We start from the raw sequence: 121896 nt of genomic DNA, 5'->3' as shown, positions 1-121896 counted from the left end.
CCGAGTATGAAGCCCTTCTAGCAGGATTACGTTTGGCCAAACACCTCGGGGTTAAACAAATTGATATTTTCAGTGACTCCCAATTGGTGGTCAACCAGGTTACCAACAACTTTGATGCTAAGGACAGCTCCATGGCAGCATATCTTGCGCAAACACAACTTTTGCTCAAGCACTTCCACTACCAGATCACCCAAGTTCCTCGAGCGGCAAACAGTCATGCAGACGCCCTGGCTCGCCTCGCCTCGGCTGTGGAAGACAAGATTGGAAGAAAAATTCATGTCGAACTGTTGGCAACACCAAGCACCATGGCCGCAGAAGTATGCAACTTACAACAGGGGGATAGTTGGATCACCTCGATCTATAATTTCCTTGCTCATGGCACCCTCCCAAATGATAAAGTCCAGGCTAAGCAAATTCGATACAAGTCTACCCGCTACCTGATCATCAATGATCAACTCTATAAGCGAGGTTTTAGCCTGCCATACTTAAGGTGTCTTACGCCTGCCGAGGCGGAAATCGTCCTTCGGGAAATACATGAGGGAGTTTGTGGAGATCATGCTGGATCTCGGTCCCTAGCACACAAGACTTTTCGCCAAGGATATTACTGGCCAACACTCCACCAGGATGCCATCAAAGTATCCCGCTCATGTGACAAATGTCAACGATATGCAACTATTCCTCATTCCCCTCCAGAGCCTCTTACTCCTATGATCAGCCCTTGGCCCTTCGCCCAGTGGGGACTTGATTTGATCGGCCCAATGCCGGCAGGGAAGGGCAAAGTCTGTTACGCAGTCGTTGCAGTGGACTACTTCACAAAGTGGGCCGAAGTAGAACCCTTGGCAACCATTACTGAGGCAAAGATAGAAGACTTCGTGTGGAAGAACATCCTTTGTAGATTCGGCATTCCCAATGCGATAGTCACTGACAATGGGCGACAGTTCGACAACAAGAAGTTCAGGTTGTTCTGCTCTAAGTTCAACATCAACTTATGCTTTGCCTCTCCAGCTCATCCCCAGTCTAATGGACAAGTTGAGGCCATCAACAAAATAATCAAGCGCACTTTGAAAACCAGCTTGGACAAAGCTAAAGGTTGTTGGCCAGAATTTGTACCCCAAGTTCTTTGGTCATATCGCACTTCATATCGGACTTCAACAGGAGAAACTCCATTCTCACTTGCCTTTGGCACAGAGGCGGTTGTCCCTGTTGAGCTCGAGCAAGCAACATTCCGAGTCCAGAACTACATTCAAAGTGAAAATGACAAACAACTCACCCTCAACTTGGATTTAGTCGAGGAACACAGAAACCAAGCTCACTTGAGGAATGTCGCCTACAAGCAGCGCATCTCCAACTATTATGACTCTAGGGTCAAGCCTCGCTCTTTCAAAATAGGAGACTGGGTCTTAAAGAAAAGATTACTCTGCGACAGAGTCCCGAGTGAAGGCACACTTAGTCCAAACTGGGATGGACCGTATGAAGTCATTGGCATCAGTCGCCCTGGCTCTTACACACTTAGAAGCTCCGATGGCAAGACCCTTGGCCATCCATGGAACGCTGATCACTTGAAGTACTACTACAAATAGACTCACGATGTACAAGTGTTGAGCTATAGCCGTTCGGCATCCTATGTAATGAAGGCCATTTGGCAATGAATTCAATAAAGAGGTAATTTAGCCAACTCAGCCCTCACTCTTTTACATTCATAGCAAGCGATGCCGGAACCCTTCTCAATCAGAAAGCAATCCGTCTTCCACAGTCACTACAAAACAAGCAAATGAAGACCGTGTCAAGCGCCAAAAAAAAAAAAAAAAAAAAAAAAAAAAAAAAAAAAAAAAACAGCTTCATCCAAAAAGCTTCACCCGAAAAGCTTCACCTCCAAAGCTTCACCCACAAAGCTTCACCTAAAAAGCTTCACCCAAAAAAGCTTCACCCGAAAAGCTTCACCTCCAAAGCTTCACCTAAAAAGCTTCACCCACAAAGCTTCACCATCAAAGCTTCACCTAGAAAGCTTCAACACCAAAGCTTCACCTACAAAGCTTCAACACAAAACCTTGCTCCAAATAAACAAATTTTGTTCACAAAACCCAAGATGCCCTTGAACTTGTACAAAAACACTTGGGTAAACATAAACATTTTTTGTTTTACACCCACAAGGGCCCAAAATTTTCCTTCTTATTTATTCACTTATATATGTTCCCAAACATATTATAATAGATCCAACAACAAGCCAAAGTCCCAAGTTTCATAATGGACAAAAGTACAAGCAATTCATCAATAATGAAGGTGCTACAAAAATTGGAATCTGCCCCAAAATAGAAATCCAACCCAAGAGACTTTTTCTCTCTCTCCCTCTTCCGCCTCCTTTCATCTATCAAATTTCTGCAACCTCTGCTCTTCTCCAATGGAGCTGAATTTTGGACACCCTATAGTTCTTGAGCATATGAACAACTTTCAAGAAGGAACCATTTCTGTTTGAGCGACGGAAATTAAAGTGTTGAAGCTCCAAATATGATAGTCGGCTTCTTGCAGATTTCGAAGCTGTTGTGATGTTTCGAAGATCTGGAAATATTTAACCGTTAGTTCATCCTGAATTTTTGATATGTTATGAAAGAGTCGATGAGGAACAACTTCAATGAAGAAAGCATACCGATCTGAACAAGAGAAAATGGAGTTTCGAAGCTCACAACAAATCTGACGGGTTGACAGAAAAATAATAACCAGTCATTCATCATACCTGGATTTCTGGAGTTATACTGCTCCGAGGGATCTCAAATTTGGATATGTTGTAGTTCACGAGCTGAGGAACAACTTCAATGAAGAAAGCATACCGATCTGAACAAGAGAAAATGGAGTTTCGAAGCTCACAACAAATCTGACGGGTTGACAGAAAAATAATAACCAGTCATTCATCATACCTGGATTTCTGGAGTCATACTGCTCCGAGGGATCTCAAATTTGGATATGTTGTAGTTCACAAGCTGAGGAACAACTTCAATGAAGAAAGCATGCTGATCTGAGCAAGAGAAAATAGAGTTTCAAAGCTCACAACAAATCTGACGGGTTGACAGACAAATGATAAACAGTCACTCATCATACCTGGATTTCTGAAGTTGTACTACTCCGATGGATCTCAAATTTGGATATGTTGTAGTTGACAAGATAAGGAAAAACTTTCATGAAGATGACTTTGCAATCTGAGCTATAGAGAAAGGTGTTATCTTGCATCCACTCAGGCTGATTAGTGGAAACGAAAAGCAATTCCACCAAAGAAAAGATGAAAAAGAGAGAAAAGCTACTAATTGCACTTGATCTTGTCTAGTCAATAGCATGCAGCATCAAACACACAAAAGTTGGAAATATTTTTAGATAAAGCATATACGAATGTGTGACATCGAAACAAGAATTCGGTACTTTGACAAATTAGTAACACGCGAGACACCTCATTCGGCAACTCTCTTCGCCTGAAGACTTGGGGGACTCCCACCATATGCTACTGCACCTTGATACTCGGCAGTCTCACAACCACTCAGTGACTTGGATTTTTCAAGTCTCCAACCGAGAAGTTTTCCTCACTCGGGAAATTAAGGGAACACTACCTCAAACTACATGCTTCACTCACAAAGCTTCAACAATACAGGTTTCAACAAAAGCAAAAATTCAAAGAACTTTATGAAGAAGGCTTTGGTGTATTTAACACAATATGTTGAAATGAAGCAAAGCTTATTTATTAATATTTTCGATAAGCCACAAATATGTACATATACATGAGTCAAAATAAACAAACAAAAGGGAGCCTTCACAAAGGTTGCTTAGGGGAAGTCTCAGCAGTCGGTAGAGCCCCAGAAAGAGAAATCACCGGAGGGTGGTTATCCGGAGCCTCAGTACTTGACAAAACCCCAGAAGGAGGAGGCATTGGAGGTTCATCATTTGAAGCTTCATTACCAGGTACAACCCTAGAGGACGAAGGCAATAAATGCCTTTGGAACAAACCCACAAACCGCTGATGATCAAGTAAAACCTTACCATCAGATTCCTTCATCTGGTCAAGCTTCCTCTTCATGTTTGTAGCATAGTCATGGGCGAGCCGGTGCAACTGCTTATTCTCATGCTTGAGCCCTCTAATCTCCTGTTTGAGACTCATCACTTCAGCAGCCAATGATTCAACTTGGCGGGTTCTAGCAAATAGGCGTTGGGCCATATTAGACACAGAACCTGCACACTGAACACTAAGAGCCAAAGAGTCCTTAACAGCCAACTCATCAGACCGTTTGGAAAGTAGTATGTTATCTTTGGGAGTGAGAAGGTTCCTGGCCACCACTGCAGCGGTCATATCATTCTTCATCACAGAATCCCCAACGGTAAGAGGACCGGTAGGGGATATGAAGGATGGGCGCCATATGTTGTCTGGAGAAGGCGTGGCTGTCTCTTCTCCAAGGTTCAAGTCAAAACGACGGTCGGAGGGTCCAGACATTTTCAAATGTGTTGAAGAGGGAAGAGGTCAGACAAATCAAGATCTTAGAAGTGCAAGAAATGAGCTTCTACTGGTAGAGATTCAAGTGTGCTGTGGAACTTAATGTCAGCCTCTATAAAAATCTGCACTCGACGGAGCTTCAGAAATCGAAGAGGCGTTTGCTTTCTCAAAAGCTGGGCTGCTCAGAGACCACGAGGGCCGATCTCAGAAATTGAAGAGGCGTTTGCTTTCTCAAAAGCTGGGCTGCTCAGAGACCACGAGGGCCGATCTCAGAAATCGAAGAAGCACCTGCTTTTTCAGCCTCGTCAGCACCTGTCACATGCACAATCAGCTTTGCGGAAATTACGGGCACTCTGTCGAAGATTTCTGGTGAAGTAGAAAGCACGTGAATCTTACTGTTCAATCACCGCTCTCCATATGCACCATCAACTCCTCGGGTACCACATATAACTTTGTCAAAGATCTCTGACAAAGTTTAGGCACGAGAATTTCGAAGTTCCAGCTACCCTACTATTACCCATAAGGGTAAAGGAACAGCACCACTGCTTGACAACTGGAAAGTCCCTATGTGTGTCGACCTCCGTGTTTTGCGGCAAGACAGGTTGGCAAGAACGTCCAATCTTTACTCACATTCGAGAAAAGACTCCCAACATAATTACTTTCTCAAAAACCGGAGTAGCACCGCTTTCCGAATCTCGAGAGTCAGATCCTCGACGGGATTGCTTGTTCGAAAACCGAAGAGGCACAACTCTCAGAACTTCGAGAGCCAGATTTCCTTAGATAAAGCTTGTCTGTAATCTTCACACGTAACATCAGCTTTCCAGATACCACATACCACTTTTTCAAAGTGCTCTGACAAAATTAAAACACGTGAAGCTGGCAGCTCCCACTACATTGCTGTGACCAAGAAGGGTAAAGGAATAGCATTACTACTTGTTATTGGGAAATCCCTATATACATTGACCTCCCTCCTCAACAGACAGAAAAACCTGCAAAAATGCTCAACCCTTTCTCGCATTCGAAAAGGCACCCTCAACATAACCTCTCGAAATACTCAGCTTTATTTCCCCCCGATAATGCCTCAGCAAATAAGCCACACCAAGAACAAGAGTATCTCATATCATCAGGGTCGAAAGCAAGAGTATCCCATATCATGCTTTCTCCCTGTCTTTGTCTTTGTCCTTGTCCACACCTGCAGGACAAGGAGAAAGAGAGCAGTCAGTCGGAACCTGAAATCAAACCTCCAATTTGGAACTGACTGCCTGGAGCCTTTGCCTGGTTGCTTACTTAGCATTGCTCTCGAGTACTCATCCTCAACTGCTGTCAAGGTCACGAATTCCACCGGCAAATACCTCATGACAGTTGATCAGATATTGGCTCTTTACACTGAAGCTGCCAAGCGTGGATGAGTCACTATGAAGGAATGTTCTGAAGGACCATTTAAATGCAAAGGTTGCACACCACTTCTGCCATGCAAAAGATTGAAGCAGAAGGTTCAACGGTGAGCTGAAACAGATCACTACAGCACGACACATTTCCATACCACATTCATTATTCCGTCAACAGCAAAAGTATCCCATATCATCAAGGTCGAACATACTCTAGATTTGATGGACTTGTTTTGACCCTCAAATTTTTGAGTCGGCCTTATACTCTGAAGGGCACCAGAAAACCCTCCAGCACAGTTCAAGAATAAGCCTGTGGAAAGTTACTTCTTCAAAAGCAAAAGTATCTCATATCATCTCTTATCCATTTGCTTCTCCTTATCCTGGCAGTTGAATGAGAGACAAGGAGAAGGAGAACAATCAACCGGAAGCCGAAGTCAAACCTCTGATCCTGGGTTGCTTACTTGGAAGTTTGACTGCTTACCTTGTCTGTCACCTCTTTCGGCAGATATCCTAGCTCGGCGACTTGGGGGACTCCTACTATAGGGTTTGTATCACACTTGACTAAGCCCGAAACTACAACTAAGCTTCAAGTGAAATTGATACATTACCTTGTGCGTCAACATCAGCTAAATACACCATTCCCGGATGGAGGAAAGGTACTTCCAGAAAAGGGCAGATGAAGATCAGACCACACTTCGGTACTTAGAAGTTTCGTGATTACTCAAGGGATTGGATCTTTCAAGTCCCCAACCGAGGAGTTTCCCTCACTCGGGAACTTAGGGGAGCACTGTTTGTACCATACTTGACCAATCCCGAAACTACCGAGCACCGGCCAACGCTATACTGTCAAGGACCCAGAAGAGTTCCCCTCCGACCAGGAGGCCAATCACTACTCGACACGTGTCAAGATTAGAAGCCAATCAGAGCGCAGCACATGTCAACATCAAGAACCAATCATAACATGACACATGTCAATGTGACAAAGCTACAAGTTTTTCTATAAATAGGGGTCATCCCCCCACAATATTGCCTAATGCCATTTGTGTTAAATCATTCACAAGAACTCACTAAATTAAGAGCTTGATCCTTTGTACTTGTGTAAGCCCTTCACTACTAATAAGAACTCCTCTACTCCGTGGACGTAGCCAATCTGGGTGAACCACGTACATCCTGTGTTTGCTTCTCTGTCTCTATTCATTTACGTACTTATCCTCACTAGTGACCGAAACAACCAAGCGAAGGTCACAAAACCTGACACTTTCTGTTGTACCAAAGTCCTCGCTGATTTTGTGCATCAACAACATAAAACTGCTGAATATCTGAAAAGCAAATTTGAAATGAAAGACCTTGGAAAAACGAAATTTTGTCTTGGCCTGCAGATCGAGCATTGTGCTAGTGGAATTTTGGTCCACCAATCAGTTTACATTGAAAAAATCCAAAAGCGAGTATGGACAAGGCTTATCCACTCAGCACGCCAATTGTCGTTCGTTCTCTGGACATTAAGACAGATCCATTCCGTCCAAAAGAAGATGATGAAATGGTCATTGGTCCAGAAGTATCATATCTGAGTGCAGTAGGTGCTTTGTTGTATTTAGCACAATGTACTATACCAGATATAGCTTTTTCAATCAACTTGTTAGTCAGGTATAGCTCTGCTCCAACAATCCGTCATTGGAATGGTGTCAAAGGTGTATTGCGATACCTTCGTGGGACAACAGATATGAGTCTCTTCTACTCAAAGAACTCCACAAATGACCAGGTCCTTGTCGGATATACAGATGATGGTTTCCTCTCTGATCCGTATAAAGCTTACTCACAAACTGGATATGTGTTCAAGAATAGAGATACATCAATCTCATGGCGTTCAACAAAGCAAACATTAGTTGCTACATCTTCAAATCATTCAGAAATACTTGTTTTACATGAAGCAAGTCGTGAATGTTCTTGGTTAAGATCAATGATCCATCATATTCGAAATTCATGTGGTCTAACTTCGAAGACAGACAATCCAACTGTCATTCATGAAGATAATGCAGCCTGTGTTGTCCAAATGAATGAAGGATTCATCAAGGGTGACAAGACTAAACACATATCTCCAAAGTTTTTCAGTGCACATGAGCTTCAAAAGGCTAAAGTTATTGAAGTCAGACAAATCCGTTCTAATGAAAATCTGGTAGACTTGTTCACCAAGTCTCTACCAAAATGCACGTTTCAGAAGTTAGTGCAAAGTATCGGATTACGTCGACTTACCAAACAGCTAAATTTGGAGAATGCGGAATTAATGGGAGATACATCTCAAGGAGAGCATCCATGATACATGCTTGTTGTACTTTTTTTTCCTTCAATTAGGATTTTTCCCACTGAGTTTTTCCTATCAAGGTTTTAACGAGGCAACATAAGCATACTTAACACTATATCAACAATCCAGGTAAATTTGTACTTTTTTTCTTTCGCTATGGTTTTTTCCCACTGGGTTTTTCCAAGCAAGGTTTTAACGAGACAACTGATGTTGATATGTGGGCATCTAAGGAGGAGTATTGAAACCATTGGCGGTTGAAAACATTAGCTGATGAAACCATCGGCTATCTGATGAATGCCCACATAAGTTCTTTGTCAATACCTACACAAATTTGATGAAGACTTTGGAAACAAAATGTTGTAAATTTCAAACTTTAAGAATTTGTCGTATGAATTCACTCTATAAATAGAGCATTCCTACTGCCATTGATGTATATACAAAGAGAAGATACAGAGAATACAGATCAGAACAAAGGGATCAATAATATCATTCATTCCTCCATCTTTTATTTGTCATTCACTTGAGCTATAGTTTTAGTGTGATATTTTACATCTGCTTCGCACCTATCTAAAATGTTATCCCTCTAACTTTTACATATTTATAACATTTCTATTTTACTATAAATAAATAGAGTACATTGGGCTTTTTCGTTGTTCAGAAAGTAAGCTCAGCTACTCATCCCTAACAAAAAATTTACAAAGTAAATGGGCTAAACTGGACCGTTACATAACCCGTTTCAGAGGCCCATATTGAGCCTACCCAACCCAGACAATATTTTTAACGAAACGAGGAATTAAAACCTTCATGCGCATCGTTGCGGTTAGAAAGGAGACGAACCAGTATATTCCAGAGACTTCTTTCCTTTTTAGTTTTTGGTTAAGTTTTAGGGTAAATTGTAGCTATAGTTCCTTAACTTTAACTCAATTGGAGCAATGATCCCTTAACTAAAAATTCATTATCATTGGTCCCTCAACTTTAATTCAACTGGAGAAATGGTTCCTTAACTTTAACCCAATTGTAGCAATGGTCCTTCCAACATAACTCGTTTTGACAAAAATTTTGACGTAGTTGACGAAAATGATCATAATTACACACTTTGATGAGTTGATGGACCCTAATGGTTATTCCAACATAACTTATTTTAACAAAATTTTGACGAAATTGATGAAAATGACTATAGCTACACATTTTGATAAGTTGAGAGACCAATAATAATGGATTTTTAGTTGAGGGACCATTGCTCTAATTTGATTAAAGTTAAAGGATCATTGTTACAATTTACTCTTTTAAGGAAGAAGAAATTTTGTGATTGTAAAATCTGGGATGATTTGGTGGGTTAGGAACTGATTAGGGAGTTAATAAAGCTTTTAACTGTGGCATGCAAGAATTGGGTGTTAAGTAAAATGCACTTAAAACTTAAAAAGCTTCCAACTTTATTGAAAGTGGTTTTGATCAGAGCACTGGTTTCTGTGATTCATCACGGATTCATGCCCTTCTTTGCAATTTTTTGAACTCATTGGAACGATTCTTTGTTGGTTAACAACGTGTGAACGCGGTTCGATTGTTTTAGCTATTTGCTTATGGAATCGGAGTCAAATATCATCTTCGTGTTCATGGGTTTAACTCAGGAATTGAGAATGTTGATAATATACAGCATTCTTCTTGCAGAGATCTCTTATAAAATATAAAAGCTTGCATTCTCTTCGAGTTGGGACCTAACGATTTTATCTCCAGGCAATCAATTTGTTATTGCAATTCAGGTTTTGATTGTTTGTGTCTCTGCTTTTTTTTGTTCGGGAATCATTTTATTTGTTCGCGTGCAGTGTTAGACTCCGAGGAACAATTACTGCTGCTGTAGTGAAACAATGGCATCCCAATTTTTGAGATTTACCTGTAAAGATTTAAAGATTATCTAGAAAGTTTTTTCTAGTTTGATTTTGAACTGATAAGAGGCATGTTACAAGGTAGCAAGGGAGTTATTTGCCTTCACAAAATGTATAATCTTTCTATCCACATCTGTTATACATGGAATTTGAATTGGGAAGAGCTGCCTCACACTACACTGGAGATTATCTTTGAGCGACTGCCTCTGATTGATTGTATCTCTGTTAATGATGTTTGCAGAGCTTGGAGAAACGTTATCGGACAGGAACTTTCTTGTTGGCAAAGGCGTGGTGTCCCGTCCCGTGGCTCATGACTTCTGGCCACAGAGACGGACATGTAAGGACTTGTGGACTTGTCTTAGCATATTACATAATCAAGATTGGGGATCATATCAAGATTGGTTGATTCTAGTGAAAGAAGTCGATTGTTACAACCTTGAGTTCATAGTCAACACCGGGAGCTTGCATTTTGGGTCCGCGGAGCTCAATCATGGCTTAAACATAAGGTAGATGGTGAGCCGCTTGAGGATGCTGTCTTCTCAGATGGAAGTTTCTATCTTCTAAGCAGTGACTATAGCATTTCGAAGATTAAGGTTACTAATGTTCTTGCTGCCATCAGAACAGAGGATGATCATGAGATAAAAACAGATAGCCATTAAGTAAAAATGTCCGAGGAGCAGGAAAATTACGGTGTGTTGAAGTATCTTGTGGAATCTTGCGGAGAGCTTCTACTTGTTTGTAGGTTTTATAGCCCCGAACCTGATGCTGTTCTTGAAACACATGATTTCAAAGCATATAAACTGGATTTCGGCCGGATGGCATGGAAGAGGGTACATGATTTGGGCGATCAAATACTATTTCTAGGATTCAACTACTCACTTTTGAATCAGACATATTCTGTTACATCACATTTTTTGTTCATTTCAAGGGACCTGGATTGTCTGCCCTCCCCATCTCATACCCTTCCCATCCCCTCCTATTTTGGAGATCACGGTTAAGTCACGTTAACATTTTATATTGATTTTTTTATAGAAATAATAAAACAAAAAGCAATGGGAATATAAAATGTTGACGTGCCTTAATCACATAAATAGAAGGGGATGAGAAGGGTATGGGATAGAGGAGAACAGACAATCTAGGTCCCATTTCAAGAGCTAAGGTCTAAAATCGGAGTTTTATTTTAATCATATAGGTGGCGTGCATCGATAATTTTGCTTAAGTTGATCATATGCATATGCTTGTCGCTTGGAAATTCATCCACCACCACCATAGAGCCATGTTTTCAGGTAATAGGGTACGGCCTATCCACTCATTTTCAAGGGTGCTGCAAAAACCCTGAATTTCAACACGGCTTTAGTTTTCTTCACTGTTTGTCAAAATAGAACTTCTCAAGATTCATGAAGCGGGCACACTACCTTGGTCCAATGGCCTGAGCCACAAATGCAAATGTTTCACACATTTTGTGTTGAATATGTATATGATTGCAAGAGGGGTAGTACGAGTGACACTCCTATGTTGATTCATTCATATATAGAAAGAAACAAAACAAAATTGAAATGCATACTTCATTATTTAGATTGCCTCGGAAAGCACAGATTTGTTCTAAGTAAAATACATGGTTTCTACTGTATTGATACCAATGTAGTAGAAGAATCTGCCGGGGATTTTGGAGGAGAAGACAAGTAAGGCTTGGGTGGTATCTGCAACAAATCAACACTCCCTTCCAACATATCTATCACTTCCTTCATCGCTGGCCGTTTTGAAGGATCAGTTTGTATGCACCAAAAGCTCACTATGATCATCTTCCTTGCTCTTACTTTGTCTTCCTCATTCGTAACACTATGCAGACCAAGCTCTTCATCCCGTTCAAGACACTGGTAAATCCAATGCGGAAAATATATTTCACTTGAATTTTCAGCTTCAGTGTCGATGTTCCTTCTTCCTCCAACCATCTCCGAAAGCATCATTCCGTAGTTGTACACATCAGACTTGTGCGAGACCTTTCCAAAGTTTCTAGAAAATACTTCTGGAGCAATGTAACCTGCTGTACCTCTAGCTCCCAACATCGACACAATGCTCTCGTTCCTGTTGCATATTTTGGCAAGGCCAAAATCCGAGATTTTTGGGGTGAACTTTTCACTGAGAAGAATGTTGTGAGGCTTGATGTCAAAATGCAAAATTCGTGTGTTGCAACCACGATGTAAGTACTCCAATCCTCGAGCAATACCCGGTGAAATTTGATCCAGAGTTTCCCATCCCAAGTGATGATGTTCATTCTTGGGAGTACTTGCATCGAATATGAACTTCTCCAGCGATCCATTAGGCATGAATTCATAGATCAGAGCCCTCTTCGAACCCTCAAAACAGTAGCCCAACAAGGAGACGATGTTGACATAGGAAGTTCGACTAATGGCTGCCACTTCATTCATAAATTCTTCTCCATCTCCTTTTAGTTTGGTCAAGACCTTCACTGCTACAAGACGGCCGTCCTTTAACTTTCCCTTGTAAACAGCACCATAGCCTCCTTGTCCTAATTTTTCTTTGAAGGAGTTGGTCATTTTCTTGACCTCCGAATAGCTATGCCTTTGAACTTGAAGCGGCCCATAGTTCTTAGAAAGGCCTCAACAATTTGATGTTTTTGGATACGCTTCTTCCAAAAGAAACAGCAGACAACTAGTAGAAGGACGATAACAGAAGCTGCACCAACTGTTAAAGGAGAGTTAAATTTGATTGAAGGTATGTTATGCAGAGCAATCAATGGACTTTGCCAACGTGTCTAAACGCTTGCTCATTCCGTAATTCTTAAAAAATTAATCCAGAGGGATTGGGAAATGATTGATTTCCGTCCTTTGGGTCTAACGCTTGTCCTAGATGAGTATCAATATCAATTAGATAATTTAAATGTAGAGATATCAATCTTACCTAGTCCTAGCTTCAATTTCAACTGCTTATCTCCTGCACCTTGAATTGCAAAGAAAACTACTGTTACCCAACGCATAAAAAAGAGGTTAATGCATACATAAGTGTTTCGATAAACTGTTTCGTGTTTCTAAGAGTTCTATCATTTGAAGAAAGGAATCGGATTATCGCACGTCAGAGAAAGAAAGAAAGGTCATATAAATGTATATACCCTTGGCGCATTTAAAATTTCCCTCTTCAAACCGGCATTCACCTTTGCTTTCACTACATTGAAAACATTCTGGTGTTTCCAGGTTAAACTCTGCAGTCAATGAAGAGAACGTCTTGGGTTTAAACGGACGCATGGGGGCCTGAATGGTTGCACACCCTGGCAGCAGGGGGTTAGGTAAACTGCTGCTAAATGAAGCGGTATAATAAGTATGGTTAGCATTTCTGCAGCCACAATTAAGTTGTGGGTAAGAATTTTTGTCTAGATTAGTCAGTTAACCAGGTGTAATTAGTTACTAAGCTATTTTTCACAAGTGTATATAAACCTGTTGTAATTCCTTATTCATTTCGAAATGAAATTACCAGAGTTATTTCTTATATGGTATCACTCACGCACCGATCCTAGCTTCTTCTGCAATCTTTGATTTCTATTCCCAAATTTGTTTTCTCTCTGCAAAATCTTGATCGACAATGGCGTCTTCTACCTCTTCGCCTGCAAATCCAGAAGTCTTCGCCTGCAACCTCAATTAAGCACACAACACACGGTTACAAACAACTGGTCCACATACAACAGAAACAAACCAAACAGGACCAGCCCAAAAAACAGAAAAAGCCAAACTAAAGAAAATGGAGAACAGCCTAGAACTCTCTGGCGTCCACCGCCGCCGTCGGAACTCAGGAAACCAACCCTCCAACACCCAGCAGAAGTCAGTTCGAACAGCCTCAGAAGTAGAGGAATAGAAGACGTCAACAACCTCCAAAGCACACAATAAAGATCGGCACCACAAATCGAAGGAAGCCCGCAGGAGACAATTCTGGAGCAACAGAGGCAATAAGGCCAAGCTAATGAAAATGGTTAAAATTAATGAAAATGGTTAATATTTTTATTTTTTTTAAATTTATTTTATAATAGGCGACCGTAGCACAAGATTTAAATAAAAAAATACTAATGAAAATGGTTAAATTTTTTTAAATTTAACGAAAATGATAAAATAAAAATTAAAACAAATAATATTATGATTAATTTTTAATGTAAAAATATAATTTATGATTAAAATAAATAGTACCATGAGTTTTTTTTTTGTTAAAGTTCTTTCTAATCAAACGTGGTGGTCTGAAGCAAAAGTCCAAAAAGGCGCGTAACCTCACGCATCCGGAACGTCGTGGCTCTGAGTTGAGAATTAATTGATAAATCAAAAAGTCTATTCAATTTCTCGATAAAATCGAATGGGGATAAGAAGGAAAATGACACCTTCCACCTAGCAGAGCGAATCCAGCCATACACGTGTGCAGCGTTTCCCTCCATCACACGTGTAGGCAGCTGAGTCCCTCAACCCAACGACTAATCCGTGTGGCCTCGATGCCACCAATCGCAACCATGTTTAGTAAGCCTTTCAGATCTTTTCCATTTAGTCATTAGATAACGCTCAAACTCATGACCCGTCAATACCCCACTCCCACACACAATCAGATTACCTAAATTGCCCTTATCTAACCACAAATTTTCTACCACCTCATTGCCTAGTTTCTTCTCTTATTCAACCCATAATTAATAATGTCACTCCATGTTACAATCTGGTAGTATTTCTATTTATTTATACATGAGAATTTTAAGTTTGAATATCACGAACGTTGAATAAGATACCAAATTAGATTACGAAAAGTCTGGTTTAGCCGAACCTCACCATCCCCTTTGTCTAAATATATTTTTGTATTACAAAAATCAATAATTTGACTCAAATTACAATATGTAACTTTTTTTATTAATACGCTGAGAAATTATAAAAAATGTAAGTTGTGTTATGCGTAAAAATGGAATATATCAATTACATTTTTTAATATTTTTACAAACGTAAAATGGTACAAAACGTAACTTGTGTACTGCTTTTGCACAAAAAATTTCCAATTTAAAAGCCTCACAAAAATTCAACAAAAAACAAGGTTGTAATTTTCTGAATCGAGTGCCCCCGTCGCATTAAGTCATGGGCGCCAAAGTTGTTGGCAAGTTGTTTTTTAATTATTTATATTTAACAAAAAGGATTTTTAAAAAAAAATTGTTTTGTTCTTCTCCTACCCCTACGCAGTACCCATCCTTTTATACAGAGCCTGCTTCGACGTTTGCTTTCTTCTTTCGCCTTCCTCCCATCGCTTCCCTTTCACCTACTATTCCAACTTATATTACCAAATTGCCCCTCAATACCTACCCCATATCATCGTCTTCTTCTTCCGCCAGATCCATAGGGTTTTGCTATTCCGACTCAGCCCCTGCAACTCCAATCTTTTCCGATCCGATTCCCCCAATTTTCTCAATCAACCCTAATTTTGACAAACCCTAGAGGCGCCGATCCCCTAAATACCATCGCCCAGTTGTTCTCGGTTTGTTCCAATCCCGTTGACTTTGTTTTTGGGTTTAAGACGCTCTGCGTGCAGAGGAGGACCGGATATAAGGCTCTCGTTGAGCCAGTTTCTGCTTCACCGTTCACGCGATGTTGGGTACGGGATTGCAGGTTACGCGCGGCCGCGGAGAGGATCGATTTTACAATCCGGCGAGAGCTCGTAGGGCCCACCAGAACCAGAAGGCGGAGCTACTTCGCAGAGCTCAGAGCGACGTCACGCCCAGTCCGTCTCCTTCCTTGAAGGGTAACCCCAACCGGGAGCCGGAGAACCGGACCGGGTCTGATGAGCCTCCCAAGCCCGTCGCCGTGCCCGCTTTTGAGCCCGTCGTGAAGCCCTTGAGTAATCTCGAGCGGTTCTTGCAGTCTGTCTCTCCGTCCGTCCCCGCCCAGTACCTCTCCAAGGTGTTTGCTTGAATCTAATTTTTGTAATTTTTTGGGTATTTTTTTTTTGTTTTTTTGTTGATCTTGTAATTAATTGTTTGGTTGCAGAGGACGATGAGAGGATTGAGTACATGCGACGTGGAATATCAGCCATACTTTGTTCTGGGGGATTTATGGGAGTCCTTCAAGGAGTGGAGTGCTTATGGTGCAGGAGTGCCTCTGATTTTGAATGACAGTGACTCTGTGGTTCAGTACTACGTCCCTTACCTGTCCGGCATTCAAATATACGGCCACTCTGTGAAATTGGCAACTAAGACAAGGTATACATTTTACTCCATACTTTTGGCTTAATTCGATTTATCATTTGTTTTGTAGTTTAGAAGAATTTCGATATGGTTCTAGTTGATTATCGTCACATGCATGCATTGTTTGTATTTTCTTTCTTGATAGTGAATCAGTGATAACTGATAAGTGTACCGTTATCTCTCTGCAAAATGATTTTTGTCCTGCATTTACTTAGAGGTAAATCCAAAACTGAATTTGAGAATTTGTTGTTGTTCTTGATTGTATGGCGCGTGCACTTATGGTAAACAGGTTTCATGGATTACTATGTTTGTTTACTCCTTGCATCAGAATATGTACTTTTAACGGAATCAGTGTATACTGACTATTGCCCGATGCTTACTTTAGTTTACATATTTGCTTTTTGTCAAAACATGAATGGTTTATTTCATTCTTTTTTGTTATTCAAAGTTTGATGGTTGTTTATTGATAGGCGACCAGATGAGGACAGTGATAGTGACTTCAGGGATTCTAGCAGTGACGGTAGCTGTGAGTACGAAACTGATAGACTAAAATATTTGAGTGAGCAGCGGAATCACCAAATTATATCTAGTGAAATTCCTCGTAGGATAGAAAGATTATCTTTAAGAGACCCGCATTTACCACCCCACGAAGACTGTTCCAGTGATGAGGGCGAATCTATAAATTCTCAAGGTTGCTTACTCTTTGAGTATTTTGAACGGGACCTTCCTTATTGCCGTGAGCCTTTAGCTGACAAGGTTATAATTTCATTTCTCTCTAGAACAAATAGTAATATATCTTGCTATTTATGACCTCCCTTTTTTTGGATGTTGTTCTGAACTTTCCCTTTCTACAGATACTAGATCTTGCGTTCCATTTTCCTGAGCTAAAGACACTAAGAAGCTGTGATCTACTGTCATCCAGTTGGATATCTGTTGCATGGTACTATAGATCACTGTTTTTGTTTACCCGTTGTACACTGTCGTGTGACTAATTGGTTTTGGTATGACCTTTTCAGGTATCCAATTTATAGGATTCCAACAGGACCAACTCTAAAGGATCTTGATGCGTGCTTTCTAACATACCATTCACTTTTTACACCCATGAGAGGTACTTTTTAACCCTTTTAGTTTTGCTTAGGATGGAAGTTTGTTCCCTGACATTTGGTCTGCATAATTGATACTCTTGAGATGACACGTTATTTCATTTTGTTGTTTTGGTCTGATTTTATAAATTGTAATCATACATCATAAATGGGATACCACGTTGTTTCGTTTGGTGATTTGGTCTGATAATATATCTTTTATTCATATAGCATAATAAAAAAGGTCGTACCCAGTGCACAAGGCTCCCGCTTTACGCAGGGTCTGGGAGAGATGAATGTTATTCATATAGCATAATGAAATAACAAAATCATATGCCATATATTAGTTTAACTGCTTATGTAGTTGATTTTCTTACAGATTTTATCTTTTAATTTTAGCATTTACTACAATGTGGGGATTTAGCATTGTTGATCAAAGAAAGTTATTGTCAATGCACCACGTATGCTGATATCTGCATTATGCCCAAGTTTATCTTGTCTTATCCCTTGTACGTGCATGCTTCCATGTCAAAATGGACGTACAATATGGTAGACAGATATCGAGGATGATTTCATTACGTGTGAAGTATAACTAGATTTTAAATGTGAAACCTGTCTCTTCTTTGATTATGTTTCAGGTGTACAAGATGACCGGGTTCCTGTATTGACATATCCAAGTGACATGGATGGTGTCCCTAAGATGTTGTTACCTGCTTTTGGCCTTGCTTCATACAAATTCAGAGGTTCATTGTGGACGTCGAGTGGTGGATGTGAACACCAGTTAGCCAGCATTCTTTTGCAGGATGCTGACAACTTTCTAAGAAAGCATCGGGTCAATCACCCAGATTTTCTGTTTTTTAACCGTAGATGATATCAAGAGGATGCTAACTGTGATGCTACTACCACCGTTCTAGAAGTGAAGCCTTTTGCACGGGTTACTTGTGAAAATTCTCTTTATTTTGTTAAACTCATGGTAGCAAGTTGGTTTGCGGTGATTCTGTCGTTTGGTTTTCTGTTATTTACTACAGGAGAAAGAAAAGAAAACGAAAAAAGAAAAGGATGAAGGGTAACCCACAGAAGAAAAGTGAAGCTTTTGGCATGAGATGAAAGAGGCTCAGTAAAAAGTGAATAGAAGGAAAATATAGTTAGATAATCTATAGAAGGTCTAGCTCTAAATGGAAGTTACTGCTTTTGATGTAAGCGAGTTTTTATCTTTGCTTGTTTCCGTTGTATTTTGTTGGTAGTAAGAAGAGTACATTAACTATAAAAAAGATAAACCGGGCTCTTTTTTATGCCGTGATATGATGTTAATTATTAGTATGTAATCCTGCCTAAAGGGGGTTTTGATTTAGAGATAACTGTAAGTGTTAGTTTTTTCTTCCCCAAATGTGTATCTGAATCGCATCCGTTACATTGTTCTATAACTGCATCAAATTATGGAAATGTGTTTTTAAGAGTTTTGTTAGCTGTTGCCTGATGATTAAACGTGCTGTTTTACAGCCGACATCACTTAATGAGATAAGGCTTTAAGCGTGTTGTTGCTGCTTATCTGTCTGGTTTGTAATCTATGTTTCTCTTGCTAAATGAAATCGAGTTCAGGGAGTCGGTCGTCATTCTTTTGTCATGGCAGCTGGAAGAAGAGTTTTTATATTAATCTCGTGTTTTAAGCTCATATTTATAAGGGAAGCATCTCTTTCATAACGAATTGGAAGTGAGGAGAAATTAGTCAGCATCGTTTTCAAACAGCAAGTCATGAAACTTTGTCTTCAAAGCCTCGGAGCATATCCGACTCATCGTCCGATAAAACGACGTCAGGTCAGATATCTGCTCTATCGACATCTTCCCGATGATGGCCTTCGCAACTTTCTCCCTCTCCTCGCACATCTTCAGTTGTTTCATGTATGCAGAAGCGTTTCTTACTGTTGCCCCCATCTGCTTCAGCCTTCTCTCTTGCTGCAAGCTCAATGCCGTATTCGCCTGATATCACACCGTTCGGAACAACACACCATTAAAATCGAACTATCATGACGACCTACAAGAACTCGAAACTATGTTGCGGGTTGGTTATGCTGTGTGGAGATGTTTTAATACTGACCTCCAGAAACTCAGCTCCGACGTCGAGTTGATCAGACTCTCTTCCGGAAACAATTCCACGCTTCGAGTACATGTTTCTTGCTACTGAGAGGCTCGTTACGATGTTCCTTCTCTTCATCTCTTGATCATGGTTAAGCTTTGGAGATTTTGGCACACATGCTGTGGTTCCATTGAGCTTCTTTTCGTAAGCTCTCACTGCTTTGACAAATTCCTGCAGATACAACTAATTTTGACCATAAAATTGGCAAAAAACAAACCAAAAACATGACAAACTAGAAGAAATTCAGTTCGTGCCTGATATGCGGACGGGCATCCTGGATACTCAAAATCATCCGAATCGAGTTTTCGCATTCTCTCCGGATGAAATTGAAGCCCCATGATACCCTCGTCGGGATTATAAGCATCCGGATCATAAAATCCTTCAACCAAACCATCCGGAGAGAAAGCCATCGGCACGAACCGCGGCGCCAATCTCTTCACCCCCTGATGGTGATAACTATTCACAGATATCTCCATTCTCTCACCATCCAAGGAGTCTTTAAACCATCCATGCAAAGGTGTATTTTCCACCACCTTCACCACATGCCTATGCTCGTCGTAATTCTCATAGCTTATGTGAGCAACTCTTCGAGTATTTTCCGGGCATTCTTTCGAGAGCTCGCTCTCAACGTCTTGATAGAGCGTGCCGCCACACGCGACGTTAAGGACTTGGGAGCCTCTGCCTATTCCCTATTACGGGATGTTTCTTTCTAGGCATAGCTTTGCAAGCCCTAGTTCTATTGAATCTTTCTCTTTGTCGATCGCGGTGTCGCTATCATGGAGCTTTCTGATCTCTTCTAGCTCTCCGGGAGAGAAACCGGAGAGCTGCGCATCGTAATGGGATGGATCGATGTCTTCGCCTTCGCAGAGAAGGACTCCGTGGATTGGCTCGAAGCTTTGGAGCAGCATGTGGACTCCGCTGACTCTTGGGACGATGACAGGTACTGCTATAGCTTACTATTAGGTCTAGATGATATTCTCCTGTCCCATATGTTGAAAAACACGTTTTTAATTAACACACATGGTTGGTTTAACAAACGATAATTTTTGCACGTCAGCATTTAGCTGAGTTGGCAACAGCAATATTCTCTCCATTTGTATCAAAGTTTGGTTTAATAAAACAATACTCCCTTTGCACTATATTTCGAATTCTCCGATTAGATTAAATAAGAATAACGCTCAAAATCAAGAAAGAACATATAATTTTATTGTTGAACAAGGAAAATCAACATCTGAAAATCTGAGCAATGTAACGTCCAAAAATAGAAAAACTACCTAATAACACAAGATGTGTGAAAAATACGTGACGGAATCAATAGTTTGAGCAATATATATGGAAACAGATGGAAACTAACCCACAAAATCTACAAACTTGTTCTTGCGGACGGTTCGTCGGGAGACGTTAAGAACCCGAGGCAAAACCGTGGACAAATCTGAATTAGCCATGGATTGTGGATGCACAGTGACCAATTGCACAGAGAGCGAAAGAGAGAGAGAGTGTGTGCGTGCGTGCGTGTGTGTATATATAGAGAGAGAGAGAAAGAGTGCTTAGTAATTAATTGATTGGAATTTTCGGACTCAAGTCTTAAGACTGAGGTGTGTAATGCTGATTAATTGCTGATTATATATGTGATAGTGTGAATGGAGACGAAAATCTGGGAAGATTGATTTGTCCATGTCGTTTTGTTTCCTTGTTTGATGGCTTGGATTTTCTTTCTTTCTTTGGTTTGGTGAGCGTGTTGCGTTGTATTCGTCTAGGCGCCGCGTATCCAACATATGTTTGCCAAAGGAATTGGCCAATTATCCTTTATTTTCGTGCCATCTTGTTTAGCTTAGCGTTGTCTTAGGGAATTTGGATAATTACTAATTATTAGGATTTTGGATGATGCCTTAAATCCAAAAGTCAAACTGAGAATCACTTAATCGTGTTTTCGTAAACACGAGTACCAATAGGTGAACATTGATACGATCATTTATGTGGATCAAAGCATTAATGAGATACAAAAATAACGCGAGTATCAATATGTGAACTTTAGTGTGCTCGCTTATGTGGATTGAACATCTATTCAACAATGATTTATAGTTGAACAAAATTGAAGTATGGAAGGGTTTATAGAAAAGAAGAATTACTTGAAGGGAGAGTAACAATGGAATGACATGTTATGTACTGTCACGTAGAAATAATCCATGAAGTCCAGCATGCACTGCACAGTAACATCTTCGATATAAGCTTCTATCTTATTTGCAGGGTTTCACTTTCACTAGTGGTGGGTTTCTTGAAAAAGGTACACAATGCTGGCCCATAACCATATCTAACATACAGTAGAGGCCCAAGATATGATGGGCTGCTATTTTTTAGTGTTGGCCCAATATAGAAGGGGTAGTTTTGAGATTATATAGTTGTTGCTGGTTTAGTGATGTGGACAGTGGCGCGGGGACCAATCAACATCCAAGATTTAAAAGGGTGACCTGCTATTTCCGGTTTGAGAACCGGGGAATCTGGCAATCCGACAATCCAACCCGCTCTCTTGCAGCCTGTCCAAAACCTATTATCCGGATACATGTTAAAAAAAGGGTCCCACATCCACGGACAAGGATTCTCTCCTATCTTTTTTTGTGAGAAATCAGTGATTAATCAATCGTGTCTGTTCGTATATCGTGCGGTTAGTTTTTTTTTTTTTTTTTAAATACAAAGAGTTGAATAACTTAATTTCATTCTCAGGTAATGAAAACAAAATTTAATGGGATAGAAATATGATCCGGTATAAAAAGTACAATGATATAATTATTTGAATTTTTTTTTCGTTTAAGTTTATAATATTTATACGTTTGGTGTATAGAAATGCATTCCCAACAAACTGAAAATGTGGAAAACAAAGACCTATAATAACTCAGCGTAAAGATTAATTGTCACACGCATACGCGTGTGGCAAGAGACTAGTTATCTTTTAGAGAAGAACATTTTAACCTCAAAATTATAGGGAAAAATTGCTAATTATTCAACAATTGCCATATACTTGAAAAATGAATCAATTTGTGCCACAATTTAATTTGTTGTTAGACGAGCAGCGCAGAGCTCACTCACTCCTTGATCCTTGTAAAAAGTTTGAAGCTTGAAACTCGAAATGTAGGAAATTCAAATCCAACCTCATCTAAAAAGCAGCGACAAATTCCCCATTTTTCTTCGCCAATACCCAAAAATAAACAAAAGGAAAAGAAAGTTGCCCAAATTTCTTTTCTTTTTCTTCAAAAGCAGAGAGAGATATTTCAGTTTACCAACGCCACACGCTTGCAGGGAGAGACAACAATGGCAGTCTCAATACCCATAGTCGCCATCGTCACCTCCCTCCACCTCATCGCCTTCATCTTTGCCGTCGGCGCTGAACGACGCCGTAGCACGGTACCCACCCCCATCTCCCTCTGTCTGTCCGTTTTAAGTTTTAATTTTTAATTTTTATATTTAAGTACTTCAAACCCTAACTGTTACTGTTTGTGTTTGTGTCTCTGAATTAGGCGAAGATAGTGCCCGATGAGTACGACGAGCGCACCTACTGCGTGTACGGCACGGACGCCTCCACGGTGTACGGATTAGCGGCGTGTGGGCTGCTTCTGGTCAGCCAGGCGGTGATTAACGGCGTCACCAGGTGCCTCTGCTGCGGCAAAGGTCTAGTCACTGGCTCCTCCACCACTTGGACCGTCTTCTTCTTCGTCTTCTCCTGGTAATTTTACCCATTTTATCCCCCTCTCCTTAACCATTTTTAATTGGGTCTTAATCTTAGTTTAATTATTTGATCAACGGTCTTAATCGTTCCATATCTTAGAAATAGTCAAAGTAATTGACTTGGTCACTTGTTTAGTATGTTGTTCCTTTGGATGATCTAATTGCTTGCTTGTTGAGTTGTTACACATTGACATTTACTTTTAATTGTTTGTATTTTTCTGGAATCTGATTTGGAGCTAACTAAAGACTTAGACGCAAAACCGAGTACCATGACGTTCTAAGATTTATATAGGCAACTTCATTTAGTGAGATAAGGCTTTGTTGTTGCGTTGTTAGTGTACTGTGCTTGATCCATGAGTGAATGTTGTTCTCTACTCTAGTATTGTGTTTGTGTAAATGGCAAATCCCATTTGCTTCATTTTGCTAAACCAAAATCTGAAGCTTCTGAACTGTGAATGACTCAGGACAACCTTTTTGGGAGCGGAGGCGTGCTTGTTGGCTGGGTCGGCAAAGAATGCATACCACACCAAGTACCGGGGAATCTTCAATGCAGATGACTTGTCTTGTTCTACTCTGCGCAAAGGGGTGTTTGCCGCCGGTGCTGCTCTTACACTGTTGTCACTGGCAGGGTCAAGTCTTTACTACTGGGCACATTCCAAAGCTGATACTGGGGGATGGGAGAAGCACCGAAATGAAGGCCTTGACATGAGCAGTTCTAACTACGGGCAGCATGAGCAGCAGCAACAACAAGCCAGTGGATTTCAGAAGGTATAATTCCGCTATTAGTTCTGCAGTTTTGGTGGCTTTTGTCGATCGAGGGGAAAGAAATGGATGGAGCAAATATGAAATGAGCTAAAGACTTGTATATGCTATGTCATCATATGGATGTTAGAAGTGGAAGTAATTCCCCAGTCATATATATTCCCCAACTTTTGCTGGTTGCTTGATTTCCCATATTTCTTGACTTATGTATGTTGTGTTTTGGTATTATACGTTCGACATTGGTTCTCTGGATCAGGCAACAGCACCCAAAAAAAATTTTAGTCGGAGAGGAACTAACTCTAGGGGACTCGTTGTTTTGTTAAGTAATTGTCAAAAATGATGATAAACCAAATCAATAACAAATATCTAAAAACATATCGATAAAAAGTGAACGACATAATTATCAGATATCGATTAGATACTTCAAAATTTATCATCTCTCTCTATTGTGATGCACTGCAAAAAGAAAATTGAAAGTTTCAAACTCGAGTACATGAGGATAGGTAGGCTACTAAGAATAATTTGGTTCGAATTTGCCCTTAGTTTGAATTCGCTTTTGGCGAAAATCGAATCTAACTTCATCTACAAGTGAAGAGAAATATCACTACATAGCAGTACTAATTGACATCAATGGTGCTATTTAAATACAATAACAACAACAAAATCTTATTCGATTAAGTGGGGTTGGCGATGAATCCTAAAACATCACTGAGCTCAGTTTTGCACCAAATCTTCAGTTAGCTCCAAGTACTGTCCTTTCTTAAAGTCTATTTCCAAGTCTTCCTAGGTTTTCTCTACCTCTTTTGCTCCAAACCTTTTTTGTCTTGAGCCTTTGTCTTATAATCGCATTTTTTAATTGGAGCATCTTAGATCTTCGTTTCACTTGTCCAAAACATCTTAACCGATTTTCCCTCATTTTATCTTTAATTGCAGCCAGTCCCATTTTACTTAAGTTATTCTCATTCTTAATATTGTCTTTTCTTATATGCCCACACATTTAACAAAGTATTCTCATTTCCGCTATATTCATTTTTTGCACTATTGATGCTTGAACACCCAACATTTCATGCCAATAAAGCATTGCCAACTTTATTGTCACCTTATAAAATTTTCCTTTCAACTTTAGTGGCATACAACAGTCGTCATAATGCAATGCTAACCTTATTGCCGACCTATTTAAATGAACTGGATTTTTTACTTTTTGTCAACAGATCGGCGAACAATCCGAATGTTTTATTTTTTTTTAATCAACGGATCCATTAAGTTTCTTTTGTAAGAAAATTAGATCAAGTTTCTTGAGCTCAATGAGCTGGACATTTATGCTGGAGTGAAATGTAACGCTAAAGATGGATTTAACTGTAGGCCTACGTAAAAAAACTTGGTAAAAAGCTTCATTAATATACCTTCAAGTTCAAGGCTTCCTCACAAACAACTTTGAAATTCATGATAAATCCATCTCCCACAAGCACAAAATACACCACTACTATTGGTTATTAGCGGCTGATAATTAAGACAATATATTAGAAAGTGGTAGCTGAGATTGAAGGCTAATCAAGCTTAGCATGTGGGGAATGGGGAACCACAAGTGTCGGCGACCTTCTTGGCGTTTGGGGAGTTGACAAGCTTCTGGAGGTTGGGGTTCTTCACATACTGGCAGAGGCAAGGGCTCTGCTCCTTGAGTTTTCCGCAACACACGGCGGTGGGAGAGTTCGAGGACATGATTGCGGCGGCGCACGGGGCTAGCTCCATTGGGTTACAAGTCACGGCTGCCTCGCCCACCTGGGTTTCCCTGACCACAACAAGAAAAACTACAAGACACAATATTCCAACGTTGTAGTAAGACATTGATCTCATCATCTTCAAGCTTAAGTTGAAGCAATGTATGTTGCCTACTGTATAAACGCTGGTGCAGCTCTAGTTCCATCTCTTGCCAATTTATAGAAGAGTGGCCAGGGATAGTGATTAGTACAATTAGTTGGAGATCTTCAAAAACGTTATCATAGACTAGTAGTAGTACACTACTCTTCTCCTTATAATTTTATACGTGAAAAAGTGCAGAATGACTTGCGACTTATTTATATAACTCACATTTAGAGCAACTTTAGCATGGGAGCCCTTCCCCAGGCTATTCAGTATTCAATCCATCCAGTGAACAGTAACCGCCTTTAATGAACAGTAATTGTCTTTTACATCTCCACCGTTGCACTTGAATAGCCCTGGCAATAGGCAATAAAATATTAGTTTTTTTTTAAATAATACAAAATAAATTTATTCAACTAATTAATCTCTACCGTTGGATTTTAAAAAAATTAAATTCCAACACTCCAGATTGTGCCACGTGGCACAACAGTAACTTTTCTTAATTTTAAAACTATTTTTTCTTTTTGTTTATTTATAAAGGAGAATAATATCAATCGTTGATCTCAGATCCAACGGTTGATATTAAATAAGATTTTTTTTTTTTACTGTTGCAAATCGGACGGTCCACATTATCTAGCCGTTGAGATCCAACAGACCATGGAAAGCCACGTGGCTTCCCAACGGTAACTTTTCGAAAATGCGACGCGGGCCCTAGTTGCTGAAAAGGTGTTGGGTGACACGCCCCCACGTGCGGGCTAGGTGCACACGCTTGACAAAAATAAAATAAAAAAATGGGCTAACGCCTGGATGACGTCAGCCATACGTCATATCCACTTCGGGTTCGTGGGCTGGCAATTCCTCATAGGCCTAGTGCTCGGACCTGCATTGTCCCTCGGGCTCCCCACGCTGGAGTGTTTCATCCGAGCTCTCGGGCCCTATTTGGTCCACTATCCCCCGAACAAACTCTCACAGTGAAGTTGCTCTTACAAGATTATGTTATTTACACATACAAAACTAACACTTCATATTACAGATCAAATCCACAAACAAAATGTACAACATATATTTTAGTTTTATATGTCAATATAAAGTTATACTACATTTTACTTCGATCACGATGGATCTCCCCTAATTTTTTTTTTTTTAAAGCGAAATTCCCTACTTTTACTTTTACACACGCGTTGTAATGATGATTAGCCCAACACCGAAAAATCGTACATGTAAAATCTGTTCAACAGAGGTACTAATTTCATTTGGTCAATGGTCAAAGGATTTTTGGATCCAAAATGATGTCAAGATTATATGAGTTTATGCATGCCTTATGTGCGTTAGGTTTTTCAGTGTACTCAAAACACGGATAAATACACTATATATTATTATATAAAGGGAATGACTTATGAAAAAAAAAAAAAAAACATTCTCATTATTTATTAATAACATATGACGTATTGCTCTGTGTTCCATAAATATTGAAAAATCTCTCCATATGAGCACTAATGATGATAGTTGGAGCATGCTTATCGGTGATCAACGTGTTCATATCCTCTGCACCCTTTATAATTATAACCAATGTGGTCCAGTCCAACCACTTAACCCACAAGTAAATTACGATTAACTTTCTCATCTGTTTTCACTTTTGTAAAATAAATTGGTATTATAAAAAGATCATCACGCACTTTAATTTAATTTTATTCAAAATAATTGCTGGGTGACATGACATCTTTAAAGTTAAACTGCTAGAAATATGATGTTTTTTTTCCCTGTCTTGAAATCCAAAAATTGGACCAACAAAAATAACTAAGTCCAAAGATTGGGCCTCTATCGTTGGAAAAGAAAGGTCCAAACAAATGGCAAGGCCCAGTTAAGTTGAGTCCATAGCCGTTCCCCTTCGTTTTTTCCTGGATGGTTTCATAGTTTCTGTGACCAAACAAGAGTTTCATAGTTTTTCTTCTTAAGAAAATGAAATGCTATTAGAATTTAACCCTAAAAACCAGTCATCTCATTCCTCGCTTCACTGTTTTTAACTTTTTTCACATAACTGGTAACGCAAGATGACTATTTTAAAGTGCTAATAAATTGAATTATTGCAAATAAACTACGGTAGGAATACCCTGATCTATATTAATGTTCAACTTTTTAATTCAAAAAACTGTGACATACAAAATCATTAATCGACATTTAACAATCCTTGCACGTAAATGTAAGATTTGGTGCTGCATTAAGATTTTTATTAATACATATAAGCATTAATTTGAAATAGGCATGCGAGGAAGAACCAATCTTCTGAGCCATGCCAATTGCACATTCCTTAATTTCTTCCTTTTTATAAATAAGCTTATAGATGTAGGCCTAGCAGAAAAATAGTAGTAATTAACATTGTCACATTGAACACATCCATGTCTCATATTCGTGCCATTCTTGGAGGAGGAAAAGGTAAACTTCTGTAATTTCATTTGCAACGTAACAATTTAGGACCTGTTTGATAACTATTTCGTTACTTGAATTTGATTTTTGCAGTGGCAAACATATTATTATGGAAGAACAGGATAATATCTGCTTTAATCTTAAGCGCGCTCACAGGCATATGGATTTTTTTAGAAGTACTAGAATACCAGTTTCTTACTATTCTTTGTAACACCCTCACGATCACCATGCTTGGTATTTTCTTCTTGCAGCAAGGAGGAGCGAGACTAATCGCTCGGTAATCTGTTTTTAATAATATAATCTGTCCACTTAATTAACATCAGTATCTATTCCGTTTTCTGGTTCTTAGTTTCTGTTTGTATAACGTTATTCATCGTAATTCCTTGTTAGGTTTGGTTTTGTTCCACCTGATTTGGATGACATTAAACTCTCATCGGAATCGACTTGTAGATACTTGTTCGAAACATTTAACCTGTTCTTGCACAACGTTTTGGAAATTTCATCTGGAAAAGACTTGAAACTCCTATTTTTGGTACGTAATCTTACTTGATTTCGACATTTTACGTACCCTGACCAGTGACCTTTCTCTAAGGGTTTTGACATTGTTAAGTGTTCAATATACATGCAGGCAATGGCTTGCCTATGGATATTGTCGGTTATCGGATATCATATCAGCCTTCTGAACCTTTTATATACGAGTGAGATCTCCGACCAGACCAACACAAATACAATACACACAAAACATTATTGCAGATCGATAGTTTTAAAGTTTGATTAATAATCTTGTTTGAGACTAATTGATAGTTTTCTGTGTTATCGGTATGAAGTCATTGTGTTTGTAGGAACAGTGCCAGCTTTGTATGAGCGATATGGTGCTCAACTGGATACATTTGCTGCCAAACGCATCCAAGATGTGAAGGACTTGTACCAATTGATTCTTAACAAGATTCCGAGGCGAGAAGCGAGAGAAGAATAAGTTAGATATAGTAGTTCGTCAAATCATAAAACCATTAGTACCTAATTAAATTTGATTCAGAGTCAATAATCTCGAACAAATTTTTATAAGTACTTTGGCATGGAACATCATCAGTACTCTAGCAACTATAACTATATATATATATATATATGTTTTAGTACCATATATTCTAGAGAAAGGATAAATGTCCAAGAGCTGTTAAAACTAAAGAACCGAAGACTGATACGGGCGGATCAAGGCGCTTAAACAGGAAGGAAATTAGTATGGAAATAAGAGATTAAAACTTACGGAAAGAAAAAAAAAAAAACCCTTGTTAACCTGCTTCATTTTAGTGACTGTCTGCTACTTTGTTGTCACTAATTTGATGTGGTTGTCACCACATGACTAGCCATCACCTTAGATTTCTACAAAGATTGAAAAGTACTCTCTTGTAATGAAAAGCGAAATTAACGATGGAACAAGACAAAGTGCAAACAACTTTCAACATAATGAAACAGAGAATAAAGGGACAGAAAATGCACCTGGTTTATAAATGGCACTTTCTCGTTGTCACTAGCTGTGTTTGGTGAACTAGACTCTCCAGCTTGGTTAGCATAGTTGAATATGCGGGAGAAATTTGTAGGAAATCGTGGCTGAACAATATTTGATGTAGCCGCGGTTGTGCTAGGCATTACTTGCGAAGCAAGGAATGGAATTTGCATTTGCACTTGAGGATTAACGGGTAGACCTCCCGGTCCAGACATCAGTGGCAACCCTGCAGTTGCTGAGTGAACTGACATGGTTGGAACGCCTGTTGTATAACACATATTAATCATTCCCATTGCCATTCCCAATCCCATCCCAATTTCATACGCATTGCTCGTTCCCAGTCCCGGTCCCATGGGCAAATACGGCTTAAATTGGGACATTTGCGTGCCTTGAATCCCAGCCAATGATAAATTTGGAGTCTGGTACACAGCTCCTCCACCCATGGACATCATCTGATGTTTATAACAACATTTTTATTAAGGCAATTAGAAGTTTAATTGAAAAGAAAGAGGCAGAGAAATGTCAGGACATACTTGTACTTGAAGCTGCAAGGATTTGATATATTTAATCGCATCGTCCAGCATTGAAGCTCGGTCTGTCTAAAATTGGAAAAGCAGTATCGTTGATTCAGTAGTCTTAAAAGTTTTAAATAAATAATTCAAGGCACATATGAACAAAGGAAAATAATATACAAGAAGATTATCAGTCAGTCTCAGCTAGCTTGTTCATCTTAATCAGCACCCTACATGGTCAACAGATTCAACAGCTAAATGTTAGAGATGATACACGAGTCAGCAATCTGCTAGGTCTATTTAGATTAGATTAATTAGGTGTGATTAATTAGTTGTTTAATTATGTTTAGTTACCCATCTAAGCCGGATTCTTGAAGATCATGGCATACTAAAAATACTTTGCTAGCTTAAGCATTTGGAGCTCTTTGGCCATACAAAATTTGGTTTAAAAATTTAGTCTCACCTGTTGAACTTATGATTAATGGAAAGCGAATCTAAGACTTCCACGAAATTTGATATAATTAACCATTCTTTTTTAATTCCGAATTTTTTAAGTAAAAGGTAATGTTAGGTAGACTAAATTGTTAAATCAAATAATGTATTTGTTGATAATTGAATTATTACTTAATTACTGTTGATTAAAGTGTTTATTTTCTACTCATAACAGATTTGCAAATTTAATTTAGAAATTTAGTCTATCTAACATTATTCTTACCTAAATTAATTTAATCGATGAATAAACAAAAATACTACTAAATAGTTGTTACCAAAGAAAAAAACTAAATCGTAGTACTAACAGAGTTGCCAATTGGCAATAGAAGAAGTAACCCAACCTCTTATAAGTCCATACAAGATCCCTCCTCCCATTAATGTGAGACTCATTCTTAACACGCCCCCTCACGTGTTGTGAGATTCATTCTCAACACGCCCCCTCATGTGTGGCGAATTTTCAAGTCTAACACGTGATCAACACAACGGAATGACATGGAGCACATGTGGCCGTTTGGCTTCACACGTGGGACAATTGCTCTAATAGCATGAAGAAAGTTGAGGTTTCACCATAAAACCAAGTGGCAATATAAAAAGTAACTCAACTTCTTATAAACTCATGCAAAATCTCTTCTCCTATCAATGTGTGACTTATTCTCAACAAAGTCATGACAACAAATTACAGTGGGGTGGCACCTATGTCAGAAGTCGGATAAGTAAAGTTATATATACAAACAAATAGTTTTGTGGGTACCATCTCTTTATCGGTCGAAGCTAATTTAACATCAATATAAATTAAGCGGCAAGGGGAAGCAAGAAGCCATTATATATACATATATATACACCTTGTTACAGTTGGGTATAAGCTCCTGTAGCACCTTCAGCTTCCCCCGGATTTTGTTCCTACGCATCTACTCATGAAAACAAGCAAGTGTAATTAATTAAGTTAGTTTGATTAGTAAAATAAAGTATATAAGTTGGCAAGGAAATACGATAAGCTGAGTGGGTGGTTGGCCCACCCTCTCAGACAAATTATGCAGTTCAGTAGCACGGCTTCTTTTGGGCCGTTCGTCTTTGCTTTGCTTAAATTCTCCAGAAAGCATTACAGGTTTAGTTTCCTAATTAAACAAAAATAATTAATTAAGCAAATTAACAAGAAATACAAGAACATTAGTTATAACTAGCTAGTTAAGTTAAATATGTACAGACCATCTCATGGGACGTCGTCGTCTTTCCACTGAAATCTCCTTTTTCCAAGCTTAACCCACACAACATAACCTCTTTGTCGTGCGAGAAAATATTGCGTGTGGGCTGCTGCATTTGTAAGAATGGATCAAGCTGAATATACGACAAATTCTGAAATATTTCTTGAAAATGTTTATGGTCATCTCCTCCAGCTGCCGCAGCTGCACTAATGCTGCTACTAGTATTGTTCCAATGAGAATTATCAGTTGGAGGGTCAAGGACAACCGAATCAATAGGAAGCACACCGAAATTTTCATACGGAAAGCCTTGAGAGTATTCACCGTCATATGTGGTGGTGGTGGTGGTGGTGGTGGTGGACGACTTGGCGATGGTAGTTTTCCACTCGGGCAATTGGTTGCGCATGTTAACCATAATGTGTAAACGCCACTTGACTTTAGCAGCTCAGGCCACAAACAAACAAATAAAAGCAACTCAAAGAGGTGCACCGCTATGTGTGTACATATTATTTACAAAGAGAGAGAGAGAGAGAGAGATGGATCCAAAGGGGTTTGGCAGAGAAACTGATAGAGAACTTTCAAAGGGGTTTTGCACTAATGCCTCTTCATCGCAGTCTCAAAAATATTGTGTGATTGCGTTACATGCGCATGCGCGAAATTTTGGGCGTTGTGGTTGTACATGCGTAATATCAGTTGTTGATTTTCGGGTAATCAATAACATGATGATGACTTTGTCTGTTTGCCCGTATAAATCCATAGCAGCTTATCCCATAGTCTTCAGTGTATCTCCTGAATCCTTGATCAGCACTGCTGTTCTGTAGTGTGGGCTACATGTCGGACGCTGGATGGCACACGTCTACACAAATGACTCGTGTCTACTCGGGGAGCTTCATCCCCACCAACTTGACTGTTTTTTTCATTTGTTTTGTCTCTCAACTTACTTACTCCAACGTTATTTTAAGGGAACAACCTGAAGCCGAGTTTTTTAGTATGCTCGAAATATAAATATATACATCATATATTATTATATAAATAAGAATATATTGAAAAATCTCTTCTCGTCAAGATAATTAATGCATGTTTGCTTGCACCCTAAGAGATTAGTGAATGACAATGCTAGTTAGATTGTATACACTTATGAGTTTGTCTACCTTTTACGTGTTTATCTCTTCATCACGTAATAAACAAAATTGTAAGAGTATGCAGTTGGGTGAATTACGTTCTCAGAGGCTACTCAAGATAGAACTTGTAGATACATGTATGTTCATCGAGATTTATGAGACTTAATTTTGGGTAGAATTACTCATTTTAGTTTGTGTTAAATCATGTAGGATGAGTTTCTAATTGAATCGGCACAGATGTACGTCGTGAACAAGAAATATATATCGATCTTATATTCTTATATGGATTTATATATACAACTATTTATGCTATATACCATCCATGCTAGGGTTTTGAGTTTCAGATTAATTGCACGTTCATCTATTGATTAAATAAAAGGAAATAGGACAGGAAAAGAAAAATATCTGTTGGTCGCTGCCTCAATAATATAACCCTAGTTCCAATGTTCTGACCAAGTTTGTTTCTATGCTGGAAACGATCTTCACGGCTCATTTAGTGGACAGGACATGAAGGTTATTGTTTTTGAATTGTTAGAGTAGAATTTGAAGGTTTTTTTTATTTTCTTTTTATTTTCTTTTTATCGAAAGAATTTGAAGGTTTAGGTTGAGATACATGTCTAGTGTCTGGTATAAACAAGTCAATTAGATAGGTTGGAATATGAAAAACATTTAAAGAAAATCTTCCAACCGCAACAACAAAGTCTGTGTCATTAAGCGGCATCGACTATATGAATTCTAGCAACCTTCTCTCTACCAACAAGCATAATCTTCAACTAGACTGCAACAACGAACGCGATCTAGCAAAGATCAAACATCAACTTGCAACATCGCTACCCACAACGAAAATCAAGCATCAATCCATGTCGAGGAAGATGAGAAGAAGATGATGCAGTGAGGAGAAGGCATCAGAACGGAGGCGCGAGCGCGATTTGCTTCTGGACTTGTAATCCAAACCCCTGTTATCCTAGATTTATCTCATCCGTGATATTGTTTAGACGCATTAAACAAGGGTTGGTACTCAAATATAATTTACTTGATCACACCCCATCCAACTAGCCCACTAAACAGAACCTCTTATAAAAAGCTTGGGATTTGCAGTTTGGAATCACAGCATTCAAATAGTTGATTTGGTTAACGAAATGGAGGTGAGGACTAAACTATTTTTGTCACTAACTTACATTATTTTTTAGAAATTAGGACAAAACAAGACGCGAGTCATATACATGAATATGTTCTTACCGGTAAGAACACGTTCATTAGTAAAACTGAAAATTTACATGTGTTCTTACTAGTAAGAACACGTTCATATATAATTGCCTACTATGTTGTAGTAATTTTTCAAAAAAATAATCTAAGGCTCCGGGGTCTACTATTTCTTATATCTTTTTTCCTTTTACATGCATTTTGCCAACACTTTACCTACTATATATTTCGGAATAATTTAGAAGCAAGGCTAGTGTCGGCGCTAATAGCAATGTTTTGGCGTGCCATAATGTGAAGGTTAGCATGTCAAAGTGTTAGAAAAATGCATGGCATGACACACTAACCCGCACTTCGTGGCACGCCAAAACATTATTGTTGGCCCCAACATGTCCTGAAATATTTTTGAGTTGTTTATCATGTAGGCCTTGGTACCATAAATGATATTTTGATCAACATTCAGCTGCACCGTGTCAACTTGGCCGAGAGAGGATGAGACTGAGAGCACCACCACCTCCTCCTTTCTCTAACTCTTTTCTTCTCTTTGTCATGGTCTCTCTTCTCTTTGCTTCTTTTGGGTCTCTTTGCTTTTTGGGCTTCGACGGCCCTATATTAATTCTTTTCTGACCCAAACAAGAAAACCCATTTTCCTCCCCAGCTCACCGTAACACCTTCCACGTTGTGCTTTCGTTCAGCGTTCCAGTTTATCTCCTATCTCGTCCAATTGGTTGAAAAAATCGAAGTTGTAGAACTAGACAATATATATGTGCAGAAAGTTAAAGTTTCACCAGAAAATTAGTTAGTAATAGAAAAAATAACTTAACTACATATAAGTACATGCAAAATTCCTCATTTTCTCGAGAAAAAAAAAGAATGAATGGCATATTTAATATCGAACGTGGGCGCATTATCCTGGGGATTTATAATATTATCCATACTACATAAAAAAAGAGAGAATAAAAAGACTAAGTAGAAATGACGCAGAATCGAAGACCTGGCATTGTCAATGTCAACACCTTGATGATGCGGATACAGTCCTTGCCGTAATACGGATCCTTAGCTATATATCTTATATGAAACAAAGGAGATTGCATCCAAGTCTTCCTTTCTCTAGGTCTTCACGTTCTAGATCACTTAGGGCTGGTTTGGTATTGCTGTGCTTTGAAAAAAAGCTGCTGTGAGAATAAGCGGCTGTGCTGTGAGAATAAGCGGCTGTGAAATAAAGCCAGTAGAGTGTTTGGTAAACTTTTTTGTGAAAGTGCTTTTGGAAAAAAAAGCAGGATGATAGTGTGTCTTTTCATTAAAGGAGCACTGTAGCTCCGTGTGCTTTGAAAAAACTGGCTTTTTTTCAAAGCAGCAAATAGCAACTTCAGCTTTTCCTTTGATTTTCAGCTTTTTTTCACAGTGGTTTTTTTTAAAATCACCTCAATCCCAAACGGGGCCTTATTCTCACCTTTTTAAACAAAGCCGGCATCGCTGAATTGGACCAGTTGACAAGAATAATGTGTCCATCTCTCTGCATCCGTTCTCTTTCAAACTATGCGGTCCATAATTTCAGTAAACTTCAGATGATTCGTTTACACTTTGGGCTGACCAAATTTTTAGTTTATCCATTTTAATGTGTCTGTATACATACACACGCACACCCGTCCAACGCGGAGAAGTGCGATTGGCCAATGGGCACCAATTACAATATATAAGAGCAACTGGAAAGAAATAAAACACGTCCTTTGGATAAAATTAGACTACTAGTATGTTGGTCAGCTTATCAGAAAGCCTTATCAGCCATTTCTAAGAGAGAAGGTAGGAGCTTGCAGTTTATCAGTTCATATGGTGAGGGACTGGAAAGAGCTTGGAGGTGGAGGTGGAGGGACTGGTTTAAGCGGCGGGAGCGCATCAGTTTTCGTGATGTTGTGGGCAGCTCTGGCCACCTTTGTTGTTATCTCAGCCATCATCTTCTCCTGTGCAGATGGTGTTCCCAAAGACAAAGCCTCCACCACCGGTCACGATACTTACGGTTCTACTTGCGCCGCTGCAGGCTGTGGAGCTGGCTGCGGTGCTTGATCAGCAACCGCCACCCGGCGCGCGACTGAAACTCAGCTTCCAAGAACCACGCTTGTGGCTGGTGAGATAGCAGCAGAATACGACTTTGAAACAAACAAATTGGCCGGGGAATAGGAAACTGTAAATTTTGGCTCTTTAGCCAAAATGGTTAATGAGATTGTTATAACTTCTTATTTTGGTCTATGAGATTCAAAATCAATAGAAGTGAACTCTTAAATTGTCCATCGTCATTTTGATCATTCTCTGAAAAACTCCGATAAATTGAAGAAACCATCAGTCCAATGGGAATGTTGGTTTGACAAACCATCTTCAATTTAATGGAAATTTTTCACAAAAGACCAAAATAATTAACGGTGGACAATCTCCAAAACCACTTATTGATTGATCGTGAATAATCTCAATAATCACTTCTATCGATTTTAGATCGCAAATACCAAAGTGATGAGTTATAACAATCTCTTGAGATAAAAAGCCTGTAAAGTTTTATTTTTACTTTTTATTACTTGATTTTGATTGAATTGTTTATTTCGAAGATAAAGGTTACCTTTGTATTACAGCCTTACATATGGATGTAATTATCATGATCAATGGATAATGAACATATTTTTTCCGAATGCAAGTAGTTCTCTTATCTGGCCTTTTTTATTCCAGTGGCTGACATGTTGCCATGAACTAGCGTTTGGTTAGGCAGTCACATGTCTAGAGCGCATACATCAACATTCAGCCTTAAAACCCACACCCATCAATCTCACCGGATGCCTTAAAACCGCGAGAACAAGTTACACGCAAGATGACGACGATGTTCTTAACCAATCACACGACGCTATGTTGAAAGGTATAAACACATGACACCACAATAATAGGTTTAAAATCACTTTTTCCGTGTCCCTCCCATGGACAACTTTTACTGGATATGTCCTCTCTTAAACATCTGAATACACTCTAGTTCTTGGTATCGCATTTTATTCAGCGAGATATTTACTTTCCAACCTGTTTCCTAATTTCGGTGGATGATAAATCCACGCGGAACTTATCTTCTGGTATTGAGATGAACATATCTCTTAACTCCTCAGGAATATCAAAATCTTCAAGAACCTGACAAGGTAATTACACAACAGATCGAATAAACAACTTTCGTAAAGAGCGGTAAAATGGATGGATGGTCGGTAATGATCGCAAAGCTAACCTTGAAAACACCATGTACATTACGGCCACCCACAAGAAAAGTGGTCCCTGTTTTCTTGCATCCAAGAAGTATCTCCAGCATCTTCTTGTAGTCACCGTCATAGTACTTCGGCTGTAAAGGAAGAAAATTAGCTCGCAAAAGTGATTAAAGTAGTGATAACTTCCATATGCAACTTCAGCATGCATATCCACCATCAAGATACAAATGTTACAAAACTAACTGCTCCATCCAACTTTTAACTATATGCACTGAAGGAGCATACATCAAGCAGCCTCGCTACTGTGTCCGCACCAATCACAAAAGCACTGCCCGGGAAAAGTTCAGCTTTCTTATAAAAAAATGGCTGATTGGATATAATGACTGTTTTTCCTGTTGGACAAAAGAGAAAAATTATGACTTCTACATCAAATAAGTAATGACTCATTATCCATGTTATACGCATATATAACGTGAAAAGATTTTCTCCTAAAAAAATTTCACCAACTAATCCCGTATAAAGACTCATTACCCGTCAAAATCCTGGAAAAGGAAAAGGAAGACAAAAAAATGTCATAGATAATCAGCCTCACCAACTTTTTCAAACTGCTTGACACGATCTTTGATTTCTGATACTGAAAGTGGAGGTTTATCAGCATTGACTGCTGAAATCTCAAAGCATGGACAGCCATTGCCGCATAAGCTGCATATAAATGAGTGATGGACGAGTATTATTATACATGCCTTCTCAATTTTAGAAAAGAGAGAGTGCCAGTTAAAGCAAGCTGTTGTACCTAGTAGCAACGTCCAAGAGCTTCATGTGACCTTCATGTAATGGATTAAAAGAACCAGACAATATTATCTTCCTTTCTGCAGTCGACATGTGTGGTTCTGCAAAACAGTCGATGAAAAACAAAGCATTATGCAAACAGCCAAGGAGCACACTGACCTGTATAACTACAGAACACATTGTGCTGAAGTTATGTTAATAAATCCTACCACTTGAAAACGGATACACCTTAAAGCATATTTGCCTGTTAATAAGTTGCTCCAACTCTTCATCTTCACTAAAATTCGTTTCACATTCATGAGGTACTTCAGATTCAGTGAGCTCTGAAACAAATGTCCCGGGAACTTTGCATGAATTTGCAATTGCCTGTAACAAATTAATAGAAAGAAACAGGTTTGAAATATGAGTTTAAGCAAGTCACATTTAGCAAAGCTACGAAGCTAATAAAGGGGTGGAATTATGTTGCTACATTGTCTTTTCCTATATATAAGGTCCCCAGAGTAACTAGTAGAAATTTTCTCAGACCTTGAGTACAAGATGACTTGCAACCATATCTTCTTCCTCTCGATTTCGTAGACCCTAAAATGACAACAAGCATGACATAAGAAATGGAAAACTTGAAGATCATAATCAAGACAATAATAAATGACAATCACCTTAGAAAGGGTCACTGTTGACACCCAAAGTCTGTCAGATGTCCTTGTTGACAAGTGAAGTCTAAACATCAAGAAGAAAGAATGAAGTAAGCAGGCCTAGGTTGACGAAGCATGAAGAAAACACTAAATAAATAAAGCAAGCCCTTATGGGAGGTGTTATGCGTGTAACATATCTTAAAGTAAAAACCATAAAACCAAACTATAATATGTACAATGGCACAAACGAATTGGATTTTATGAAAATCAACGTGTGTCAAAATGCAGTTTCTTACTTGGATCCTCTGTTTCTGCCATCATTACTCAGTGGCTCTATTTATGCATGCTAGAACATACAACAAGTGCATATCCAACTAGATCAAATAAAATATGCACACATTCAAATTATACCTGTGGTCTCCGAGTTTTGGACGTGAGGTAGCCAAAGTAGCAGTGAAACCTACACCAAGAACCGGGGAACCTATTGCATAGAAAAAAGATGGGTATAAGGGCCGCATTCACATAATACCTAAAACATTATGCGTGTGTTCGTCGGCACTTAAGCTACAGATGCCACCTCATTATCCTGTGTTTGGCACTATAGCAGCTAGAAAGTTGAAGCTTTCCACACTACGCAAAGCTAGTCAACCAACTAATCATATATATAAGGAATCATGTATAGAGTACAAAGCTTGGAGGAAATGCAACTCCAAGACATAGCTTTAAAACACTATCCGAATCCGAATTCAGAACTCAAGTATGACCCTATACTTATAACTGTATATATGTATGTATGTGTGTGTGTGTGTATGGATCCTATATATATACATATATATATATAACCACATAGTGAACCAGTGAGTGTGAAATAGCACTAACCTGGCGATGAGAGCTTGAGAGCGCGATTGTAGGCCAACAAAGCCATTTCTTCAGCAGTGTGTGCACTACAAAACTGGTTCGGAATCTGCAGCAACACAGAAAGCAAACAAATTTCGATCAAATTCCATAAATTGACGAAATAATAAACAATTAAGAGCGAGAAATAGAAGAATTAAAACCTTGCCGAGCAATTGGATCATCGACATTCTGGAGTAGGGCACCACCGCTTCCAGGACCGTGTTCGATGCTCCAGGAATCGACAGCAGCCACGCCACGACCTGATTTACGCTAATCCTGATTAATTAATCATGATAAACTCTCAATCACACACATTAATTTAGCTGTAAATGTTACCTGAGAGGCTCCGCCGACGAGATAGAGGACGGACTGCGTGGGGCTCGAGTGAATGGCTTCCACTAGTGTCCTTGTTCTCGCGCTCATCATACTAGGGCGCGCACTCATGCAGCCTTCCTTCATTGTCGTCTCCTGTCTTCCTCCATCGTCGTCATCCATCGGATTCTCTCTCTCTCTCTCTCCTTTTCTTCGGTCTTCTTCTGTCCGCAGCCCGAAAACGGTGTCGTTCTCTTCTGTGTAAAGAGTTCTGCGGGACCATTCAACTATGGGTCCCGCCACCTGCTCAAATGATCATAATGGGGTCCGGCCCATTCCATTCTGGTACGTTGAGGAGCCCGATACAAAGGCCCATTAAATCTGGGGCCCAATTGAATTAGACTTGTCCAGCCAGCATAGTCGTACATTGTAGGGTCTGTCGTTCAAATAATTCCGCGCTGCTTTGCTGATTGATTTGATCGTTCATCGGAATGAGTTGACTAATTTTTTATTTTATTTGATCGTTGATGACAGATTTTCATGCGAGATAGGCGGAGGAGAGGGCAGCTGCTGCCTAATTATGCTCCAAATTTTCTAAGTTTTGACGGTCTCTGCTGCTGCCTAATTATGCTCTCAATTTCAAATAACGTCGGCTTGGCACTCATGACAAACCACATGAGTTGCTTTCCAATTAAGATACCAATTATAACGAGATACATGTTGGGTAATTATGCTTGAACCTTTGTAATATGTAAAAAAATTATTATTAATGAGAACTCTTCTACTCACTTGGAGGGTAGCTCAAGTTAGGATGGACGATGGATATTTTTTTGTTTACTTTCATATCTCTATCTTTTTACATATTACCTACACTTGGTCACTGAAGCAACCTTGCGAATATCACACCTTGATATGTTCCAAAGTCAACCTGATTTTATGCATTAACAATGAACATTGTGAAAGACCGTTGTTACTTGCCGAACTCAAGTCGATTCACAAGCACATTTAGGGAGAAAAATCGAACAAATGACATTTAAATTTGGCGTACATATGGATACTCTCAACCATTTGAGTTACAAATTTTTTTGTCGAAGATGATTGTTGTGACATAAATAAAATGTTCCTACTTTCCTCCATACCAATTTAGCAAGAACTAAAGCATGATGAAATTGGAGGGCCCATATATATGGCTGATTGCTTCCGAAAAATGGAGGTCCATTCTCCGTTGTGGGTGCTGCCAAGAAAAATTCTTTGTATAAAGATATGTCTGTGAGTTGGCGTTGTTTCTCTTCTTTGCAAAGCAATGCACTTGCAGACAGACACGAGTGGAGAAAAAGGTACCCCTAAATTAAACAAAGATACTTTGTGCTGTAAAGCTGCTTTTGTATATGGTGGTGGCCTGAAGGAGCCTGCTGTGTCTTTGTCCTCGCCTCAAGTCACCATTTACCGACACACAAACAAGTAATTAACGTTGTATTAACTTATTAATTAATTAACATTGATCAGTCGCTATTTATTCTTACGTTGTTTTTTAATTAAAATCAGTTCATAAATTAATTAAAAGGTTGAACCTTGAACCGTTGGCATCTCCATTCATGTCCCGCCCCTTAAACTATCTCCAACCGAAAGATCCAAAGGGTCAAAAATAGCTCGAAAATCGTCTCCAACCGAGGGCTAGGTCAAAGTGTTCGTAGGCCCCACTGGACAAAAAAGGGCCGAAGAACCAATCGGCTGGCCCAATTCGGCCAACCAACCAGCCCAGGGTCAGGCTGGATTTTTCATTATTAATACATTTTTTGTCGGATATATCCGACAGTATTGTCCTCTTTAGTGTTGGATATATCCTAGTATTGTCCTTTTTTTTTTCTTTTTTTCTTTTTTTGGGCCAATTTTTTTTTTAAATTCCCCTTTTTCTTCTATAAATATCTAAGTCATTCCTACACAATTTTTCACATAATTTTCACCATTTTTAAATTTAAGTTGTAGTTTTTAAATTTACATAATAAATTATGTTTGACCCTATAGCCCTTTAACATTCGGTTGGAAACGATTTTTTTTCACATGACTAAACCGAGCTATTTGACCCTCTGTTGGAGATGAGAACAAACATGATTATGTACTGTTTATTAAAACATTAATATATTGAAGAGACAGAGAGCTAAAACGAGCCATTTAACTTTTGTTCGGTTGGAGATGGCCTTACAAAACTCGGGTCCAGCCAGCCACCCCAACCACCCCAAATCCCTGCACTGGAATTCTCAATTTGCAACTGAGGCCCTCCAAAATGAATTATTTACTCTTTAGTCTGTAAAGTACGAAGCTTTATAGAGTGGGCCTCACCACTGACAAACGGCTACTCTCTAGACACTCCCACCCTGTAGTCTGAACCGAACGAAGTTCACATGTCAATTTATCTCCACTTCCCATTTCATTTTTTCGCGATATATTTACAACTGTCACTTTCTATTTTTGTTCCATGCCATGTCAGCAAGAGTTTTGGTCATCTTTCCAGTGAATTTAATAAGGTCGTCGTCGGAGCGGATTATGATTATGCCCCCTTAACGGTTTATAACCCGCGTGGAACAATCATCACTCTCTAATATGCACTATTGCACTTGCTGGATAAATTTTTCAGTATGTCAAAAATGCGAATGAAAAATCATATGTTACATAAATTTTCATATGTTTTTCAAATTGTACATTGACATGTTTTTTCAATTGTACAGTAACATGTGACATTTTATCATGTATTTTGAACACATTGAAAAATCTTTTCACTAGCTAGTTGCCTCTGTCACTCCACATTTCCCTGCATCATGATTAAGAGAAAATTTAGTATTTGATTTGACAGCAGCTTAAGTGTTTGTGCAATCAGACGTACAAAAATTAGGTGTCCTATAGTTTGGTATCATCCATATCCACCCATAGTTTCATCCCATTTAAAAAACGTTGCATGCGGTTATTTTCATACAAGAATTTGTTCATGTGTAAGGCACTTCTCACAAGTGTGAGATCGATATCAGTGTGGGTGTGGGACCATTGTGGGTCGAATCAAACCCTATTATAGAAGCTCATATTTGTTTATGAGAGCTATTCCACAAATGATCATAAGTGATAGATTGTAACAAACGGCTAGCTTAAATATTTTAATTAAATTCAATGATTTTATTCGGATAGCCTAATTGTTAGAAGGTAATTAATTACTTTGGTGATTTAGAACATTTTTCATCATCCCGCTACGTTTTGAACTCAAACCCTACTCCCTCTTTTTAATATAAATTAGCATAGAATTTCGACCCTAATATAGAAGTTAATATAAATTAGCATAGAATTGTAATATAAAAGTAAAAATAAACAACTAAATTGCACTGTTCCCATGGACAAAAGCATGGATTCCAACAAAATATCGCGACAAATTGAATTGGAGGGTTTTGAGACACAGTTCCATATGGGTCCCCACACCAACTTCTCTTTTGCCATTTTTCTATATTCCCAAGGTCCTTGCTTGCTGAGCCCCTCTACCTTTTCTCCATCACTGTTGAAGCTTTCACACTTCCTTTCTCTCCCTTCACCTCCATTGTCTCTCTCAGCTTTCTCCACAACCCCTCACTTGGTTTCCGCAGCAGAAAGAACGGTAAAGGTAATCCCTTTGAACTCCGACTCTGTAATTTTCTGCTGGAAATGTTCTATTTGATTTTGGTGCTTCTGCTGCTCTGCAACTCTCATTCCCTGGTGGATTCCTTGAACGAGGAAGGCTACGCCCTTTTGTCGTTCAAGCAGTCCATTGCGGAAGACCCAGAAGGGTCTCTGAGCAACTGGAACTCCTCTGATTCCAACCCCTGCACATGGAATGGGGTTACATGCAACGACCAAAGGGTTGTCTCTCTCAGCATTCCAAAGAAGAAACTTTCTGGGTTTCTTCCTTCCGCCATGGGAGCCCTCTCCGAGCTCCGCCACGTCAATTTAAGGAACAATAAGTTGTACGGAAGCTTGCCCCTTGAGCTTTTCCAAGCTCTGGGGCTCCAAAGTTTGGTGCTTTATGGAAATTCCTTATCTGGGTCTGTCCCAAATGTGATTGGTAAGCTCAAATACCTTCAATCCCTAGATTTATCAGAAAATTTGTTTAATGGTTCGTTGCCCATGTCGATTATACAATGCAAGAGGCTGAGAACCATCGATCTTAGTCAGAATAATTTCACTGGCTTTCTACCAGAAGGGTTTGGAAGTGGTTTTGTTTCTTTAGAAAAACTTGATCTTTCTTTCAATAAATTCAATGGCTCGATTCCAAGTGATATGGGTAATCTGTCTAGCTTGCAAGGCACTGTTGATTTGTCTCATAATCTGTTTTCTGGTGCAATCCCGGCTAGCCTTGGAAATCTTCCCGAGAAGGTTTACATTGATCTTACATATAACAATTTGAGTGGTCCAATACCGCAAACTGGTGCTCTGATGAACAGAGGACCAACTGCTTTTATTGGGAATCCTGGTCTTTGTGGCACCCCATTGAAGAACCCGTGTTCTTCCGAAGTTTCCGGTGCTAGTCCGCCTTCTTCGATTCCGTTTCTGCCGGATAACTCCCCCCCACAGGATTCTGACGATAATGGTGGAAAGAGTGGGAAAGCAAGAGGGTTGAGTAAAACAGCTGTCATTGCAATTATAGTGAGTGATGTAATTGGCATTTGCCTTGTTGGGCTGCTTTTTTCGTATTGTTATTCGAGGTTTTGGGCTCGTAGTAAGGTTAAGGATGAAAATGGTTTTGGCAAGGGAGGTAAGGGAAAGAAGGAGTGCTTGTGCTTCAGAAGAGATGAATCAGAGACATTATCGGAGAATATGGAGCAGTTCGATCTAGTGGCATTGGATACACACGTGGCATTTGATCTGGACGAGCTTCTTAAGGCGTCTGCTTTTGTTCTTGGAAAAAGTGGAATTGGAATTGTTTACAAAGTTGTGCTTGAAGAAGGAATCACCCTGGCAGTGAGAAGATTGGGCGAAGGGGGTTCCCAGAGATTCAAGGAATTTCAGACGGAAGTTGAAGCAATTGGAAAGCTAAGGCATCCTAACGTTGTTACTCTGAAGGCATATTACTGGTCTGTTGATGAAAAGCTGCTCATATATGACTATATTCCTAATGGCAGCCTTGCCACCGCCCTTCATGGTAAGCTTACCATTTTTCCTTGTCTAATTTTGGTATTCATACTCTTGTTAGTGGTTGTTATATTCTCTTATTAATGGTAGGTGTAATTAACTCAGATTTGCGAATAAAATTATAGGTGTGGTGTTTTTGTTGATTTGATTGTTTTGTTATGTCATTAGGGAAGCCAGGGCTGGTATCATTTACACCGCTATCATGGTCTGTTCGGTTGAATATCATGAAGGGAATTGCAAAAGGCTTGGTCTATCTGCATGAGTTTAGCCCCAAGAAATATGTCCATGGAGATTTGAAGCCAAATAACGTACTGCTTGGACAAAACATGGAACCCCGCATTTCTGATTTTGGACTTGGACGCCTTGCAAATATCGCTGGAGGGTCCCCGACTCTGCAATCCAATCGAATCCCCACAGAAAAATCACAAGAAAGGCAACAAAAGAGTGCAGCGCCATCTGAAGTTTCTGTGGTTAGTTCATCCAGCAATTTGGGATCTTGTTATCAGGCTCCAGAATCTCTGAAAGTGGTTAAACCATCACAGAAGTGGGATGTGTATTCGTATGGAGTAATCTTACTCGAAATGATTACCGGAAGATTGCCAATAGTCCAAGTGGGTTCCTCAGAAATGGACCTGGTTCAATGGATTCAGCTCAACATTGAAGAGAAGAAGCCTCTTTTAGATGTTTTAGATCCAAATTTGATGCACGACGTGGATAAGGAAGAAGAGATTATAGCGGTTTTGAAGATTGCAATGGCTTGTGTTCACAGCAGCCCTGAAAGGAGACCGATAATGAGGCATATTTCCGATGCTTTGGACAGGTTGGCCACATCTGCTGTCTGAGATATGATTGCGGCAAATTCAATCCACTTGTGAAGCTTGATGTTTGGTTAGTTCAATCTTAGTGATCGTGCATTTGTGTATTTGGCGTAGGCATTCCAACAGTAAGATTTCTGCCTTCCTTACTGTCATTTGATAGAGCTAGGTTGAGGTAGTTCTGCTGAAAGAGCATTGTTAACTGGATATATGTGAAGGATGATATCTTCGTGCTCTTATTGCAGACCTTTTGTATCTTGTTGTCCTTGTAGGTTAATGAAGTTGTTGATTTGTTTCTTGTTCTTTACCCTCTATCTCCCAGATAATCTTTTAACCATTGAACGAAACGGGTTTGCCTTCCCCCTCTAGGATATGAACGATAATCGCCATTGAATTTAGACTTTTAAGCCAAAAAGATTCCTGAGATTGGCATAACTCATCACTTTGGTTCTAAGATTTAAAATCAATAGAAGTCGTCTCTGAGATTGTCCACCGTCAATCATTTTGGTCAATCAACCGCTCCACTTGAACCAGTGGTTTCCTAATTTAACGAAAATTGTTTACATAAGGACCAAAATGATTGACTATAGACAATCTCATGAACCACTTCTATTAATTTTAAATCTCAGGAACCAAAGTGATGAGTTATGATAATCTTAGGTACCATTTTAACTAAAAAGCCTTGAACTTATACTTGTTATGTTAGCAACAAATGCTGGCTAAGCTACATTGTTAGAGTGAATGTGTTTACCTGTGCACCTAAGCTGGAATCTCGTTTATCGCAGCTTAGACTAGTTTAAGGTAGAATATAAACTATCTTTTGTTAGCAACTGGCTGGAAAGTGTTTTTAACTGTATATTTTCATGATTTCATCACGTTAAACAGTAGGATTAAGACAGTTGACTAACTATGTACCTACCCTTTAGCGCGAACACAGGGGGAGTGGATTCCACCAAACTATTTAATCAAGATCAAGACAGTAAGATTCCAGCTGTCCTTTGATCTGTTTAGTAATTAGTAATTAGTAATTAATCTGCGTGGTCTGTTCTATTCACTTAAAGCAGAGTTTCTTTGTCCGAATGTATTTGGTCTAACTTGTCCAATTTGGACAAGGAATGTCTGCCCTCCCGTGCCCTCCTATTTGTGTGGTCACAGTTAAGCCACGTCAATATTTTACATTAATATTCATTTTTGTCTTATTATCTCGATAAAAAAATAATATAAAATGTTGATGTGGCTTAATCGTGACCACATAAAACAGGAGGGCACGGAATGGCACCGGAAGTGGGAAGGCAGACAATCCTTATCCGTCCAATTTTGCATTATGTCACTGACCTTTCAATGGCCTTGTGGATTCTGATTTTCTTCCTCACTACTAGTCACTGCAGTAAACAAACACGAGAACGTCTCCCGTTTATGTGTCGGTGGGATATCTTAAGTGTAACTGGATATTTTTCACGTAATGCGAGAGTCGGGAATGAAGGAATAAATAACAAGGCACACCTCTCCTTGCTCTGCACTCCCTCTGCTTCTTCATCGCAATCTCCGGCGACATTTCTCTCGTGCAGAATGCTCGAGTTATTCACATTCAGGTTAGCCCGGGGCCAATCTATCAGAGCGTCATACCCCTCCAAGCTCACCACTAGACAAGAAAATGCAATTATCACATGTTACAAGCAGGATGGCACAATTGTTAAAGAAAGAAAACGCAGAGATATGTGAGTTTGGCCAGTTGGCATGTCTTGAACCAAGTTGGAATTCTGTCGCAACAAGCATCGCTAATTGTTGACAGAACGCATGTCATGACATGCCTTGCATTCTGTCAACAATTCACGAGGCTTGTTATGGCGTGCCACTAGGAGGGTTTAGCATGTCTGAAAGCTTGATGCATTTCGAGCCATTAAATTTGACTCACTACTTAGCTTTTACATCTGCTACTATATACTGGAAGCAGTAGTGAGTAGACATTGTAACATGGAAGACAGAAAGTGTGCTTCCATTACCAATCGCCCAGTGTTGTGTTTGCTTATCTACTTATGCTGCTACAAAACACCACAACGACAAGGGATGGTCTCTGTGATCCTGACAGCATTGGTTGGATTCTGCAACCCAAGCTTGCTACAAATTAAGGGTCCGAAAATTCAGGTCAGAATTCACCGGAAATCGGACGCGGGAGATCTGAAAATTGAGGTCGGAATTCAACAGAAATCGGACGCGGGAGATCGGATTCATCAGCCGGTTCGACAAACTTACAACGAATTAAAAAACATGCCCTCTAAGATAAAAGACATGAAACTTTCAGATAATAAGATTCTCGACTTCTTACTTGCTCTTCCACCGCCCCATGAAATTTATTAAAAGAACACAAAACGTAGTGCTAGAATAGCGGACCTTAATGTCACGTGATGAGAAAGATACGAATAGGATATTACACTCTTGGTAGGACTTGTACCCAATAATCTAAGGAAGAAAACAAGAGATTGATATACGGCCACGTGGGTTTGTAATCCGTAACTTGGTTACACCAAGTAGCTATGTTACAGTATCATACAATAATTTTTCGAGTTCGCTACTTTACTAATTGCTGACAAAATGCTGAAGGTGAATAAACTAATCCTCCATCATGCGTCCTCAAACAAAAAATAACAAAAGGGGTCACCTGTGTATTAACTTTTAAGAATTTGAGTTCTTCCTGTGTGGAATGCTTCTCCGCACCCGGTAATCGTAAAGAACTTGATCAGGCCGTGCACCGATAAACATGATGAAAGCCTTTCAAGCTGGTTGTGAAATAAAGCTTACTCCCGTAACAAGTTGAAGGGATTAAGTTTCATGGTTTTGGTAATTATTTGGAGTCGTGCTGACAAAGAAATTCGACTATACATGGATAGACCTGCTCCGCTGCCTGCAGTTCAAACGTATATAGCTATAAACAAGTGGCGGTGCAAACAAATATATCAATAGAGAACGTCGCACTATTGTACCATAAGAGAGAGAGAGAGAGGGACGGAGAAGAAAACTTCGTACCAATTTGCCTCCGACCAAATCATAATGAGCGTAGTGTGGACCACCGGGTTCTCCAAATAGTTTATATGTAACCAGGTGCTGTGGAATCAGCTTCACAGTTTCTGGTTCACCAAAGTATCATGAGCACGAATCAAAGAAAATTTAGAGAGAACATAAGCCGTCCATGATATGAATTTACCTTCTACAGCTTCAGGTGGGCAAATTAGATCCTGGTCTCCGGCAATTGCCAAAATAGGGACACTACTTTTGTTTAAATGGTCCTGATACAAAAAGGTACCGCTCCTGTCACGTAATCCACCCTCCCGAAAAGCTGTTGTTAACTGCAATAGAAGTTTTGCGGGTACGGTGCCTGCCATTTGTAAAAAGCACAGAATCACTAATGGTTGACTTGTTGATGAATCAGTAAGAGACATACATGGCTCTAACAACTTCTTTTTAAATAACCCATCATGGTTGACTTCGAATTTCTCAAATGGAATTGACAAAGTATATCGTGTCAGTAGGAATATACTTACAAAAGTTATTCAAAACGAGCTTTTTCAACAACTCTGGATGCATCATGTCCTCTGCTGAAATCAAGTTATTAAGCCAAGAGAAAACATAAGGAGGACCATTTGAGAGAGGATAAGTTGCTGCCAGTAGTGTTCCTAAGGGAATAGCTGGCACATTGAGAGCCTCGGCAGGATCAGCCTGCATGACAAGTTCCTTCATTAGTTCCTTAACAAAGTTTAAGCTACACTAACACACATTCATTGTACTTAATTTAGAGATGATCTACCGCAACTCTGCATCCACTTACAAGGGGTATGAGCAATTTGAGAATTGACTTTGAAGATGTGTAATCAAGTGACGACGCTAATGTTACAACAGCTGCCAATTGGGACTCTCTTCCTTCAGACCCTTAAAGGTGAAATAATGAAGCTACCAGATCAGATTCATATACTGGAGCATTTCTCACAACGTATTACAAAATGAAAATAGTACCAAAGCATATCAAGGAACCAGATCTGGAAGCATTCAATCAATGCTAAATGCTATCAGTATTTAAGCAAGTTCTTAAGAGAAATTTTCATGTAATTGAATAACACTCAACCGGACTCAATTGTATTGGGGAAAGAAAATAACATATTAAAACACTGCATGAGGGGTAGGAAAACAGCACGTAAACCAGTATGCAACCAATCAAGTATCAACAATGATACATAGAGCAGCGAATTCCACCCAAAAGGCAAATAAAGAAAAAGAAATGCATGGGGGAAAAAGGGATTCTCACCGCATTGTGAAAGCATTGAGTAAAGCAAAATACCACCCATTGAGTGTCCAATGGCTAACAATTTCCCATCCTTTGGCTTACTCTCTGCCATTATATATTCCATCTGTAAAGATAACATTTGAAGACCATAAATTCATCATGTAAAAGGAAGGATAATCACTTGATTCAATATAATAGAGAAGATACTATGTGTAATCAAAATGGATGCTTCTTCTAAAGACTAAATTCAAAAAGGGCAATCATATGAAAGCCTTCCATCAAGATAAATTGTCACCTCACCGCAGCAGGTACATCCTCTTCCAAGTAATGGTCAAAGTCCCAATCATATTTCACCATCAATTCAAGTTGTTTCTGGAAATCTTCCAGCGTGGAATTAAAACGCTCTTGCAAGTCAAACAATGGAGGCGAAACTGATCGCTGACCTTCTTCAATGATATTTACAAGCCTTTGACTGAGGTCCTTGATCTGGCTAGCAATAGCTGAGTTTTGTCGCGTCTCTAACAGGCCTGAAATCTTATAGCTTATCTCATTAACACGCTCAGATAATGCAGAACCAGCGAACAGTTTTGAAATTTGGTCAAGCAACTTAGCAGACATGATCTTCGATTGACCTTCACTGAGAAAGCCAGAAAATCTTTCTGACAGCTGCGTAAAAGTTTCTGTCGACTTTGTCACTGATTTTGATTCATCCCCTACAGTTATTATATTTGTAACGTCTCCACTGAAAGCTGAAATCACTCCTTGAGCAGGAACCTCAGATGCTGAGGCACCGGACTGCTTTTCTGCAGAAAATGATCCATTAGTGGCACTCTTAGAAGCTGAATTATCATGTTTTTCTTCTCGAGCAGGAGTCTCAGGTGCCGAGGCAACAGGAAAACCATTTGACTGCTTTCCTGCAGGAAAAGCTGCATCAGTTGCACTCTCAGAAACAGCTTCCATCTCTTTAGATATTTCATGGGCAGATTGCTGAATTTCCTTGCGATCTGATTCTTGCACGCTCAATCCAGCACCACGAACTTCGAGAACCCATGTCTCGAATCCTTGCCTAGACATGTAACGCGCAAACGAAGACTGCAGATATGCCACATTCATCAGCAATCACAAATAAACAAACTCGTAAAATGCACACGTTGACACTGAAAACTCACTCCTTATGGTATTCTTTCTCAAAAATTATGAACAAAGCCGCAAAAATTATGAATAAAGCCGTAAATTTGGGATTTTTTACAACTTTTCTCTATCATCTGGCTATAAATTAACAATATTTTAACGAGAAAAATGATTTTTTTTAATAGATATATTAATTAAACGATTAATTGAGCATTACTAACAATTATATCATGCAAATGTTACCTCAGGAGAGAGATCATATCCAATGGCGTTGGTCCCCACGCCTGATAACAGCAGCAATGGATGTTTCCTCTGAGGCGCCTGTTTCAGTCAACACTCAACTTTAGTTTCTCGTAAATTATAAGTATTAATTCCTAAAAATTGTTCCATTTAAATCAAAAAAATTAAAATTTAACAGAAATTAATTCCTTTTCAAAAATTAGATTCAGTACCTTGGGGCACGGGTGGTATCGCCAGAGCGCGAGCTTCCAATCGGAGTTCGGCACGGACACATAGTGGAGTTCATCGGCCGTGCATATCGACGGCTTCTCCGGAAGCTTGACGAAGGCGGCCTCTCCGGCGCCGGTGGAGAAGGTTCTGAGCCGGAACGACGTCGTCCAGCACGAGGTCGACAGCGAGAGGACTCGACGCGCCGCGGAGGCGCGCGAGCCGAGGAGGGTTGGGCAGAGGGACCGAATCGTGGATAACGACGGCGGTGACGTGGATGATGATGGCGATGATAACGATGATGCGTGATGATTCAGGAGAAGCGCGCAGCGAATGTCGTACTGGATTGCCGCCATCTGAAGCTTGGTCTTTTGGATGCTACAGTTTGAGCATGTCGCGGTGGAAGCGGCTGAGACGGTGGAGTCGGGCGTTGAATCTGAATCTGAGTCTCTTGCGACACCTAAGGATTCAGGGACAGGTGTGTACAGACGGTTCGGCTTCCTCCTGTACAACTTTTTATTTTGTTTTATTTATTTTTTTAGTTTGTGGAATATTAATTTAGATTCAAACTTGGACAAGTGGACTGGATAATAATCAACTGAAGTCGTAGTAATAGCCGCGCCACGTTCGCTCCGGCGGGTACACTCGTTATGCAGCTTAAAACAAGGTTCTAAAACCGGACGGTGGGCTGGCCTAGCGCCTAGGAGTCTAATGGGTTAGGCAGACTAGGCGGGTTATGCAGGTATTTAAGCCATTTCTAATTGAAAGATGGTCAAAAGGCTCTCTTTAGCTTCTTACAAGAAATTTTATTTTATAATTTTAATAAATAATTTAGGGTTATATTTTATATCATCTTCAACTGAGGAGGTCAAAAGATTATATGTCAAATATAATTTATTATTTTAATTAAATTGACTAGCATATGGGCACACGTGTGTGAGAAAAAATTTTATTTTTGTTTTTGAAATAGAAGGAGAGAGGAAGAGAGTGATAGAGAATGTGGGAGTGGAAAGTTTTTTTTTTTTTTTTAAAGTTAGTGATATGTTAGGATTACATGTAAGTGAGGCTTTGAAAAAAAAAGCAACAAAAATTTGTTGTGTGAAATTACATTTCTGCCCCATATTTCTTATTCATGTTCTGTTTTAATTAGATGGTTAAACTGGTAATTTCATAGGGTTTTGGTTGACAATGAGTGTTTTATTAATTATTAGAGATTAATATGGTTACTTAAATTAAACTACCATATTAAAATAAGGATTTCGGACATATTTTGAGTGTCACTTGTCGCCAAATGAATAAGCCTCCGGATTTCTTATATAATCTCAATAATTTTTTGGATAGGATTTCGGGCTGATTTGATATTGTTGTGCTTTGAAAAAAAAAACTGTTTCTGATGTGCTATGAGAATAAGCTCATTTTTGCTGCTTCACATTTCAGCCTTTTTTTCACCCAAAACTATGAAAATAAGTTGTTTTTAAGTGTTTATCAAACACCTTTTTTAGCTCAACTTTTTTTTATACCCACTTTTTATAAAAGTACCTCAGTACCAAACCAATACTTCGAGTGACACGTGTCGCTAACGTAAGTAACTCTCCAGATTTCTTATCTTTATGTAATCTCAATAATGTTTCGGATAGGATTTAGAGTGACACTAGTCGATATATAATTTGTTGTGCAAATTTCAGATAGGATTCTATGTGGCACTTTTTATCTTCAACTTCCAATGTTAATAAATTGACTAGATATTGGGGTAGAACTCACACACTTCCAAACACCTTCACTTGTTTGAGAACTACCCTTGATATTATATTCTGAGACCCATCTATAAGCCCTACAAAGAACTTCATCTTCTTTTCGGGTCTAAGCTCTTCTTTTCATTGCAGATGTGGTCATTTGAAGATTATTGAAAAAATTAAATAGAAGATTATTGGAAGATGTAAGACAATAGAATGTGAAGAATTGAAAGAAAATGAGGTAAGATAGTATGAAATTGTGAGTATGTGAAAATGGGGTAGGAATAGCTTTAGGTATTTATAGGAAAAAAAAATTAGATTTTTTTTTTTTAAATTCCTCAAAAAAAAAAAAAAAATCAAATTCCAACAGTAACCTAATGCCAAGTAGTCGTTAGCATTCAAATGGGTTGAGTTGGAGGACTGGCAAAATGTCAAGCTTGACATTCTGGTGGTGGAGGGTTGGCAAAATGTCAAGCTTGATATTCTGACCTAGAGGGCTAGGCTATAGGGCTGACGGGTTGGCTGCTCTTGGGCAGCCCTTTGGCTGGTTCTCCCATTTTTTGCCGGGTGGGGACCACGAGTCTTTTAGCCAATCCCTTAGTTGAAGAAGGTTTTCATGTCAAAACGGGCTATTATTAGCCCTATGACCCTTTGGCTGGGTCAATTGGAGATGGCATTAGGCGAGCTACACGAGCTCTTAGATAGGTTAGGCGGACTCCTAAATAAGTTTTCGACGACCTTTCTTAATTTTGACACGCCTAGGAATTAATTGGAGTGATGATCAGCCACCTATGGCTTAGGCGGGGACCTGAGCAACGCTAGGCAAGAATTTTTAAAACAGTGTTTTAGACAGGAATATCGATGTTTAGGTGTAATGGATCTTGACTATATAGTTTTTAGGGCCAAGAAGTAAGTCTTAGATTTTGGGCCTCGCCCCATTCGTCTAACGACGGCCCAAACACTCCTTTCTTCCTTTCTCTCGCGTGTTGCGAACCAGCAAAAGCAGAACGTGAGCCTCCAACACCTGAAGGCTGAAGCCGCCGTCTGTCTGCCAAACCAGAGCCAGTTCTTCCACCATGTCTAGCGGAGATGGTCGAGGAGGAGGGCGTGGGGTTGGAGTGAAGGGAGTGTTCATAGGAGCAGGCTGCAACAGAATCGTCAACAACTGTTCGTGGGGTGCTTGTGATTTAGTCGCTTTCGGTGCCCAAAACGCCGTTGCTATCTTCAATCCCGATGTCCTCTCTCTCTCTCTTTCTCTATACCTCCTTTATGAACTCAGTTTTCTATTGAAACTAATTTTCTTTTCGTTTTTTACAAAAATGGCTGAAGACTGCTCAAATTTGGACTACGCTTACAGGTCACAAGGCTGCTGTGAATTGCACGCAGTGGCTCCCAAGCAACAAGTTTGCATTCAGAGGTACTTTTGGGACTTCTCAGAAACAAGTGAAGAAAAAAAAAAAAGAGTATTTTTAGTGTTTTCTGAATTCAACTTTACATTTTTTAAGTTGTTATTTGGGTTGCTGACAAGATTTTGCGGATTTCCACAGCAAAACAGTTGGACCGGCATTATTTGCTCTCTGGAGATGCTGCTGGTGCAATGATTTTGTGGGAGTACTCTGTTCTTGAAGGAAAGGTATAATCTTGTCGTTACCGGTGTTCATGTTATCGCAATTCTTATTGTTTTTTGTTGGTGTTTTCTTAAAGTTTCCTTCACAACTTATCAGTACAGTAGGTTGCATTGAATTGCCGAACGAACGTAGCGAATGGCTAGTTAAAACTGTGTGAGAAGTTGTAGTTTTAGGTCCTATCATTTATTTCCTAGCTAGTTGGAGGGTTCGTTACTTATTTCAATTTTTGGAAGACTTGTCTCTGAGTGACGAGTATATTTGAAAGAATTGTTTTCTGTTGAAATGTGTTATCTTCATGGACTCTCTTTGCTTTTCCTTTACAATGGAGGTATGTGCAACAACTACCTCAGTTACACAAGAAGGGTGTCACATGCATAACTGGAATTATGGTTTCTCAAACTGAGGCAGTCTTTGCCTCTACGTCTTCCGATAGTATGGTTTATATATGGGAGGTTGTGTTTCCATCAACTAGTGGAGGTGAGCTCAAAGTTCAATGGACTAAATCAAATTGTTTTACTTTCATAAGTTTTATAGATTTAATATCTAAGTTGATTTGCTTTAGTTCTGCACATTTGATTCTACTGACAATGTCAAAGAAGGGGTACAAGACAATTCATGAAGTGACAACACCATTCCTCCAAACTCTTCCCTAAATCGATCTACTTAGGTTCATGTTATGGATTTGAAACAACCATTATAAAAAGTTTTGACCATCTCTCAAGCACGAAAATATCATGCTTTTGTAATGAAGATACAGCCAAAAGTTCTCCCTTCACATCAAATGAAAGAATTTCAAAATCAATTGGAAACATGACCTTTCTGAGTTATTCTAGGTGTCTGTGAACTGTTGCATCTGGATTCTCTCTCTGTTGGTACAAAACCCATGGTAGCGCTTTCGTTATCAGAGTTGCCTGGAAGTACTGGGTACTTAGTCCTGGCAATGGGAGGACTGGATAACAAAATTCACCTTTACAGCGGGGAGAGGAGAGGAAAGGTATGTTGCATTATATTAATCAATATTACTGTCTGATTTTTTTAGACATTTTTGTGCCTTAAATATGTTTTGAATTCTTTTCATATGTACATGTAGTTTGTTCGAGGGTGCGAGTTGAAAGGGCATACAGATTGGATCAGAAGTCTGGATTTCGCATTACCTACGTGCACCAATGGTGAGGCAAGCAATGTACTACTTGTTAGTTCATCTCAAGACAGAGGCATACGCATATGGAAGATGGCTTTAAAGGAGTCTTTGGACAGCAACCAGAGTGCTTACCGGAAAGAAAAAGTAAGCTTAGCATCTTATATTGAAGGCCCTGTACTTATAGCTGGCACGACGTCATATCAGATATCATTGGAATCTCTTCTAATTGGACATGAAGATTGGGTGTATTCAGTGGAGTGGCAACCCCCGTCAAATGCATCTTCTGAAGGGATTGCCTACTGTCAACCCCAAAGCATCTTATCTGCATCTATGGACAAGACAATGATGATATGGAAACCCGAAAAGACGTCTGGTATCTGGATGAATGTTGTTACTGTTGGAGAACTCAGTCATTGTGCTCTAGGGTTTTATGGTGGCCACTGGAGCCCTAATGGAGATTCAATATTAGCACATGGATATGGTGGATCTTTCCATCTCTGGAAAAATGTCGGCACTGAGTATGAAAATTGGCAACCACAAAAGGTTCCATCTGGGCATTTTGCAGCAATAACAGATATTGCATGGGGAAGATCTGGTCAATACTTGCTGTCAGTCAGTCATGATCAGACAACTCGAATTTTTGCTCCTTGGAAAAATGAGGCATCTCCTAGAGACGAGGAGTCTTGGCATGAAATTGCTCGGCCTCAAGTTCATGGTCATGATATTAACTGTGTGGGACTTGGCAGTTTTTGACACGACACGGTGACACGACACGAAAACGACACGAAAATAACGGGTTTCGGGTCAACACGATAACTTATCGGGTCACTATCGGGTGACCCGTTAAGAACCCGTTAATAACGGGTTCTTAACAGGTATACACGCAGGTAACACGTGGGTAACCCGTTTCGACCCGTTAAGAAAAAAAATATTTTAATAATTTTAAAGTTTAATTACTAAAAGATTTATTATAAAATACAATAGTCATATTAATATATACAATATATTCTATATTAAATATATAGTTTTGTATTATCGTTCTATATAAATTATAAAATAAAATAAAAAGTTTTAGTCATTATTTATTTTTATTATGAGAGTTCCTTATTATCATTACTAGGATAAATTTTACATAACATATTCTTGTCCAAAATTAAAATATACTAGTATAGTATTTGTGTATGCAAGAACTAGGAAGACATACATACAAGTATGAAAAATGTGAAAGAATATATAAACACTTGTGATTTATCATTATTCCTCTACGAATAGATAATTGTTACACTTATATTATCGTTTAGATTTTTAAAATCCTTCAAACCCTCATGAATAATGTTTTTTATTTAAGGGAAAAATTAATAAAATTAATGATAATTATTGTAGAAGTGTAAAAATTGTAAAAATATATATATATACAATCACTCATATATAAAAAAATGTAAATCCTTTAAATTAAATATCAAATTTATTCATTACATTCGTATAGGGTCGAAGAGTGTATATGTACAAAATCATCAAAATCGAAGCTAAAATAACCGTTAAATTGTAATTTTTCGTTTATAACCGTCGAAAACTTTTGTTCCGTTACATAATCTCTGAATGTTTGTTTTTTACGATTTTTTTAAGTTTGCAATCTCGGAATGTGTACAAATAAGTTTGACGGTTGGATCGTTGAAAAAAGTTTCGTAGAATGCATATTGCGTCAAAACGGTATATTAAACAAACACTTAGAGTTAATATTATACTTCTATTAAGTATAAAATAAGTTTTTGTGGTATCCACTAGTGTAAATACTTTAAATTAAAGATCAAATTTATTCATTACATTCTTATAGGGTCGAGGAGTGTATTTGTAAAAAATCATCAAAATCGGAGCTAAAATAACCTTTAAATTGTGATTTTTCGTTTATAACTTTTGTTCCATTACGTAATCTCTGAATGTTTGTTTTTTACGATTTTTTACATATGCGATCTTGGAATGTGTACAAATAAGTTTGACGGTTGGATCGTTGAAATGTTTTTTTGTAGAATCCATATTGGGTCAAAACGATAGATTAAACAAACACTAGGAGTTAATATTATACTTTTATTAAGTATAAAATAAGTTTTTGTGGTATCCACTAGTGTAAATACTTTAAATTAAAGATCGAATTTATTCATTACATTCTTATAGGGTTGAGGAGTGTATCTGTAAAAAATCATCAAAATCAGAGCTAAAATAACCGTTAAATTGTGATTTTTCGTTTATAATCGTCGAAAACTTTTGTTCCATTACATAATCTCTAAATGTTTGTTTTTTATGATTTTTTACGTATGCGATCTCGGAATGTGTACAAATAAGTTTGACGGTTGGATCATTGAAAAAAATTTTGTAGAATGCATATTGCGTCAAAACAATAGATTAAACAAACACTTAGAGTTAATATTATACTTCTATTAAGTATAAAATAAGTTTTTGTGGTATCCACTAGTGTAAATACTTTAAATTAAAGATCAAATTTATTCATTACATTCTTATAGGTCGAGGAGTCTATCTGTAAAAAATCATCAAAATCGGAGATAAAATAACCGTTAAATTGTGATTTTTCGTTTATAACCGTCGAAAACTTTTGTTCCATTACGTAATCTCTGAACCTTTTTTTTTTACGATTTTTTACGTATGCGATCTCGGAATGTGTACAAATACGTTTGACGGTTTGATCGTTGAAAAAAGTTTCGTAGAATGCATATTGCGTCAAAACGGTAGATTAAACAAACACTTAGAGTTAATATTATACTTCTATTAAGTATAAAATAAGTTTTTGTAGTATCCACTAGTGTAAATACTTTAAATTAAAGATCAAATTTATTCATTACATTCTTATAGGGTCGAGGAGTGTATCTATAAAAAATCATCAAAATCGGAGATAAAATAACCGTTAAATTGTGATTTTTTGTTTATAACCGTCGAAAAGTTTTGTTCCATTACATAATCTCTGAATGTTTGTTTTTTATGATTTTTTACGTATGCGATCTCAGAATGTGTACAAATACGTTTGATGGTTGGATCGTTGAAAAAAAAATTTTAGAATGCATATTGCGTCAAAACAGTAGATTAAATAAACACTTAGAGTTAATATTATACTTCTATTAAGTATAAAATAAGTTTTTGTGGTATCCACTAGTGTAAATACTTTAAATTAAAGATCAAATTTATTCATTACATTCTTATAGGGTCGAGGAGTGTATCTGTAAAAAATCATCAAAATCGGAGATAAAATAACCGTTAAATTGTGATTTTTTGTTTATAACCGTCGAAAACTTTTGTTCCATTACGTAATCTCTGAATGTTTTTTTTTTACGATTTTTTACGTATGCGATCTCGGAATGTGTACAAATAAGTTTGACGGTTGGATCATTGAAAAAAGTTTTGTAGAATGCATATTGCGTCAAAACAGTAGATTAAACAAACACTTAGAGTTAATATTATACTTCTATTAAGTATAAAATAAGTTTTTGTGGTATCCACTATTGTAAATACTTTAAATTAAAGATCAAATTTATTCATTACATTCTTATAGGGTCGAGGAGTGTATCTGTAAAAATTCATCAAAATCGGAGCTAAAATAACCGTTAAATTGTGATTTTTCGTTTATAACCGTCGAAAACTTTTGTTCCATTATGTAATCTCTGAATGTTTGTTTTTTACGATTTTTTACGTATGCAATCTTGGAATGTGTACAAATAAGTTTGACGGTTGGATCGTTGAAAAAAGTTTTTGGACCGCCAACAATAGATAATTTTGTAGTAGTGAAACCTTAAATTTATTTAACCGTCGATTGTCATTTACGCTTTATTCTGCTTATTGAATTTCATTTTTAAAATTTTATTTTTTGAAAACATGATCATCTGGCGGATGTAAGAAGATGATATCACGTTTCGATATTTATGAACTGAAATATGAGTCAATGTCATATAATTTGTAGAAACTTTATAAACATCAAACAATATTTTCACTAACCGTAAAACTCTAAATATAATATCAACGATCCAAACCGTTCATCTACCTGCACCCTCTAATAGATCATGTTTTCAAAAAAAAAAATCTAAAAAAACAAAATTTGATGAGAACAATGAAGCATAAATGTAAACAACAATCAACGGTTAAATTTTGATCTATGAATTATATGATTATAGTGGCGAATTTCGAAGTTAAGCTCTTCATGAAAGTTATAAAGCTTGTCATTACGAGTGTTTATATATATTTTTCTATATTTTTTTACACTTCTACATTAATTAAAAAACTATTAAAGACTTTAGGTAAGCGAAAATATACTTAAAACAAAATTGTGTTTTTATGTTTTGGATGTGATAATATGGAATGTATATACTTATTTAGTATTATGTTTTTCATTTGATTATTTATTGGTTTAAAATATATTTTTCTTAACGGGTAACGGGTCGGGTCATATTACCTGTTAATATTATCGGGTCGATTTCGGGTCGGGTCATTTTACCCGTTTATTTTAACGGGTGTTACACGACACGACCCGTTAAGATATCAGGTATGACACAAAAACGACACGAACACGGAAAACACGACACGAATGCCAAGTGTGTGCCATCATCCAAGGAAAGGGGAACCATCGATTTGTCAGCGGAGCTGATGAGAAAGTTGCCAGAGTGTTTGAAGCTCCATTGTCTTTCTTGAAGACATTGGATCATGCCATTTCACAGACATCTGACTTTTCAGATGATTCCCAAGTAGGTGTTCAGATTTTGGGTGCAAATATGTCTGCTCTTGGGCTATCACAGAAACCTATTTATGTTCATGGTAACTCTCTCTCTCTCGCTCTCTCTCTCTCATTTCTTTCTTTTGTAATTTTAATGTGGTTTTAATTGCAAGTATCGTTCTCCTTTTTTTCTTTAATCAAGTTTTGTAAATTAGGAATAGTTTTTACGGGCTTAATTTATTTATTGATTCTGTTTCTTTTTGTCAGCTGAGCAGCATACCCCAGACAAGAATGTGAATGATGGCCTCGACACACTTGAAACCATTCCTGATGCTGTTCCAGTTGTGTTGACTGAACCTCCCATTGAAGATCAACTGGCATGGCATACACTATGGCCAGAGTCACACAAACTTTACGGTCATGGGAATGAGCTGTTTGCTCTGTGCAGTGATCATGATGGGAAGCTTGTTGCTTCTTCATGTAAGGTATGTGGAGTCATTGTACTTGCCGGGATAATTACTGAAACATGGGTAATCTTATAAAGTTCTTAGGCAAAACGTTGCTCCGGAGAATGGAGCGCACTTTACTGGTGGATAATTGAAGGAAATTATTTGATAGTCCTGAAAGAAGTGTAAATCATTTGAAAGTAAGGCATAACAAGAATAACTTGTTTCATAAGTTATCGTTTATTTGTTATACTAAACATGATTATGTTGCAGGCCCAATCAGCAGCGGTAGCAGAAATATGGCTATGGCAAATTGGTTCATGGAAAGCAGTTGGTCGCTTGCAGTCTCATACTTTGACAGTGACACAAATGGAATTCTCTCATGATGACAAATTCCTGTTGGCTGTATCAAGGGATCGCCAGTTCTCTGTATTTTCAATCGATAAAGCAGGTACTCTTTAGTTTAAGCCAATTGGTACTTTCACTGTTACCAGTGCCCGTCAGAAGATTGTAAGATTTCCCATGATACATAGTTCATCTGATGTCTCTGTTTAGGCACCGATGAAATTACTTACCAGCTCGTAGCAAAGCAGGAGGCACACAAAAGAATCATATGGGCATGCTCTTGGAATCCATACGGGTACGAATTTGCCACAGGCTCGAGGGACAAGACAGTGAAGATCTGGACTGTGGAAAATGAGTCTTCAGTGAAGCTGCTCGCGACTCTTCCCCAGTTCAGTAGTAGCGTCATGGCCCTATCTTGGGTCGGTCTCGATTGCAACAGCAACGAAGGGCTCCTCGCAGTTGGAATGGAAAACGGACTCATTGAACTGTGGAATCTATCTGTTAAAAGATCTGATGATGGAGTAGTAGGCGCAGTTGCTTCCCTTGTCGTACGGCTTGAGCCGTTGATGTGCCATGTCTCTGCTGTAAACCGTTTGGCATGGAGAAACTGCAAGAATGAAGATTCCGGTAGCTTACAGCTCGCTTCTTGCGGGGCAGATCAATGTGTGAGAGTGTTCGAGGTTAACATTAACTAACCATATTATCGTTGTACCTACATGTAAAATAATTTTTTGTAATGGCCAATATTAATTTATCAATTCTAACGAGCGAGTAATGTTATTGAAACAAACAGATTTGTTGGTGCACTTTTTAATACAAGTTTCAACGAGTGAGTAAGTGGAACGAAAAATAATTTTGAAAATAGTGGGCCCCAGAATCCGCATTAAGTAGATATCAAATAAAGCTCTTCTGGTGGGAGCCATTGCAAATCGGATCGAATCCAATTCGAATTCCAAAAACAAAACTATTCCTCGTGTATGAATGTGACATGAAATGATGAAGAATTGATGGCGCCGATTTCTTCTGTCAGGGCTTTCTTTGTCTTTCGCAAAGCCAGAGATATGAGATCATATAAATAAATAAATAATAATTCGTTAATTGAATAGTATGCCCCATCTGCCAATCTAGGGATCAAAATACGACATTTCACATATTCTTCATGTTGAACATTGAATGTTGAAATTGTCAAATTTCATGGTCCGTCCCTCTTTCTATTTGGACTTGTTTGATATCCGTTGCAAATTGCGTTATTCTAATCTAAACTACGGGTAGAGAGAGAATTTGGATGCAAGCATGGTTGAACATGCTCTTTTGCATGACTAACTTGCTTAACTCACGTTTGCTTCTGTTAGTTAGTCTAGTAGTCGCAAACTGTTGCTTAAAACTTAAAAGTAATGAGCTACTTGTCTTTACTTAGACTGGAGTGAAAGCAAGAAGAGATTTTTCAGTGTGCCGAAAACATGGTTCATTACGCCAGATGTAATAATACAATTTGATGAAAACTTAAAAAAAAAAATTCAACAAATTATATTGTGACACTAAATGTATCGAGTCGTATTTTTGGTATACTAAAAAAAATTTCGAAAACAACTTTAACGTGCCATAAAATTGAAAAACTTTGAAACACGTGTAACTTAATTATAATCACAGTAGTACAACTATCTGTGAAATCTCTCTCACATCCCAAAACCAAAACAGAAACCTTGTACTATCGCCGGCCATTTAATTACTAGGTTAAATAAAACAAGAAGAATCTAAAACGCTGTGTGTGACTGGTTTAATCACATGAAAATCAGTGAGCAGCCGAATACGATGCACTTTTTGCTACGGGTCAACTTTGATCTGATGAGGTTAGATGATTGTTGTTGGTCGACATTATTTTTTTATTTGTTTGTTTGTTAAGTTTTCAAATTTTGACAAGATCAAGATGTCGTTGTCGATTGATGTTACTCAATTCCAATTCCACACAAGATTTGTGTCCCCATCCACGCAGATGCCATTACTAAGTTTAAAGGCAAAGCTACACTATTTGCTGTGGTGGGTATATATCCAAATTATAATCAAGAGTTTTTATCATAGAGAGGTAGGAATTCATCCAACGAACCACTCCTTTTTTTGGATCCGTTAGGAGTTAGAAATTAGAGTGGTGGGGACTAGTGCTTTTTGATAATAAAAAAAACGTTTCTGAATATATTTAACACAAAACCACTTAAAAACGTTTTTAGTTTGTGGAGGATGATTAGCAACATTTGGATTGAGAAACGGCCCGGACTCCTGCGGGGGTTAATAACAGGGAATCTTGAGCAATGGGCAAAAAACCCGATCCGAGAATATTTCGTGAGCGAAGGGCAATGCCGTCGTAAAGCTCTTTCGTCAAGTCGCAATCGACTCGAGGAAGAAGTTGCGGTTAAATTCATGCCGGCAGTCAACATCAAGAAGCACTTGCCGTTATGACGAAAGCACTTATGAGCAGAAATGTTTCCTTGAAAAACAATCGCAAACCGACCAAAGTTACTGCTTGTTCTTCTCGCTCTCCCTCTCATCACGAAACTGCAATTACAGCGGCTGCTTCTGCAGACAAATTTGCAATTGAGTGGCAAAACATGTATATGCCATTCTCATCCCATATCCACTAGGCAAAACAATATTAAAAGAAAACTATATGTTACTTACAAAACATTTATTCAGAAACTGATCTGCACAAGCACACAATACCATGTTTGGTTGAGTTTTCCAGCTTTTACAGTATAAAATTATAATCCCAGACACCACCTTTTCATATTCCTATCCACTTCTCTTGGATGACAACTACGGCGGCGGCAATGGAGCAGCAACCATATGACCTTGCAGGAACGAAGAAGACGAAGACGAGGACAACGAGGACGACCAAAGTTTGCTTATTATCTATCACAAATACATACCACAACCAATTACCAATACCAAAGCAAAGACTCTAGAAACAGATATATAAGTTTTAAACATAAAAACCAAAGCTTCCCACTTCCCCAAAATTGTTTCCTTCTCCAGGCATTGTTCACTTCCCTCATCTCTGCTGCTTGATGTTGTCGGTGGGAAGCTGAGCAGAGACTTCCGGCAGCGTCATGGTTTGGTACTGAGAAGGCATTGAGGGCGCCAGAGGCTGTGTGTAGTATATCGGCGCATGAGAGGGATCAGTAGCATATTCATAGGCATAACTGGCATTGCCCCCAGAAGAAGGAACGGCCGATTGGGACGGATGGTGCATCTGGGTGGGGTAGCCGACATACTGCTGCTGATGCTGAGCAGATGGGACTTGAACTAGAGGCGGAGCTGCTGTGGTTGCCGTTCTGTACACCCCTGTTGGGGCACCCAGTTCGGGTTTGGCAATTTGGGGATTCCTCATCTGGTCGTAAGGCGCAGAAGAGGAGGACATGGCAGGGTTAGGAGGCGTTTGGGAGCGGGTCGAAGGGATAGGAGCGGCAGAATCGCTGATATTCGATTGCTGAACTGGCAAAGTGGTGTAAGGTTGTGGCTGCCTGGCAGGCATGTAATAAACTTGGTATTGCTGCTGCTGCTGATCAAGCTGGGGATGATGATGGTGGTGCTGTTGCTGCTGGGGCGGATATACTGGGTAGTACGCTGGAATGGGGACCGAACCTGGGTGGTGCTGGATGTAATGTGTTCCAGCGTGTATAAATTGATGCGGCTGTTGTGCTTGTTGTGGGTGTTGTTGGTGTTGCTGCTGCTGCTGATGATCGAATTGCGATTGCAAAACGTACCCAGAATCGTGAACCTGTTGTTGCATCTGAATCCGAGAGTTTGGATCGGAAAGATTTAATTTCGGATCAACTAGGTTTGCCGGAAACCTGGCGTTTGCAGAGGGGATTTGAACTACTGGGTCTTGATAAATTACAGGTTTTGGGCGAGACATGGCATTTGATAAACTATTGTCACTGCAGAATTGAAATTATAACCCCCAATTAATCACTCGATCATCACCCCAAACAACAACTTAAAAGTAATTTAAACAGGCAGATAATTAAAAACAGAAGTTCTAATTCTAAACGATTAATCAAGCCAATTATCGTGAAAAATTAGGCATACCTTGAAACAGAATCTGGGGAGGGCAAATCAAGAACGCCACTAGATTTAGGCTGCTGAGACTGAGGAGGCAGAGTCTGTGGCTGAAGCTGAGGCTGAGGAGGCGTCGGTTTCCGATACCCAACTGGTGCGCCGTGATCGGATCGCTCATCGTCCGAAACTACGCGATTCAAGTAATCGGTGGCCGTGCTCAGCGGCGCGGCGGATGCCACGATGGTAGTGGGAATCAGAGGAGGCGATGAAAGGACCGCGAAGCCACCATCGTCTTGCTTCTGCCCAACAGGGCCAACACCACCACCAACAGTCATCCGAGCGAACTGCTCTTCTATCCCCATCTTCTGATCCTGCACTCTAATCCGATCTCCACCTCCGCCGCCGATACCATCTTCCACGTGGACCCGAATCGGCGGCAAGTTCGCAAGCGATGGCGACGATGACGTGGACCCAAACGAAGAGGAGTTCTCCAGCATCGGCGAATCGGGGACGGAGTGAACGTCCTGCCCGTTCCCACCGCCACCACCTCCGCCCTGTTTGGCATTCTTGCCATTCGTAGGAACTGAAGCCTCGACGTCTCTCGAACCGGAGTCCAAATTATTGGCAGCCCCGCCTGAAATCGAATCGTCGTCGAGACCCAGCAAGCAATTGACAGAGGCGGAGTCGGAGAAGCCCCGATTTAGCATATCGGACTCGCCATTGAGCGCGTTCAGGAACCAGTCCTCAGACTTATTGGCTGGAATATCGAGAATGGGCCCCATCGATTGCGACGACTCGGGCTTCAGGGGGAAGAGAAAGAGACGGAGGCGTGAGGGTTTGGACGAAGCGCCGCTGTGGTTGGCCGTGCGTTCGTACTCGTCGATCATGTTGTCGAGGTCCTCGTCGGTGGTGACGGAGATTAAGGAATCGAGGTCTTCGCTGGGGAGCTGGTACTTGAGGGTGAAGGGTCGGCCGCTGAGGAGAGTCTTGGAGAGGCGGTTGGAGAGTTCGGAGAGGGAGGTCTGGCGGTCGACGACGACGATTCGGGTGTCTCCACCGACGTAGCACAGCGACTTGTCGTGGGGGCGGGGGACGATGTGGCCGCCGTAGCTGCACATGAGGCGGAGCCTGTTGGTGGGGGGGATGGGATCGTCCCATGAGTCGGTGTTGCGGGAGCGAGGGGAGGAGTCTAGGGACTCCGGGTAGTTGAGGTGGTGGGGTTGCAGCGGCGGGCCCGCTGGTGGTGGGTCCATGGCGGCGGCAGAGTGGAGTGAGTGAGAGAGGATTGTGGGGGTTTTTTGGTGGGTGGTGGTGGTTTAGAATTTCAACTCTCTTCTTCTCCTTCTTTTGGGGGTGAGGGACGGAAGAATGGGGGGTGGATGCTCCTCATATAGTTACTCCACACCTCGTCTGCTCTCCTCAAAGCTCTGGTTGTTTTTTATTTTTATATATATTATATTTTTTTTATTTTTTTTAATATTAATTTAATAATTTGATTGGTAATTGTAGTAAAGGGGGGTTTTGGGTTAATTCTTTCGATTAATTATGTTAAGTAAAAATAAAATTGTGAATATTTTACTGGGAAGGGGGAAACAGGGAGGGAACTGTGGGGAAAAGGCCAAAGTTGGAAATGAAACTGTGGGTATATTTGGACCCGGTTTCTCTGCCCTCCAGTTCCCATACACTCCCACCCTTCCGATTTTATGTTGTCACGGACTCACGGTTAAGCCACGTCAACATTTTATATTAATTTTTTAATATATATAATAAGACAAAAAATAATAGTGATATAAAATGTTGACGTGGCTTAATCGTAACTACACAAATAAGAGGGGATGGGAATGTATGGGAATTGGGAGGGCAAAGAAGCCAGGTCCGGTATATTTTTGCTGATGGGTTGACACTTGGCAGCTAGTTTACTGATGGTATATTTTCGGTCATCAACTGACACTAAGATGCCATGCTCATTTTCTTATTTATTACCCTTAATTAAATTTAAATTTTAAAATTTGTGCGGTGAATATACACAAATTTAAATTTAAGTAGAGTATAAGAAAAACTTTTGAAATTTTTATATGGATTATAACAAAAATTTATTGAAAATATATTTTGTAGAACAAGAAGATTATAGTTTGATGTTTTGGTATGTGAAAAACGAAAATTTAACAAAAATAAAAAATAAAACATAAAATTAATGATTTAGGCGTCTCTGTACGCAACACAAACTTATGCCCTCGGGAAGGCGCAGAAGAAGCAATGGAGGCCCATGAAGTTTAGGGATTAGGGGTGTTTGAATAGTAACGGGTGAAAAAATTAAAAATTTTAGCTTTAGGGATTGGGGGCATTTGTTATAACTCACAGTTTTATGTCACATCCTAGTCTCGACTCAGCCGTATCATCATATTGTCCGTTTTGGGCTTACCATTCCCTCACAGATTTGTTTCTGGGAACTCACACGAGAACTTCCTAGTGGGTCACCCATCCTAGGATTGCTATCGCACGAACTTGCTTAACTTCAGAGTTCCGATGGAATCCGAAGCCAGTGAGTTCCCAAAAGGCCTTGTGCTATAGGGAGGGAAGCATGTACATATAAGGCACATTACATCCTCTCCATTGGTTAATGTGGGATCTCATATTTAGCTTTAGAAATATTTTGCGTAGCAATTGAGGAAAATATTGCAAGAACCTTGGATGTGGTCCTACCGTTTATTAGGTCCCAAAACTATTTTTTATTGATTTTTAAAGATGAAAAATAGAAAAAATATCTTTAAATTTAGGTTTTAAATCGTTGATTCCAAGTTTTAAAATATGAAATATAATAGATTTTGCACTGAAAAATATATTTTGAAAAACATAAATATGATAGTTTGTTATGGTAAGAGAAATAAAAAAAAAGTAACAAAAATAAATGAAAAATAAAAAAAATTGAAAATATGGTGATCGGTAAGAATCTAGTGACTTGTTCCATGTATAGTCGCTCCATTTTAGCGACAGTATTCTATAGAGATCGGTAAAATGTACCGTTCGTATCCTTTCCTACTTTTTTATTTTTTCCTCCTTTTTTCTTTTCCCATTAGTTTTCATTTTCTTCCACGTTACTTTATCTAGATTGAAATACCTTTAAATTTATATCCTTGTTTTTGAATATTTTGACATAAATTATAAGGAAATTTTCACCAAAATACATTTTGTAGAACATGAAAATAATAGTTTGGTGTTGTGGTATGGGAAAAACGAAAATTCAACAAAAATAAAAAACAAAATAATTTAAATTAATGGTTTAGGCACAAGGCGCAACCCAAACTCATGCCTTCAGGAAGGCCCAAGGTGAAGCAGAAGCAATAGAGGCCCATGAGGTTTAAGGTATAGGGGCTCGTGAATAGTAATAGGTGAAAAGTATTGGACCGTAAAAATAGCACCCTTAGTTCGATGTGTTTCAATTCCTGACGCATTCGAATTTTTCCCCTCGCGGCAGCACGGTGAGCAAATGTTTTTTTTTTAAGAAGGGGTTACTATGTTAAAAGTTACGATTTTAGTGTGAATTCTATAATGGTTGATAACGGTCTATAAATGCCCCACCCCGGCAACAAAGCTTTGTTCGGCAACCATGGTTGACCCCTGAGATCCCCTATTGATGCGGCCTACAAATGCCCCTAACACCAATGCTTCGTTCAGGCAACAATGGTCGACCCATGAGATTAAAAATAAACCTACCCTATATAAATGCCTACCCTTGGCACTTATGGTTCATACAGTAAACATGGTTGACGCATGGGATTAAAACTAAACCCTACCTATTATAAATGTCCAGCTTCCGACAAAAATGGCTCGTATGGGCAACAATGGTTGACCCGTTGGATTAAAACTAAATCCTACCCCATATTGATAGCAGCTTATATATGTTCCACCTTCGGCACCAATGCTTCGTGTAGGCAATAATGGTTGAACCGTACGCCAGGGCTCACAGTGTTTGGCATGCTCAGTCTGCCTTGGTTTGCATGCACTGACCCATCTCGGTTTTCGTGGGCCAGTCCGCCTCATTTTACATGCCATTTTTTTGTCATGCGCTAAGCTCGCCTTGCGTGCACTGACCTATCTCGGTTTTTGTGCGCCAGTCCGCCTCATTTTACATGCCATTTTTTCATTGTGCGCTAAGCTCGCCTTGCGTGCCAAAAGCTCATCTCGTTTTTTGTCCTCGTTTAGGCCTGTAGACAGCAAAAACAAACAACACAAATAAAACCTAAACCTTAAGCATCAAAACGCAAACTACTGTCGCTACCTCATCCCCAAAAGAAGCCATCACCCCAAAATTTAAATAACAACCACACAAAAAACTAGGTCTGAGAATGTTCAGCAAGAGGTACAAGCGTCTTTCTACCATCATATTCACCCCCACAATTTTTACTCGAATTCTTTAGCTTCATAGGCTTACTATAGCCGCCTTCAATGAAGAACTACGGGGGACCCATCGTAAGTGAAATTCTCTTCTTTGATGACATAACCCATGAGGGATTAGAGTCATAACATGAGGTTTTGACAAGGGATATGGATTGTCTGCCATCCCCATCCCATACCCATTTCTATGCCCTCATATTTATGTGGTTACGGTTAAGTCACGTCAACATTTTATATTCTAATTGCTTTTTTGTCTTATTATTTTTATAAAAAAATCAATATAAAATGTTGACGTGCATTAACCGTGACCACAAAATATATGAGAGAATAGAAAGGATATAGGATAGGGATGGTAGATAATCCAAGTCCTTTGACAAGGAACATTGTTTAACTACTTATACGATGTGACATCACTTAAATATTTTATTTAATAAATATCGATCCTTTCATAGATGGATTAAATCAATATGAATCACACAACTTGACGTAATGTAAAGCTACTATTTATTATTGTAATTGTTAATTTATTCAACACATATAAAAAGACTTTAAATTAAATAAATTCTTTTAATTATGATATTCAGATGATGATAAAATAATAAACAATTTGAATTCTAAAGTTTATGCGTGTAAGTAATGACTCGCGGTCGTGTAAAAAGATATAGCTCCTTACGTATATAAGGAGCCTAGTATTATATAGAATAAATATGACTGCTGAATTGTGAGGGAGCAACCTTTTGGAATCAGTTCTAATTTCTGGTGTTTTCTCAAATTATAGGATTAAATGTGATATATTATGGCTACTTAGTTCTACAATATAATGATATTAATCTTCACTTGTAAGTGAGAGATTTTAGGTTTTAGTTTCAATTCTCGTCAAATACAAATTTAAACGACATTATTATGGCTAGCCATGTGTGAGACTTAGCTCACTTCTCTACCCTTCACCATTTTTGATATAGATAATATCGTTTGTTAAAAAAAAAAAACATCTACTAGCTATGCGTGAATTCAAACATAAAATCTGCAAAATAATGGACAGAAAAGCAAAACCAAAAGGCAAAATTTACCTCAAAATAAAAAAGACATTATAGACACCGCAAACTTAAATTACTCGCAATTCAGATAAGGAAACTAGTGTTTTAAACGCGTATCGGAGCCTTGATTTATGCAGGCTTAATCCCAATTAGGAAAGTGATTAAGAAATAAAACGAGCTTCCCCACTCCCACTCCACAACTTCCACGCAATCCAAACGCGGTCTTAGCCGCAAATCTGGTTACACATCACCCACGGGGTGACGTAATCATTCCTCACTTTTTTGTTACTTAAGCATATCACCGATCCGCCGAAATCAAAGAACCACGCTCATCCGTTTCGCACGCGCCAGAACGCTTGCTGCGATTGGCGGTCATCTGGCAAAACCATGTATTATTGGTAGGTGTGATTGAGAAACATGATGGTTCACTTTACCAAAGGCAGACATGAAGACTCCCTGCTGTGAAGTGAGAGGCAGAGTTTTTATGTTTATCTGTTACTCTCCGCGTGCAAAAAGCGTGATTTGTTCTATTAAAATTGTAAATTCCTTCAAAATATCCCGTATTCTCATTTCTTAAAATATAATCAATGGTTAATTCTTAATCACATAATTGATGGAAAGTTTCAGCTACTAATTGTAATTGATGGCCTTAATTGATATGCTTTTTTATCTTCTACAATGATAGATTTTTGTTCCGTTCATAATTTATTGTCAAAACATCACAAACGTAGCATGATCTAGTGAACCACCTCATTTGCTTTACAATCGCAAAATAATCAAAAGAAAGGAAATCAAATTTTTGTATCCTTGGCTTTAAGATTGAGTACCGTAAAAAATTTACAACTCATACATTTAAAGAGCATTTATATATGCATCAGTGATCATGTGTTCAATTTCTCCCTTTCATATTCTCAAGAAGAAGTTTAAAAATATTTTTCACGAAAAAACAATAATAGCGATAATGATTAAGAACACAACTTGTCTACAAAGACAGGGTAGAGTATGAGTAATGCAAATGAAATTCGTACCTTAATCCCACTCTCATGAGTCATGATGTAGATGACGAACCACGAGTTGTACATTTTTTCCTTTTTCTTAGGCACATATAATAATATAATATAATTGAGGATAGACATATTATTTCGGGTCAAATTTTAAATCATACACTGCTAATTATGTGGGTGACTTTATTTATCAATCCGGGGCTAAATTTAGTTAACAAAGAGGCCTTAACATTAAAAGTTTTTATTTTTTATTTCGTCAGAAAGTAAACGTCATTAAAGATCTGCAAAAATTATAATTTGCGTTAAATGGACTTAAGTTCAAACAAAACACAAAAACTTAAATAGACAAAATATAAAATACAACGAAAAACTCACACAAACTTAAACATGTAAACAACATAAACAAACAACAAAATAGAAACGAAGTAATAGAACTCAAACTGCCGCCGCCGCCGCCGCCGCTTCATCCCCAAATGAAGCCGTCACCCCCAAAATTAAAATGGACTCCAATTAAAATAACCTCGAATCAAAAACTAGATCCGGAAGTGTTCAGCAAGATATAGCAGGAACTTCTTCTTACTTTCAGATTCCCCCTACAATTTTACTTCAGTTATATAGCTTTATATAGCTTTATAGGCTTACCGTACAAAATAGGAGAGGATAAAAAGAGCACTCAAACATGAAAGCAGACAATCTGCCTCCCATCTTGAGTGATATCTCTCTTTGATGACATAACCCAGGAGGACCTAGAACCATACCATGGTGTTTTGATGAAGAACATTGTTTAACTACTTATACGACGTGACATAACTTAATATTTTATTTACAAAATATCAATCGATTCATAGATAGATAATAATCAATATAAATCAAATAACTTGACGAATGATGTAACGATATTATTAGTTATTGTAATTGTAAATTTATTTGGCATATCTAAACAGACTTTAAGTTTTTTCTAAAAAATAAATAATTTAAATTATAACGTGTATTCGTGTAAGTAATGACTCGCTGTCGTGTAAAAAGAAATAGCTCCTTACCTATTATCTAGAAGAAGTACGACTTAAATTATTTATTTTACGTTTTTCCAATTAAACAATTTATAAGGTTAAATGTGACATAATAGGAGGGATAATGTGGCGCATCGCACCGCTCTCCAGCTCACCCATACGCATGTGTCATCTTAAATTATTATTTTATTTTTATAGATATTGGAAACAATTTTTTTATTCTGAAAAATAAATATAATAGTACACAAACTTGAATTGGAAACCTTCACAAGTGACAATGATTTGTGGACGCATCCCAAAGCAAAATATAATAACGGTTCAACTAACAAACATCTTAATCCTGAAATTGAGGTGAGATTTCTATGTAACTATTTTTTTTTTTTAAAGAAAACGAACGGTTGATTTTGTTATGACAATTCATTTTTAGGGATCGTAAAGACTTATAAAGATATTTCAGGCTCTTGCTGGTCGCCATATTGTGATGTACGAGTGCCAGAAATTGATCTAGTACTTACCGTGTGAAATTCGAATCTAGAATTCATTATCAACTATTAGACACCCCATGGTGGTTGTTCTTTATAACTAATTGATGATACATGAAGTAGCACAACTTCGTATAAGTTTTTTTTCAAGGTTTCATAACTTTATAATATGAGACAATTTTTCATATCCTCATAAAACCGCTCCATTATTAATTATAAAACTAGATGCTCAGGTTTTAACACGGTACTTGATATAAGACACAAATTTTAAAATTTTAACCAAACCTATTAAACATACTACCATATGGAATAAGCTAATAGTAAGCAATTAGGTAAGGGCCACTCGCATTTTGTTTACAATTAGAATGTTAAATTATTCATGTAGGTGAAGCTAAGTTTTTGTTTTCTTTTTAATTTTTTTAACAGATGATATTATCTATACTAAGGGAGACTGGTGGGCTTAACCTCACAATGAGCTATCAATAATGTTGTTCAAATTCACATTTAACGAGAATCGAACCTAAGATCTTTCTCTTAGAAGTAAAGAATAATATTACTAGATCATAATGCTAAATACCTTAATACGCACTGGTGTTTGTTTGTACTCTCGGAAGCACGCTTCCGAGATAATATTCCAAACGGCACAAGACATGTACAAGATTTTTGTATGAAACCACCCACTCGTGGGTTTTGTATTTTTCCCAGTTTGTTGAAGCTAGTTTCTAAGAGATAAGGCAGACTAATAATTTAGGTCTTGACTCAAAAGGAAAGAGCCATCTAGACGTTGGTTGAGTTGACATGAAATAAAAGCAATCCGTCCCAATGCGTTTCCTTTTTTTTTTTTGAATAAAAGATAGTATCTACTTTGAAAGAGAGGGATGAACTTAGTCTAAAGATGAGCTAGCAATAATGTGGTTTAAATTTACCTTTGACAAGAATCAAATATAAGATCTCTCACTTATAAATGAAAAAAATATATCACTAAACTGTAATATTGAATGACAATGCATTTCCTCTCTTAATTGAAAATAAGATGACAAAATTCGGATTCTTTTGGCGTCTCTCATGGGGAATAATATATTGTTTACGTAAATATTGCATATCATTGCTTTAAGCTTGGACTCCTTTTTCAATAAGATGATGATTTCCATTGATTGATTGTAATTTTTTATTGTGAAAAACATCACGACATGGATAAAAAGTAAGTTGCATCCATGACGTAGTAAGTAAATTATTATGCCAAGGCTTTTCGGATGAATTGTATTAACCCGGTTTCATATGAATAAAATGATGGTATAATTTGAAATTTAGACGTAGTAAGTAATTTAGCATGAATTAAAAAGTAAATCATAATCAAGATGTACTACGTAATTTATTACGTGAATGCTACTTGGATAAGATGCAGTTGAATCAATCGTATGTAAGTGCAAGAAACTGACACATTGAGTCTCGCACTTATTAGTGCTTATTGTTGTGCTAGCGCTAGTCATACGTGTTGTAGCGAAATTATTTTTTGAATATTTTAGACTGCATCCTAATTATGGAATTAGGATGGAAATGCAATTAACTAAAATAAAAGGGTGTAGAAAGAGAATGATTGGACATTGAAGGGAGGGGTTTTGGTCCAATGGTCTTACGGTAACAGTGTTAGGACCACTTTAGGAAGCTGCTCAAGCATTCTGTGTGTTTTGTTTTTGTTTTAGAAGACCGAGATGTCGTCGTCAACGTTAACAAAGGGAAGTGCCACCTTGACTTCCCGGTTGGATTTCGGACGTTGGAACTTGGAACCCCTCCCTTTTCTTTTTCTATTATCTCTTTCCTAAAACTAGAAATACGGATGTTTGGTAAAAACTCCCGTTCCGTGAGAGAGCTTATCTCCTTCTCTGTAAGAATTGTTCCCCTCTTTTTGTGAGGGTTTCTATCCCACCATTTATAGCATCGACTTTAGCTTTGGTTGGAGTCGGTTGTCCCTTTTCTCTTTTGTTTGTACTATACTTAGGGTCTCCGTATTTAGACCTTATATAAATACTCGGGGGATTCAAATGTAATTATGTATGGGCAAATATGTAATAAGGGATGATCCCTTAGTCTATAAAATGGACTCCTCACCCTCACAAACCTCAAGCCTCACATCCAGTGGCGGAGCCAGAAATTCATGCCACAAGGGGCCTTTAAACTAATGAAAGAAATTAGAAAAAAAAATAGTAATATCATGGAAAATTTGAATCAAACAAGAGTGATGGAGCTTTAAAATTTGTATGAAAAAATTAGTATTGAGAGATGTCATAGTAAATAGAACATGTGTTGACATCTAACGCAACATTAATAATAATGTTATAACTAGCTCAATCTATTATTACGATATTTTTCTTTTAATATTATTGAATCGTTCTCTTGAATATGTATACCTTGTTTTATATGAACTAACAAAAAAATAAGCTATTATTACGATACTTTTTTTTTAATATCATTTAATCTTCCTCCCGAATATATATACCTTGTTTTATATGAACTAACACAAAAATAATTGGTTTTAAAAGAAATCAGAATGTTAGCAGAAGGTTAGTTATATATGATAATTGGTAAAAAATACCAAAAAATAGCTTTTCGTCAGCAAGCATCGACCCCAAGACCTAATGAAACCTTTAAAACCTAACATACCAACACACCACTTGCACATTACTGCAAAATTTACTACATAATCGATATAAATTTATTTCCAGGATAGGCCCTGGACTACCCTAGTCTCCATGTGGCTCCGCCACTGCTCACATCCCCTAAACAGAGGCTCTCTCAAACTCTCTTTTTCTCTGGGGGGGACTCCCCCTCACCCTTGTAACCCATACATACAGTTAAAGGAGAAATACATCCAACATCAGTGTCGACGTAGCCCAAACATTGGAGTGAACCACGATATATCTTGTGTTCTTTACTTTCTTACAGATTCACGGTCGGATTTACGTTGTTTCAAGACCCATCCGGTTTTGTGCATCAACATTTGGCGTCGTCTGTGGGAATCGATACGAAAAGTTATGTCGGCTTTCTTTCATTTTTTCACCTCCGCCGTGAATCAGCAAAATCACAAAAACTCAGTAACCTTTCTTTCTTTCTCCCTTCATTCGTAGTCAGTACTCATCGTTTCCAAGTCAAATGACAAAACGAAACAGAACCTAACTCATTCAATTTCTAAGCTTCTGAAATCAGAAGCAGCAAAAAATGAAAGAAAGCTGCAGATTCATCCTCATACAAACAAAACAACTGACTCGCAAAAAGCATACTCATAGTCTCTCTGTCTCTCTCAATGGAAGCTAATTCGACCGCAACCTCCGGCACCTCCGTCGATCTGTACGGTCTCTCCAGCACCAAATCTCTCCCCGAACCCGACGTCAACATCCTCACCTGCGATGCCTCTGCATCCCAGTGCACTCTTACATCCTGGCCTCAGTGTCGCCGGTGCTGGAGAACGTAATCGACTGGCCGCGTAAGCACCAGAGCTCTAAGCGGGTCATTCCGATTCTCAGTGTTCCGTACGACGCAGTATTGGCCTTCGTTCGTTTTCTCTACTCCTCCAGGTTCGCCGTCGTTTTCCTTTTACGCTTTGCTAAATCAACGCGATTTTTTAACAGTCATCGCCGCCGTCGGTTTATCTCAGCTGTCCGTTTCCTTTTACGTATCGAAATGACTGAACATTTCGACACGCCTCAAGTTTTGCAAGAAAAAATTGAGTAGCTTGCTATTATGATACAAAAGAGTAAGCATCTAGTAGTGTTTACAGGTACATGAATCTCGACTTCTTGTTGTATACCTAACTTTCAAGGTCCAATGGGAATTTGGACTCTGCAGGAAAAGAAACCCAGAAAGAAACCCATTTTCCCGAAAATACTGTGGATTCAAATGAGCTAATTTCTAGGCAAGTTCCAGAAGATGGAGAACAGGACCAGATACCTTCACCAAATGGAAAGTGCGATATTTTCTCCGCGGCAGTTGTTGTTCCACGTCCATTGCTCCACTGCTGGTCCTACGCACCTCAGAATCCATGTCACCGATTTCCACTGGAAGGCTGTGTGCTCCGTCTCCCAGCTCGACAACCTGAGGGACATCATTGGCATATGAAGGTCTTGGTTAGAGTTCATAGACTATCTTGTTACTTCCTTAAAGTCTCAAGACGTAAAGCTTGTTTTCGATGATGGGTAGCACATGGGTGACATCTGATTGGAAAAGTAGTGAAGGTAAAGCAGGTTCCTTTAAACACACAGCTAAAAAGTGGTCCGGCGACCACGATGGTAAAGGAATTTAGACATCTAATGATGCCAAGCTGTTTGCCATCCCACTACAAGGTCCCAGCAGCAACCAGGCCGAAAGCAAAAGTAAAGCAGAAAAACCGAGAAAAAGAAGAAAGCAAAAGCAAGGAATAAAGGGAGGAAAATAATGAAAAAGGAAAAGATGTCTGGAGATGGAGAAAAGCCAAGGAGGAAGTGGAAAGCATGGCACCCCTATACCCACTGTCATTGATGAATATTTTATTAAGTGTCTTCTGCAAACTGTAGCAATTATTGTATAGTTATACTGATGTGTAAAGAAGGCAAAAAAAAAAAAAGTACGTTCAGTACTCCAAAATTATTCGGCAGCCTGCAACTATTATCACTAACCAGGTGATCAAAAGTACGCCCAGTACTCCAAAATTATTCGGCATCCTGCCGCTATTATCACCAACCAGGTGATTAAAAGTACGTCCAGTACTCCAAAATTATTCGGCAGCCTGCCGCTATTATCACCCACTAGGTGATCAAAAGTACGTTCAGTACTCCAAAATTATACATGAGCATCACTCATGTCAATCATACATAAACATTCATAAGCATCACTCATGTCAATCATACATAAACATTCATGACTATCATTCATGTCAACATTCATGAGCATCACTCATGTCAACATTCATGAGCATCACTCATGTCAACATTCATGAGCATCACTTATGGCAATCAACATAAACATTCATGAGCATCACTCATGTCAATCAGATTCGAAAGCTTCATTTACAAAGCTCCAGCTTCGAGAACTCAAGCTTCAAAGGCTTCATTTACAAAGCTCCAGCTTCAAAGCTTCACCTACAAAGCTTCACCTACAAAGCTTCAATGCATGGTATACAAAGACAGCATCTGAACAACCACCACTTCGACCCATACATGGATTAAATTTGTAGTCTTCAGCCAACAACCTCTATTGACTGAAGATTTGGGAGATTACACTATGTACCATATATTGGGCTTCCGCAACTAAGCTTCATGAAAAATACTTGGGGGACTTAGCCCATCACTTATGTGTTGAGGAGCGAGCTCTTATTTTAAAAAAGGGACTCCCTTACTTTCAATAGAGAGCACCCATCACTTATGTATTGAGGAGCGAACCCTTATTTTATAAAAGGGACTCCCTCACCATCATTAGAGAGCATCGCCGCCTGCTGAGCAACCACCTCGCTGCGAGTATCACTCTTAGCCCATCACTTATGTATTGATAAGCAAGCCCTTATTGTATAAAATGGACTCTCTCACCATCATTAGAGAGCATCGTTGCCTACTGAGTAACCGCCTCGCCGCGAGCATCAACTCTAGCCCATCATTTATGTATTAAGGAGTGAACCCTTATTTTATAAAAGGGACTCCCTCACTTTCATTAGAGAGCACCCATTATTTATGTATTGAGGAGCGAACCCTTATTTTATAAAAAGGACTCATTCACCATCATTAGAGAGTATTGCTCCCTGTTGAGCAACCGCATCGCCGTGAGCATCAACTCTAGCCCATCATTTATGTATTGAGGAGCGAACCCTTATTTTATAAAAATGACTCCCTCACTTTCATTATAGAGCACCCATTATTTATGTATTGAGGAGCGATCTCTTATTTTATAAAATGGACTCCCTTCCATAATGAGAGAGCATCGCCGCCTGCTAAGCAACCGCCTCATCGCGAGCATCAACTCTAGCCCATCATTCATGTATTGAGGAGCGAGCCCTTATTCTATAAAAGGGACTCCCTCACCTTTAACGCCATAAACCGAGCCAACCAAGGCAACAAAAGCCACAAGCCGAGCAATCTCGCAACATGTGCTACTTCTAGTTGAGCATCATTTCACATTGAGCACCGCCTCGTATCGAATATCAATTCTAGACAAAATCTAGTTACTTCGGCCCATACATGGACTAAATTTCAAGTCTCCAGCTAAAAGACTCTCTTAACTGAAGACTTTGAGAACTACTGTTTGTACCATACTTAGGGTCTCCGTATTTATCGGGGGACTCAAATGTAATTATGTAGGGGCAAATATGTAATAAGTGAAGAACCATTAGTCTATAAAAGGGACTCCTCACCCTCACAAACCTCAAGCCTCACATCCCCTAAACAGAGGCTCTTTCAAACTCTCTCTTTCTCTGGGGGACTCCTCATCACCCTTATAACCCATACATACAGTTAAAGAGAAATACAACCAACATCAGTATGGACGTAGCCCAAACATTGGGGTGAACCACGATACATCTTGTGTTCTTTACTTTCTTGTAGATTCACGGTTAGATTTACGTTGTTCCAAGACCCATCCAGTTTTGTGCATCAACATATTTCTTTTGTTTTCTCCTTTTTTTCCCATTCTATGACGTGTCATCTTTCCTCTTTTCTTATTCTTATTTTCTTTTCGCTTCTCCTGATGTTTCTCCCCAATTTTCTCTTCAGCCTGTCCTACTCTGCTATTCTCGTCGGTATCCATCTCCCCATCTCTCCCTCTGTCCAATCTTCAACCACTTTTCCTCTTGAGTTCGTGTGTAGCGTTGGGATTTTTTTATTGGCTCGAATGTTTCCAACACCGCCACGCTCTCCTTGCTATATGTCATTTTCGACAGTGTTGCTAATGCGCTTCCCCAAGCTTCTTCTTGGTAGTTGGCTAATCCCTCTTTGGTGCTGACTATCTCTTTTCAATGGTTATGATTTGGTTGTTGTTCAGGGTTGGTGGTGGTGTCTGCGGCGGCGATATTCGGTGGTGGATGATGCTTTAACTGGCTGGTCTGGATCTCTGTCTGTGAAGGAGATTTTAGTAGAAGTTTCTCGACAGTTGTGTGTTTTTTGGACTTCACTGTTGTTGGGCCCTATTTCTGTTTTTCTTTTGGTTTTGGGCCTTTTCTAGTTGTGTATGGTTGTAAGTAGGGCCTTTGGTTTGTTTGTTATTTTGGGCTTGTTATAATAAAAGTTAAGGGAGTTTGTTACAGTCAAACTTTTACCACAAAAAAAAAAAAAAACACTTACTAGAAATCTCGCATTCTTTTCCGCACAGGTTTTCTATACACTGTATATGCTTACTGACGTCATAGAATTGGCATCATGACTCACGCCAATTATGCTAATGAGTCTTATCTCTCGTTTCTATTTTGTATTAGGGTGTTTTCTTCTTGTACGGGGCAAATTTAACTCTAATGGGGACAAAATTATCATGATGTTTTAGACTAATAAATTATGCAATTTGAAAAAAAAAAAAGACTTTCACAAGCATTGTCCACCCCGTGAGATGAATGCAAGTATTACCTTTGTATTATTAGTCTAGGATATCACTGTAACATCCCAAATTGGAATCCTTCTTTCCACCCAAAACTAACCAGCAGTAATCCACATTTCTTAGTACTTCATATTAAATTAGAATATTGCTTAGAGTAATACTATTCATACCATACTTTCATACCACCTTAGGTAGCATTTGATGCGGACAACCGCATCATTTGAATTAATCATATTTTTACATTTAATAAACTAATAATTAAGAAAAACTAGTTAATAAAATGATGATTGTGGTATATGAGGAGTCTTTCTCCTTCATTTCCTTTGGTTTTGCAAATTTTTCAAATGATGTGGCTGTCCACATCAGATACCACCTAAGGTGGTATACAAATGTGATATAAAAATATGGTATAAATAGCATTACTCTATTGCTTACATTTAATAAAAAGAGCATAATTGCATCATGGACCTTTTTATGCCTGTGAAAATAATTGGGCTGGAGTATGCAGTTGCTCAAAGGCCCATATTCTATCTAATCCTGCAACCTAATAGCCCATACAAAGCATCGTAAAGCCTTATTCGGCCCAAACAATTTGATTAGACTCCGGCTTAAACCCTAAATCCCTAATGGAGAGATTAGTAGCAGGTGCCTAATCTTAGGGGATGTATTCAATTGGGATTTTAAGGGATTATAATTCTTTTAATGAATCTAGGGTATTCAATTAGCATTTTAAGTTATTCTCTAAAATTTAATGTGTATTCAATCAGGATTTTAAGATAAATTCTTAGAAATCTAGGTGTATTTAATTAGAATTTATTCACAAATCTCACATTTCCTCTTGAGATTTCGAGGGTATTGAATTAAAATTTTACATAGAATATCTACAAATCAGTTAAACTCTATAAAAATCTATAAATTTATAAATCGATTAAAATTTCTCAAATTTCTAATTGAATACATCCCTCTAACTTGTGAACCAAAATTTTCCGGCAATCCCATCATTGGGTAGTGGAGAGTGGGCCATATAAACTATTCTCAAATTTGATAGGAAGGTGTTCACCTGGAACCACTCGGTGCCACCAATTTATCCTTAATTTCCTCCCTAAACAAAAATTCTTCCTAATTAATTCGAAGTTGGATTCATATTAAAGGATAATATTCCACGAGGAGCTTGTGGCGGTCGTTGTCAATGGTGGTGAGTGGTGCTAATCATCTTTTCAGTTTCTTTACCTTAATCATTGGTTAAATTAATTGACATTTGATGTAGACAACCATATCATTTAAATTAATTAGCATTTAATTTTAATTAAAAACTATTCAATAAATCAATAATTAATAAAAAGAAGCTGGTTAATTAAATGATGATGGTAGTATAGAGCAGATTCCTTCTTCTTTTCCTTTTGAATTCTGCTTCTTCCTTTCCATTTCTCTTTCATGTCAGTTTTTGATTGATTTCTGTTTATTTCCATGATTATGATCAAGCTTTATAGAATTCACTCATATACCACAATCACCATTGATTTCTATTTCTAGACTCATGCCTCGTAGCCCTAATCCTCTTTCCCCCTTCAAGTATTTTCGTCTCCAATCTTCATTAGTATTCCATGGCTTTTCATCTCATGATTTTTTTTCCTTTTTTTTTTGAAATTTTTTGTAAGTCAAATAAATCCTTGCCAACCTTCTTCGTTGCTTGGCAGAGACGACTATCGACAAGATCGACCCGCACCAGAATAGACCTCTTTGGGTGTTCCAACTCTGGCTGGAGGTTTATTTCTCCACATTTCGACCAGAAGTCTCCGACCTCCAGCCTACTGTAGTGCTCGGCCTTCAATTGGCCTCCCGACCAGTGCCCCCTCACCGAGCCGAATAAGTCTTTAAACACCTCTTCAGCCTGGATGTCATTTCTGATGACGAATTTTTGATATGTTGTCGTCAAGAATACCCCCGTTCCATCAGACTTCCCACCTCAACTTGGAGTGAAAGCAAGGATGCCACTTTGCGTCAAAACTGGGGGTCGTTCGTGTTAACTCTTGACCTTCCTCTTGGTTGTGATGCTCGTCGAGCAAGTTGGGAAAGCTAACTACGTCATTCGTTGTATGCAGGGCGTGCCAACTCGTCGGCCGAGCTTGATCAAATAGTAAAATTTGTTGATGTTGCGTTGGGTACACGGTTGACTTCTCGATCGTGCAATTGCAGCCGAGGAAGGAACACGCATCGGCCTTCAGATTTTAGAGCTTGAAGACAAATCTACTAATTCTGTGAAGTTCACAAATCGTCGGCGCCGGATTAGGTCACTATGATTATATTCGTAAAAGTATAAGTATGCCGAATCGACACCAGAGTATAAGGACACAAGTATTCAAAATGAATATACGTCTTGATAGTGAAAGTGGTTCGGCCGTCAAAGTGCCGAACTCTAAAACCTACTTGCGAATAACCAATCATAAATGACTCGGCGTTCAACGTGCCGAGTATAATGACTTGTAACACCTCGCTTCGCTGATAATGCTAACGAGATGACCTCTGCCGATAAGGATTCAAAAATCATTTTCGACCGAGCCTTTGATAAGTAACCAGTCGGCCCTGTCGCAGTGCTGTTTATCCAAACTAAAGATGCTCCACGATCGGCTGATTCTACAACAACAGTGCTGTTTATTCAAACTAAAGATGTTCACCGGTTGCCTTCACAATGTTGTTTATCCAAACTAAAGGTGCGTCGGCGAAACGAGGAAAAACAAAAATCTCAAGGTTGTTGAGAGGTTTTGCGTAGAGCGAGAGAATGCGCAGGGCAATTTGTGTGTTGAATTGGAGGGGCCTTGTTTCGATGTCTTCCTTCCCTATTTTTAGAAGCCAACATGTATTGAATCTCAATCATTCCGGATTAAAACTTCTTCTCATGATCCAACTTTATCTCGGCCAATCCTATTCCTACTAGGACGTTGAACATAACTCGTCATCAGACCATATTCAATCTCAGCATTTTGATCTCGTCGAAACTCCTTCTCATAACAGGATTCGCCCACATTCCTAATTTCCGATAGGATATGGCCAACTTCGACCGTGCAGCCCATGGGCTGAATATCTTCGACCGCGTGGTCCATGGGCTGAATATCTCCCAATGACACCTGCACACGACTTCTGGGCCAAGAAGGATTCTAAACTCTAGCTTATCCAACACTGGGGCGAGAAAGATCTAAACTCGGCCCAAAACAATATTTTTGGGCCCAAACATTGGTTTAAAAGAAGGATTTCATCTAATTATTTCATTAAATAATGCCTATTAGCTTTCATGAGAATTAGGAGTTAAAATCAAATGTCTATCGGATTGGGGTTCATACCCAATTAAGTTATTAACCCAAGAGAGAGACTTGAAGTTTGCAATTTACCTTATTTAAGTGTTTGAATTAACAAGAAAAATTGAAATTGAAATTAAATGACGTGGCTTGTCCAAATGTGGTATAAAATTGGTAAGAATAGCCCAACTAATTCGTAATTAATTCAAAGTTAGATTCATATTAAAGGATAATATTCCACAAGGAGCTGGTGGGGGTCGTTGTCAATGGTGGTGAGTAGTGCTAATCATCTTTCAGTTTCTTTACCTTAATGATTGGTTAATGTTTCTTAATCATGGTTGCAAAGTGGCCAATTTCCTCATTTTTGCTAATCCAACCCCAACTCATGAATCACATTCCATCCACTATTTATGGGCTATTTGGTTGTTTACCATTCAGGATTTAAAACATAGCTAATAATATACTGTTTAAAACATAGCTACCATAATATTTCTAAAGTAGCCAAAACAACACTAAAAACACCCATTACTTATAAACCATTCAAGATTTATAAGAAAAAATCTATATTAATATTTTGATCTAACAATGTATGAGTTCAAACATCGCTTCCATAACGTTTCCAACTTGCCAACACAACACTAAATTCAAAGGTGTCGGCAAATGTTGAAGTTAAGAAACTCATTACTCAACATAAAGTGCGAACCACAAGCTCAACAAAAACAAAAACAATCATAAAACGACAAGTCCCTTATGTATAGTTGTGAGGTGAATGGAACAAAAGCCCCGCCAACTGAAGGTAACCGTCCGTACCAACCACCCACTGCGCCGGTTATCCATCCTTCATCAAAGCCCCATGTTACAAGCAGAGCTGTCATCCACGATAAAACGACGCCGTAGGCTCGTAGCATTCAAAACAATAATATTCCAACGTGCCGCACGGCCGCATACGTCAGCAAACGGATGATCTTTGTACGACGGTAAAGGTCAACAAATCGGACGGCTTCTGCGAGATCGCTTCAAAGTCTTGACCCCTCCAAACAGAAAACTGCCAAAAAATTTAAAACGGTCGTTATCTCATCAGCCTCCTTAATATTCAAACAATTTTCTTTTTCCAGAGTTCACAGCAACCCTTCTTCTACTATATCCTACATTATTGTTAACGTTGGTGTTCCGAGAAATCTTAACCGTCCGCCGCCAGAAGAAGAAATTTTCCGTACTCAAATTTTCCTGGGAAGTGCTCGCGTTTTCCTGGAAAAATATTTGAAGTCTTCTTTTATTAAGGTATTGGAGGCAGACCAAGTTGCTGAAGCGTCCTTGCTTTGAATTCAATTCACCACTCGTCTGCTTTTTCTTTGTTTCTTTGCTGTTTGTGAGTTTTTATATCCTCCTCTTTCTGTTGTGTTTGTTCACTTTGACAACTTTACCTGTGGATTTCTGGGTTCCGTAGGTTATGGCGTGGAGGAATCTGGGATCGCTTTTTAATTTCCGGGGTATCTTTCAGGTTGGTAAATTAATCTAGCTTTTGAATGTACTGTTTATCGTATTGGAAATTAGAATAGTGACTGTAACTTCCATTTCGAATTGAGAAATGCTAAGAGGACTCTGTCAAAAGTTGGACTCTCTATAGACTCTCTGTCGTATCATGTTTTTGTAACAACTTTTTATAATGTTGGGACGGTAATTGACATTAAAATGTGAAGCGACAGAGAGTCTATTGAGAGTTCCACTTTTGAGAGAGAACCCTTAACATTTCTCTTTCGAATTTACGCTGTTATCAGTCACATGCCTCTTTTAGCAGATTTTTACTTTATTAAAGTATGATTTATTGTTTAAGAATGATTGAAGTTCAATGTCTCAGGTTAAATTGGTATCAAGTTTTTTGTGTTTTGGAAGATTAATTTGTAGTAGCTTCAAACTGTGACACATAAAGCGGTAAACTTTTGGGTTCTTTTTGTCCGTTCGTTGATATAGATTTGGAGACATCTTTTAATAAAATTTCAAATGAAATCAAATATTATCTTGGCCAATGTATTTCTGTTGGGAAGTGATTTAGTGTATTTGTTCGAGCAGGGAAGAACTTCGGAGACGGAACTGGGAAGGTACACGATTAAATCCCATGGAGCTGCACTTGCAAAGAAGCACATGCACGATTGGCTTATACTGGTGCTCCTTGGAGTGATAGATCTCATTTTGTTCATCATTCATCCGTTCCACCGTTTCGTGGGGAAGGATATGATGGAAGACCTTAGATATCCCATGAAAGAGAGCACGGTGCCTCTGTGGGCTGTCCCTGTACGTTTTTCGCTTCTTCTTTTAGTCCAATTCCATTTTTTATCAATGTTCATTTGGTTGGATTGTATGGATTTGATAGCAGTACTAAGGTTAACGGGATTGATTCTTCTGTCGATGTCTTTAGATGTACTCGGTTTTGTTGCCTATTGCGATTTTCCTCTTTTTCTATATGCGTCGGAAAGATGTCTATGATCTGCACCACAGCATTCTAGGTAATATATTTCTTTTGCTGTTTGATTAGTTTTATCAAACTCGGAACCTTTTATTTGTTTATTTTGTTCTGTGGATTAATTTGGTTATATATCTATCTGCAAGAGCAGGCCTCTTGTTCGCCGTGCTGATTACTGGTGTTATCACGGATGCGATTAAAAATGCGGTTGGCCGGCCTCGACCAGACTTCTTTTGGCGTTGCTTTCCTGATGGAAAAGATGTATGCTTCCATTAATATCCTGATGGAAAGTTTGTTGTAATGTGATATGGAAATTTGCTCTGTATCGTGTAAAATCTGATACTTATATATCTTTTTGCTTTGTGTAGGTTTATGATACTTTTGGGGGTGTAATGTGCCATGGTAAGAGCGGTGACATAAAAGAAGGACATAAGAGTTTTCCAAGCGGTCACGCTTCATGTAAGAAATGCTTCCTGCTGTTATACGCAGTTTAAGTCTACTAGACCCGTTTACTTTCTCGAATTTCAGCATGTATGTCCATACAACTGATACAGCTTGCCATTGTTCTACAGGGTCCTTTGCAGGTTTGGGATTTCTCTCGTTGTACTTGTGCGGGAAGATTAAAGCATTTGATCGCCAAGGGCACGTGGCGAAACTATGTATTGTCTTGCTTCCTCTACTTGCTGCATCTCTCGTTGGCATTTCAAGAGTAGATGACTATTGGCACCATTGGCAAGATGTGTTTGCTGGAGGCCTCTTAGGTCATGTTCATTCCCATTCCCCATCTCTTTTCTTTAGTTAACGCTCTAATGTAAGAATGTGAGAGCTTTATACGCGGTCCATATTTTGCAGGACTTGTTGTGGCTTCATTTTGTTACCGGCAATTCTTCCCTTCCCCTTATCACGATCAAGGTCACATCTTCTTCATCTGTTCCTTATTTTTCCCGTATACTTCCACAAAATACCTGTGGCTAGATTACGTTTGTTCTGTATGTTTGTTGTTTTTGCTTTTCAGTTCGCTAACTATTTCTTGATGAATTCAGGATGGGGTCCTTATGCGTATTTCTCTGCATTGGAGGAAACACGTAGCCATTCAAATCCGGGTGTCAATCCTATGAACAATGCACTGAGTGTGCAGGTGATCGGGGCTCAGAATGTGAACGAACAACACATACAAATTGGCGATGCACTTGCAGCATTGTCTCACAACCGATACACAAGCCTTAGTTTGCATGAAATGGAATCGGGCGAAAAGTAGTATTGTACATGGCGGGTTTTGTTTAGGTACTCCACGTACTGCTTATGCTTATGTAGATACCGGTTTAAGACACCTTGCGTAGACGGGTTATTAGTTTTTAGTACCGTATACAGAGTTTAGTTTGCTAATGATGAATTTATGAAGAAGTCTAAATCTGCAGTTGGCCTAACATTTCTTCCTTTGATCTAACTTTTCATTTTTTCCAGATCAAGGTGTGACTAAAGGCTAAAGTAAAGATTTAGATACCGTCACGTAAGTAAAAATACGGAACATAGAGAATAATCAATATCTGGTAAGTAATCCGTAGACTCTACGATACCGAGTACCTGACTATTTGAGGTAGATTTTAGGTATGCCTCAAGATGAATGTGTGTATTTTTGGTTTTCTGTAGACTCTATGATCGTACTTCACCAAATAATCCTCAGACTTTTTAGCCAGAATGGTCATTGACATATGCATAACTCATCACTTTGTTCCCTGATATTTGAAATCAATAGAAGTGGTCCCTTAGTTTGACCATCATCAATCATTTTGATCATTCCGTGAAAAATTATATTAAGTAATGACCAAAATGACAAAAATACCCTCAATTTAATAAACAATTGGCCAAATGATTTGGCAAAAATTAAGGGTATTTTTGTCATTTTAGCCTTATTTAATGGAGATTTTTCATTGAATGACCAAAATGATTGATGATGGACAAACTTAGGCACTACTTCTATTGATATTCAAATATGTGAGATCAAATTGAGGAGTTATCAAATCTCATGGATCATTTTGACTAAAAAGCTTAATCCTTAATAGCTTTGACTTTGGCACGCCCTGGTTGGATTAAATTATTGGAATAACTAATCTTGCTATACTAGCTTATCTTCTAATATAATTAAGTTAATCTTGATTATCTTAAAAGTTAAAACTCCTCCGCAAATGGTGTGGTGCCACCTACTCTGTTTCCTTTAACGGTGAAATTTTTTGAAAAGATAAAAAAGTGGAAAAGGCTTGCCCGTAGAACAAGTAAAGAACACGGAGAGAGAATCACCAGTTTTGTGGTTGGTGCATGGAATGTTAAGCACCAAAAGAGCTTCTTTTTATAAAGACATTCCCTTTTGGAAATTTGAATCGAATCCCATTTGCCTGCAACAAAGCTCCAAGAGATGTGGGATTTGAATACGTGATCTCGAGCCCAGTAATAAATATTTTTAATTACTTAAGTTGCAATTTTTATTTTTTTTAATTTAAGAGAACACTGAGTCAAATATTGATGTTTTTAATTGCTCGAGTTATAAGGTTCAAGCAAAATTTTTAAAAAAGTTTACTTTAATAAGTTTTTTAATTAATAGAAAATTGTTAGTCAATATTTTACAAATTGCATCTATTTTCTTTACCTTTGTTAATTTCTATCATTTAATTTTCTTCAATTCATTTGATGTTACGGTTGAAATTGAAAGGAGTGTGTAAAAGGTAGAAAAAAGATTGCAAGTTCAAGCCCGGATATATTCATTTGCACGTTATGAAGCTAAAATGACGCCTAAGCATGTTGTTAATCATTTAATTTCGGATAAACCTAAGTAATTTACTATTAATCGTGATTAGTTTTGATCAAATTATGCTTGCCTGTCCTCGACGTCCACGGCCAGCAATCAGCCCTCGGCAACAAGCCGCGATTTCTCACTGCTTTTGGTTAATATTTAAAATCCAAAATTCAAAAAGTTTTTTGTAAACTCCGTTGTACTTTCTTTCACTCCACGCTTTTTCTTTTTCAGTTTTCTGGTTTCCGCTCTTCTTCCCCAAAAACCACTCACCCTGCTGCTCCCTCCACCGCCTTGAGCTCAAAGCCGGAACCCCGCCCCCTACTATTACTCGCTCGGAGACTGCTCCTGTCGTACGGAATTTGCATGTACTTCTCACTCTCTTGCTCTCTCCGTTAGTTTTTGTAAGTTTTGATGCACATTGTAATGTTCTTGTTTCAAATTGTTCATTTCGTTTTTAATTTTTACTCTGTGTATCCAGCTTACTATGGTTTGTTTCTTCAAATTTTCTGGCTTTTTTTTTAGTGTGTTTTGTGTTTGGTTGCATAGAAAATTTAGGAAAGTAAAAGAAACTAGAACTTCACGTAGTCGCTTTTGTTTCCGAAGAAAGAAAATTTGGAAAAACTCTGATGTCAATCAAGCCGAAATGTTGAATTTAATTTTATTGTTTAAATTCATTTCTTAATTTGAAATGCCAGTGAGATTGGATTTATAAATCCATGGATTTTTATAGAGTTTAATTAATTTGTAGAGATTTCATATAAAATTTTGATTCAATTCATTCAAAATCTCATGAGGAGATGTGAGATTTGTGGATGCTTAAAATACATTACGAAATCTCTCCAATTTCCTCTAATTCCTCAACCTTCTCAAATTTTTTAAAATAATTTCTAATTGAATACACGGAATGTTATAAACTTATTTAAAATCCTAATTGAATATACCTGGATTTCTAAAGATTTTAATAAACTATGTTAAAATTATAATTGAATATACCTTGAATTTCAGAGAATCACTTAAAATCCTCATTGAATACCCCTAGATTCATTAAAAGAATTGAAATCCTTCAAAATCCCAATTGAATACACCGGTATGATTACAGGATAATTACAGTGTTTTTCGTTTTCCATTTAGTGAAAAATGCCAGAAATTCAGTTGGGTTGCCACACTGTAAGGTCCCATGGAGTCCAGGTGGCAAAGGTTCATATGCATGATTGGCTGATTCTGTTGGTTCTGGCCGGAATTGATCTTGGTTTGAACCTGATAGAGCCGTTTCACCGCTTTGTTGGGGAGGACATGATGACAGACCTCAAGTACCCTTTGAAAGACAATACAATTCCCTTCTGGGGTGTCCCGGTAGGTTTTGTTTTTGCGAAAACAATGTCATGCTGGGAAAATTTGGATAAGTTTGAATTTTGCATTGGTCTCGCTTTTGTGATGACACTGTAAGGAGAAGAAGAATCTTATTTTGTACTTCTGGTAACAGATAATTGCGGTACTGTTGCCGCTTGCTGTCATTCTTGTGTACTACTTCATCCGAAAGGATGTCTATGATCTGCACCAGGCCATTTTGGGTAACTATCATCTCTTTCTTTTTCGTTTTTGTGATTTTTGCATTGCGTAATGTTGTTTGCGTGTTGTTGTATTTTGTTAACGCTTGCATTGTCTATTTATGCTCATTTAGGCCTTCTATTCTCTGTCTTCATAACCGCCATTTTAACTGATGCAATCAAAGATGGTGTTGGTCGACCTCGTCCGGACTTCTTTTGGCGTTGTTTCCCTGATGGAAAAGGGGTGGGCCTTCTTTTCGTTGTTTAGTTTTGATCCTCCTCACTTACGCATATGAATCATGATACACGATCGATCCACTGTCCACGTCCAGGTATTTGATCCTCTCACAAAGGATGTCATGTGTACTGGAAGCAAGAGTGTCATTAAGGAAGGACATAAAAGCTTCCCAAGCGGACATACTTCATGTAAGCATTTTGATACTTCGAGAAACTGTATACATGAAAGAGGATTAAAGTTTAGGGCTGCATGCTGCCTATCTGTTTCCTATAGGTTATCTGCATATTCTGTCTTCGTGTTACCCAACTATTTTCTTTAGTGCATATGTATGTTTGACATTGTACTGTGTAGCTCAAAAGACAGTGCCGTTGTCAACATGCAGGGTCCTTTGCAGGTCTTGGTTTCCTTGCATGGTACTTATCGGGGAAAGTAAGGGCGTTTGATCGTAGAGGACATGTTGATAAGCTTTGTATTGTCTTTCTACCACTACTTATTGCAGCACTGGTGGTAGTTTCTCGAGTTGATGACTATTGGCATCATTGGCAAGATGTTTGTGCTGGCAGCCTTATAGGTACCTTGTCTGCCTCTGGCATCACCGGCATGATTTTGTGGGAAAACTACGAGTTTGTCAGGTTTTCCATTTTGCTTACATGTTCTTTGTGCAGGAATCACCATTGCTTCATTTTGTTACCTGCAATTCTTTCCACCTCCATACGACGCAGATGGTAATTTTACCTTCCTTATCTTCTGTATATATATAACTCTGTCTTCCTTGCAAAGGCTTTCTAATTCTGTCAAGTCCCATTTACATTTTATCTTGCAATGAAAAACTGTGATTTCTAGAGTTCGTTATTTGAACTCGTGTGCATATTAGTAGCCTGGCGGACTCATTATTCACGAGATTTTTTCTGTTTATTTGGTTGGATGGGCAGGTTGGGGACCTCATGCATACTTTCGGATGCTGGCAGAATCTCAAAATCGCGATGAATCCTCGTCTAACAATGCCAATAGTCTTAGTGTGCAGCCAGCAGAGCTTACGAGTATATACGTCCAACCTCAGAATGGCGCTGAGTTATCGCGAGGCAATAGCGGAGACACGAACTCCATGCTACACGGACACGAAAATGGGAGAAGGCACCCGAGTATAGGCTGTTTGTAGAGTAGGATTAGTGTTAATGAGCAGATGTTCATATTCTAGGATCCATGCCGTGTGAATTTGGTAGACGGTAATCGTTGTTTATAATCCAAATGAATTTGACGTTGTTCTTATTACATTGGTTATTATTAGATGTTAAGGTGAAAGATGTTCTACAAATGACATGATCAGACACCTCTGCTCAAGTTTTTCTCTGTCATCCAGTTGCAGTGTGAGGAACCAATTAGTTTGAGAAACAAATAAAAGAGAATAATGATGTGACATGTTATATGCTTTTTTATTAAATATATGAGATTCGAGAAGCAGCCAAAGTCAAGCCGCAGGATTTTCTTGATCAACACTCCCTGCCAACCAGATGCCAATATTCGCGTTCACATTTCACATCAAAAACTATATGCTTTGTTCTTTTCAAATCGCTGGATCTGAAAAAAAAAACAAATAACAATGACTTGCCATTAGTTGTTTTTTTTTAAAAAACCACTAATTGTCTCTTTTTGAAAAAAATATATATATAATTGTTATTAGCACTCTAAAAATCTCATTCTACACTCCAAATTTTCTATATTAGAAATGAAAAAATAAACTTGTGAGGAATGTAGAATAAAACTTTCTTTTATATATATATTATAATCACGTGTTTGCGTCCAGAAGCACTGTGGGCGCATTGCTGATTTTTCCAATCAATGGGCCAGACCCTTTTTTCTTCTTCAGTGGGCCCAATACTGGTTGAGTGAGCGTTTCTTCTAATAAGATGTGGAATTAAGAAATACCCTTCACATTTTAATTTGGACAAGCGATTTTTACGCAGTTTTACCTCTCGGCGCACATTTTTATTTTTATTTTTAACCATTAAATTGAATAATCAAACGGGATCAACGATCAGAATTTTAAGTGTTCATTGCCAAAAAATGAAAAATAAAGCTTTCGTTTACATTTAATTGTATCATTATTTTAATTTTTCTATAATGCACTGATGTATTACATTCGTAATTTAGAGCCGTTAGATCCAACCCTTAGAATTATATCAAAGGCTCCAAATGCAAGAATATTTTGTACTCATATGTAATATGGTCAGTACCCATATTTTCTTCAGAAATTGAAAAGGGAAAATGGGCATTGAAAAAATGAAAAATGAAAAATAAACCATTTAAATATCTAATTTTATATTGAACCATTTAATATTGATCACTTAACTTCAAAGCAAGCACCCTTAGTTGGTATGTACGGAAGAGTCCTGTTTAAGTCAGAGTTAGAGCATTAATTAGAGATTGGACCATGGATTAATACCGATTGGACTTGTTAACCAATTCAAGCGTGAGAATATTCGACGAATTAACCATATAATATATAAATATGCCACGCATTGGATTTAGTAACCGATTCATCAATTAAAAGCATATTTTGACCCAAAATATTAAAAGCATATTTAACTTAATCAAACCTAATTAATTATTCAATTGCATAAGATTAGCATTTGCCTGGTAAGTGGCCACACACACGCAGACAGACAATATTGACCAAGCACACTGCCCTACAAAGCCCTCATTTCCTGGAGAAACCCTAGTACGACCAAGCCCTCATGTTTTGACTTGCCACCCAATTCTTCCCCTCCTCGCCTCTCTAATCTCTCTCTATATAAACCCCTCTTCACTTCCTCTCTTCACACAACTCTCTGAAACCTCAAAACCTCAAAAACCATCAGTTCTCAACTTGTTCGTCTGTTTCAGTGGCTACGGCTGAGATTTGAGGCAAACACGACTGCGAGTGCGAGCTATATATTCCTACTTTTTTTTATTGAAATGGAGATTGTTCCGACTACGTACTACGACAACTTGAAGAGGTGCTGGAGGAGAAGAAGGTACCAAAAGCTGAATGGTGAGCCCAGAAAGAAGATGAGGGTCACAAGGCTCGGCGGAGGAGCTAAAGGGAGCACTAGTCCTAAACGGAGTTGGAAGCTCAAGACCAAGCTGAGGCTGATGAAATTTGTTTCACCAATGAAGCTTTTGACAAAGTTGCATAACGGTTACGTGGACCTGATGATTCGGATGGCGGGAAAGGCCGGCGGCGTTGGGAGGATTTCCGCGAAGAAGATTGCAAAACCCCAAGATCAGGTTTCAGTGGCTACCTGTGGTGATCAGTTAGTCGACAGCAGATTGGTTTTGGAGATTTACAAGAGATTGGCAGCTTCTCGCCAATTGGCTGATCATGGATTGATAGTTGAAAGTCAAAGCAACTTCTTCAACTTGATGGATATGTAGTTTCGTTTTTAATTAGTGTTACCATTTTGATAATTCTATTTGTTAAATGTTAATCAAAAGTTTGGACGTCTGCAGAAATTGTAAAGTTTTTGTACTCTGGGAGCCTTTAAAGAAACTCAATATAAATTGGTTGAATTTTTGGTACGTATGTGCGTTTAATTTAACACTCATACATATTTCATCCACCTACACTTGGTAACTGAATTTTTTTACAACACACAAGGGAAGTGCATGAAACTAAAAATGAGTGTGTATACAAAGTCTGCAAGCCATCTTTGAAAAAACGTTGTACTCCCGAGGCGGCCTAAGCAATGAAATTTAGAGCTCGTTTGAAACTGTTTTTTAAATGGATGAAAGTGCTTTTTGTGGAGATGTTATTAGAACCAATCTTTTGTAAAAATGCAAGTGAATACTTGTAGTGCTTTAAACACCAGTTATGTGCTTCTTGTACGCATGAAGCACTTTTGTAACCCAGAAACATTTGCTCTAAAAACGTTTTCAGTCATTTTAAAAACACTTTCAAACGAGCCCTTAACTTCTCAAACTATGTACGCCTTGTGAGTCAAACCACATTTTCCATAAATTTTAGAACTCAGTTATACTATTTGGTAGAAAATATTGCAGTCCTAGTCTTTATAATTAGTCACTTGAGGGTCTTTATAATTAGTCACTTGAGGGCACGTTTGTTTGGCCTCTTTAAGTCTCACTGGACTGGACTGCCTTAGGTAGGAGTCCTAGCCCGTGTATGGCGCAAACAAAGACTGCCTTTAATGAGATTAAGTCGGACTCGCACCGACTAAAAGCTTCACTAGCAGTTCTTAGCTGGTCCCCCCAAAAACTGGCGGATTGCTAATCTCGTCTCTAGCGCCCACGTCGTCTGCAAGCATACATCCCGGATCTCCTTCTTCCCGCGAACCTAGTTACCAAATCATGCCTTCTGCCCTCTTCTCTAGTCACCAAATCTGAAATGGCTCTGCCCATTCCGTCCCGCGAACCCAACCCCCTGTTTGCTTCAGAGATGAATTCATTCAGTTAAGCTTCGAATAAGCTTAATCCACACCATACACAACACTTCAATTCGAAGATTAAACCTTATAAATCCCAAATATATAAAATATCAAAATCTGCAATAAACCTAGAAATCTATTACCTTGGGTTGCTGTGCACTTCTCCAGAAATTTGTAGGCAAAAAACGAAAGACCTCCAGAAATCCACAATGCTCTTCTCTAGAAACCCAGAAATCTATTACCTTGATTTGGGATTTTTGTGAAAAAGAGAGCTATCTCTAGTTAGAGGAACAAGAAGAAAGACTTGTTGGTCTTTGATCCAAATTAGGTGCAAAATGCACAGCTTCCTCCGTTGAAGAAGAAAACAGGGAGAAAAAGGGGAGAAAAAAGAGGGATGAGAGGGAGACGGTGTGCCGGAGAAAACGAGGGAGAATTGTGGAAAAATGGTGGATGTTTCCAGAAAAAAGGAAGAGAATCCAAAAAGAAAAAAATAAATTAAAAATAAAATAGATAAAATATTAATAGATACATAAAATATTGATAGATATATATATATATATATATATATAATATTATAATTTATTAATTAGTCTGCTTCTTAGTCCGACACTGCACCAAACACTACATTAAGCTAGTCCAGCTTAGTCTAGTCTAAGCCAGTCTAGCTTAGTTCCTGAAGCTAGTCCAGTTCGAGACAGTTCGAGACAGTCCGCAATTTAATTTTTAAGTTATTAACATTTTAATACACATACCCGCAATTTATTTAGTATTAAAATGTTAATAACTTAAAAATTAAAATTTATCACCACTTACATAAAAACAAGTGATGTATCCCCCGTGTTCCCTTCCCAATGAAAAATTTCTCCCGCATAAGGAGTGCGGCTCGACTTTCTCGTTATCCATATTAATTATTAAATAATTCCCATATTAATAATTATTTAATAATTAATACACATACCCGCAATTTATTTAGTAAACTCCGCCTATGTAAGTTTATCTTACATTGCCAGTCCCAAGCCCAGATAAAGGAGGAGGAGGAGGGCGTCAGGTAGTCGACAGCCGGCACTCCATGATCACGTCGAATCCTTATGAAAATGAATCCAGAACGAAATCGCGCTAAAGCTAGGGCGTCACCCGTAAGTGGCGCGCTGTGTGGCCCGAGCACAGTGATAAGTGAGCAAGGGTCGCTGTATCTCCATCGGCACCCGGATGCAGTGTTAAATGAGCAAGGGGGCCATAGAAACTTCTTTTCGAACGACTCCACTCAAAGTTGTTCGGGAGCATATGCTCCCATCAACTTTACACGGGACACACAAAAGAAGTACTTTGATCCTATTAGACGGGGGAGGGTGAAGAAGCTAGGACAGAAGGGTAGAGTTCAAGAGAGCAAAATGCGTTTAGGAACGTGGAATATAGGAACCTTGACGGGAAAATCTATGGAAGTAGTGGAAGTTATGGTGAGGAGAAGGATAAATATTATGTGCCTACAAGAAACTAAGTAGGTTGGTCGTAAGGCAAATGATCTAGAAAACTCAGGGTTTAAACTATGGTATTCGGGCACAAATAGAACGAGAAACGGTGTTGGCATCATCGTGGACAAGACCTTGACACAAGATGTTGTAGATGTCAAGAGGGTAGGAGATAGAATCATGGCAATCAAGATTGTAATAGGACAAGAACTTATCAATGTGATTAGTGCGTACGCACCACAAGTAGGGTTGGATACGAGTTCGAAGGAGAAATTTTGGGAAGACCTTGGAGACTTGGTGCAAGGAATTGCTCAGACGGAGAAGTTATTTATAGGAGGAGATTTAAATGGACACATGGGCAGGGAGACAGGCAACTATGGAGGTTTTCATGGTGGCCATGATTTTGGGGAGAGAAACGAGGATGGGGAAGCTATCTTGGATTTTGCAATGGCATATGATCTCTTCTTAGCCAACACCTTCTTTAAGAAGAGAGAAGAACATGTGATCACCTACAAGAGTGAGTCGTCAAAAACACAAATAGATTTTCTTCTAATGAGGAAAGGGGATCGTATAACTTGTAAGGATTGCAAAGTTATACCAGGAGAGAGCGTGGCTAATCAACATCGCTTGCTGGTGATGGATGTACATATAAAAAGAGTGAGAAAAAAGAACAAGACTTGGAAGTGCCCAAGGACTAGATGGTGGAATCTAAAAGAAGAAAAACAAGTCATTTTCAAAGAGAAAGTAATCACCCAGTGTGTGTGGGATAGAGAGGGGGAAGCTAACCAAATGTGGGATTCCATGGCTAGTTGTATCCGAAAAGTAGCAAAAGAGGTATTAGGAGAGTCCAAGGGCTTTGCCCCATACCAAAAGGAATCTTGGTGGTGGAATGAGGAGGTACAAACAAAGGTGAAGGCTAAGAAGGAATGTTGTAAAGCCTTATACAAGGATAGGACCGATGAAAATGATGAAAGGTATAGAAAAGCGAAGCAAGAGGCGAAGAAAGCTGTGAGAGAAGCTAAGTTAGCGGCTTATGACGATATGTATAAGCGACTAGATACCAAAGAAGGAGAGTTGGATATCTATAAACTAGCTAGAGCAAGGGAAAAGAAGACAAGGGACCTAAACCAAGTGAGGTGCATCAAGGATGAGGATGGAAAGGTTCTTGCTACAGAGAACGCGGTTAAAGACAGATGGAAATGTTATTTTCATAATCTTTTCAATGAAGGACATGAAAGGAGTGCTTCTTTAAGGGAGTTGAGTAACTCAGAAGAGTGTAGAAACTACTATTTTTATCGTAGAATCCGGAAGGAAGAAGTGGTTGTAGCTTTGAAGAAGATGAAGCATAGAAAAGCAGTAGGCCCAGACGATATACCAATCGAAGTGTGGAAAGTTTTGGAAGAGACATGTATAACATGGCTCACTGACCTTTTCAATAGGATTTTGAAAACGAAGAAGATGCCAAATGAGTGGTGAACAAGCACTTTGGTGCCTATCTACAAGAATAAGGGCGACGTACAAAATTGCATGAACTATAAGGGTATTAAGCTAATGAGTCATACAATGAAGCTCTGGGAGAGAGTCATTGAGCATAGATTGAGGCAAGAGACACGGGTTTCGGACAACCAATTCGGGTTCATGCCAGGGCGCTCAACCATGGAGGCAATCTATCTCTTACGAAGATTGATGGAAATATATAGAGATGGGAAAAAAGATTTACACATGGTCTTTATAGATTTGGAAAAAGCGTATGATAGGGTCCCAAGAGACATTCTTCGGAGGATTTTAGAGAAGAAAGGAGTATGAGTAGCCTATATCCAAACTATAAAGGATATGTATGAAGGAGCAAAGACTGCCGTAAGAACTCATGAAGGACAAACCGAAAGCTTTCCCATAACTGTAGGATTACATCAAGGCTCATCCTTAAGTCCTTACCTTTTTGCGTTGGTAATGGATGAGTTAACAGGACATATTCAAGATGATATTCCTTGGTGTATGCTTTTCGCAGACGATATAGTGTTGATAGATGAAACTCAGGAAGGGGTAAATGCAAAGCTTAACCTTTAGAGAGAAGTGTTTGAATCTAAAGGTCTTCGCCTAAGCCGATCAAAGACAGAATATATGGAGTGCAAGTTCAGTGCAAATGGAGGCCAAAACGAGTTAGGGGTGAGGATCGGAGATCAAGAAATACCAAAGAGCGACCGTTTTCGTTACCTAGGATCTATCTTGCAAAAGAACGGAGAATTAGATGGAGATCTCAACCATAGAATACAAGCTGGATGGATGAAGTGGAAGAGTGCATCCGGCGTGTTGTGTGACCGCCGTATGCCACTGAAGCTCAAGGGAAAATTTTATAGGACGGCAATAAGGCCGGCGATGCTGTATGGCATAGAATGTTGGGCGGTGAAGCATCAACACGTACACAAAATAGGTGTAACGGAGATGAGGATGCTTCGTTGGATGTGTGGGCACACGAGAAAGGATAAGATTAGGAATGAGGATATCCGGGGTAAAGTAGGAGTAGCCGAAATTGAAGGAAAGATGAGAGAAAATCGGTTACGATGGTTTGGACATGTGCAAAGAAGGCCTACTGACGCTCCGATTAGAAGATGCGACTATGGGACAGAGGTTCAGGGCCGAATGGGTAGAGGAAGACCTAGGAAAACTTTGGAAGAGACCCTAAGAAAAGACTTAGAGTACTTGGATCTAACGGAGGACATGACACAGGACAGAACACAATGGCGTTCTAAGATTCATATAGCCGATCTCACTCAGTGACTTGGATTTTTCAAGTCTCAAACCGAGAAGTTTTCCTCACTCGGGAAATTAAGGGAATACTACCTCAACCTACACGCTCCACTCATAAAGCTTCAACATACAAACTTCAACAAAAGAAAATTCAAAGAACTTAGCGAAGAAGGATTTGGTGTATTTAACACAATACGTTGAAATGAAGGAAAACTTATTTATTGATATCCCCGATAAGTTACAAATATGTACATATACATGAGTCAAAATAAACAAACAAGAGGGAGCCTTCACAAAGGTTGTTTAGGAGAAGTCTCAGCAGTCGGTAGAGCCCCAGAAAGAGAAGGCACCGGAGGGGATCATTCGGAGCCTCAGTACTGGACAGAACCCTAGAAGGATGAGGCATCAGAGGTTGATCATTTGGAGCTTCATTACGCGGTACAACCCCAGAAGACGAAGGCAATAAATGCCTTTGGAACAAACCCACAAATCTCTGATGGTCAAGTAAAACCTGACCATCAGATTCCTTCATCTGGTCAAGCTTCATCTTCATGTTTGTAGCATAGTCATGTGCGAGCCGGTGCAACTGTTTATTCTCATGCTTGAGCCATCTAATCTCCTGTTTGAGACTCATCACTTCAGCCGCCAATGATTCAACTTGGCGGGTACGAGCAAATAGGCGTTGGGCCTAGGGGTGGGCACGGGCCGGGCCGGGCCCATTTTTGAAGGGACCGGACCGGATCCGGAATAAAGTGAGACGGGCCGGGCCGAGCCGGGCATTACAAATTTTAAAATAGGAACCGGACCTTACCCGGCCCGGTTGAAACGGGCCGGTTCGGTCCGGGTCAACGGGTCCTCTGTTTTTTTTTTCCTATTTAGAAATATTCAGCTTTCTTTCCCCCCGATAATACCTCTGCAAACAAGCTATACTAGAGCAAGAATATCTCATACCATCAGGGTTAAAAGCAAGAGTATCCCATATCATGCTTTTTCCCTGTCTTTTCCTTTGGCCTTGTTCTTACCTGCAAGACAAGGAGAAAGAGAGCAATCAGTCAGCACTTGGAATCAAGCTTCCAGCCATGAACTGACTGTCTGGAACCCCTTACCTGAGTACTTACCTGGCATTGCTCTCGAGTACTCATCTTCAACATCTTATGCTTCCAGGGAAGATACCGCATTTGCCTAAGGAACAGATAGGCCAAGTGAGAAGGATACAAAGAAGCATGTGGAGACAAGCGTAACAGCACACGTGCCGATACATCCACTACTCTGTCAAAAGCAAAAGTATCTTATATCAGCAGGGTCGAACGTACTCTAGATTTGATGGACTTGTTTTGACCCTCAAATTCTTCAGTCGGCCTTATACTCTGGAGGAAACCAGAAAACCCTCCAGCCCAGTTCAAGAATAAGCCTGTGGAAAGTTACTTCTTCAAAAGCAAAAGTATCTCATATCATCTCTTCTCATTTTTCTTCTCTTTATCCTTCATGCTGCCTGCAAGATAGGGAGAATGTGAACAATCAGCCGGAGCTCTGATTGCTTACCTTGTCTGTCACCTCTTTCAGCAGATCCCCTAGCCCGGCGACTTGGGGGACTCCTACTACATGGTTTGTATCGCGCTTGACCAAGCCTGAAACTACAAGTAAGCTTCAAGTGAAATTGATACATTACCTTGTGCATCTCCACCGATGGAGGAAGAGTACTTCCAGAGAAGATGCCACATCTACCTATGAGACAGATAAGGCAAGTCAAGACGATATCACACTCCGGTACTTAGAAGTTTCGTGATTACGAGATCATTCTCCCACAATATTTCCTAATGTCTTTTGTACTAAATCATTCACTTGTACTCACTAAAGGAGAGCTTGAACCTATGTACTTGTGTAAACCCTTCACAATTAATGAGAACTCCTCTATTCCGTGGACGTAGCCAATCTGGGTGAACCACGTACCTCTTGTGTTTGCTTTCCTATCTCTATCCATTTATATACTTATCCACACTAATGACCGGAGCAATCTAGCGAAGATCACAAAAAGCGACCGTTTTCGCTACCTAGGATCTATCTTGCAAGAGAACGGAGAATTAGATGGAGATCTCAACCATAGAATACAAGCTGGATGGATGAAATGTAAGAGTGCATCCGGCGTGTTGTGTGACCGTCGTAGGCCACTGAAGCTCAAGGGAAAATTTTATAGGACGGCAATAAGGCCAGCGATGTTGTATGGCACAGAATGTTGGGCGGTGAAGCATCAACACATACACAAAATGGGTGTAGCGGAGATGAGGATGCTTCGTGGGATGTGTGGGCACACGAGAAAGGATAAGATTGGGAATGAGGATATCCGAGGTAAAGTAGGAGTAGTCGAAATTGAAGGAAATATGAGAGAAAATCGGTTCCGGTGGTTTGGACATGTGCAAAGAAGGCCTACTGACGCTCCGGTTCGAAAATGTGACTACGGGACAGAGGTTCAGGGCCGAAGGGGTAGAGGAAGACCTAGGAAAACTTTGGAAGAGACCCTAAGAAAAGACTTGAGTACTTGGATCTAACGGAGGACATGACACAAAACCGAGCGCAATGGCGTTCTAGGATTCATATAGCCGACCCCACTTAGTGGGAAAAGGCTTTGTTGTTGTTGTTGTTGTTGTTGTACCCGCAATTTATTTAGTAACACGTAGTGTATCACTCCATGTTCCAATCACACTAAAAAATCTCTCTTTTTGCGGGTTGATCATGAGCTTCTAACTGGAATATATTTGACCTTTCAGCTACCAAGTCTTTTTCTATGTGCCAAATCTTGTTTTTTGCTTATATAAAATTATTTGAGAAGAGAATATTATTGTTTTTTATAATATTGATGCCGTTTCCATCGGAATGTGGTGTGAATTTGTTGATGTTGATTTTATACCCTTTTGTTTTGTTTGTTTTTGTAATGGATGACAGCAATCATATGTAACAGGGACTGAATTAGTAATCAAATTCGAATATAATATTATGTCGATTCATTATTCAAACAAAAAAGGATTAGCCCTTGCCCAGTCAGACATATTGATCAAGTTCATTTTACAAAACTGAATATATTCACATAATTGTTTGATATATCCCGCGCTCAACCATAAGACCTAGCCTGCCACCTTGACTTGGCACCGAAATTCTTCTCCTCCTCTATATAAACCCCATCTGACTTCCTCTCTTGACACACCTCTCTCAAGTCATTTCTACACACACAACTTAAGAAACTGAGTGCAGACACATTAGTACTACTAGAAATCAATTAAAATGGAGATTGTTTCGACCACTTACTACGACAACTTGAAGAGGTACTGGAGGAGGAGAAGGTATCAGAGGCTGAATGGTGAAATCAAGAAGAAGATGAGGGTGGCGAAGCTCGGTGGCGGTGGAGCTAAGGGGAGTCCTAGACGTAGTTGGAAGCTCAAAACTAAGCTGAGGCTGCTGAAGTTTGTTTCCCCTATAAAGCTTTTGGCTAAGTTGCATAACGGTTACGTTGACATGATGATTCGGATGGCGGGCAAGGCCGGCGGTGTGGGAAGGATTGCCGCGAAGAAGATCGCAAAACCCCAAGACCAGATTTCAGTGGCTTCTTGTGGTGACGAGTTAGTTGACAGCAGATTGGTTTGGGAGATTTACAAGAGGTTGGCAGCTTCTCGCCAACTAGCTGCCTATTGAATCTTGATAAGTTGAAGACCAAGCAACTTCTTCGTATTTAGTTTCATCTTCAGTGTGACCAGTGTTTGATTAGTTATATTTGTTACTCAAAAAGTTTGTAATTGTATGAATTTTGTATTCATGGCAGCTTCTCAAGAACTCAATTATTTATTCAATTAATTTTTCTTTGTATGTGTATGTAACCTCTTATAACTTAATTAACCATCTCCGCTTCAATTTCAGTACTTTAAAATTTTATCTCTGAACACAAAAGAGGAGGATGGAAAGTCAAACCACGAGAGTGTGTGTGTGTGTGTGTATGAAGCAATGAAATTTGGGTTCATTGGAGAATTGATAGAGCATTGAATGCAGTGCGTTTATTATAAACATGTAGCGACTTTGATGAAAAATTAAAATGCTTCTTGAAAATATATTTTTACCACTCATAAGTGCTTATGTAATTTTTGACAGACGTAGTAAAAAATGTTTTGGGTTATTAAAAACCTCTTCTAACCATTTTAAAAGCAATCTCAAGCAAACATTTAACCTTTTAACATTAGTCAAATCACATACGATAGATTCATTTCTTATTTTCTTTTAGCACAAGTTAAGTCAACTGCATGCGGTTGATGGCCTTGATCGGAAACAGGACCACTGTGAAATTAGATACCGATAGTGAGAAGATTATATATATAGCTAATTTTATGTAGTCAAGGGATAATCATCTGATGAAACATGGTTAATTTGAAAGCTTACAACTGTTGTTGTGAAGTTCTTAAAACTTAAAACATATGATCATGATCAAAATCTGCATGCATACAACAAATTTAAGATGATCACTTGCACAAAGTCAATCGTATATAATTCACCATTCATGCATCCAAGAAGAGCACAAATATATGGATTTTTGATATGAGAGTTTCCTAAGTGAAATTTCAACCACCAATTTTTTTCCCTAGCTATGTGCCAAATTGTGTCTTCCTTTTCATTGCTTATCAAATTATATGACAAGATAATATTTTTATATTTATATAATTAATTCCGTTTTCCAACTGAATGTGGTGTAAATTTGTTATATTAATTTTGTGCCTTTTTCTTGTTTGTTTTTGCAAAGGATATGGATGATAGCAAAATGACTCATTTGGAAATGTTTTTAAAATGACTGAAAACATTTTTAGAGAAAATGTTTTTAGATTTCAAAAGCACTAGCTACCAGTTATGTGCTTCATGCAAGAATAACCAGTTATATGCTTCATGCAAGAATAACCAGTTATGTGCTTCATGCAAGAAGCACTTCAAGTTCTTTTTCATGATTCACTTGCATTTTTACTAAAAATTAGTTTAGAAAAAAAAACATTTTCACCAAAAACACTTTCAGTTATTTTAAAAACACTTCTCGACGATCCCTAGTAATTATACAGATATAAGTATTCCATGGATTAGATTTAGTATAATCAATTCGGTATAACATGCATGATATATCAATGTTGGTTACTCAAATAAACAAGATTAGCCCACCTGGTCAGACGTACAATATTGACCAAGTACACTGCAAAACTCACATATATATTCTCATAAATTAGTATGATTATATTCCCTCGAGTAATGTAAGACCTAGCCTTACTTTCTGACTTGGCACACAGTTCTCCTCCTCGTCTATATAAACCCTTCTTACTTCCTCTCTTGGCACACCTCTTTCAAACCCTCAAAACCCTCTCTCTTTATATAAACACAACAAAGAAACTGGGTGCAGACACACTACTAGCTAGTAGAAATCAATTAAAATGGAGATCGACCCGACAACATACTACGACAACTTGAAGAGGTACTGGAGGAGGAGAAGGTACCAAAGGATGAATGGTGAGACCAGAAAGAAGATGAGGGTCACCAGGCTCGGCGGAGGAGCTAAAGGGAGCAACAGTCCTAGGCGGAGTTGGAAGCTCAAGACCAAGCTGAGGTTTCTGAAGTTTGTTTCACCAATAAAACTTTTGGCAAAGTTGCATAATGGTTACGTTGACATGATGATTCAGATGGCGGGCAAGGCCGGGGGTGTGGGAAGGATTGCCGCGAAGAAGATTGCAAAACCCCAAGACCAGATTTCAGTGGCTTCTTGTGGTGACGAATTAGTTGACAGCAGATTGGTTTTGGAGATTTACAAGAGGCTGGCTGCTTCTCGCCAACTAGCAGCTGGCTGCTGATTCGAATTCAGATATACATTTAGTTTCATATTTACTTTACTTTTCTTCCTGTATCAGAAGTCTGAAAGTTAGGCTGTTTGAGACAGTGACGTTGTAATAACTAAACAGTTTGTAACTGTAAAAATGTTCTCCTCACTCCTCATGGGACCTTTTGAAGTACTCATCAAGTGTGTTTAAAATTTTCCTACGTGCCAATCGTTTTTATATATTTTGAGAACTCAATATCATCTCTCAGTAGATAACTTTGTGACTTTTCTTTAGACAAAAGATAACTATTTGTGATTAAATTCAATGATAAGACCAATTAATTATACAGTATGTAACTGTTCCAGTCTTACTTCAAAAAGGGTATGTAGGAAAAGAACATACATGATGTGGATCATTCGCTGAGGACTTTTATGATATTAGGGTGTCAATATTTTAAACTAATAAAAAATTATTATACAAGAAATGTATAACAGTATGTGATTATCTTGTGTTACATAACTCTCAGGATTGGATCCTCTCCTAAGCACAAGTTCAGGATCCTGCTGACCAGTTTACGTGAGCAGTTGGATTTTGATCCAACGGTTACAAACAGATGATTCCTTTAAAAGTTATAATAATTGTAGTCCTTTGATCAAAATCCAACCGCTCACGTGGGCTAATCAGATCCTGCTGACCAGTCCACGTGAGCCGTTGGAATCCAACGGTTACAAACAGATGATTCCTTTAAAAATTATAATAATTGTAGTCGTTTGATCAAAATCCAACTGCTCACGTGGGTTGATCAGGAGGATCATGAGCTTGTGCTCAGGAGAGGATCCACTTCCATAGCGCATTGACAGACAAGTAAGATGGAGTGGAATCAGCTTGTTTGGTAAGAAAGAAGAAGAGAGAAGACAACTAACAATTTTTTTGTGTTGTCAACATGTCACTCAATCGCAGCCGCAGGATCAAATCAGAAGGTGAGAAAAATATTCTGTATTCATGCTCAGCTGTACCGAAGAAAAATTGAACAATTATGGAAAAAAAGAGAGCAAAATAAAAAAAAGCAGTTCCCCACACGCCTCAAACTCGTCAATTTATGGCAGTTCAGTTCCCTGCAACGCAAACTAAAGATCATATCTATATTACTGTGTCTGGCCCCATTCGACCTAACTTTATAATAAGTTCTACCCACTATTTGGAAAAGTGCTTTTAGCTTTTAAGCTCGAACTCTTTGGTCCATGTGCTTGTGTTTGACTGTTAAGTAGCTATCTCTATTTCTCAACAGTTGACAGATCTTTTAATCTTTCAGTGCTTCGAGAGATCGAGGGCAACAAGTGATAGCATGGAGGAGGAGGAAGGTCCTTATCAGCCTCTTCAAGGCGGGGACGCCATTTCTTCCGACGACACTCGCCTGAACCAGCTCGGTTACAAGCAAGAGCTCAGTCGTCACCTCTCGTATGAACCCTATCCCCTTGAATTTCATTTTACCTTTAACTTCTTCTGTACTTGAATCTGATTCTGCTATATATCTGAAAGCACTTTTGAGTTTTGACCTTTCTGTATTGGGGCTGCTGGGTTTATGCAGTTAAAGCACTTTTCATTGTGTGTGCATTTTGTTTCCCACATCACAATCACATATTTTTCAGTTCTGTTTACTTCTGGATGATTATCATTTATTCATCACAGCTGTTTTGGACTTTTAGTCGTTGAATATCAGTTCTAACATGAGCACATATAATATGATTGCTAATTTCCACTAAAATATCGAAAATGCATCAGATATTTTGGTATATTTCTTGTCACTCTCAACTACTGTTTAAAATATTAATATAGGAATAACGAGAAGCAAATTTATAAAAATATCGATATAGGTTGTCTTGAACATTTGTAATAGGGTGAGTATATCAACTCATTTATATTTAGTCAAACTTAGAAAAAAAATAAAAAGAAAATTGAAAGTTTGAAACCTGCAATGGCAAAATATTTGTAGTGAATCTTCATAAATTTTCCTATATCCACAATTTCATAGATATTTTAAACCAGGAAAAGCTCCTTTCTTTTAATTTTCAATGTTTCAAATTGCTTGGGGTTTCATGCCATCTATTTCTTTTGCATATTTTCCTGGCCGTTGTTTTTGAACATCATTTATTAATTCAACATGTCACATTAGAGAGTGACTTTGAATAATATTTTTAAACAAATATCTAGTCAATTTATTTTAATTTTCTACTTTTCCGCCTAATAATTTAATTGGTCACACTAAATGAATAACTTACTTAGTTACGACCCAATCTGCAGTCAAAATGTTACAAACGAAGAATAAAAAGAGAAATAACAACTTACGTGTATATATAACATTACAAAATCGAATCTAAAATTCTTGATTTCTATATTAAGTAATTTGTTAGGCAAGACGAGAAAATCCAAAAGGACAAGGATTGTCTGCCTTTCCACTTCCGGTGCCCTTCCGTGCCCTCTTGTTTGTGTGGTTACGGTTAAGCCACGTCAACATTTTATATATACTATTCATTTTTGTCTTATTATTTCTATAAAAAAAAATATAAAATGTTAACCTGACTTAACCGTGATCACACAAAACAACAGAACACGGGAGGGCAGATAATCCTTGTCCAATCCAAAATTGTACATAACCTCGTATAACTCGTTTTTGTGATCTTGATTTTCAAGAGCAAAAAAAGGGTAGGAATGCGCTACTCACACGGTGCATGTTACGTTGTGTAGGGCAATAGCCAATTTCTCGATGACTTTCTCCATCATATCGGTTCTGACCGGTCTGAACACAACGTACAGTATGGGCCTCAGATATGGTGGGCCCGTTACCATGGTCTACGGGTGGCCCGTAGTGGGCTTTCTCACACTTCTGGTGGGCCTGTCCATGGCCGAGATTTGCTCTGCTTTTCCAACTTCTGGTGGGCTCTACTTCTGGAGCGCCAAACTCGCTGGCAAACGATGGGGCCCTTTCGCTTCTTGGCTCACTGGCTGGTACGTTTTTTATTTTTTCTCTTTTGATTTTTTTTTTGTCAAAATATTTTTATTTGTTTCTGAAGTTTTTTTTTTTTTTTTTTTGATGAAGTATTAAATATAGCATTAGCATTTAGAATCAAATTATTTTGTTATTTAAGCGATTTTCTAATATAATTTTAATCGTGGAAAAAACATTTCAAATTTAATTAAGTCCAAAGAAAAGTAGCATGCTGTTTTAACTAAATTTAACTCCTAATAAATTTGAATATTAATGTGTTAATTTTGGTGGATATGGGCCAAAGATAATTTAGAGCCCAATTTATGAAGTGGGCCTCCACAATTCGTGTGCTCAAGTATTAAGGAAGTCGTCGGCCCACGACCCATTTAGTGGGACCATCACTGTTGTTCGTCCATTGACGGGATATTTTTAAGGAATTTTTAACTTGTTCATTGATTGATTAATAGTTTGTTTAATCACTAATCCACTATTACTATTCTAATTAGACGGTCACATGGGATACTCGGTCAAATATTCAGATTCAAAACTACTAATCATTTGAGATCAGAATCTCTCGTAATTGCATTTTATTGACTTTTATATTCAATAAATTACGCACGGATGAGTGTATGATAATTATTTTCTAGTATCAATAACCAGAGTGATATTTTCTGTCAACATGAGAAATTTTTTAATGTATCGAAAATATGGTTCGATATACCGAGTATTGTAATACAAGTAATTAAAAGTTTTCCTTTATGCGTTCAATCATTTATATTATGATATTTAATGTACTCAACTGTATTTTCAATATGGTGAAAAATCTCTTGAGTAACATGATTTGCCTGTCCTATCATTTATTGGGGCTGTCACTTGTGGTATGACACTAGTTTGTCCTCCCATATCTGTAATTGCCATGCTATCAATGACCTTTCACAAATAATTTGTCAGCTCATGAAAATTCAAAACTTTGTTTTATTAGGAAGATTACACACACGACTTTGTCTGTTAATAAATCGTGTTTAATTCGGTTTCAATTAACAGAAAGTGAATGGATGAGATTTTAAAAACGACCATATTTAAATTTGATAATTTAATAATGAATAAATTCGTATATATGGATTAATGCAGATTCATTCCGAACCTTGTTACACACATGTGTTAGATTCGAAATTTACAATGTATCATATAACAACCCTTTCCTTAGAGTTACGTGTTGCTTCATCTTTGAAGCCAAAATATACATGACAAGAAAATTCAGCGTTCACACCAAACAAATAGGAACCCAAAGATTTGGCACCAATGGCTGAAAATGTTTATGGGATGAACACGCCATTAACAGAAAAATTAATTAAAATAATTATATTGTCGTTGGGGAAGTCCAAAAACCCAAAGTCCATGCCCTGCCACGTTGGGAGCATCATCTTCTCCGCGCGACAAGGTGCATTGCCTACTGGTACTGGCTGATCTGTTTGGCCTCACCTCTTCTTCCTAAAGCTCCGTTCTTTGTTTTTCTATTCCCACCCATCCCGTTGACTATTCCCACCCTGCCAAGAAGTCAAGGAAACAGAATACCAGAAGAGATTTGGGTTTGATTCTTTGAATCCAAGAAAAAATGGTGAGTGGTGGCGGTGACAGAATGGCACTGCCGTCTCATCAGCCTCCAAACGGCGGCGTTTCACAGGATTCCGGCCACGCTCGCCTCCACGAACTAGGCTACAAGCAAGAGCTCAAGCGTGACCTCTCGTAATTTTTCAAAACTTCCACTCTTTTACTTCGTTTTGAATCCAAAGCTTCAAGCTTTACTGATTTCTGAGGTTTTTTCGGTTGATGGGTTGGCTGGTTTGGAATTGCAGGCTGCTTTCGAATTTTGCGTTTTCGTTTTCCATCATATCGGTGCTCACCGGAGTGACCACTCTGTATAATACTGGGCTGAGATACGGCGGCCCTGTGTCTTTCGTTTATGGGTGGTTTATAACGGGTGTCTTCACCGTCTTCGTTGGGTTGTCAATGGGGGAGATTTGCTCCTCGTACCCAACTTCTGGGGGGCTGTACTACTGGAGTGCCAAGCTTGCTGGCCCCAAATGGGCACCCTTTGCTTCTTGGCTCACTGGCTGGTACTACTTTCCTCTCCTTTCAGTTCTTTTACTTTTACTAACAGTGCTACTCACTCACTTTGGATTTGATTGCTTAGAAAATGAACAAAATTTTGGAGTTTTGTCTGTGAGTATGTGTTTAAGTAGTTTTTACTGGTTTGAAAATCAATCCTTCATTGCTATGATGCTTCATTTCTAGGATTGGATCGGATTGGATAAGTTACTAGATCCAGCGTATGTTGAAGACATGTATGTCAACTTCCAAATTTTGTGAAGGAAACTTGATTTGGCATAGGTTGGTGTGTAGTTCTTTTTTTGGTTGCTGCGTAAAGCGGGAGCCTTGTGCATTGGTACGACCTTTACAATCGTGGTGGGGATTAAATGTAGGACATGCTCAACATGAATAGCTGTGTCTTTAGATAAGGTAAATTAGACATCAGGACGGTGATGATGATCAGTTTTAGTAGAATTTATGTGGAATGAAGGAGGGAATAGGCTCTGATGCATCCGCTTAAGAGTTTTTTTTTTTTTTTTCGCTTGTGATGTCTCAAAGATACTAGAATGATGATATGATTACCATGTTATTCTGAACCTATATTGCCCTGCAACTTTAATCACAAGACAGTTCCAAGTTGGTCTTTCTGCCATACTATTTCTGACGACGGTAAATGTCTTTATGTTTTGCAGGTTCAACATAGTTGGTCAGGTACTTCCATGAATTTTTACATTCTAGAGTTAAATTCCTCCATTGTTCATTGTGATATCAAGCTTGTTATGGCTGTGATATAATCCATTATAAGCTCTAACTGCATTTATACCTTTAAATTGCAGTGGGCAGTTACAACTAGCGTGGATTTCTCACTTGCACAGCTGATTAACGTGATCGTTCTCCTTAGCACACGTGGAGGGAATGGTGGTGATGGCACTTCGATAAATAAGTACGGAACCATTGGTATCCATGCAGGAATCTTGTTTCTACATGCTCTTATAAACAGTCTGCCCATCTCGTACTTATCTTTGTTTGGACAAGTCGCTGCTGCGTGGAATGTTGCAGGTGTAAATTACAATGTATTTTCAAGCTCTTTTTTGCTCGTTTTCAGTTTACTGTTTGAGGCCTTCTATATCTTGTATTTCTTATTGCTTTTGGAATATTAGGTGTCTTTCTCCTCATGATTCTCATACCCTGTGTTGCAACGGAGAGGGCTAGTGCGAAGTTTGTATTCACTCACTTCAACACTGATAACGGGGAGGGAATCAGCAACAAATTTCACATTTTTGTTCTGGGACTTCTGTTGAGTCAATATACCATAACTGGCTATGATGCTTCTGCCCATATGGTTAGTATATATTTCCCTTAATTTGAAATTACTTGGCCAAATAATTCTAACTAAATCCTTGTGTTTCCGTCAACTTCTGTTTCTAGACAGAGGAAACAAAGAATGCTGATACGAATGGACCAAAAGGAATAATTAGTTCCATCGTGATATCCATTATCGTTGGATGGGGTTATATACTCGGCATCACCTTTGCAGTTACTAACATCCCGTACCTTTTGGATGAGAACAATGAAGCTGGCGGTTATGCCATTGCTGAAATATTTTACCTTGCATTCAAGAGTAGATACGGCAGTGGAGTTGGAGGAATTGTATGTTTGGGAGTGGTTGCGGTTGCCATATTCTTCTGTGGTATGAGTTCAGTTACTAGCAACTCCAGGTAAGCAAGCCTGTTTTATTCTTCTCCTACAACAAGAGCCATCTGGGTAGGTTTTAGTCTCTCAGCTGTTCGCTGCACTTAATTTTCTTCTCAGGATGGTGTATGCATTCTCTAGAGATGGAGCCATGCCATTATCACCATTTTGGCATAAAGTGAACAAACACGAAGTCCCCGTAAACGCTGTTTGGCTTTCTGCTTTCATATCGTTTTGCATGGCACTAACAGTAAGCACATGATCACTTGTAGCAAAAATTTTATCTCTGCTTTCTTCGGCAACTGCTAACCATGTTTGTTTCGATCTTTGCAGTCTCTCGGAAGCCTTGTGGCATTCAATGCCATGGTTTCTATAGCAACCATTGGACTGTACATTGCTTATGCCCTACCCATCTTTTTTAGGGTGACCATGGCACGCAAATCCTTTGTCCCGGGACCTTTCAACTTGGGACGCTACGGGGTCCTTGTTGGTTGGATTTCAGTTCTTTGGGTAGCAACTATCTCTGTCCTCTTCTCGTTGCCCGTGGCCTATCCAATTACCATCGAGACACTCAACTATACTCCCGTTGCTGTTGGCGGTTTGCTGATCATCACAGTTTTAGCTTGGATCCTGAGCGCTCGGCACTGGTTTAAAGGTCCTATAACGAACATAGAAGCATGAACTTGTGTATATTCAATGTTGCAATCATCTATACATGGAATTTACTTTGTTTTATCAAAAGCTGATTGGCTTAATTTGTTTAAATTACTCGTTGTATGGTAATAATATTCCAGATTATAGAAATTAAATCTCATTTGGCTACAAATATTTGACTTGATACAAACAAACTTTTAACCAACATAAAAGATGGAAGGGAAACAGGAAGTCTTCTGTAATGCGAAACTAAAATTACGAACTTGAAGGAAATATAATGCATGCTTGAATGAAACCCTGCATTGGGAACTGATAAACTATGGTGAATCCGGGCTCTTTTCAAGTAAAGTTTCCGTCAGCCATGCGCGGTAACGATTGGCATCACCTGCATTTGGTGCACTGTCAAACGGCTCAAACCAGTTGAACTTCTCTGGATCTTCTTCAAGCAGCTTCAACAGATCATCGTACTCCGACATGGGTTGGTTATTGTTTGAACTAGCTGGATGAGCTTCTCTTGCTGCAGCATCCAGCTCTTGGCTTCCACCGGTAAAGTTTGCTGGAAATGTTTCTGCATTGGTTTCATGGACTGAAGGTAGCTGTTCCGGCACAACCTCAAGTACGTCAGTTGTTCCGGTGACTTCTGCTGAAAAGTGGTTCTGATTTTGGAAGTAGATTGGGGCAGTCGGGGCTGGAGTATAATACTGTGGTTGATTCATGCCTGCTTCAGTTGTTCCCATGACGTCCGCTGAAAAGTAGTTCTCATTTTGGGAATTGATAGGAGTATTCAGCGCTGGAGCATAAAACTGTGCTTGATTCATGCCTACTTCAGTTGTTCTCGTGGCTTCTGCTGAAAAATGGTTCTGATTTTGGGAATTGATAGGAGTAGTCGGCGCTGGAGCATAAAACTGTGCTTGATTCATGCCTACTTCAGTTGTTCTCGTGGCTTCTGCTGAAAAATGGTTCTGATTTTGGGAATTGATAGGGGTTGTCGGGGCTGGAGCATAAAACTGCGCTTGATTCAGGCCTACTTCAGTCGTGGCTTCTGCTGAAAAATGGTCCTGATTTTGGGCATTGAACGGAGCAGTCGGTGCTGGACAATAATTCTGCGCTTGATTCATGCTGACAGACGCATTCGGGACCTGAAAAGTATTTGCTGATATGTAGGGAGAACCAAACTCTGGTGTCATGTAGTTGGTACTCGGTAAGGTTCTTTCGCTTGCTTTAAACATGATCTCTTCCAATCCAAGTGGTTGGTTTCTCTTGATTTTATTCATGTCAGCTCCTAATGTGAAACTGTTTGTTTCTAGTATCTGGTCCAAATTCTCAAACTTTCCTTGAGTTCTCAGATAAAAGTCATAGAGGCTTTCGCTTTGATGATTTGTGTTGTGAGACATGACTCTGTGTTCTGTATACAGATTCTGCCTTCTGTAGTCATTGAATCCAGTGAAAGAATTCGGAGTCATTAATTGCGTTGGATTGCCTTGAGCTCCAGAACTTGAAGTCCCTTGTTCGTACAGGCGGCATACCAGAGAAGTCTGCCTTGCTGGTGGAAATTCATTTCTGTTATTCCAAATGGATGATTTGCCTAATGAAGGTAAGCTCGTCGTGCCAACCTCCTGAATCCGGTGTACGTTTTTTCTATATTTCTGGAAGGAAAAAAACCTAACATAAATCCTTCTGAAAACAATTACAAATGTGAAAAAAAGTTACTTGAGATACAAGTAGAAGAGAAACCTGCAGATGGCTTGCAACCTGGCGCACCGTTATATCAGGCACATTCATCCATTTCAGAATCCTTCTAGGACGAGCTTCTGCATCCAAAAGAAAACAAGAAAACGAACATAATTTAGCACCTTTCAAGGTGAAAGGAAAACTACAACGAAATATTAGATTGTTTTATGAGAAGTAAGAATTACTTTGATCTCCTAATGCACTTATGGCTGCTGTAAACTTGAGATGAAGTTCCGTTGTCCAAACGGGGTGCCACTTCTTCCGTTTGGAGCTGCCATCGCAATCTTGATTTTCCATTCCTTCCTCATCGCAATCTTGCTCCGTGTTTAGTTTAACCTTCTTCGCTTTTTCTTGGTCTTCTTTATCATCGACTGGTCTGTTTATCCCCAATGCTCCTTGTGTATAATTCTCTGCGGCTATCTGCGGTTCATCGCGAGTGTCTTGTGTGTCAAGACACAAATCGCGTCCGGTGGGAAGCCTAGACACACCGCCAACCTCATGGATTCTAATACCTCCAGTGGGAGGTATAAGCACACCACCGGCCTCGTGAATCTTCTTGCCACATTTTGTTTTATGCGTGTCCTTCCTTGGGTTCCTTACCTTCCGATAAGCGTGTTGCCACACATTTTTCAGATCCTCTGAAGAAACTGGTTTCTGAAGAAAAAAGCATGCTCCTTCAGCCAGGGCCTTCTTGGCGACATCAATGTTCACTTCGGAGGACATGACTGCGATGAAATATAAGTTATGGAACAGTTGGTACACAACTAGAAGAAAGTTCTAGAAGCCAATCGATCCGAATAGGAAAGTTCTAGATAGATTGAGGCTTACATATGACAGGAATCTCGTTCTTATGAAGCACCCGTAAAAGCGAAAATTTGTCTTTATCTGGCATGCTGATGTTAGCCATTACTAGATCGTAATGATACTTTTGTTCCTTAATCATCGACAAAGCAACAGAAGCCAGTGCAGTTGTGGTAACTAGAAGAGAAACGACAGAGAGAGAGCCATTAACCAAGTTACAAAATATCCAGATATTAAAAAAATAATAAATAAATAAACTTTATGTGCAAACAAATGATGTATATGAAAGAAAATTAATACATATGCCTACACACAAGAAATCTTCAAGTGATAGTATTAACGAAAAACTATACAGACAAATAAACCGATATAATCAGAAAAATTTATCTTAATCAATCATCAACGAAAAATTATACAGACATATAAATAGATAAAATCAAAGAAATTTTATCTTAATGTGTATGCAAGAATAAAGAGACCAAAAATTATATAGACTGATAAAATCAGAATAAATCTTATATCGTTGTGTATGCGATAACTACTTTAATCATTTAAATGTCCCTTGTTCATAAGAAAATCCCCGTTATTCATGCTTTAGATCCACACAAAGAATTTCAAATTTTCGATCTAAAATCAATTACTTTGTTATAGACGTGTATACATAAAATGTAGGTGGAATTTCGTATCCATGTCACTCTTATTTCATAGATCAACATGACACCATATTATTAATATTGGCGTATCAAATTAAGCTTGTGTTGACTAAAGATCTTTGAAGGTATCAAGACATATGCCTAGACAAAAGAAATGATGAGAATTATGGAATGATTTACCTTTGAAGGAGTATTTTTCTAACGTCGACGCTATGCACATGAGGGACAATGTATCATGATCTACCACCAAGATTTGGAGGCCATGGGCAAAGCTAGGGAGACCATTACTTTCTTTAGGGCTCATGTTTTCCATGGACACCAAAACAATTACAACAAACAAAGAAAGTACGAGATCTAGAAGCTTGAATCTGAAAAGAAAAATTATTTAGAAGTTAGATTATGGGGATTAATATCATAGAAAAAAGGATTAGATATAGATTAAGAAGCTTTAAGCCCTTAACCTAGAGAGAGATATAGAGAGACAAAAGATGAGAGTTACCAATGACATGAACTTTGAGGTGCTTAAGCAAAATTGAAATTTGTTTGTTGTGAGAGCTCACATTTATCTATATAACTGAAGAAATTGTAGTGAAGCTGAAATTGTGAGTGAAATGGCCACACTCTGGTCAACGGAGTGTCGACCAATGTGGTTAAAACTTGAAACTGAAGTACTAAGAAGAAGTGAGGGAGAAAATTTCAATTATTTTCTTATTTTTTATGCATTTTTAAGTTTTAGCCATTATTTTTGTTTATGAAAACAGAAAACATTACAACGAAGATCCTCGACGTAATTTTAAACCGTACATGTCCAAACTGTACTTAGTTTCTTAAGGCCGATTCCACTCAATTAAGACTTGATTGTTATTATAGTTCTAAAAAAATTGCAGATGCATGTTCTGCATAATTACAAGGAAAGTATAGAACAAGAAAAAAAAAATTATGAAAAAATTCCCTAATATTAAGGTTTTTGACCAATGAGCTTTTTAGGCAAATTAATTCAAAAGTCTAATGACTAATTTAGAAGCCCTTATCCTGATTAACAATAATGTTTAATTCCAATTCTTAATTTTGATGGAAAGTGAAAAAAAATCCAAAAAATGTTCAAAGTCAGCAACAAACTCTGACACGTGGCTTGAATTGACTTCTCTTAAAAGTATAAAATTGCTCCAAGAAATGATGAGTCAAAGAGTTAGTTATTTGGAGTTTTAATGAGGTTTTTATTTTTAAACTTAATTTCCTAATATTTAAAATGACTAGTATTATTTTAAAATAAAAATTATGTTGCAGCTTAGGCTGATTACTTATGAGTACCAAATAATGTTACCAAATCTGTTAATTACGAATAACTAGCCCTATATATTACAGACGAATTTAATTGGAGTCGGATTACTCAATAATTAAATAGAAAATAATTTGAGCAACTAGTTTAGCCACGATTAGTGTGAATAACTCGTTATATTAAAAATTAAAACAAAGCTTGCGCCTGTTGGCGTGGCGGGAGTAGCCTTGGGCTTCTTGGTAGGCGCTCCCGCGCTTCAATCTTTTTTTAATTTGTAAAACTTCCATATATTACTAATTCAATATAACTTTTGCTTTACAAAAGAAAATTCTCGTTATATGCCATATAAAAAGAAGAGAGGAGTGAATTACCTAAAATTATTCGAACTTTAGGGTTGATTCCAAACTGCTACTTGAACTTTGATGTCTTAACAAACTAGACCCAACACGCGAAAACTATACATTTAGGCACATTAGTCGACGAGTCTATCGACGGATATGACTTTGTTGAGCCATCAAAATTCCGGTACTAATTTGAAGTCGACCTTAAAATTTGAGAGTCTTAAGTGGTTCACCCAAATAACAATTAATGATTATCTTTTTTATACAACAATTTTGAATGTCACCTTAAAGAAGGGTTCAAGGGAAATGTCATCGCGACTTTTCAAAATCCTGTCATCACACTCTAAAATCGTCAAGTTTTCCTAAACTCGAATTTGATACCAGTTTATCCCCTACTCATAATGTATCGTTACAACAACAACAACAACAAAGCCTTTTCCCACTAAGTGGGGTCGGCTATATGAATCCTAGAACGCCATTGCGCTCGGTTTTGTGTCATGTCCTCCGTTAGATCCAAGTACTCTAAGTCTTTTCTTAGAGTCTCTTCCAAAGTTGTCCTAGGTCTTCCTCTACCCCTTCGGCCCTGAACCTCTGTCCCGTAGTCACATCTTCGAACCGGAGCGTCAGTCGGCCTTCTTTGCACATGTTCAAAATCACCGGAGCCGATTTTCTCTCATCTTTCCTACAATTTCGGCTACTCCTACTTTACCTCGGATATCCTCATTCCCAATCTTATCCTTTCTCGTGTGCCCACACATCCCACGAAGCATCCTCATCTCCGCTACACCCATTTTGTGTACGTGTTGATGCTTCACCACCCAACATTCTGTGCCATACAACATCGCTAGCCTTATTGCCGTCCTATAAAATTTTCCCTTGAGCTTCAGTGGCCTACGACGGTCACACAACACGCCGGATGCACTCTTTCCATCCAGCTCGTATTCTATGGTTGAGATCTCCATCTAATTCTCCGTTCTCTTGCAAGATAGATCCTAGGTAGCGAAAACGATCGCTTTTTGTGATCTTCGCTAGATTGCTCCGGTCATTAGTGTGGATAAGTATATAAATGGATAGAGATAGGAAAGCAAACACAAGATGTACGTGGTTCACCCAGATTGGCTACGTCCACGGAATAGAAGAGTTCTCATTAATTGTGAAGGGTTTACACAAGTACATAGGTTCAAGCTCTCATTTAGTGAGTACAAGTGAATGATTTAGTACAAATGACATTAGGAAATATTGTGGGAGAATGATCTCGTAATCACGAAACTTCTAAGTATCGGAGTGTGGTGTCGTCTTGACTTGCCTTATCTGTCTCATAGGTAGATGTGGCATCTTCTCTGGAAGTACTCTTCCTCCATCCAGGGGTGGTATCTTTAACTGGTGGAGATGCACAAGGTAATGTATCAATTTCACTTGAAGCTTACTTGTAGTTTCAGGCTTGGTCAAGCGCGATACAAACCATGTAGTAGGAGTCCCCCAAGTCGCCGAGCTAGGGGGTCTGCTGAAAGAGGTGACAGACAAGGTAAGCAATCAAAGCTCCGACTGATTGTTCACCTTCTCCCCATCTTGCAGCAGCATGAAGGATAAAGAGAAGAAAAATGAGAAGAGATGATATGAGATACTTTTGCTTTTGAAGAAGTAACTTTCCACAGGCTTATTCTTGAACTGAGCTGGAGGGTTTTCTGGTTTCCTCCAGAGTATAAGGCCGACTGAAGAATTTGAGGGTCAAAACAAGTCCATCAAATCTAGAGTACGTTCCACCCTGCTGATATGGGATACTTTTGCTTTTGACAGAGTAATGAATGTATCGGCACGTGTGCTGTTACGCTTGTCTCCACATGCTTCCTTGTATCCTTCGCACTTGCCCTATCTGTTCCTCAAGCAGATGCGGAATCTTCCCTGGAAACATAAGATGTTGAAGATGAGTACTCGAGAGCAATGCCAGGTAAGTAATCAGGTAAGGGGTTCCAGGCAGTCAGTTCCTGGCTGGAAGCTTGATTCCAAGTGCTGACTGATTGCTCTCTTTCTCCTTGTCTTGCAGGTAAAAACAAGGCCAAAAGAAAAGACAGGAAAAAAGCATGATATGGGATACTCTTGCTTTTAACCCTGATGATATGAGATATTCTTGCTCTAGTATAGCTTGTTTGCAGAGGTATTATCGGGGGGAAAGAAAGCTGAATATTTCGAAAGGCTTCGTTGGGAGTGCCCTCTCAGATATGATGAAGGGTTGAGCATTTTTGCAGGTCTGCCTGTCCGTTGGGGATGGAGGTCGACATATATAGGAGTCTCCCTAACAACAAGTAGTAATGCTATTCCTTTACCCTGCTTGGTCATAGCACGGTAGTGGGAGCTGCCAGTTTCACATGTTTTAACTCTGTCAGAGCACTTTGAAAAAGTGGTCTGTGGTATCTGGCTCTCGAGATTCGGAGAACGATGTCTCTTCGATTTTTGAGAAAGCAATCATGCTGGGGGTATGACTCTCGAGATTCGGAGAGCAGTGTCTCTTCGATTTTTGAGGAAGTAATCATGTTGGGAGTCTGGCTCTCGAGATTCGGAGGGTGGTGCCTCTTCGATTTTGGAGCAAGCAATCTTGTTGGGAGTGTTGTCTCGAATGTGAGTATAGGTTGGGCATGTTTGCTAGTCTACCTTGCCACGAAGCACAAAGGTTGACACACAGGGACTTTCCAATTATCCAGCAATGGTACTGTTCCTTTACCCTCTCTTCGATTTTGAGAAAGTAGTCATGTTGGGAGTCTGGCTCTCGAGATTCGGAGGACGGTGCCTCTTCGATTTTGGAGCAAGCAATCTTATTGGGAGTGTTTTCTCGAATGTGAGTAAAGGTTGGGCATGTTTGCTAGTCTACCTTGCCACGAAGCACAGAGGTTGACACACAGGGACTTTCCAATTATCCAGCAGTGGTACTGTTCCTTTACAGTTGTGGGTAATAATATGGTAGCTAGACCTTCAAAATTTATGTGTCTAAACTTTTGTTAGTGCTGTTTCTTTGCTATTCTTTTACCTTTCTTGGTCAGAGCGATGTAGTGGGAGCTGCAAGCTTCACGTGCTCAACTTTGGCAGAGAACTTTGGCAAAGTTATTTGTGGTACCCATGAGCTATTGTTGCGTGTGGGAAGTGGGTGATTGAACAGTAAGATTCATGTGCTTTCTACTTCACCAGAAGTCTTCGACAGAATGCCCATAATTTCTGCAAAGCTGAGTGTGCGTGTGACAGGTGTTGACAAGGCTAGAAAAGTAGGTGCCTCTTCGATTTCTGAGATCGGCCCTCGTGGTCTCTGAGCAGCCCAGCTTTTGAGAAAGCGAGCGCCTCTTCGATTGATTCAGAGAACGATGCCTCATCGATTTTTGAGAAAGCAATCATGCTGGGGGTCTGGCTCTCGAGATTCGGGGAGCAG

The 121896-nt window shown here is 38.8% G+C and overlaps 15 protein-coding genes, 2 long non-coding RNA genes and 4 pseudogenes across 29 annotated transcripts; 13 read left to right on the top strand and 8 right to left on the bottom strand.

Annotated features, from left to right (window-relative positions):
- Nucleotides 1-2222: 2222 nt before the first annotated feature.
- Nucleotides 2223-3779, bottom strand: LOC126608827 (uncharacterized). 2 transcript variants are annotated; one of them, XR_007617980.1, is made up of 4 exons: nucleotides 3094-3779; nucleotides 2913-3010; nucleotides 2732-2829; nucleotides 2223-2556 (listed from the first exon to the last, which is right to left on the bottom strand). It is a non-coding gene; the product is annotated as an uncharacterized LOC126608827 (long non-coding RNA). The 2 variants fall into 2 exon arrangements; XR_007617979.1 differs by lacking the exon at nucleotides 3094-3779 and having other exon boundaries at nucleotides 2913-3075.
- Nucleotides 3780-10041: 6262 nt separating this feature from the next.
- Nucleotides 10042-11257, top strand: LOC126607769 (uncharacterized; annotated as a pseudogene).
- A 329-nt stretch (nucleotides 11258-11586) lies between these two features.
- Nucleotides 11587-13483, bottom strand: LOC126608803 (LEAF RUST 10 DISEASE-RESISTANCE LOCUS RECEPTOR-LIKE PROTEIN KINASE-like 2.1; annotated as a pseudogene).
- Nucleotides 13484-15230: 1747 nt separating this feature from the next.
- LOC126608807 (uncharacterized) lies at nucleotides 15231-18793 on the top strand. Its single transcript, XM_050276808.1, has 6 exons — nucleotides 15231-15962; nucleotides 16050-16261; nucleotides 16717-17002; nucleotides 17101-17186; nucleotides 17263-17354; nucleotides 17967-18793. Exons 1-6 carry the CDS (start codon nucleotides 15651-15653, stop codon nucleotides 18197-18199), a joined length of 1221 nt encoding a protein of 406 aa, XP_050132765.1. The 5' UTR covers nucleotides 15231-15650; the 3' UTR covers nucleotides 18200-18793.
- A 257-nt stretch (nucleotides 18794-19050) lies between these two features.
- On the bottom strand, nucleotides 19051-20907 carry LOC126607768 (putative glutamine amidotransferase GAT1_2.1; annotated as a pseudogene).
- Nucleotides 20908-22521: 1614 nt separating this feature from the next.
- Nucleotides 22522-24172, top strand: LOC126608820 (uncharacterized). Its single transcript, XM_050276826.1, has 3 exons — nucleotides 22522-22861; nucleotides 22975-23180; nucleotides 23647-24172. Exons 1-3 carry the CDS (start codon nucleotides 22769-22771, stop codon nucleotides 23954-23956), a joined length of 609 nt encoding a protein of 202 aa, XP_050132783.1. The 5' UTR covers nucleotides 22522-22768; the 3' UTR covers nucleotides 23957-24172.
- A 4028-nt stretch (nucleotides 24173-28200) lies between these two features.
- Nucleotides 28201-29204, top strand: LOC126607766 (reticulon-like protein B14). The gene is made up of 5 exons (XM_050275485.1): nucleotides 28201-28237; nucleotides 28322-28505; nucleotides 28619-28760; nucleotides 28857-28926; nucleotides 29071-29204. The coding sequence occupies exons 1-5, from the start codon at nucleotides 28201-28203 to the stop codon at nucleotides 29202-29204; spliced, it is 567 nt and encodes a 188-aa protein (XP_050131442.1).
- Nucleotides 29205-29242: 38 nt separating this feature from the next.
- On the bottom strand, nucleotides 29243-33243 carry LOC126608810 (transcription factor SPATULA-like). 3 transcript variants are annotated; one of them, XM_050276812.1, is made up of 6 exons: nucleotides 31943-33243; nucleotides 31726-31851; nucleotides 31579-31644; nucleotides 30266-30331; nucleotides 29726-30184; nucleotides 29244-29608 (listed from the first exon to the last, which is right to left on the bottom strand). In XM_050276812.1, the coding sequence occupies exons 1-6, from the start codon at nucleotides 32348-32350 to the stop codon at nucleotides 29561-29563; spliced, it is 1173 nt and encodes a 390-aa protein (XP_050132769.1). In that variant the 5' UTR covers nucleotides 32351-33243; the 3' UTR covers nucleotides 29244-29560. The 3 variants fall into 3 exon arrangements, with proteins under 3 accessions (XP_050132771.1, XP_050132769.1, XP_050132770.1); XM_050276813.1 differs by having other exon boundaries at nucleotides 29247-29608; nucleotides 31753-31851; nucleotides 31943-33242; XM_050276814.1 differs by lacking the exon at nucleotides 31726-31851 and having other exon boundaries at nucleotides 29243-29608.
- A 3879-nt stretch (nucleotides 33244-37122) lies between these two features.
- Nucleotides 37123-40358, bottom strand: LOC126608806 (uncharacterized). 2 transcript variants are annotated; one of them, XM_050276806.1, is made up of 12 exons: nucleotides 40138-40357; nucleotides 39963-40061; nucleotides 39784-39868; nucleotides 39316-39385; nucleotides 38929-38989; nucleotides 38798-38851; nucleotides 38482-38638; nucleotides 38277-38373; nucleotides 38076-38185; nucleotides 37769-37875; nucleotides 37507-37617; nucleotides 37123-37415 (listed from the first exon to the last, which is right to left on the bottom strand). In XM_050276806.1, the coding sequence occupies exons 1-12, from the start codon at nucleotides 40294-40296 to the stop codon at nucleotides 37299-37301; spliced, it is 1227 nt and encodes a 408-aa protein (XP_050132763.1). In that variant the 5' UTR covers nucleotides 40297-40357; the 3' UTR covers nucleotides 37123-37298. The 2 variants fall into 2 exon arrangements, with proteins under 2 accessions (XP_050132763.1, XP_050132764.1); XM_050276807.1 differs by lacking the exon at nucleotides 37123-37415 and having other exon boundaries at nucleotides 37547-37617; nucleotides 37727-37875; nucleotides 40138-40358.
- A 3167-nt stretch (nucleotides 40359-43525) lies between these two features.
- Nucleotides 43526-46380, top strand: LOC126608786 (receptor protein kinase-like protein ZAR1). The gene is made up of 2 exons (XM_050276779.1): nucleotides 43526-45268; nucleotides 45427-46380. The coding sequence occupies exons 1-2, from the start codon at nucleotides 43795-43797 to the stop codon at nucleotides 46098-46100; spliced, it is 2148 nt and encodes a 715-aa protein (XP_050132736.1). The 5' UTR covers nucleotides 43526-43794; the 3' UTR covers nucleotides 46101-46380.
- Nucleotides 46381-48124: 1744 nt separating this feature from the next.
- On the top strand, nucleotides 48125-48629 carry LOC126608831 (uncharacterized). Its single transcript, XR_007617984.1, has 2 exons — nucleotides 48125-48218; nucleotides 48264-48629. It is a non-coding gene; the product is annotated as an uncharacterized LOC126608831 (long non-coding RNA).
- Nucleotides 48535-52640, bottom strand: LOC126608791 (uncharacterized). The gene is made up of 9 exons (XM_050276791.1): nucleotides 51933-52640; nucleotides 51724-51801; nucleotides 50650-51441; nucleotides 50371-50473; nucleotides 49897-49997; nucleotides 49613-49787; nucleotides 49276-49446; nucleotides 49098-49198; nucleotides 48535-48975 (listed from the first exon to the last, which is right to left on the bottom strand). The coding sequence occupies exons 1-9, from the start codon at nucleotides 52281-52283 to the stop codon at nucleotides 48916-48918; spliced, it is 1932 nt and encodes a 643-aa protein (XP_050132748.1). The 5' UTR covers nucleotides 52284-52640; the 3' UTR covers nucleotides 48535-48915.
- A 1328-nt stretch (nucleotides 52641-53968) lies between these two features.
- On the top strand, nucleotides 53969-62694 carry LOC126608784 (elongator complex protein 2-like). The gene is made up of 10 exons (XM_050276777.1): nucleotides 53969-54895; nucleotides 54990-55077; nucleotides 55208-55293; nucleotides 55612-55765; nucleotides 56122-56282; nucleotides 56379-57159; nucleotides 61023-61241; nucleotides 61408-61625; nucleotides 61860-62037; nucleotides 62142-62694. Exons 1-10 carry the CDS (start codon nucleotides 54737-54739, stop codon nucleotides 62624-62626), a joined length of 2529 nt encoding a protein of 842 aa, XP_050132734.1. The 5' UTR covers nucleotides 53969-54736; the 3' UTR covers nucleotides 62627-62694.
- Nucleotides 62695-64596: 1902 nt separating this feature from the next.
- Nucleotides 64597-67406, bottom strand: LOC126608788 (uncharacterized). 2 transcript variants are annotated; one of them, XM_050276781.1, is made up of 3 exons: nucleotides 66015-67406; nucleotides 64933-65863; nucleotides 64597-64835 (listed from the first exon to the last, which is right to left on the bottom strand). In XM_050276781.1, exons 1-2 carry the CDS (start codon nucleotides 67235-67237, stop codon nucleotides 64975-64977), a joined length of 2112 nt encoding a protein of 703 aa, XP_050132738.1. In that variant the 5' UTR covers nucleotides 67238-67406; the 3' UTR covers nucleotides 64597-64835; nucleotides 64933-64974. The 2 variants fall into 2 exon arrangements, with proteins under 2 accessions (XP_050132738.1, XP_050132737.1); XM_050276780.1 differs by having other exon boundaries at nucleotides 64597-65863.
- An 18148-nt stretch (nucleotides 67407-85554) lies between these two features.
- On the top strand, nucleotides 85555-90347 carry LOC126608813 (lipid phosphate phosphatase 1-like). 4 transcript variants are annotated; one of them, XM_050276817.1, is made up of 10 exons: nucleotides 85555-86031; nucleotides 86198-86251; nucleotides 86821-87042; nucleotides 87167-87254; nucleotides 87363-87472; nucleotides 87580-87670; nucleotides 87784-87972; nucleotides 88064-88123; nucleotides 88255-88495; nucleotides 90234-90347. In XM_050276817.1, the coding sequence occupies exons 2-9, from the start codon at nucleotides 86201-86203 to the stop codon at nucleotides 88467-88469; spliced, it is 1026 nt and encodes a 341-aa protein (XP_050132774.1). In that variant the 5' UTR covers nucleotides 85555-86031; nucleotides 86198-86200; the 3' UTR covers nucleotides 88470-88495; nucleotides 90234-90347. The 4 variants fall into 4 exon arrangements, with proteins under 4 accessions (XP_050132774.1, XP_050132773.1, XP_050132772.1 ...); XM_050276816.1 differs by lacking the exon at nucleotides 90234-90347 and adding an exon at nucleotides 88676-89332 and having other exon boundaries at nucleotides 85556-86031; XM_050276818.1 differs by lacking the exon at nucleotides 90234-90347 and adding an exon at nucleotides 86609-86682 and having other exon boundaries at nucleotides 85560-86031; nucleotides 88255-88638.
- Nucleotides 90236-93102, top strand: LOC126608814 (lipid phosphate phosphatase 2-like). 2 transcript variants are annotated; one of them, XM_050276819.1, is made up of 8 exons: nucleotides 90236-90367; nucleotides 91134-91355; nucleotides 91486-91573; nucleotides 91684-91793; nucleotides 91882-91975; nucleotides 92170-92358; nucleotides 92453-92512; nucleotides 92720-93102. In XM_050276819.1, exons 2-8 carry the CDS (start codon nucleotides 91140-91142, stop codon nucleotides 92944-92946), a joined length of 984 nt encoding a protein of 327 aa, XP_050132776.1. In that variant the 5' UTR covers nucleotides 90236-90367; nucleotides 91134-91139; the 3' UTR covers nucleotides 92947-93102. The 2 variants fall into 2 exon arrangements, with proteins under 2 accessions (XP_050132776.1, XP_050132777.1); XM_050276820.1 differs by having other exon boundaries at nucleotides 90302-90403.
- A 1494-nt stretch (nucleotides 93103-94596) lies between these two features.
- LOC126608823 (uncharacterized) lies at nucleotides 94597-95345 on the top strand. Its single transcript, XM_050276829.1, has one exon. It carries the CDS (start codon nucleotides 94743-94745, stop codon nucleotides 95199-95201), a length of 459 nt encoding a protein of 152 aa, XP_050132786.1. The 5' UTR covers nucleotides 94597-94742; the 3' UTR covers nucleotides 95202-95345.
- An 8157-nt stretch (nucleotides 95346-103502) lies between these two features.
- LOC126608825 (uncharacterized) lies at nucleotides 103503-104386 on the top strand. The gene has a single exon (XM_050276832.1). The coding sequence runs from the start codon at nucleotides 103702-103704 to the stop codon at nucleotides 104107-104109; it is 408 nt and encodes a 135-aa protein (XP_050132789.1). The 5' UTR covers nucleotides 103503-103701; the 3' UTR covers nucleotides 104110-104386.
- Nucleotides 104387-105684: 1298 nt separating this feature from the next.
- On the top strand, nucleotides 105685-106468 carry LOC126608824 (uncharacterized). Its single transcript, XM_050276830.1, has one exon. The coding sequence runs from the start codon at nucleotides 105873-105875 to the stop codon at nucleotides 106284-106286; it is 414 nt and encodes a 137-aa protein (XP_050132787.1). The 5' UTR covers nucleotides 105685-105872; the 3' UTR covers nucleotides 106287-106468.
- Nucleotides 106469-107456: 988 nt separating this feature from the next.
- LOC126608796 (amino-acid permease BAT1 homolog) lies at nucleotides 107457-113848 on the top strand. 4 transcript variants are annotated; one of them, XM_050276798.1, is made up of 8 exons: nucleotides 107457-107711; nucleotides 108999-109259; nucleotides 112023-112041; nucleotides 112167-112389; nucleotides 112491-112672; nucleotides 112759-113048; nucleotides 113143-113272; nucleotides 113356-113848. In XM_050276798.1, exons 1-8 carry the CDS (start codon nucleotides 107599-107601, stop codon nucleotides 113701-113703), a joined length of 1566 nt encoding a protein of 521 aa, XP_050132755.1. In that variant the 5' UTR covers nucleotides 107457-107598; the 3' UTR covers nucleotides 113704-113848. The 4 variants fall into 4 exon arrangements, with proteins under 4 accessions (XP_050132755.1, XP_050132756.1, XP_050132754.1 ...); XM_050276799.1 differs by having other exon boundaries at nucleotides 107486-107711; nucleotides 109068-109259; XM_050276795.1 differs by lacking the exons at nucleotides 107457-107711; nucleotides 108999-109259 and adding exons at nucleotides 109337-110985; nucleotides 111096-111356.
- Nucleotides 113849-113993: 145 nt separating this feature from the next.
- LOC126607761 (putative two-component response regulator ARR21) lies at nucleotides 113994-116314 on the bottom strand (annotated as a pseudogene).
- Nucleotides 116315-121896: the final 5582 nt, after the last annotated feature.

This window comes from Malus sylvestris, chromosome 16 (assembly GCF_916048215.2).
Source record: "Malus sylvestris chromosome 16, drMalSylv7.2, whole genome shotgun sequence".
NCBI classification, from domain to species: Eukaryota; Viridiplantae; Streptophyta; class Magnoliopsida; order Rosales; family Rosaceae; genus Malus; species Malus sylvestris.
The sequence above is the reverse complement of the archived record's forward strand: the minus strand, read 5'-3'. Positions and strand labels throughout refer to the sequence as shown.

What these genes read in the sequence shown, in the direction of transcription:
- LOC126608807 (XM_050276808.1), top strand. Translation starts at nt 15,651, where the DNA reads ATGTTGGGTACGGGATTGCAGGTTACGCGCGGCCGCGGAGAGGATCGA. An exon ending in CCGCCCAGTACCTCTCCAAG is followed by an intron (nt 15,963 to 16,049) that starts GTGTTTGCTTGA and finishes GTTTGGTTGCAG; the next exon opens with AGGACGATGAGAGGATTGAG. An exon ending in GTGAGCCTTTAGCTGACAAG is followed by an intron (nt 17,003 to 17,100) that starts GTTATAATTTCA and finishes CCCTTTCTACAG; the next exon opens with ATACTAGATCTTGCGTTCCA.
- LOC126608813 (XM_050276817.1), top strand. Translation starts at nt 86,201, where the DNA reads ATGGCGTGGAGGAATCTGGGATCGCTTTTTAATTTCCGGGGTATCTTT. An exon ending in GCTTTCCTGATGGAAAAGAT is followed by an intron (nt 87,473 to 87,579) that starts GTATGCTTCCAT and finishes TGCTTTGTGTAG; the next exon opens with GTTTATGATACTTTTGGGGG. An exon ending in TTCCCCTTATCACGATCAAG is followed by an intron (nt 88,124 to 88,254) that starts GTCACATCTTCT and finishes TGATGAATTCAG; the next exon opens with GATGGGGTCCTTATGCGTAT.
- LOC126608824 (XM_050276830.1), top strand. Translation starts at nt 105,873, where the DNA reads ATGGAGATCGACCCGACAACATACTACGACAACTTGAAGAGGTACTGG.
- LOC126608791 (XM_050276791.1), bottom strand. Translation starts at nt 52,283, where the DNA reads ATGGCGGCAATCCAGTACGACATTCGCTGCGCGCTTCTCCTGAATCAT. An exon ending in GATACCACCCGTGCCCCAAG is followed by an intron (nt 51,802 to 51,932) that starts GTACTGAATCTA and finishes TGACTGAAACAG; the next exon opens with GCGCCTCAGAGGAAACATCC. An exon ending in GCTCGTTTTGAATAACTTTT is followed by an intron (nt 49,447 to 49,612) that starts GTAAGTATATTC and finishes TACAAATGGCAG; the next exon opens with GCACCGTACCCGCAAAACTT.
- LOC126608806 (XM_050276806.1), bottom strand. Translation starts at nt 40,296, where the DNA reads ATGGATGACGACGATGGAGGAAGACAGGAGACGACAATGAAGGAAGGC. An exon ending in CAAGTCATCTTGTACTCAAG is followed by an intron (nt 38,639 to 38,797) that starts GTCTGAGAAAAT and finishes AATTTGTTACAG; the next exon opens with GCAATTGCAAATTCATGCAA. An exon ending in CAAGCAGTTTGAAAAAGTTG is followed by an intron (nt 37,876 to 38,075) that starts GTGAGGCTGATT and finishes TTTGTCCAACAG; the next exon opens with GAAAAACAGTCATTATATCC.
- LOC126608810 (XM_050276812.1), bottom strand. Translation starts at nt 32,350, where the DNA reads ATGGTTAACATGCGCAACCAATTGCCCGAGTGGAAAACTACCATCGCC. An exon ending in CGACGACGTCCCATGAGATG is followed by an intron (nt 31,852 to 31,942) that starts GTCTGTACATAT and finishes TTGTTTAATTAG; the next exon opens with GAAACTAAACCTGTAATGCT. An exon ending in CCTTGCAGCTTCAAGTACAA is followed by an intron (nt 30,185 to 30,265) that starts GTATGTCCTGAC and finishes TATAAACATCAG; the next exon opens with ATGATGTCCATGGGTGGAGG.
- LOC126608825 (XM_050276832.1), top strand. Translation starts at nt 103,702, where the DNA reads ATGGAGATTGTTTCGACCACTTACTACGACAACTTGAAGAGGTACTGG.
- LOC126608823 (XM_050276829.1), top strand. Translation starts at nt 94,743, where the DNA reads ATGGAGATTGTTCCGACTACGTACTACGACAACTTGAAGAGGTGCTGG.
- LOC126608784 (XM_050276777.1), top strand. Translation starts at nt 54,737, where the DNA reads ATGTCTAGCGGAGATGGTCGAGGAGGAGGGCGTGGGGTTGGAGTGAAG. An exon ending in ACTCTGTTCTTGAAGGAAAG is followed by an intron (nt 55,294 to 55,611) that starts GTATAATCTTGT and finishes TTTCCTTTACAA; the next exon opens with TGGAGGTATGTGCAACAACT. An exon ending in ATTTTCAATCGATAAAGCAG is followed by an intron (nt 62,038 to 62,141) that starts GTACTCTTTAGT and finishes GTCTCTGTTTAG; the next exon opens with GCACCGATGAAATTACTTAC.
- LOC126608820 (XM_050276826.1), top strand. Translation starts at nt 22,769, where the DNA reads ATGGCAGTCTCAATACCCATAGTCGCCATCGTCACCTCCCTCCACCTC. An exon ending in CTGAACGACGCCGTAGCACG is followed by an intron (nt 22,862 to 22,974) that starts GTACCCACCCCC and finishes TCTCTGAATTAG; the next exon opens with GCGAAGATAGTGCCCGATGA. An exon ending in TTCTTCTTCGTCTTCTCCTG is followed by an intron (nt 23,181 to 23,646) that starts GTAATTTTACCC and finishes TGAATGACTCAG; the next exon opens with GACAACCTTTTTGGGAGCGG.
- LOC126608796 (XM_050276797.1), top strand. Translation starts at nt 110,855, where the DNA reads ATGGTGAGTGGTGGCGGTGACAGAATGGCACTGCCGTCTCATCAGCCT. An exon ending in TCAGTTACTAGCAACTCCAG is followed by an intron (nt 113,049 to 113,142) that starts GTAAGCAAGCCT and finishes TTTTCTTCTCAG; the next exon opens with GATGGTGTATGCATTCTCTA. An exon ending in CGTTTTGCATGGCACTAACA is followed by an intron (nt 113,273 to 113,355) that starts GTAAGCACATGA and finishes CGATCTTTGCAG; the next exon opens with TCTCTCGGAAGCCTTGTGGC.
- LOC126608788 (XM_050276780.1), bottom strand. Translation starts at nt 67,237, where the DNA reads ATGGACCCACCACCAGCGGGCCCGCCGCTGCAACCCCACCACCTCAAC. An exon ending in TCCCCAGATTCTGTTTCAAG is followed by an intron (nt 65,864 to 66,014) that starts GTATGCCTAATT and finishes TCAATTCTGCAG; the next exon opens with TGACAATAGTTTATCAAATG.
- LOC126608786 (XM_050276779.1), top strand. Translation starts at nt 43,795, where the DNA reads ATGTTCTATTTGATTTTGGTGCTTCTGCTGCTCTGCAACTCTCATTCC. An exon ending in CCTTGCCACCGCCCTTCATG is followed by an intron (nt 45,269 to 45,426) that starts GTAAGCTTACCA and finishes TTATGTCATTAG; the next exon opens with GGAAGCCAGGGCTGGTATCA.
- LOC126607766 (XM_050275485.1), top strand. Translation starts at nt 28,201, where the DNA reads ATGTCTCATATTCGTGCCATTCTTGGAGGAGGAAAAG. An exon ending in GGAGCGAGACTAATCGCTCG is followed by an intron (nt 28,506 to 28,618) that starts GTAATCTGTTTT and finishes ATTCCTTGTTAG; the next exon opens with GTTTGGTTTTGTTCCACCTG. An exon ending in ACTTGAAACTCCTATTTTTG is followed by an intron (nt 28,761 to 28,856) that starts GTACGTAATCTT and finishes ATATACATGCAG; the next exon opens with GCAATGGCTTGCCTATGGAT.
- LOC126608814 (XM_050276819.1), top strand. Translation starts at nt 91,140, where the DNA reads ATGCCAGAAATTCAGTTGGGTTGCCACACTGTAAGGTCCCATGGAGTC. An exon ending in TTCCCTTCTGGGGTGTCCCG is followed by an intron (nt 91,356 to 91,485) that starts GTAGGTTTTGTT and finishes TTCTGGTAACAG; the next exon opens with ATAATTGCGGTACTGTTGCC. An exon ending in ACCTCCATACGACGCAGATG is followed by an intron (nt 92,513 to 92,719) that starts GTAATTTTACCT and finishes TTGGATGGGCAG; the next exon opens with GTTGGGGACCTCATGCATAC.